This window comes from Sarcophilus harrisii, chromosome 1 (assembly GCF_902635505.1).
Source record: "Sarcophilus harrisii chromosome 1, mSarHar1.11, whole genome shotgun sequence".
NCBI classification, from domain to species: Eukaryota; Metazoa; Chordata; class Mammalia; order Dasyuromorphia; family Dasyuridae; genus Sarcophilus; species Sarcophilus harrisii.
This window is the reverse complement of record NC_045426.1, coordinates 249,930,006-250,074,184: the sequence shown is the minus strand read 5'-3', so window position 1 is coordinate 250,074,184 and position 144,179 is coordinate 249,930,006. Positions and strand designations below refer to the sequence as shown.

Here is a 144,179-nt window from a genome sequence, read left to right as displayed (position 1 = left end):
AAAGAAGAGGCAGCATGATGTTTTAGATAGAGAAATAGCCTGTGAGCCAAGAAGACTGGAGTTCAAGTCCTAACTGATACATATACAGACTGACTGAGCAAGTTATTTCACTCTTATAAAGCCTTAAATTAAATTGAAATCAAACAACTTTCTAATTGCTCAGATACAACTTTCTAATTGCTCAGATACAAAATTGGTCCTAGATATGCATTGAAAAAGGGAATTCCTTATAACAGTAATTCTCAAAAACGGTTGTGTATTTTTTTCACCTATGACACTGTATTGAGAATCACATATATGCAAGTTTATACAACTTTGCACAGCTGCAGTGATGGTCTAACTCAGTGCATCCTCTTTGAGAACTATTGACCTATATCAATGAAATCGCATTTTTAAAAAAAAGTTATCATTTGGGTCCTGGAGCTGCAAAGATCAAAAGAAGAAGAATAACAAGTTTATAAGCTCATAGGAAGAAAGGGCTTTCGCCGTAAGTGTAATAATGTTAGAGTTCAAAGGGGAACCCCCAAAAAGGTTGGGGTTCTAGACTGGTATCATCTCAAAAAGAATTTGCAAGGTCAAGCCCATCTCCAAGTCAAAGAGCAAAGTTTATTATTATTATATTATAGTGGGCCAAGTTCCAAAGAATCAGAGGTAAGAAGATAAACATATAGGAAAAAGTTAAAGAAACCAGATGCTTCAGGTCACTGATATGATAATTTTATGGCTTAGAGGTAGAGTTGAGGAGTTGTCTGGTTCTGATTTTGTAAGCAGGTGCAATATTCATAATTCTCTGGACAGACCTCAAAGAGGCAACCTTCCAGAGGTGTGTTCTTAGGCCTGAAAAACATCACTAGGTCAAGTGGCAGACACCCAATTTTGTTCTGCACCTGCCTCAAGTTTAAGCACCTCATTATTGTTAATCATTAGTCTGAAAAACTGTTATCACTAACCAGCAGGCTCTTATCTGAGAGCCAACAATATTTGTAGCCATAGCATCCTGGTCATTTAGAGTAAATTAGGGCAGGATAACCTATGGGAAGAAATGTATCATTTTCAACTACATCATTCCCAAGGCCAGGTTACCTTAGGATTATTGCTACATATCCCTTAGAAGCTGCACCACATCAATATGAAGTCTAATAAGAGAAGAGCAAAGGGCAGTCTGTTGACAAGCATTGATTAAATACTTATCTGTGCCTTGGCATTCTGCTAAACACTGGAGAGATCCAATTTAGTTCAACAAGCATTTGTTAAGCTCCTATTATGTGCAAGACATTATAATGAGACCGGGAATGCAAAAAGAAAAAATAGCCCCTATCATCACATTCTAATTGAGGAATACAATATATATGAAAGACAGACATAGCAGAGAAATTAGTACTATGGAGGAAGGTTTCACAGAGAGATTGATATCTATCCTGACATGGAAAGGAGAAAATAAAGAATAAGAAAAAGTACATTCTAGGTGGAAGGGGATTGCATTACAGAAGCCAGAGATGTTTGTTTGGAACACAGTGAATATGAAGATTGTTAATGTGAAATAAAGATGGAAAGGTAAAGTAGACCCAGTTTGCTAAGGACCTTGAATGACAACTTTAAGAGCTGAGACTCTTCTGTAACATCTTAGAGAGAGATATTGGAGCCCATCCAAAGGAACCAATAGTCAATGAGTGTCCAGTTAATTGATAATTGAGTGTATTTCTTTTGTTAAATATTTCATCCCCAAACTCCCAAACTTGAATCACTGAATAGACCTGCTTTGGGCCCAGCCATAAATAAACAGCTTAGGGAGAGGAACAGATGAGTTCAGATGTCTTGAAATGAAGATATTAAGTATGAGAATCCAATGACCTCTCTATGTGATAGTGTCCAGTAGGGAACTGACAATGTCAGATGAACTCAGGAGACAGAAAAAAGGCAGGATATGTAGAATTAGGAGTTATCTACATAGAGATAATAACTGAAGCCATGAAAATTGATGAGATAGCTAAGGGAGAAAAATTAAAACCAAAGAGAATATTGGGGTAAACTCATTTAGATAACAAACCATGAATAATCATACAGCAAAGTAAACTGTGTGGGAATGGTGAGATAAAAGAGTTGGGGATAAATAGAAGAGAGGGAGTTGGGGATAAATAGAAAAGAGGGAGAGGAAAAGGAGAATGATTATTTATATGACACTTTAAGGTTCTCAAAGCACTACACATATATTATTCTCACAATAACTCTGTAAGGTAGATGCAATTTTTATCCCCATTTTACAGGTGAGGAAACTGGGGCTTAAAAAGATTGAGCGACTTGCACAGGTCATACAGCTAAAAAGCATTTGAGGTAGGAGAAAGCAGTGTCAAGAAAATCCAGAGAGAGTTAAAAGGAGAGTAGTGTCAAATGCTGTAGAAAGGTCAAGAAGAATGAAGAATGAAGACTGAGTAGAGAACAGTGAATTTGTAATTAAGCAATCATAGGTAACCACAGAGAAATTTTTAGTTGAGTGATAAAGTTAAAAATCCAGAGTACAAGGTATAAGAAATTGAGTAGAAACAAAGAATGGAGGCAAAGAGTGTAGACAACTATTTCTAGAAATTTGACTGTGAGTGGGAGGAGAGCTATTAGATGATAACTTGAGGAAATAATAATGTCATCAGTCAGGCAAGAAGCAATTATTAAGCATTTGCCATGTGCCCATGATGTGCTTTAAAAAAAACTGGGGAATATGTACATTTATGTTCTGTGTAGGTTAGATTGAAAGCAATCTCAGGAGAACTAGAATTAAGGGAAATTAATAAAGTCTTCTTGAAGAAGCTGTAGAGTGGTAAAGACATGTTCCTATTTGTAGGTGAAATACTCAGGATGAGTGATTAATAAAAAATTGTTTCGGTAGACTCGTACCTACAACAGAGAGTACAAAGGATTTTTTTTCTTTATTAGAAGGCAAATTTAATTCATCTTAATAATATTCATTGTGAAGTTATTATGTAGATAATTTTCTGTGTACTTAAGCATTCTCTTGAATTACTAAATACATTGTTAAATATTTGGAAAATAAGTGCTATATACTTGAATCATGGCTTCAGTCCCCATCCTATTGTGAAACTGAAGACCTTTAAAGTGAACTCAAAAGTTGATTGTAAAACTTCTGAAGTAGAATGTAAGCTCCTTGAGGGTAAGGCCTGTTTCTTTTTTTCTTTCTTTCTTTCTTTCTCTTTCTTTCCTTCTTTTTCTTTCTTTCTTTGTTTCTGTGTCTCCAATGCTTTGAACATAATAAGTAATTAAATGTTTAATTAACTTAAAGTTAACTGCTTAAATTAAATATTTAATTTAAACATTAAAATAATGTTTAATTAATTATTAATTAAATGCTTAATTAAACTTGAACAACAACTAAATATCCAATTACTATCACACTAATAAGAATGCTAACAACAACAAAATGGAATGAATTAAAGCACTTATATGGAACCAAAAGGGAAAGTATAATAGGGATCAAGTTCATGTGCAGAGCCTATTAGCATTCTCCACAAATGCAACCTTTCCCCATGAAGAAGCTAGGGAGTTTGTTAGAGGAAACTTGATGACATGGAGTTGAAGTCCCTAGGACAGAAGTGAACATTCTATAACTGGTTCCTGACAGGTTAAGCCTGTGTTGAAAATAAGATTCAGTAGTTGGCTGCAGAAGTATTCAGAAAAGTCTGTCAGTTTTTCTGATATAAGCCTTCTCCCCTCTGAAACTATATGACCCTGGGAAAAAGCCCCATCCCTCTACATTTGTTCTTTTCTGTTTTAGAAGAAGGCAATAGAAATTGGTGAGTTTTCAAAAGCCCAAAAGGCTCCTCTACATACTGTTATTTCAGAGTCTGGGCTGCAGAGTCAGTATATAATTGGTGTCTCAAAAAGCAAGAAGTGACCTTTGGGAATGACCTTTAGGACTAAAACCCAGAAGCTGAGACAACCAGAAATGCTTCATTCAGGCATGAATTTTGTGGGATTGACATAATGTAGCTTGGGACAGATATAACAATAACCCTAAGGCTACCTGGCTTAAGCTTAAAACTACCTAGCCTTGGGAGTGCTGTAGTTCCAACAAGCAGTACTGGCTGTCAGATATCAATCTATTGGTCAGTAATAGCAAAGTTTCTGAGACAATCTAAGTCAGAATTCAACACTAAGACCACTCCTCAATTCTACCTCTAAGCTATAAAATTAACAAACACCTGATCTTTCTATCTTTTTCCTATAAATTTATCGTTCCTGGTTCTTTGCTAAATTGCTTTGGAATTTAGCCTGCTTAAATTGGCATTACACTTATAATAAATTTTGCCCTTTGACTTAGAGATAGGTCTATGCAAGAAATTAAGCTAACTTTTAATCCTAGCCCCTGCAGAGATGGAGGTAACATAGGGAATAATATGTCTTCAAAGTGTCAGAGAAAAATGCCTATACATTTTTCGTGCTCTGTCTTTGAAGTAAAGATCTTTTTATGAAACTAATTGATGTTCCCTGGCTAAGTGGAACTGAGGCACTGATTACTGAACAATAGAAGAAAAATAGGTGATAGAAGATCGAATTAATAATATTATAAAATCCACCCAAACCCTCCAGAATCCCTGGCTAAGTGGAACTGAGGCACGGATTACTGAACAATAGAAGAAAAATAGGTGATAGAAGATCGAATTAATAATATTATAAAATCCACCCAAACCCTCCAGAATTCTCTAGAGGGGTGGAGTGCAGATTGTAAGCAGCCTGGGTCTGAGAGAGCCAGAACAACCACTCTCCAGCAGCAATTTTAGAAAATTTTTCAACAAACATTCCTGTTCAAGTGCATTTTTCCTCTCTTCTTTCAGAGAAATCCAGAAAGGAAACCCTTTATCCAGATAAACTTTGAAAGCAAAAATCACTTTTATTTTTGAATTTCTAGTATCTAGTACCTGGGAGTTGCTAATAAATGTTTGCTGAATTCAATTTATAGCACTTTCTTCACAATAACTCTGTAAAGTAGGTGATGTGAGTATAATTCTCCCCACTTTACAGATGAGAAAAATGAGCATCAGAGAGGGGAGGATTTGTACAAAATCAGTTAGCTAAAAGAACATTGGAGACAATATGTGAACCCAGTTCTCTACTGACTCCAAGTTCATTGTAATCGCTTTAAAGAATGGTTGCCTCTCCCACAAAATTAAGGCTGTTTTCCTCTAACTGAAAAGTACTGCAGGGAAATCTTAGTCTACACCATATGAAAGGTTTTCTCATTAAGAATATGAATCATCAAAGTTTCCTTCATCAGTCACAAGAATAGCCTGACACACAAGCTGTCTTCAAAACTTCGATCTGATTAAATCCTACCCATTCTTCAAGATTTATTTCAAATTCTATCTTCTGTGTTAAACTTTCCCAGTCCCCTCAGTCAGAAAAATTCTTTCTTTCCTTGAAGTTTACATAATACATAGGTGATATTACGATCCTCATTTCTCAGATAAGAATAGATAGACATTAAGTGACTTGTGCAGAATCACATAGCTAAATAAATGTCTGAAACAGAATTTGAAATAATTCCAGGGCAGCTAGATGGCACAGTGGTCAGACTGTTGGGCTCGAGTCAGGAAAACTTATCTTCCTAAATTCAAATTTGGCCTACAGTCACACTGTAGTCCACCTACAAGTCACCTAATTCAATTTGACTCAATTCTTCATCTGTAAAATGAACACCAAGAGGAAGCAGTAAACCACTCTTGTATCTTTGCCAAGAAAATACCAAATGAAGGCAGAAAGAGTTGGACAGCATTAAAAAACAACTAAACAATTTTCTGATTCCACTCTATCAATCATATCTCCTATCTGTCCATCAAAAACCCTACTCTTTTGCTAGCTTTTGACTGTGAAATCATGGTCTTAATATTGTTTTATGAGTAATGATAATTATAGTTTCCATTTACATGGAATACTTTACATAAATATTTCATATATGAGAGGAAATGTGACATAATGGATAGTAAGTTGGCTCTGGAGTCAGAAAGACCTTGTGGTTCATGTTCTGTTTCTAATACATACTGGCTACAAGATCCTAGACAAATCACTTAACATCTCAGTGCTCCAGGCAAGTCTCTAAGAATATCATTTGCAGAACAGGTACCAATTTGCATTAAGAGAAAAAATTTCTACAAATTCCTATACTAATGAAATCACAGGTCTGGACCAGAAAAAAAAAATTGCCCATATTATTTCAAAGAATCACAGAGCCAGAAAAGAAATTTGGCATCATCTATTTCAAACTTCTGCTTTTGCAGATGAGGAAACTGAGGCTCAGAATGACTTGCCTAATGTCACACAGGTAAGTAGGAAAGAAAGGGTTAAAACTCAGTTGCTCCAATACCAAATCCAGTGTTATCTGCTCTACAGCATGATTTCTCTTTTTTGTTGTTTAGTTTTATTGGATTCTTTATGACTCTATCTAAAGTTTTCTTGGTAAAAAAAAAAATTGAAGTGGTTTGCCATTTCATTTTCCAGATGAGGAAACTAAGGCAAACTGGGTGAAGTTACTTGCCCCAGAGTCACACATCTAATAAGTATCTGAAGCCAATTTGAACTCAGGAAAATGAGTCTTCCTGATTCCAGATCCTGAGCTCTAGTCACTGCATCACCTAGTTGACCTCATTTAGTCCTGAAGTGGGCAGAGGTCTTTTTTACAAATAAAGAAACTGAGGTCATGAAGCTCCATTGACTAGCCCAAGTTCATACAGCAAATTATGGTTAGAATCATGTCTGACAAATATGGAAATATGTTTTAAAGAATTACACATATTTAACCTCTTATCTGATTGCTTATGTTGTATTGGAAGGAGGAAGGAGAAAAATTTGGAACACAAAGTTTTACAGAAATGAATGTTAAAAACTATCTGTTCATATATTTGGAAAAATAAAATACTATTGAGGAAGGCAAAAAAAAAAAAAAGAATCCTGTTTGTTTGATATCTAGACCTCTTGACTCTGTTTAAACTTCTTTCTAATATATCACAAAAGTACACACTGCCATTCAATAAGATCACTTTACAAATGTCCTTTACCCTCAAACTCTACATCAGTATAAGGTGGAAGATCAAAATAGATATTTCCATGAGCTCAGAGGCATCACTTTTTCACATTTAATATTTATAACCATGGCATAACTGGGGAGAAAGGGAATTTCCTGTTTATTTTCAATTTCACTGTTATTTTCTTTCTTTCTTTTTGTTTTCTATTTTTTCACATTCATAGATTGTGCTACAATAAACTGAATGTGATAGACAAGTCTTTCCAATAAATAAATGTTCATGGAAACTTTCTGAAACAGCACATGATAGCTTTTTCGGACCTGTGCAAATTACAAAGACATAAAGTAGTGCTCTAACAGATATTACACTGAAAAAAGTAAAATGAAATTCAGTTTCCTCAAATTTCCCCTGAAGTAATTCAATTAAATGTTTTGCCACAGAGAAGAAAGCTGGTGTCTTCTTGCAGAAAGAGCTTTCATAGGGGAGCCACCTAAAAGGGACTTATCTAAGTAAGGAATTGTGAAAATGACTAGTGCTGAGGGACAGACTAATTGAGCAATGATTTGGTGTCCAGGTACATGGTGGATGCAGTGGATTCAAGATAGTCTAGGCAATCAAGAGGGCGATTAGGTGGCACAGTGGCTAGAGTTCAAGACCTGGAAAGAGATTCCTCTTTCTGAGTTCAAATCCAACCTTAGACACTAACTAAATATGTAACCCTAGACAAATCACTTAATCCTGTATGTCTCTGTTTCCTCATCTATAAAATGAGCTGGAGAAGAAAATAGCAAGTCTCTCAGAATCTTTGCCAAGAAAACTGAAAGAGTGGGACATGACTGAAAAACAACTAAAAAACAAAAAGCAATCAAGCCAAGTATTTCCAACAAAATAAGAAAAATCTACATTGTGAATATTTCTTTCCTTAACTTTTCTCCTTATATCAGTGGTTAATCATTTGTAAAATTAGGGTTATAATGTCTGTAACACTTATTTTACAAAAAAGTTTATTAAAATCAATTAAGATATGTGTAAAATATTTCTTAGACCATAATGAACTATGTAAATGTCAGCTACTTGATAATGGAAAAGAGAGAGAGAATCTCTATTTTATTTTATGAAAAATGCCTATGTTTGGATTGCATAATTGAGCATAACAAATCACTCAATGATTACTTACAGTCTTTTTAGTGCTTGAAATCTTAAAAAAAAAATCAGAAAACATAACAGAACCTTTGTGTTTCTACCCTGTTTTAGTATAAATACATTTCAACAAAATGAGGTGGTAAATGGGGGGAAAAACACTAGGAGGAGACAAACACTTATCAATGTAGTTTTTCCATTTCAGCCACATCTAACTTGAAGATTCACTCATGTGTTAAAGGTAAATTCAGCCCAAGGTTCAAAGATTCTAATCCATAGCACTAAATGGCATACATTTATAAAGATACCTTTGTCAGGCTAAAATTACATCCTTTAACAATAACTGTAGGATGAAATTAATAGCTAGATAGACCAATGCAATAGAACCATTGAGAAAACAAAAGCAGATCCCAATGAATGTAAAAAAAAAAAAAATGTGTATTTGATAAATACAGTCAAAAAAAAATAAAGGAAGAAAAACTATTCAATAAAAACTAATGGAAAAACTGTAAGACTATAGAGCAAAAAAACTCCTGGACAGTTATTAAATTTTCAGTACAACTATTAAATCTCAGGAATCAGCAAATGCTACAAATTGGGGATTGAGTTATTATTTTTGATTGTTTAGAATTAATGAAGTGATGGAGAAAATGCTAATAAATTAATTTAAAATCAAATTATAAATTAATAGATAATAAATTAAATTAAAAGATTAAGTGTAAAAGTGTGTTGTGCTTTTCAGAGACAGTCATTAAACACTTACCAGCATACCCCAGTTTTGGTTCCACATCTCACAAAATATACTATAATAAACTCTAATTAGATCAGTGATATAAATGTCTTTTAAATTATTTTAGGAAATGAAGAATAAGGAATGTGTCTCAACTATGGAAGACTGATTTTTTTTAACCAATTTGAAAGAAGAAATTATTGGAGATAAAATTGATGGGCTTGATTACATAAAGAGGATTTTTTTCATAACAATGAAATAAATTCCTTAAAATTAAAGTTTCAGTAAATAAATTTATCTGATAAAGGTCTTGTATCCAGAATATATTTCTCATTTGGAGAAATCAAAAATCAAGATGACTTATGAAGGAAGAAATGCAAGCTATTATTTACAACAACACAAAAATATACTCAAACTCATCAATAACCAAATAACTTTTAGACATTGCGAGAATACTCTCATAACCTCTAGGAAGGAGAATTGCTCAGTCTGCTAAATGAAGAAGACTGAGGAGGCTCACATCCCCTGAGTAATCCTGGAAAAGTAAGACCTATAACAACAGCCAAATGTTCCTTTTCCCATTAGCGAGGAGCTTGACTGTCCCCCATTTCCCAAGGAATCCCTATCCTTTTCTCTATCATCCTCCACATCAATTATCACCTGTCCTGCAACCTTGATAAGCAGACTAAGTTCAGGTTCCCTGTGCTGTCCCCACTATGCCTGATCCTGCTTGACCCCCATAAGATCCCTATAAAAATCTACCCTGCTTTAACAGTTTGAGCTGTCCAGTTCCACCTGGGTCCCCTAAGCCTGTTCCTATCATCTTTTGCTGCCCTTTTTTAATTACAACTATTTCCCTTTCCAAAAAAGCTTTTTTTCTGTCTACTGCTTTTTGTCTACTGACTGTTCTTTCAGTCATATGATCTCCTGCTTCCATGTATGCACCTTGGGACCATGAACCTCATTCAAACTAAGTAAAAACAATTCTGGAATGCCCTCCACATTTTACACTGAAAGAGTGTGAGATCTGGAGCGAAAAGACCCAGATCTGACACACATTAGCTACATGTTTTCAAACAAGTAACTTAACCTCTTTAGGCTTCTCTGATCATCTGTTAAATGAACATTTTGGATTCAATAATTTTTAAGATCTTTTCCAGCTCTAAATATAAGATTCTGTTTATTATGGTCAGAAATCTAGGTGACTCCATGGATAAAGCAGGACGGCTCATGCTCTTCCTGAGTTTAAATTTGACCTCAGACATTTATTAGCCTGTGACCCTGGGCAGGTCATTTAATCCTGTTTACCTCAGTTTCCTTAGCTGTAAAATGAGTTTAAAAAAAGAAATGGAAAACCAGTATCTTTGCCAAGAAAATCCCCAAACAGGGTTACAGAGAGTCAGACCTGCCTAAAAAACAGCAACAAAAAATATTCTATGATCATACCATACTTGTAAATACATGTATATAGCTGGGAAGTCAGCAGGTTGTTTCATTTTCCTGTTCAAATAGCTGAAGACATTGTATCTACTTATAAAAAATCTGAAAGGACACTTAGAAAGTTTTTTACATTGTACATATCTGAAAGTATGGTTAAAGTTTAGGTTAAAAAAATCCAAATTAAATACATATTATCCCCAATTTATACTACTTGTATTTTATTTGTGCATGGCTGTTTGCATATTATCTCTCCCATTAAATTTTAAGTTCCCTAAAAGAAAGGTCTGTCATTTACCTTTTAGAGCTTAGCTTTGTGCCTGGCACATGGTAGATATTTAATAAACATTTTTTGACTGACTGATTATTTAAAAAGACAGTATGTCATAGTGGATAGAAAGCTGGTTTCCAAGCCAGGAAGATCTTGTTCTAATTTCATCTTTTACATATCCTGAGTATGTTACTCTAGACAAATCAAACTTTCAGTGTTCAAAGCATCTCTCTAAGGACTATAAATTATAGACAAAGTCCTGATTTGTTTGTATTGGTAGAGAAAGTTTCTCACTAGGAGAAATCACATATTCAGATCCTCCAAAAATCCTTTCACAACAAAAGGAGCTATGTAGGGATTTTCTTTGAGTTTCTTATTAAGTTCCTAATGGTTGCTATAGATCGCCTATTTCCATAAGTTTGAGATGCCCTATAAAATTGGTTCACAAAAAATTGGATACCACTAGATAAACAGTTGTGCCTTTGGAAAGTTATCAGATGTAAGATGCAGTATTTCTCTTTAGTATACCTCAGACAATGTTAGCAACATATATATATATATATATATATATATATATATATATATATATATATATCTTTTTCAGTGAATAGCATTTGGCATTTGTTTTGTTCTACAATAACTTTTTTTTAAAGAAGACTTTTGGTATTTGATAGAACACAGTATTCTCCTGGAGGTCATCCAGATACTCTTATACCTTAAGTTTGCTTATAATTCATTTTGTCATTTAGTTCAAAAACTCAATAAATATTAAGTATCTAATTCATGCAGAGCATTGTTATGGGGTCTGGGGGAAAAACACATTTAGGTAAGGTCACTGCTTTTACAAAGTGTACAGTATCTATCAGGAAGATATTATTGTACAATGATCAACTATGAATGATTTAGCTCTTCTCAGCAATACAATGATCTAAGACAATTCCAAAAGATTCATGGTGGAAAATGTTATCAATATCCAGAGAAAGAACTATGGAATCTAAATGCAAATTGAAGCATACTATTTTCACTTTCTTCATTTTTTCAGGATTTTTTTTTTGTCTTTTGTTCTTTCTTTTGCATGATTGCATATATATGACCTATATCAAGTTGTTTTTCATCTTAGGGAAGAATGAGGGCAGAGAGAGAGCAAAAAAAAATTTGAAACTCAAAATTTTATTTTAAAAAGAATGTTAAAATGTTTCTACTGGGCTTATAAGAGATCATAAAAAAGGGAAAGGGACCTACATGTGCAAAAAAGTTTGTGGCAGCCCTTTTTGGAGTAGCAAGAAACTGGAAATTGAGTGGATGCCCATCAGTTGGAGAATGGCTGAATATGCTTTGATATATGATTGTTATGGAATATTATTGTTTTATAAGAAACAATCAGCAGAATGATTTCAGAGAAGCCTGGAGAGATTTATATGAACTGATGCTAAGTGAAATAAGCAAAACCAGGAGATCATTGTACATGGCAACAAGATTATAGAAAATCAATTCTGATGCACATGGTTCTTTTCAACAGTGATATGATTAAAGCCAGTTCTAATGATCTTCTGATGACAAGAGTCATCTATCCCCAGAGAGAGGACTGTGGGAACTGAGTGTGGATCACAAAAAGCATTTTCACTCGTTTTGTTGTTGCTTGCTTGCATTTTGTTTTCTTTCTCATTTTTTTTTCTTTTTGATCTGATTTTTCTTGGCAGCATGATAATTGTATAAATATATATACCTATATTGGATTACTTGCCATCTAGGAGAGGGGAAGGGGGGAAATTTTTGGAATACAAGGTTTTGCAAGGGTCACTGTTGAAAGATTATCCATGCATATGTTTTGGAAATAAAAAACCTTTAATTTAAAAAAAATAAAAATAAAAAAGAATGCTAAAAATTTTCTTTACATGTAACTGAAAAAATAAAATTCTATTTAAATGGGAAAAAGAGCATATGGTACAAAAATAATTAAGTAGCAAATAGTTAGACAACCACAAAAAGTATTCTTTCAGGGAAATAAATCTAAATTCTATAACCTTTCAATATTCTAGGTCAGTAGTGTCAAATGCAAATAGAAATGGGACCATTAATCACCACATATGGATTCCTGCTAAGCTGTATATTGATAGTTTTAAAATGCAATATTATCTTTTGTACTTTTGGGGAGACTTTGTTGTCATTTTCCATCATCTCCAAATCTTCATGACCCCGTTTAGGATTTTCTTGACAAAGACAATGGAGTGGCCTTCTATTTCCTTCTCTAGCTCATTTTACAGATTAGGAAACTGAGGCAAACAGGGTAAAAATGACTTGCCCAGGGTTTGAAGCTCTTTTTGAACTCAGAAAGATTAGTTTTCTAGGTCTGGCTCTCTGTTCCCTCCACCATCTGGCTGCCCTATATCTTCTTTAATGTTTGCCAATTACACATTTTAATCTGTTTCTAGATCACTCAGGAATGTTGTAAACAATTTGACTGACACCGGTACTCTATATAACTCTGTCCCCAAGTTGCAGGGAATCCATCACCTTCTTGCGTGGATAAGGAGGTTTCTTCATCTGGAAGTTCTTTATACCAATGAAATTATAAATCCAATCTTAACCACTAAACATAAACTTTTGGGTCTTTGTAAATTACAAGATAAGCAAATTATTAATGGAGACCAGAGCTCTGAGAAAAGTTAAGAAAATTTCATAAAAAGCCCATGAACACATATTTTCCAATAATCAATCTTGTTGATCACTTTATAGGAATCTATATTGTGGATACCACCAACTCAAACTAAAATTCCAAATGATCAATCGCACAATCAAAATAGAAATATAATATTATTGTGGTTCTGAAATATGAAGAACATTGAAAATTAGTTTAACATTTTCCAAGGAAATTCTAAATTTTTTAAATATCTCAGTTTCTTTTCAAGGAATAGAGGTTTAGACAGGAAACCTCAACATCAATGTTATAACCACTACTTATAACACTTTCTTTGAAAGATGTATTCAGAATCACTCTTGAATCATGATACTCATAATTATATTGTGAAATAGACACTATTGTTTTCCTCATTTTACCACCTAGCTCCCCATTAGAAGAAAGAATATCTACACAAATAGAGGGCTATGAGATACATGTTGTTGTTTGTCCTTTGTTTTCAAAAGGACCAACGACATCATGAAGTAAGATTTTGACCTATGCTTGAATTGGATTTGTGAGTGAGGCTAAGATACATATAGAACAGATGGAAGATACCTTGGATAAAATGGCACTGATAAGAGTAGCTAGATGGTACAGTGGATAGAGCACTAGCCCTGAAGTCAGGAGGACCTGAGTTCAAATCTGGTCTCAGACACTTAACACTTCCTAGCTGTGTGACCCTGGGCAAGTCACTTAACTCCAATTGCCTCTAAAAAAAAAAAAAAGAAAAGATAAGAAAATGGCACTTATAGTCTGAAGGAATTTGTAAAGACCTCTTGCAAAAGAAGGTCTTTCAGTCTTGAATATATATATATATATAATACATATTTACATATATATATAATGGGGTTATATAATATACATTTATATATGTATATGGGAATGAATAAGTAAAAAGAAAAAAGGAAGAAGTTAGGAATTCTAAAAGGCAGAGGTGAAGAGGAAGAGCATTCTAAGCATGAGAAAAATCTAGTATAAAGACATGTAGACAGCAGCTAGACCACTGGATATGAATAAAATTATGTGTAAGAAAACTGGAAAGATAGGACAAACCAGGTTTGTAAAGAGCTTAAAAGGCAGAACAAAGGAATTTGTTTGATTCCAGAGATAATAGGGAGTCACTGGAAGTTATTTAGTAGAGACATGACATGGCAAGACCTATCCTTTAAAAAAATCATTTTAGCAGCTACATGGAGAATGGATTCAAAGGGGAAAAGAAGAGATGGGAAGACTGGGAAAGAAGCTAATACCATAGTCCAGGTGAGAAGTGATAAGGACCTGAAGTTGGGAGTCTGTAATGAGTACATAGAAGGGAATAGATGGAAGTTATTTTATGGGGCACTATGGAAATGACAGGACTTTGTGGGATGAATGAAAGTAGAGTCAAAAATGACAGTGAGGTTTCAAACCTAGGTAACTAGATGAGGCATCTTTCACAATAACAACAATTCAGAAGGTAAGTTTAGGGATAAAGACATTAAATTCCCTTTTGGGCATGTTGAACTTAAAATACCCATAGGACATACAGTCAAAATGTACAATATATAGTTGGTGAAGCAAGAGTAGAATTTAAAAGGAAAGCTAGTGTTGAACATAGAGAATTGGAAGCTACTGGCACAGAAATGATAATGAATCCATGACTAAGTGAGATAACACTGAAAGAATAAAAAGGATCTGGAGCTTAATCTTGGGAGACAAACAAGAGAAGAATCAATGAGAGCAATATCTCAAAAATTTAAGAGAAGAAAGGGTATGTGGAAGCATGGGCTGGTCAAAAGTATCAGCAATAGCAGAAGAGATCAAGAAGAATAAGGATCACAAAAATAGTATTAAGTTAGGTAACTTTGAAGAAAGAAGTATTCGATTAGTAACTTTGAAGAATACTATTCAATTAGTAACTTTGAAGAGAGAAGAAATGAGCTAGTAGAGCATTTAGGAGGATGTTGGAATCTTCACAAACTATTAAGTCATTAGAGTTGATAGAGACAATAATTATCTAATATAGCACGGTTCAGTATGATTAATCTGATCCTAGAGGAGATGTTATGGGCCAGAACTTGAAACAAGGTACTAAGTACAACTGATAGACAATAATGCTTGTGTTCACACCTTCAGAGAGTTCTTATAAGCTAGAAGTATTTAAGTACTCATTGGAGTTCACACATTTGGGAGATTTCAGGGTTTAGTATGAGATATCTGAATTCACACCTCCCTTGAAGCTCTTAGGGCCAGACAGCACGCTGGGAGATATCCCACAATCCCACTCTCAGAGAAGCAGCATAAATACAGCTTCAGTGAGCCACTCAAGAGTTTTTACTTGGGAACATTCCCAGGGGTCGGAGATTCAGCACTCTGGGAGACTGAGAGGCAGAAGCCCTCTCTCAAAGGCAAGAGAGATTCATTGCATCTTCCACCTTGGAGTTGGCTGGAGGCTGAAGAAAGCAGAGGCAGAAGCCAAGAGCAAGAGCTCTTAGAACCAAGCAGAAAGATAGGCCTCTGAACTAACCAGGCTATATTGAAGGACACAATAAAAGATCTGAACTTTTATCAGCTGGCTGCAATTTGGGGTGATTATTTAGTTGTAAACTGAAACTAAAGCTGCCTCCAGAAAACCTCCCGAGAAACCTGCTTTCTCCCAGAGAGAACTATTATTATATTTTAAAGAAGAAAACCACCACAGGAGGGAGCAACAGAAAGTGATAGAGACAGAGAAAAAAGAAATTGGGGGGGAGGGGAGGGAGAGCTAAATAGCTTTTTCAAGGAGTTTTTTTTTTAAAAGGGAAAAGATAAATAAAAGGAAGAAAGGAAGGAAAGAAGGAAGAAAAAAAGAAAGGAACGAACGAACGAATGAAGGAAACACAAACACACACACACACACACATACACACACACACACACACACACACGACTCTTTTATTTTTATTTTGTGGGCTTAAATGAAAACCAAGTGGCTCACTTAGAGTTATAAGTACTAATCTGATAGGAACCTTCAGGGGTTCAAGTAATCATGTCAGAGGGATTCAGAGATAAGGAATTCAAAAAGAGGGTCAGAGTAAAAGAGAAAGTACTTGTCAGGAAAATGCCCTGCAACAAGAATATAGTCACTTTTGTTGGATGAAGAAAGGCTAGTTTTGAAAAACTGCACCTGTTAAATACAAGCCACTATTCTAAGTACTGCTACATGGCATTACTCCATTTATATGGAATTAAAATCTCCACATGCTGAATGACCTTCTTTGATGCCTGTATGGGAAAATTAAAGGTTAAAAATCTATTGAGGATTCTCAAGAACCAATATACAGGAAAAAAATAATGCTGTAACAGATTTCACTAAATGCCTCTATTATGAAGTCCTTTGAGTAGACTGGTCCCAGGAGGCTTTCTGGAAGCTTTATAATGACTTCAAATGAATTTAAAATTTCAACACCATTTTAATTTACATAATCTATGTCATCCTGCCTTACTTATTTCAACATTCTGCTCATATTGTTATTGCAGTGTTAATAACAATTTTACCTTAATTCATGCCTACTAAAAAAAACTTATTGTGTTGGAATGAATTCAGGAGCCCCTTCTACAGACATATAACATTAAACAGCAATTTAACACTAAAATCATAAAAATTTACATTTGACATTAATTGGATTTTTTATTCATCAAGGGACTACAATACACCTACTTTGACATAAAAGCCATTTTCACTTTATATTTAACATAACTTTTATTGCTACTAAAAGTCACCTCATCTCTCATAACTTCATAATTTCTTGGGTGTGACATTTTGCCAGATCCGTAACAAGGACAAGGTAGTTGGGGCTTTGTCCCAGGGGACCAATTAGAGAGCATTAAAAGATTTGCAGTACTTTGGTCATATAGAAATAATAGAATTTAGCACCTAGTTAGAAGGTAAAAAAAAAAAAAATAAAATAAAATAATTGAATAGTAAACTGCTAGATAGTTGACTTACTCCCCCTTGTGGCCACAAGCTTAGTGAACTCTTCCCTCACCTAGTCTTGGCCTGAGGACCTACCTTTCCTCCCACAACCTCCCCAATATAATGGCCCTGTCGTATTTAAGATTTAAAAATTTATTTCAAGACACATTTAGTGCCATTTGTTTCAAGTTCAGACTGTTTCCACAAGCATAAAAAATTAAAAGTTAAGCATTCTACATTTTCCTCTATTTTCTTTGTCCTTGTGGAGTCTATCATTGCTTAGAGTTTTCTTTTGTTTTTTGCATTTGCATCATTTTCATGAAATCCTTCACAGGAGTGAATTGAGATCCACTTACTGAAAAAGTAAAGCACTACATTACTTCTATACACAGTGGAACATGTATTTTATGAGACAACTCAACAAACATTTAGTAAGTACCTACTATATTGAAGTAGGTATCAAATAAGCATATTCAACTAGGTATTCAGCCTATATATACCATTAAGACATAATGAGAGTACACAAGATAAAAGAGTTGACATTGTAGAATATCTGCAATAATATTATTTTATAACCATTTAACAAATAAAAGAACAAAACGTCATATTTCTTCAGAAATAATTTCCAGATTTTTACTACATATGAAGAATTTAATGAATCATCTAGGAATGGAAAGAGCATTAGACTGGGAGTCAAGACCTGGAATTGTTTAATAGTATTTTATTTTTCCAAATGCATGCAAAAATTATTTTCAACATTCACCTTTGCAAAGACTTGTGTTTCAAATATTTCTCCCTCTCTCCTCCTTCTTCCCCCTCCCCAAGACAGTAACCAATCTGATATAAGTTAAACATGTGCAATTCTTGTAAACACATTCCCATATTTGTCATGCTATGCAAGAAAAATCAGATCAAATGGGGGGGGGGGAAGAAAAAGAAAAAAACAAACAAATAACAATAGCAAAAAGGTCAAAAATACTATGTTTTGATCCATATTCAATCTTCACAGTTCTCTCTTTAGATGTGGATGGCATTTTCTATCATAAATCTATTGAAATTGCCTTGAATCACCTCATTGTTGAAGAGTCAAGTCGATCATAGTTGATCATCAAGGTTATGACCTTGTTGTTGCTGTGTACAATGTTCTCCTGGTTCTGCTCAGTTCACTTAGCATCAGCTCATGCAAAGCTTTTCTGAAATCAGTCTGCTCATCTTTTCCTATAGAACAACAATATTCCATTACATTCTTATATTATAATGTATTCAACAGTTCTCCAAACGATGAATATGCATTCACTTTCCAATTCCTTGCCACTACAAAAATGACTACTATAAACATTTTTGCACATGTGGGTCCTCTTCCCTCTTTTATGATCTCTATGATTCTCCAGAATGGTTAGATCAATTCACAACTCTACTAACAATGCATTAGTGTCCCCTCCAATATTTATCATCTTAGCCAATCTGAGAAATGTGAGGTAGTACCTCAGAGTTGTCTTAATTTACATTTTCCTAATCAATAGTGATTTAGAACATTTTTTTCATATGACTAAAAATGATTTTAATTTTTTCATCTGCAAATTGTTCATATTCTTACCATTTATCAATCGGGGGATGGTTTGTATTCTTATAAATTTGAGTCAATTTTCTATATATTTTAGAAATGAGACCTTTATCAGGAACACTGGCTGCAAGAAATTTTTCCCAGATCCTTATTTCCCTTCTAATTTTGGCTGCATTGATTTTGTGTGTGTAAAAATTTTTTAATTCAATATAATCAAAAATAATCATATTACATTCAATAATGTACTCATTTTTCTTTGACTATAAATTCCTTCCTTCTTCATAGATCTGAAAAGTAGACTATCCCTTGTTCTCCTAATTTGCTTATAGTATCACACTTTATGTCTAAATTATGAACCCATTTTGATCTTATCTTGGTATAGGGTGCTAGGTGTGGGTCAATATCAACTTTATGCTATACTATTTTTCAGTATTCACAACAATTTTGATCAAATAGTAAGTTCTCATCATAGAAGCTGGAGTCTTTTGGTTTATCAACACTAGACTGCTATAGTCATTGAGTATTATTATCTTGTAAACCTAACCTATTCCACTGATCCAGTACTCTGTTTCTTAGCCAGTACCAAATAGTTTTGATGACCACACTTTATAATATAGTTTCAGAAGACCTGGAGTTCTAATCTCAGCAATTACCAATTATCTGGATGACTTTAAGAAAGTCACTGCTCACGTCTGGGCTTCAATATTCTCATCCTTTTAAATGAGGAGGTTACATTCTGAAAAGCAACTTGTGACTAAAATTTTTTTTAAGTGACTATAATGTGTGTGTGTGTGTGTGTGTATATATATATATATATATATATATATATATATATATATATATATAACTCCAAGGAAGTCAAATACTGAAAGATAAGTACCTTATACACCAAAATATTCATTGTAAAACATTCGGTGATAGCAAAAACCTGCAAAGAAAGTTGTTCATCATTTGGAGAATGGCTAAAAAAAGTCTTTGTTATACAAATAGAATTGAAACATAGGCAAGCTACCCTAATGAGAGAAATGGTTATTTTTCTATTATATTAATAACCAATTATTAAGTTAGAATTAAGTTTTTTCTTTTCTATTTCACCATTCAGAGACCAGTCCCTGTAGATCAATCAATCAGTCAGTCACTGAAGAACATTGCTGTAAATGAGATTGCCAAAATTCTCTGGATATATGCTCCACAATCTTGAGTGGAACTCTACTAGAAGACCTTACATACAGTATCGCATCTAGGTGAATTTTTGCTCTTAGGAAATAATCCCATGTCATTTCACCCTTCCATTAGAATTTAGGGTGAACTCTTTCTGTTATTGTCTGCTTGCATTTTTGTTTTCCTTCTCAGGTTATTTTCACCTTCTTTCTAAATCTGATGTTTCTTGTGCAGCAAGATAATTGTATAAATATGTATACATATATTGTATTTAACATATACTTTAACATATTTAACATGTATTAGATTACCTGCCATCTAGGGGAGGGTGTGAGGGGAAGGAGGGGAAAAGTTGGAACAGAAGGTTTTTTTAGTGATCCTCCCAGGTTTTGTCTTTGCTTACTGAACAAGCACTCTGACCCCCAATTTATTGATTATTCGTTAGTTTATGAATAATTTTAATTACCCAGAAATTCTCTCTCTTATGCTTTTCATTCATCACAGGCACAGAAGTGAATCACCCCCAAAGAAAAGAGAAAAAATACATAGGGCAGGTGGGTCAAACCAACTCCACCATCTTGAATGTCACTTTCTCTCAGATTTGATGGAGATAGCCCAGACCTCTGAGCCCACACTATATATGTGAAGGAATATGTAACTTCTGCTTGTATGAGATACTTCTTAATCTTTGATGCTACAAATATTTGGAGAGATTATGGAAAGAAAAAAGGAGAGGTGGGGGGATAAAGGAAGGGAGAGGGAAGAAGGAGAGAGAAAAGGAGAGGAGAGGAGAGGAGAGGAGAGGAGAGGAGAGGAGAGGAGAGAGAGAGAGAGGAGAGGAGAGAGAGAGAGAGAGAGAGAGAGAGAGAGAGAGGAAGAAAGAGTGAGAGAGGAAGGGAGAAAAGGAAAGACGAAGACAGAGACAGAGACAGAAACAAAGAGACACAGACACAGAGATAGAGACAGAGATAGAGAGAAACGTAAACACAGAGAAAGAGACAGAGAGAGAGAGAGCAAGTTAATGCAAAAACTTTGAATACTAATTAAGAGATTTCTCTAAAGTCAAAGAAATGTGGGAAAAGCCAGCCCTCTAACACATCCTGACTCCTAATACCTGAATTCCCAAAGACTGCTGATAATGGACTTAGATGAGATCAAATCTCTAGGCTACAAATAGTTGATTATGTCTATATATATACATATATATGTATATATGTATATATATATAGCTAGATATATATAGACTACAAATAGTTGATATGTCTATAGATATAACTAAATGTAATTCTAACTCAATATGATTTGAAGATAGAGTGAAAATCATTTTCCAGTCACATCCATCTACCCATTCCTCACAAAGGTCAAAATCATAGATTCCCAGGAGTCAGTGGACCATATCTCAGATATTAATAAATCCATGCTACACAGACCATCCTAGATCTCTGTGATACAGAGATATGTAGCTTCTACAAATATTTATATACTGTCTCCCTTCCTTGAAAATAGGAATTCTCTCCCCTTTGTCTTTGCATTTACAATGCTTAGTAACTTACTTGGAATTTAATAAATGCTTGTTGATTAAGAAGAGTACTCTCAGGTACCAAAAAAGAAAAAAAAAAAAAAACACAAAACCTAGAAACAAGATAGGTGACCATCAATTGGAAAATGGCAATTTATATCAAATAGCAAATTACATGATATGAATGTAATGGAATATTACTGTGTCATAAGGAAAAATAAATATGAGATACTCAAAGAAACATGGGGAAAACTTAAAGAAACCAATGCCACTATGATTATAACACTGTAAACTATTACATACAAAGGCAATTAAACTCTAATTATATAAGATTTATTATGTGCTAGATACTATCCTAAGTGTTAGCTTTATAATTATTACCTCATTTTATACTCAGAACAACTCTAGAGGGTAGGTACAATTATAATGTCCATTTGACAAAGAAAACTGAGAGAGACAGAAGTTAAATGGCTTGTCCAGTGTCACAAAGCTAATAAGTATCTGAGGCCACATTTCATCTTAGTTCTTCCTGACTACAGGCCTGGCCAATATTCTCTCCACTGAAACACTTAATTTCCTCTATCTATAATATATTTATAAAGTACAATTGAATTTCCATTGTCAACCTCAAACATTTTATCTCTTTTTTAAAAATAAGTTGCCTTCTAAAAATATGAAATAGGATTCCTATCCCAGAAACATGAGTGGGAGAATTATGGTTTGGAGGTTGGGGAGATAATGTTTTAAAAGCTATTTCATGAATAATATAGTTATAATTTCATTGAAAGAATAGATTTTTCTTTTCTTAATAGAGACTTTGAGAGAAAATAAACACAATTTACATAGGATACAAAGTAAAAACCTTTAATAAACTTAATTATTTATTATTTAATATTAAAGAATTTTTTTCTTTCTTTAAATTCAGATTAATAAGAACTATTTTAAGGCCATAGTATTCATTTTATTATCACTTATATTTATTTGTGGATAACTATTTCAGGCTTCTTCTTAGGATCCTTAGGAGGATTCAGAGCTAGTAATCATAACTGCTGACATTTACATAGCACTTCCATAAATTATCTCATTTAACACTCACAACAAGCTTTGAAGATTGCTAAAAAGCCTTGTTTTATTTCCTAAGTTGTGTTTCCTCATTTTCTCTTAAGGGTTCCATAAAGAAAAGGAAATTTTACTACCTCCTCGAAATTATAACTCTATTATTCATATAATATATTACAAATCACAATCCCTCCAATCCTAAACTGTAATTCTCCCACTGAGGGTCAAGAGAAATAAATCTCACTTCTTATTTTAGGAAAGAAAATCATTGCTATTTTTAACAAAGTCAAATAAAAGGCTTGTCATTGACAACAGAAAAATAAGATATGGTACAATGTATCATCATTCCCATTTTACAGATGAAAAAACTGAGGTTCAGAGAAATGATTTGTCAATTATCACAGAAATAATAAGTATCAGAGATAGGATTCAAATCCAGATCTTTCCTAATTCCAAATCTAGGGCATTTTCTATTATGCTATATTGTTAGTTATTATATTTTTAATATCTGAAAGGGGACTCAAAGATCATTTATTCTAATCCCCTTTTTCTCCCAAAATCAATTCCACAAAAAAATTTGAATCAACTATTATTGACAGTTCTCTCCATAAAATCCTATACTGGTACCTCATCTTGACTGGGAAATGAGTAGGTTTTTAAAGACTTGTTGTTTAGTTGTATCTGACTGTTTGTTACTTCATTTAGAGTTTTCTTGGCAAAGATACTGGAATGGTTTGCCATTTCCTTCTCTAACTCATTTTACAAATGAGGAAACTGAGAAAAATGGAGTTAAGTAATTTGCCCAGGGTCACATAGCTAGTAAGTGGCTAAAGTCAGATTTGAACTGGATCATCATGACTCTAGGACCAGCAATGTATCTACTGTGCAACTCCCCCTTTTGAAGGCTGTGTCAGCAGTATATAAAAACTCTGGCAAATTCTATCATGGTACGTAGGCCCTATAATTGAATTGGCTTTCCAAGAAATAGCCTGGCTAACAACAATGAGAGAGATAATCAGTAAATTGCCATTTGTTAATTAATTTTTTGGCCACAACAACCCATCAAACAAAGGAAAAACAAAATGTCCTCAATCCTATATGACTCATTTCTAGTTCTGCAATATTGGTGGTCAAAAATAAGGAAAAGAGTCAGAGAATTAAGAATCACATTTTTAGAATTTCTATAAACTTGAATTTGACTCTTGGTGCTCTAAATATGAGAAATTTTTTGAAAAATTAACAAATAAACATATAGCTGGGGGAAAGAAGCTAGGTATTTACTCATATCAATCTTTTCAATCTTGGTTGGAAAAAAATTAATTAATTAAACAAAAAAATGAAGTTCCTATTACATGGAAGGATGATATACTGAAATTGTCTGGAGGAATGAAGAAAGAAATTAACAAAATATGTCCAAAGACAACAAGAAATATAATTTTATATGATGTCAAGTCATTTAATATTGAAGTGCTAATAAGTATTTACAAGAAGGCTAGCATGAAAATAACTACAATTTCATGCCATCAGTATCAATTGCTAAGGATGAAGAGGCAGAGAAATTTTAAAAAGAATTTAAGAAGATGTTTCATATTAAATCAATATATAATACAATATTCAATAAACTCAATGTGAAGATGATAGGAGTTCAAGCCATATGGGAAAGCTTATTTCAATAAGAATGAATAAAAATTCAGATTTATAGATTATAAAGAAGTCTCACAACTTTTTTTTTTTTAAAGAAAATCCTTGTTAGGCACTGGGCATGGAAAGCAAACATCAAAGAGCACACACACACACACACAAATTATGTTAACAAAAAGATTTAGTAATTAATGTAGAAGTTATCACTGAATTAGTTATGTGCAGTCAGAGCACCAAGTCATCAGACCAAAAGATCAAATTTAGTAAAAAGCAAGAAGGAAGAATGACAACAGTTAAAAGGCATGGTATCCAATTGAAATAACTCAATATTAAAGTATTTAAATAAATGATAAACATGGAAAATTAAGATGAAAAATTACACTGACAGCAATATTTTCTGCAGAATTTTAGTCTGAATCTAATACATATACACATACACACAGAGAGAAACAGAGAAAAAGAGAGAGAGAAGGAGAGAGACAGAGAGAGACAAAGAGAGAGAACCAAGAAAGTTCTTTTACTAAAAAAATTTTTTTTTTTTACTTGTCTGATGGAGAGACAGATGGTAGCCAAAGGCAACATTGGTTTAGAATTGGTTACAAATAAGGATGATAGAAGTATAGTAGATTTGTACTCCCATGGAACTTCAATGGAAATGGACCATGAGGGTGACCTCAGCACAAAAAATGAAATAGTGATCCTAAGATGTAAATGTACAGACTTGTAAGGTGACCCTATGAAGTTCCAAGTTTCATCAGATAAAACTAGCCATATTATGAGAAGTAGTCCCATAATTCATAACATTTGTTGAAGGTAAAGATGACAATTGGTGGGAGAGTGAAATTAAGCCAAAACCCAATCCTGGAGGGAATTGTTTGTACAATTCAGATCCAAAATGAAATGTAAAACACTGATTTAGCAGTCACACAAACTGCATTGTATATTGATATTGATATTGATTAGAAGAATAAACAATACTCATATTACTGCTACTACTTGATTAAGTTTTTATTTCAATGGGTGCTTGTAGGATCTGTATATAAGTATTTCTTTTATGTAGAAGAAATAAACACCTGTCTTATATTTAATCTACATTGTATATTGAATATGTTTCTATTCCTTGTTTTGGGGGGATCTTAGACATAAGCAAATTCTATTCAATATTCAAAGAAAAAAATTTCAGTAATGCACAAACTCTTTACAATGAAAGAGAAAGAAGGGATCCTATCAGTGATTCTTGAATTATATGACCTTGATCTGTTTTCCAAGACAATTTTTTATCTGAGTTACTTACTCTTGTTTTTTCCAATCTTTTAATTTTATTTTAATGTTTCCTGTGGTCTCCATGAGATGATTGATTTCTTTTTGGTCAATTCTGACTTTTGAAGAGTCTGTAATTTGGATAGGATTTTGTATCTTTTGTACTAAACCATTATTCTCATTAAATTTTTTCAGTGATACACAGATTGTTTTACATATCTAAATAAAAAAATCAAAATAGGGAAAGAAAACCACAAAACATTATCTCTGAGATTTAAAGCAAAGATTTTAAATAAAGAAGTAGCAAGGAAATAACATCACAAAGATTATACATAAAAATGAGACTGAAAATATGACAAGGTTTCAGGAATGATTCAATATTAAGAAAACTGCAAGCACAATTGATTATACTAATAATAAGAATAACACATCAAATAATTATTTCAATAAGTACAGAAAAAAGTTTTTGAAAAAATATAATACTCATTTCTGTTCAACACATACACACACACACACACAAGTATAAATGGACAAGTAGTATATATCTAAAACCAAGAATCACCATTATCTATACCAAAGGCTTTTCCAGTCAGATTAAAGGTTAAATCAAAGGTGCCCATTGTCACAACTACTATTTGTAGTGAGAAAAATACTAGTTATGACAATAAGACAAGAAATACAAAGTGGAGAAATATGCATAAGCAATTTATTATTCAGTCATTTCAGTCTTGTCTGACTCTACAATACACTATTTGGGCTTTTGTTACCAGAGATACAGAAGTGGTTTACCATTTCCTTTTCTAACTCCTTTTACAGATGAGAAAATTGAAGCAAACAGGTAAAAATGACACTTCCAAGGTCATACAACTAGTAAATGTCTCTGGCCAGATTTGAATTCAGGAAGTTGGAGTCATCTTAACTCCAGCCTCAGTATTCTATCCATTATACCATGTAACTACCCAAGCATAGAAAAAGAAGAAACTAAATCATCACTTTTTGTAGAGAATAAGATTAAAGATAGTTGCAAATCCTAGTAACTAAAAATTAATTGAAACAATAACTTTAGCAAAGTCTTAGTGTATAAAATAAATTCATATAAATAGCATTTCTGTATATCAGCAAAATACAGCAGGAAAAAAAATGAGAAGTACCATTTAAAATAACCATGTATGTATAAAATACTTGGGAACCTATCTACCAAGACACACACAGGAATAATTTGAAACCAGATATATATGGTCTTATAATCACTATACTAAGCTATATCTTTTGGATAAGTGTCTGAAAAATTAAATGATAGAATACTTATTATAGAATTGCTTTAAAGCAAAACAAAAACAAAAACAAAACAAAACAAAAAAAAACACCTTTGAATCATCTATTCTAGTGCTCTAAATTTTAAGGATGAGGGGTTCAAGTGACTTGCCCATAACCACAAATATTTTCAAATAGGATATTCATAGAATCATTTATCTTAGAGCTGGAAAAAGCTTAATGAGATCATTTCATCCAGCCTGCTATCTACAAGCAGTTACTATTATAATACCCATTTTACAGAAGGGACACCCAAGATCTGAAAATGAAGATACTTATTGAAGGACTCACAACAGGCAGGTGGCACAAGGGAATTGAAATCATGCCTTCTGGTTTTTCATCATGTGATTCATTATCACTGAGTTTCAGTTTCCACCAAGACATAGGCCAATATTTCCTCAATGAAGAGGCTTCTTTAGTGTTGAAATAATGCTCTGGGAAACTGGAACTTGAAACTTAGCCACAATTTCAGTCTAATCTTTTTTCCTGCTACATTGTTAGCCTTCGTTTAAAAAAATCAATTAATTACAACTAAACAATGTATTAAATTATTAAATATCTACTATGTTCAGAACTATGGGGAAGACAAAGTTCAACAGGACATTGTTGCTGTGCTCATGAAACTTACAGACTACCTGGGAATTAGGTGGGGCATGCAAAAGGAACCGTAATAAGAGGATCAAATGAAATATTTGTGAGGCATAATTTAGCATGGTGCATGGCATTTACTAGACACTTAATAATGCTTGTTTCCTTTTCCACATTCAACACATAATTGTAGTGGAGGTACAAAAATAAAAAATAAATAACAGTTAGGTGAGCTGGGAGAGAGAATATCACTCCCAGACATCTACTCTCCTATCAATTTGCTCCCTACTCCTTTATGGCTTTGTATCTTTTCTATCCTGTATCTGATCTTAGATCACAGAGTAGGTGATGAACCAGAATGTTTCTTAATCGGGCAAATCAAAGGAATTATCACTTTCTCTTTTCCAGCATCCTAGAAAATCAGCTAAGCTTTCAAAGGGTAGAGAGGTGATTAGCAAAATCATTCAAATCACAAAGGCTATTTAGTTGTTCCTGGCAAAGTTACATATACTTTATCTTGGGTTCTCTCTCTTTCACTGTCTTTATTCCTGACAAGCAACATTCCCTCCAAGCATTCAGTACCCCTAAATTGCTTTTCTGACTGCCCAAAGTAACACCTAAACTGGGACTGAGTTCTGAGAGCAATGTGTCAAAATCTACTCCCTCTTCTTTCTATCAAAAATTATACAAATTCTATTTCCTCATCCCCATAAGTGATGGGAAGAACTTATTCTTTCTCAATGATTACTGATGTTGTCTATGTGGGAAAGTTGCATTTTTACCCCAAATGCATTAAAAATTAAGATTTTTTTCTCTGTAAATTCAAGCTAGACTAGATTGGAGGCTCTAAACCTGTTGTCCAAGGGTAGATTTCAGAGAGTCTATGGACTTTGAAGGAGAGGAAATAGCATCTGTATTTTTGCCAGCCTCTAATAAAAATTGAGCATTTCTTCAGTTATTTAAAAATATTCTTCTGAGAAGCCATCACCAAACTGCAAAAAGGAACTTATGGCACAAAAAGCATTGAGAATCCCTGCACTAAATGATCCTTAGAGTTTCTTTCAGCTCTAAGTGTATATACCTAGGATAAACTAAAACAGTTTAGTTTTACTGTTTTAGTAAACAGTAAACCTTTTGGTCTCATGACCTCTTTAACCCATAAAATTACCGGGGATCCCAGAGAGTTTTTTATCTATCAAGAAATATCTGTATCAATAGATAAGTCTTTCAGAAGATATTTGCTGCCATCTGCATTCAAGAGAAAGAACTATAGAGACTGAATGCAGATCACAGCCTACTACTTTAATTTTTCTTCTGTTTTTTTTCTCATGTTTTTTCCCTTTTGTTTTGATTTTTTTTCTCCCAACATGATCTATATGGAAATATGTAAAAAAATGAATGTACATGTATAACATTTAAAAATGCAAAACAGCTATCAAGTTTTTATGTTAATATTTGCCATAATTGACATTAAAACTGATACATTTAAAAATTTTTATTTAATTCATTTAAAATAATAATAGTGAATCTATTATATATTAGCATAAATATATTTTATATGAAAAATAACTGTGTTCCAAAAGAAAAGTAACCGAAAAAAGTGGTGTTGTCTTACATATTTTTGTAAATTTCTCTAATTTCTTGTTTAATAGAAAACTATTGGGTTCTCATATCCGCGTCTGTAATTCAATCTATTGTAGTATGTTGTTTTGATTGAAATATATGAAAAAAATCTAACCTTAAACAATAGTAAAATACAGAATTTTGACTGTGAATGTGAATGGGATGAACTATCCCATAAAATGGAAGCAGTTAGCAGACTGGATTAAAAGCCAGAATCCTACAATATGTTGTTTGCAAAAAACACATTTAAAGCAGATTGATACATCAGAGCAAAGGTAAAAGGTTGGAACAGACTCTATTATGCTTCAGATAAAGTAATTTCACTATGAGGTCTATTTCTCAAGATGAAGGGGGGGGGGGCAGAGAGAGGGAGGAAAAGAACATATATGTTCTAAAATATTTAGAGTTTTATTTTCTAAAATATATATATATAATTTTCTTTGTGATAGCAAAGAACTAAAAATTGAAAGAAAACCCACAATTGGGGAATGGCTAAACAAATTGTGGTATATGGTTGTGATGGAATATTAGTGCATCTTAAGAAATTATGAGCAGGTTGATTTTAGAAAAAACATGAAAAAACTTGAATGTAGTAATGAAGAGTGAAAGGAGCACGGCCAAGAGATTATTGTATATATTGTATATAGTAACAGCAATATTGTTTGAAGAACAACTATCAACAATTAAGCTTCTAAGTAGTATATATTCAAATCAGCTACATAGGTCCATTGAAGCAATTCCAGAGAAAGAAAAGATAAATAGAAGTATGAATAGTATGATTTTGTGCATACGTTTCTTCTTCTCTCCCTCTTCCCCATATCTTTGTCAAATGGTGGTGCAGGGTTGGAAGGGAGGGACAGAGACAATTTAGAGTTTAAAATGTAATCCCCTAAAATTAAATCTTTTTTAAAAGATGAACTGGAAAAAAATGTCCAACTCAGAGTAAAAGTGGAGCAAAGAGTAAAAGTGGTCCCCTACCCTGCAATTCAATTGATATGATTAGAGGAGTAGATAGTAGATAAAGGATATGTTAATGTGTGAAAGTAATGGGGACAAGGGGCTGGGGGGAGGGGGAGGGGAATGCTCATCTGTGCCTTGCTGTTTTCCTGAAGAAAATAGAAGAGCAGCTGCCATTTGGCTGGCTGAAGGTTGACAAGGGTTGTAATAGCTTTTAAAAAGCTGAGCCTATCAGTCTCAGTGAGGAATTGTTTTGTGAAATATAAATCTCTACCAGAGGAGGAACAGGGAGGGCAGTTATTTTTTTCTTCTTCCTCTTCCCATTTGATGGCATCTTTTAATGATCTTTTTCTGATGTCTTTGACTCTTAGTAAACCCATTTGGGGTTTTCCGGGCAAAGACACTAAAGTAGCTTGCCATTTTCTTCTCTAGTTCATTTTACAGAAAGAAGAGGAAACTGATGTAAACAGTGTGAAATGATTTGCTCAAGGTCACTTAGTAAATATTCGAGACCTCATTTGAACTCAGGAAGATGAATCTTTCTGCCTCTGGGCTAGAGCTTTATTCACTGCATCAAACTCACTGCCCCTAAAATGGAGCTTCTTGAGCAGATGTAAGATAGCACATCTAGAGGGAAACAGAGAGATATAGACTTAGACAGTCAAGGGCAAAAAGTAGGTCCAAGGAGTGGATCCTCTTTCTGCTGAGACAAAAGTCAACTACAGATGCTGGGGACAACTAACCCTAGCAGGCAAAAGTTGAGCTGAGGGGGCAACAGGGTGGTACAGCAGATAGAACAGCCCTGGAGGATTTAAGTTTAAATTTGACCTCAAACACTTGACACTTACTAGCTGTGTTAACTCTAGATAACAGACAGACAGAGACAGAGACATAGAGAAGAAAATTGAATTGTGGAGAGGAGCATACGTGACATCCACAAGGCAAAGACATTGGGACAGGAGAAAATGTTCTTAAACTTTTATGTGTCATGGACCCCTCAGGCATTAGAATGAAACCTAGAGCCTCCTTCTGAGAAGACTTTTAAATATATAATACAAAATACATAGAATTATAAAGTAAAACAAATATATACATATATAATAGCTTTTTATTTTTCAAAATACATGCAAAGATAGTTTTAAAAATTCATCCTTGCAAAACCTTGTGTTCCAAACTTTTCTCCCTCTTTCCCCACCTTCCTTCTCTCCTAGATGGCAAATAATACAATATAGTTTAAACATGTGCAATTCTTTAAAACATGGGAGGGAAGAAGACATCTGTATGCACAAAATCATACTCTTCATATTTCTACATATCTTTTTTCTCTGGAAGTGGACAACATCTTGCTTTATTGGTCCTATGTAACTGATTTGAATATATAATACTCAGAATAGCTTAGTTGTTGATAGTTAGTTGTTCTTCAAACAATATTGGTGTAACAGTATAGTATTATGTTGTGATCCACATTCAGTCTCCATAGCTCTCTCTCTGCATGCAGATGGCTCTCTCCATCACAAGTCTATTAGAATTGTCTTGAATTATCTCATTGTTGAAAAGAGACAAGTCCATCACAGATGATCATCACCTAATCTTGTTGTTACTGTGAACAACATTCTCTTGGTCCTACTTACTTCATTTAGCATCAGTTCATGTAAATCAAGTCTTTCCAGATTTTTCTGAAGTCAGCCTGCTCATCATTTCTTACAGAACAATAATATTCCATAACATTCATATACCGTAACTTATTCAGCTATTCCCTAACTGATGGGCATCCACTCAGTTTCCAGTTCCTTGCCACCATAAAAAGGGTTGCCACAAATATTTTTGCACAGGTGGCTTCTTTTCCCTTTTTTATGATCTCTTGGGGATACAGACCCAGCAGAGACATTAGCGAATCAAAGAATATGCATAGTTTTATAGCTCTTTGGGAATAGTTTCAAATTGTTCTCCAGAATATTTGAATCAGTTCACAACCCCAGGCCTAGAAAACAGCATTGTAAAGACATAACAAAAAAAAAAAAAAAAAAAAGGACATTGGGTTCTCTAGTACTAGAGGCATGAATTGCCATGGCCAGGTATCCCAAATATGAGTGGTTCACTACCAGTGTCTAAGTTTGTGGGGAAATTTTCTCCAAATGTATTTGTGGGAAAGTGCATCTTACATTTTTGGAAGAAGAATTATTATTTTTTTTTTTTGCTCTTACTATGTCATCTTAGCCAATAGTGTTCAACTAATTGGGTATACTGAATCAGTATAGAAGGTAAACTCATCAGGGCGTGCACCTAAAAATCGCAGTGAATATAGAAGTACTAAGCAGTCTGTCCCCTAGGGCCCAAACAAATCTGCAAACCTGTGAAGGCAGGAACTAGGGAATGATTTCAAAGGAAGTACTCCCTAAGAAAAAAGACAATATTAGGGAAAACATGTCTGCTGACACATCAAACACATAAAAAATCAAACCAAAGAGACTCAAATAGAAACCATTAGTCATCCAAAAATATGGGGTAAACATTACAGGAGATCATAGTGTTTCCTGTCACAGGCACAGGGAATGGAAGGATTCAAAACTGCCACTGCTTCTGCTTAGGGGATAAACCATGGCCTGAGGTTCTCAAAAACCTGATCTCCCCTGAAAAATTGGATGGAGCCATGACACCTTGTGTTTCCACAAGTAGAGAACTGACATTGTCTTCCCAATCTTTGCCTTCCCCAAGATAGTTTTCATTATAGACATGGAGGCTGAGGCACTCAAAGGTTCATGAATTGCACTGTCTTTGAATGACAAGCAAATCTAAAAAAAAAAAAAGACAAATTTTATGAAATCTTCTTCAGTCAACTGATCCCATCAGGAATTTCTCAGGTTAAGTGAAACCATGCAGAATTATTGGGTGGCTTAGTGGATACAGCCCTGGGCCTAGAATCAGGAAAACCTAAATTCAGATTTGGTCTCAGACATTCACTAGCTGTGTGAACCATTTAACTTCTGTGCACCTTAATCTACTGGAGAAGGAAATGGCAAAGTAGCCTTATATCTTTGCCAAGAAAATCCCATGAACATGGAACATGTTCCGTGGAGCAGAACAGTTTGTAGAGACACAAAGAGTCAGACATAACTGAAGGACTGAACAACAGGATTAACCACAAGCCTTGGGATCATCACCTAAACTATCCATGTGGTCATTTAAGACGACTCACTTCTTACATCTTGATTTTGCTGCTGAGAATTGACACTCCTCTGCCCAGTCCTCCACTGTTGGTGCACTGGAGTAATAATCAGTAACATTTATGTAAGGCTTTAAGATTTGCAAAACACTTAAGTATATCTTAGTGACAACCACATGAGGTAGGTGGATTTTAATCCCCATTTTAAAAAATAGGAAAATAAGGTAGAATTTAAATTTCACATAAAGTACTAAATGTTTGATCCAGGATCTTTCAGATTCATGAAAAATATTCCAAAGGAGGCAATAAAAAAAAAAAGGAAATTTAGAGCTAGGATCTTTGTCTCTAATATTGATTTTTCCACTTCATGCTCACTTGAACAGTGACTTGTTTTTTTTAATAACAATAACCAAGATTTTGTGGTCATATTCAAAAATAAATTCAAGATGTATGGGGTCCTGGAAAAAATCATAGCTCCACAAAACAGAACACTGGAATGCTATTATGCCCAGTTCTGCTAGTAGCTAGTTCAACTTTAGACAATCACTTTCCATCTCCAGATCTTAGATGACTTTCATATGAAATGGAAGGAGGGTGAGAAAGAAGGCTATAATTGATGACCCTTTAGCTATGATATTCTGTGATCTCAAAAGATCCTTCTACACACACACACATTTCTGAAATGCATTAGTTAACAATATTTTTAAAATGAAAAATACCTGAATGAGAGTGGTCCTGGGCTAATCTTAATGATGCCACTTAACTGCCTTGAAGGGTGGGTCTCTGTCAGAGGAGTTTCAGAGTTCACCCCAAAAGCCCAGGAGGACAGTTTCACGGTTGACCCCATCAGTGATAACCTAGGAAACTTCCCATTATGAAAGAGTCAGGGTCCCTAGGGCTCAAGGTCATGGCTAGGAAGAACATCACCAGGGGATACAAAAAGGTAGATTTCACCAGAGCCTCAGACAATATGATGGCATGTAGTAACTTCCCATTTTGACTATTTATTCTTTCTAGTTAGATGTTAAGCATACTTGTTTCTAACTATTAAAGGAGTACAAGTTACAGTAGAAATTAAAGCACCCTGGAAGGAAGTCCCAGTTGCTCTGTCCTAGTTACAAATCTAGTCATGGCCTTAAGAATGCAAAGTAATTTAAATGTTTTACAATATAATTGTTGTGGGATTTTTTTATTTCACACTCAGAATGTGATTTGACAAGAAATGATTTCTAGGGCCAGCATACTCTAAATCCAATGATATTTTTTGATTTTTTAATAGACCTATATAAATACCACCTTCAACTATAGGCATACACCATTCTGATTCTTTTATCCATCTAGCCTACACTTATCCCATTTGGACCCCAATTCTTTTGGTTTTAATGTCAAAAGGTTTTTTGCAAAAAAAAAAAAAGCCTACTATCTAGAGTAAATGATCAAAATCTTTGGGTTAGAAAGGATTTTAGAGACTGTCTAGTTTTATGCTTTCATTTTACAGATGAGAAAGCAGAGGTATAGAATGACTTGGAGCAATATAGTTAAAAATTATGAAATTTTTCCCCTTGGGCTATCCTGCTCCAGTTTACTCCCCATACCAGGATGCTGAGCCCACAAATATTGCTGGCTGTCAAATAGCCTGACAGACAGCAATTCTGAAATTGGGAAGTAACAATGAGATATTTAAAAGTTAGCACAGGCCCAGAACAAAATTGGCTATCTGCCACTTAATGTAGTGACATTTAAGGCCTAAAAACACACCTCTGGAAGATTTCCTGCCCTTCTCCAACTGAGAGACTGCTCAGAGAACTATGGGTACTGTATCTACACACAAACTCAGAATCAGACTACTCCTCAACTCTATCTCTAAGCTACAAAATTAGGATTTCAGTGACATGAAGCACCTATTCTCTTTTTCTTAAAAATTTATCTTCCTACTCCTGATTCTTTGTTAATTGCTTTTGGAATTTAGCTTGTTTTAATTGGCATTACAATAAAAATAAACGTTGCCCCTTGACTCAGCTATGGGTCTGAGCCTGAAAATTCTTTTGAAATACTCTGCAACATCAGTCTGAAACTGATTACACTTTTGGATGCCCCCTTGAGCCTCAACACTCAGATTATGGTCAGTGATTTGATTTTGCTAATTTGCTTTTCTTTTTTCTTTCTTTTTTAATCTTTGTTACAAAGAGAAAATAAACTACGAAAGCTGCTGGATAAAGGAAGACAGGTATATCACAGAAATAAATGAAATAAATTTAATAAATATCAAAAGAGAAATTTAAAAATAACAAATAAGGATTTAATAGCAAAGATGAGATATACATTTAAATATGGACAATGTTTAAAATAGTTTTGTTTCAACAATATGTAACTCATAAAGATTTTGATTTTTTCCTCTCTTTAATTAGGCATAGGTAGGAGAGAAAAATGCTTATTGAAGGAAAAATAAAGATGTTATTTTAAGCAATGCTTTATACATTTTTAAAAACATGTTATACTGATATTAGTTGTTATTGTTATTAATGACCCTAATGAAACAAGCCAAGAAATGGAAGAGAAGGTACTAAAGGACAAACAAGTAGAATTTAGAGCCAACCTTAATGGGAATTTTTTTTTTTAAACAGCTATTAGCTAGTTATGATGTACTGAAAGAAATTGGACACATGAAGTTTAATGAGATTTTTAAAAAGACTCTCGGAAAGTAAATGTTCAGAATTTGCCTCAAAATAGCTATTTTTTAGGAATGTTTATTCAAAATAAATAAATAAAAGCAATCACCATTTCATGTTTGTTTGAATCAACATTTTGAACAAAATGAACTTTCTAATTTGTACTTAAAATTCTAGTATTGCCATTCCAGAAACTAAGCTTTTTAAAAAAGAAGTGTGTTCAATTAAAAAGAACTGTAGGTAATTGTAAATTCACTCATATAATCCTATTCTTTTTACAAATGTGACATGTAGGATTTCTATCTTTCAAAATGAAAATTTAAAAGGTCTGCTAATTTAATTGTCTGCTATCCAAGACATATAGGAAATAGACACAAATATGAAAACAAGAATAATTTTCTCCTAAAAGATAGTCAAAGGATATTGTGGGGTTTAAAAGTTCAAAAGATCTAATTTCTGAGTAATTGGTCCTTTTATTAACATTGCCAGTATTTTAAGAAAAGGAGGTCAGTGGCACTTCTGAATGCCAAAGATAATCATGGCAGTGGGCTCATAGCTTATGTGCTATTAAGAGAGGTGTTATTGGGGGGAATCAACTCTGACTAGTTAACAATTAATGAGAGACTATTATGTTGAGAGACTGGGTCTATTTTAATCAACTTTAATTATATTATTTACTTCTAAGTTGCCTCTAGCCTTAGGTAATCTATTCATTATCTCTACTCAAACCTGAGTAGAGAACTGGATGGAGTCTGAATAGCCAGGAAGTTACTTAAGCTCTCATTTTCACTTAGAAACATTAAATCAAGCCTCTAAGTGAATTCTGTAGTGACAGAACTTACAAAATGAAGTGAAATAATTTCCAAGTTAAGTTAGGAGGAATTCAGGAACAGTTTGTTTCTCGTGGGGAAAAGGGGAGTCAAGCCCAGTACAAACAATGTCTGGGCAAATCAGTGGACTGGATCACAACACAGATCAGCAACAAACACCCCCTTAAGGCTGACTTAGCAGGCCAGCTGTAAGCCCTCTCTATCCCTACTGCAGAAAACAAGTTGTTAGCCCCTGAACCCAGGACACAGTGGGCAAGCCACCAGCCCTCAAAACCCTGGTGGAGAAAGACAAGGACCAGACTAATCATCCTCCTTCCCCTCTTCCCCCTCCCCACAGTGTAAGAAGATTGAGACAACACCAGTGTCATGAAATAGGCTAAAAAATGAGCAAAAAACAGAAAGCAAACCTGACCATAGGAAGCCGGGGAAAATCAAAATACAAACTCAGAAGAGGATAATTATGTCAAAATACAAAGCCTCAAAGGGGAATATGAATTGGTCACAAGCTCAAAAAATCATCTTGGAAGAGCTCAAAAATAATTTTTTAAAATGAAACAAAAGAGGCACAAGAAAATCCAGGAAAAGAAATGAAAACTATGCAAGAGAATGTCAACAGCTTGGAAAAGGAAGGACAAAAATTCACTGAAGAAAAAATTTCCTTAAAAAATACAATTGGCAGAGCCAGCTAGGTGATGCAGTGGATAGAGCACTAGCCCTAAAGTCAGGAGCACCTGAGTTCAAATTTGAACTCAGACACTTAGCACTTTCTAACTGTGTGACCTTGGGCAAGTAGCTTAACCCCAATTGTCTCAACAAAAAACAAACAAAAATACAATTGGCCAAGTGGTTAAAAAAAAAAAATCCACTGAAGAAAACAACTCCTTAAAAAGAAGAATTAGGCAATAGAAAAGGAGGTACAAAAGCTAACTAAAGAAAATAATCCCTTAAAATTTAGAATTGGGCAAAAGCAAACTAATAACTTAATAAGACATTAAGAATCAAAGAAAATCAAAAGAAAGAAAAAAAAAAGAAAATGTAAAATAACTCACTGGAAAAATAACTTGAAAAATAGATTTAGAAGTGATTATTTAAGATTTGACTACCTGAACGCTATGATCAAAAAAGGAGTCTAGACAGCATCTTTCAAAATATTATCAAGAAAAACTTCCCTGAAGTCTTAGAAACAGAGGACAAAATTCATTTAAAAAATCCACCAATTATTTCATTAAAAGAATCTCAAATGAAAACTCCAAGGAACATTGTAACAAAATTCAAGAATTATCAGGTCATGAAGAAAATACTGCAAGCAGCAAATTAGCAATTCAGATATCAAGGAGCCATAGTCAAGGTTAAACAGATTTAGCAGCTTCTATATTAAAGGATAGGAGGTCATAGAACATGATATTCTAGAAGACAAAGGAACTTGAGACTTATTCAATGAAATAGAGGACTTTCAAACTTTCCTGGTAGAAAAAAACAGAGCTAAAAGCAAAATTTGACCTTCAAATATAAGACTCAAGAAAAGCATAAAAAAGCAAACAAGAGGGGCAGCTAGTGGTGCAGTGAATAGAGCACAAGCCCTGAAATCAGGAGGACCCGAGTTAAAATCTAGCCTCAGACACTTAACTCCTAGCTGGGTGACCCTGGGCAAGTCACTTAAGCCCAATTGTCTCAGAGGGAAAAAGTTATATAAGATTAAACTGTTTAATGGATACACAGGAAGATGATATTTGTAACTCTTGAGAACTGTATCTCTACTAGGGCAGTTAGAAAAGGTATACTTAAGACTGAGGGTATGGGTACAAATTGACTTTGATGTGATGATATTAAAAAAAAAATAAGGGATGAAAAATATTATTGTACTGAAACAAGAATGGGGAGAAGCAGAATAAGGAAAATTATATCACATAAAGAGGAATAAAAAAAAACCCTATGAAAATAGAGGGAAAGAAGAAAGGGGTTGAACACAGCCTTACTCTCATCAAATTTGGCTCAAAGAAGAAATAACAAACACTTAATTGGTATAGAAATTTATCTTATGCTATAGGGAAGTAGGAGGGAAAGAGAAAAGAGAGTGGGGCTAATGGAAGAGCAGAAATAATAAGGGAAAGGGGGAAGAGAGGGAAGGAGGACTGATAGAAGGGAGCAAAGATTGAGGGAAGCAGCAGTGATCAGAAGCAAAACACTGGTGAGGAGGGATAGGGTGAAAGGAGAGAAAAAATATAAAAGGGAGAGGGAGGAATTAGATGAAGGGAAATATATAGTAATCATAACTGAATGTGAATGGGATGAACCCTCCCATAAAATAGAAGTAACAGAGTGGATTACAAACCAGAATTTTTCAATATATTGTTTATAAGAAATATATTTGATACACAGAGTAAAGGTAAAAGGCTGGAACAGAATATATTATGCTTCAACTGAAGAAAAAAAAAGGTTAACAATTCTCATCTCAGACAAAGCAAAAGGAAAAATAGATCTAATTAAAAGAGAAAAGTAAAGAAACTACATCTTGCTAAAAGGTATCATAAAAAATGAAGTGATATCAAACATATGCATCAAATAGCATATAGAATCCAAATTCTTAGAGAAGTGAATCACAGAAAGAAATAGCACAACTAGTAGAAGATCTCAACTTTCCCCTCTCAGAATCTCACAAAATAAACAAGAATTAAGTTAAGGAGGTGAATATAAGTTTTAGAAAAGTTAGATCTGCTAGATCTCTGGAGAAAATTGAATAAGGATAGAAAGGAATATAGCTTTTTCTCAGTGATACATGGCATCTATATAAAAATTGACCATATATTAGGACATAAAAGCCTCACAATCAAATGCAGAAAACAGAGAGATATTAAATACACCCTTTTCAGATGATGCAATAAAAGTTATATGTAATAAAGGATGACAAAAAGATAGATTAAAAATTGGAAACTAAATAATCTAATTCTAAAGAGTGAATTGAACAACAAATCATAGAAACAATAACTTCATCCAAGAGAATGTCAATAATGAGACAATGTACCAAAATTTATGGGATGTAACCAAAGTCATACTTAGGAGAAATTTTATATCTCTAAATGCTTACATGGACAAGATAAAGAAAGAACACATTAATGAATTGAACATACAACTAAAAAAGCTAGAAAAAATAAATCTCCAATTAAAAAACAAATTAGAAGTTTTGAAAATCAAAGGAGAGATTAATAAAATTGAAAGTAAGAAAATTATTGAACCAATAAATAAAACTAAGCTGGTTTTATAAAAAAACACAAAATAGATAAATCTCTGGTTAATTTGATTAGAAAAAACAAGAAAACTAAATTACCAGTTGCTGGAGTCTTTACAAACTGTTAAGTCTTTAGAGTTGATAGAGACAATAATTTAGCATGGTTCAATATGATTGCTTTGATCTTAGAAGGAGATATTTTGGGCCAGAACTTGAAACAAGGTACTAAGAACAACTGATAGAAACAATGCTTGTGTTCAAACCTTTAGAAAGCTCATAGAAGCAAGAAATATTTAAGTACTCATTGGAGTTCACATGGTTTAGTATGAGATATCCGAATTTATACCTCCCTTAAGCCCTGCCTCCAGAAGGAGGAGTTAACCTTTGGGAGATCATATATATAGAGGAAGCTCTTAGAGCTTGAGGACTTACTCCAGATCATTGACTGTCAGAGTCAGTCGGAGAGAAGCACTCTGGGAGGAAGTGCACAAGCCCTCTCTCGGAGGCAAGAGAGATTCATTGCATCTTCCACCTTGGTGTTGGCTGGAGGCTGAAGAAAGCAGAGGCAGAAGCCAAGGGCAAGAGCTCTTAGAACCAAGCAGAGAGATAGGCCTCAACTGACTGGGCTATTTTGGAAGGAGAAAATAAACATTTGCATTTTTACCAGCTGGCTGCATTTTGGAGTAATTATTTATTTCAACTGAAACTAAGGCTGCTTCCAGAAAACCTCCCCGAGAAACCTTTCTCACAGAGAGAACCATCTTATTATTATTATTTTAAGAAGAAAAAACACCACAACCAGCACCAAAAATGAAAAGTGAATTTAACATCAAGAGGAAATTAAAGCAAAAATCAAGAACTATTTTACCCAAAGTGTATGCTACTTAATCTGACAATCTAAGTGAAATGAATGAATATTTACAAAAAATATAAATTGCCCAGATTAGGGGAAGAGGAATAAAATACTTAACTAATGCCATCATTAGAAAAAACAAATTGAAAAATCATCACTGAACCCCTAAGAAATATGCTCTAGGGCCAGATAGATTTACAAGTGAATCCTACCAACTATTTGGGAAAAAAACAGGCAAAAAGTCTTACCAAATTCTTTTTCTGACACAAATACTATGCTGATCTCTAAATCAGGAACAGCCAAAAGAGAAGGGAAAATTGTAAACAAATTTCCCTAATGAATACTGATACAAATTTAAAACAAAATATTAGCAAGGAGATTGCAGCAATTTATCAGGAGGATAATACACTATGACCAGGTGGAATTTATAACAGGAATGCAGGACTGATTCAATATTGACCATGTCAATAATAAAACTGACAGAATCATATGATTATTTTAACAGATGCAGAAAAAACTTTTGACAATAGAAGGCAGTTTAGCTATACTATATTATAAAGCAGTACCAAAACTATTTGGTACTGGCTAAGAAATAGTGGTGGATCAGTAGAATAGATTGGGTCCATAAAACACAGTAGTAAATGACTATAGTAATCTGTTTGATAAACCCAGGTTCCAGCTTCTGAGATAAGAATTCACTTTTTGACAAAAACTTCTGAGAAAACTGGAAATGTTATGGCAGAAATTAAATATAGACCAAGATCTCACACTCACAAGATAAGGTCAAAATGCATACATAATTTAGATATAAAAAATAGTGCCATAAGCAAATTAGCAAAGAAAGGAATAATTTGCCTGTCAGATCTATGTAGAGAACAATTTTTAGACCAAATAAGAGATACAGAACATTATAAAATGCAAAATGGATAATTTTGATTACGTTAAATTAAAAAAGGTTTGAACAAAGCCAATGCAACCAAGATTAGAAGACAAGCAGAAAGCTGGCAAACATTTTTTACAGCAAGTATTCTGATAAAGTGTTTCATTTCTAAAACATATAGAAAATTGAATAAAATTTATAAGAATACAAATCATTCGCCATTGATAAATGATCTAATATATGAACAAGCAGTTTTCAATGAAAAAACTAATTTATAGTCATATGAAAAAAATGCTCTAAAACATTGGGAAAAATACTATGAAATGAAAATAGTAGAGACTAAACTTTGTTTTTTTTATTATTATTATTATTATTTAATAGCCTTTTATTTACAGGTTATATGTATGGGTAACTTTACAGCATTGACAATTGCCAAACCTCTTGTTCCAGTTTTTCCCCTCCTTCCCCTCACCCCCTCCCCCAGATGGCAGGATGACTAGTAGATGTTAAATATATTAAAATATAAATTAGATATACAATAAATATACATGACCAAACCATTATTTTGCTGTACAAAAAGAATCGGACTCTGAAATATTGTACAATTAGCCTGTGAAGGAAATCAAAAATGCAGGTGGGCAAAAATATAGGGATTGGGAATTCAATGTAATGATTTTTAGAGACTAAACTTTGAAGTAAGGACTATAGAATATGGGGCAACTCTGGATCTCCCTAAATCGTTGGTTATTAATACTTTTTCTCGATATGAAAAAAAATTGTCAAAAGAAAAATTGCAAACTATCAACAACCACATTAAAGATTGTACAAAATCTTTAATAAGAGATGAAAATTAAAATGATAATGTTTCACATCTCTTTGTTCAAAGGATCATAGATCAAAGCTTTTTAACAGTGGGTTGCAATCCCAGACCAGGTCATTTATCTGAATGTGGGATGATGAAATTATGATTATCAGTAAATGTTTGATCCATATAAAAATTTCTCAAGCAAAAAGGGGTATTGAATGGGAAAAAAGGTACATTACTATATTATCAGTGTATGAATTGGTCCAAACCATTCTAGAAAACAGTTTAGGATTATACAAAAAAACTGATTCCTATTACTGTACATATATCCCTAAAGAGGTCATAGAAAGAAAGATTTGTTTGTCTATACTTTCTGTTTTTCATGGCATAGTAATATTTCATTACATTCACATATAACTTTTTTTTTTTTAGAAATGTCATTACATTGATGTATCACAATTTGTTTAGTCAATCCTTAGTCAATAGATACCTACCATTTTCCCTATTCTATTTGACTACAAACATTCTACTCATGGAAGACATAGACATAAAGACTTTCAGAGAAACACTTTTTTTCCAGAATGTATTTTATAGATGTTGTCAGAGACAGTAATTTTGCTTTTTGTTCTTTTTTTTTTTTCATCTATTTTCAGTTTGTTGTGAAAGGGGCGAGGTTCAACAGGAAGAAGGTTAATGAAAAGTTAATGGAAAATGATATATAAAAACAAAAGGTATCAATCAAACCGAAACAACAAAAAAGGAAATTGTACAATGCGCTGTGTATTGTATAGATTTTAGAGAGAATAGTAGGAGGAAGATTTTTTTATGAAAAAATGCACAGATTTATTGGGTAACAATTTAAGATAAAGACCAATGCTATATATAATGGGGAGGGGAGATAAGCAATTTCTGGGAGATTTTTAGATAAATTTGAAAATGGTTTACAGAACCTTTTGCAATAATTTTCACCAAAATCTCAACTTTCAGATGTTTAAATAAATTTGAAACAATTACCCAATTTCCTACTGCTATATTAATTACAAAGGGCCAAACTGACTATCAACCTAGTTATAGTATATATCCAGGCCCTCTATCCACTCTAAAAGATCCACTCTTTTATCACTCAAAGAATCATCAGTCAGTAAGAATGAGTACACTTTCAAATGAAGAAAACTTATATTAGACAATATATGTCAAACTCATCCAAACTAACTTCAGATTATATAACTGCTCCTACCATACCCAAACAAAAAACAGCAAAGGAATCATAAATCCCAATTCATGGGCTAGTAATAGTGGGCTAATACTACAATGTTTTTGTAGTTCTTAGTTTGTACATAGAAACAAGTAACAGATATAAAGTCTAAATACAGAAATCTTGTCCTTTTTGTTGTTATATGGCAGACTAGATGGGGAGCACCATGAAAATTAAACACATCTGGCCAATCCCTGAAAGGGAAACCTAACTTGGAAACCTTTACATTAAAGAAGGCAGAGTTTTAGCTGAAGAGTAAATCCACTGACTTCCAGAAGGTATTTCTTAAATGACAAAGGCACCATGATAACCAGAAAATTTAGGCTGTAACCACTTGTAAAATCATTTCCAGGAGGTAAATCACAAGCTTTTGTTTGCCCGTTGCAGGATTATCACTGCAATGAAGTTGCTGGATTTTAGAACAGGTTTATTTTGTTGCTGAATTCAGCATTCCCAAAGCCTCTGTGAAAAACCACAGATTTCCTGGTACACACCCATGAAAAGCCAAGTCAACACAAAAGAAAAATACATTTTTCCCACGGTTTCTCAGCTGAATCTGTCTTGATTGACATAACTGAATGAATCTGTGATTTTTCAACCGCCAAACTTTTACATATATCAAAAGACAAACATGTGCATGCCTTCTGTGACATTATCCCCTTATTCCTCCACACAAACCCCAATTACCTCTTTAACTTAACAAACTATCCACTAAAGCAGTGGCCCACACAAGGATTTTCCCCCAAAGTCTTTACTCTAAATATAAACATTTTATCTGAATTTAATTTTAACTGTAAAGGTTGCACTATTCTCATTTTTAAATTTTTTTGTAAATTTATTTACTTTTGATACATATTGTTTTATGAATCATTTTGGGGGAGAAAAATAGGAACAAAAGGGAAAAACCATAGGAGAAATTAAAAAACAAAACAAAACAGAAAAAAAAAATAAACAGACTGTTGATTTATATTGTGTCCTTACTTCTTTTTCTGGATGCAGACGGCATTTTCTATTCAAAATATATTTGCACTGCTTTGGATCACTGAACCAAGAAGAATCAAGTCTTTCATAGTTAATCACCATATTGCTGTTATTGTGTATAATTGAGTTTTTCTGCTTCTGCTATTTCACTCAACATCAGTTCATGTAAATCTTTCTAGGCCTTTCTAAAATCAGCTTGTTCATCAATTTTTAATAGAACAATAATATTCCATTATCTTCATATATCATAATTAGTTCAACCATTCCCCAATTGATGGGCATCTACTCATTTTCCAATGTTTTACTACCCCAAAAGAGCTGCTACAAACATTTTTTGTGCATATAGGTCTGTAGAGGGCCGGAACTCTGGAGAAGTATACTTGAAACAAGGTGTTAACTCAGTAGAATTGATGAGATGATGGTTCTTTAGTGCATATATATACTCAACACTTAGCATGGTGATGTAATGGTTCTCTAGTTCACACATAGATAGTATGTTGTAATGATGTAATTGTAATAGGATATATAAGAGCTAAGAAGGACTGGAAGAGACACATTCTATCTTTGACCAGCCTCGTGGTGTTCTCCTGACTTCACCACTTTACCTAAAGACCAAGGCCCATCTGAAGGAGCTCCAGAAAGCTAGCCCGAACATTACATAGGTCCTTTTCTCTTCTTTATGATTTCTTTGCAATACAGACCCCATAATGGCCCTGCTAAGTCACTATTCTCATTTTAAAATTATTTTTACTATTAGTACTACTACAACTACAATTACTACTATTGCTGCTGCTGCTACTATTACTACCACCACTTCTTTCTCTCCTTCTTCTACTTCTCCTAGTATATTACTACTACTTTTTACTACTACTACTTCTTACCACTACCACTATTACAACTACTACTACTGATACTAATACTATTATCATTATTACAAAAACAATTACTACTATTATTTCTTTAGAGTAATATGGTCTTGATTTTTTTTTTTATCTTCTTCTATTCCTTGTTTTTTATCTATTCAAATGTCCTTGGACTCAAAATCTACAGAAGCCAGGAAGACACTTAAAAAGTATTAAAGGTTATCAGATTTTTATATGGCCATGGAGGGGGTGAAGGTCACAATTTGGAGAACATTTACTTAAGGGTTATAAAAGCAACATTTCAAAGAAGCTACCATCTTATAAAAATTGATTTTATATATATATTTTGTATAGCACATTGTGTTGAATATGTTGTGTAAAGGGCCCAGAGAAGTTAAGGCAAGTACATGAGCAATTATAATACAAGTAGGATGTGGTAAGTGGATTATCAGAGGTAAATATGTTAATTGTTGGGCTGCAGAGGAAAGAGATTATATTTACATGGGAGAGACAGAAAAAACTTTATGAAGGTGTCATTTGAGCCAATACCTGATATATAAGCAAGGTTTCAACAGGAAGAACTGTGGGGGACAATGTATAATGATGGAATTGGATACTAAAAGACAGGAATTTGGTTCCTGCTTCAGATACTTATGTGACCCTTAGCAAGTTATTTAATCTCTCCAAATTGTATTCCTCTAGCTTTAAAATGGGAATAATAATAGCATCTCTATCACAAAATTGTTGTGAAGATCAAATAAATATAAATGTAAAGTGCTCTTATGACACTCAACGCAAAATATAAAGATTAGTTATTTGGCAGTAAGGGCTTGGAAGGAAGGGGTGATGACAGGGAGAGGGAACATTAAGATATGAATGCAGAAAAATTTTGAGTATGCTTACAGAAGAGCAGTAAGCCCTATGGTTTGGCAGAAGTGTAGTTTGTGTATTTGGGTGATAAGAATTAGTAAATAGACTGGGGGCCTTGTATGCCAGACTGAATTTGGATTTCATTTAATGAAATCCATTTGTGATGGTGATTCACCAAAAATCTGAGAGAGAATCAATAAAATTACCCGAGTTACAATTAAGAAAGTTTAATCTGGTAATGGTGGATGGGATAGACCAAAGAGAGACAACTCTGGTGGAAGGAAGTTTGGTTAAACTTTTGCAGAAATCCAGTCAAGGATCAATGAATAGGGAATAGTACAAATAGATTAGATCAAGAATTCCTAAACATTTTGGGAGTCATGGTAACTTTGTCAGACTGGTGAATCCTATGGACCTCTTCTATAAAGCTTTTTTATCTGTTACATTACAAATTACATTTGTTAGACATGTTATATAGTCATTATAAAATAAATCTCATAGGACTAAAAAGGAAACCAATTATACTGAAAATGTCATCAAAATGTTTTTCAAAAGACAAAAAACAAGCATGAGGATTCCAAGCTAAGAATACCTCTGTCAGAAAGATAATAAGAGGTAGAACTGATAGTCTTCCTGACTTCAAGTCTAGTGCTCTCTACACAATACCACTGGTATAATTATATAGTATATATTTAATATTTCAGAGATAATTTCAGTTCACAAAGATAAACTATAATAGTCAATTCCAAAATTTAATCCCATGGCTTATTACTGCCATTACATATATAGAATATTCTTTAACTAGCATTCTTATTAAGGGACTGATTGGAGTCAAAAATGTTTCTCTTTTCAAGATAGTCTCATCAGACAAAGAAAACCTTGTACCAGCAGTTAGTTACTTCCTGAGTTGAGCCACTTCCTTCTTTAAACATTTCCTTATCTTCATCAATGTGTTTTATGAAATTAAGATGACAAACCTATTACAAAATCAACTTTTAAACAGAAGATTCTAACATCTCGGTAACATAGAATCAGGCTCTTATATTATAGAGGATATCCTATTATGTTAACTTTGGCTTCCATGAAAAACCTGGTCATACCCACATTTTGTAAGAGTAAAATAGTATCAAAAAGGAAAACTGAATACAAATCTCTCATGACTCTTGTTAACCTAACATTAAAAAAAAAAATCAAATCAACCCAACTATAGAAACTCTCAGGTGAGAGATTGTCTTATTTGTCCATTTATTGGGGTGTCAGATATTCAGGCTTAGATAAGTAGAGATAAAGATGAAATTACTTATCAAATTACACATCATTTTGTGAAACAACTTTAATAATCATTGACTTGCATTAAATATCACGAAATTGGTCAAATTACATTTTTAATAAGTTTCCTATAAGCACATGAATTCACTGCTAGCTAACCTGGGAACTAGGTGAGCCAGTTCTAGAAGAGGTTGGAAGTAAACAAGAGAGATTACTGATTCCTTCCTTCCTTCCTTTTGACTCAGGAATTCCTCTATTGGGAATAGATACCAAGGGGAAAAAACACACATATATCAAAATGTCCATAGCAACATTATTTGTTTTAATAAAAAGCAGGAAACAAAAACTGAGCTTAAAGTAGATGAACAAAATTATCTTATGTAAATGAAGCAGAATGAAGCAGCTAAGATAGAGTTCTCCCTGAGTTCAAATTTGGCTTCAGACACTTCCTAGCTGTGTAACTCCGGGCACATCACTTAACCCAGTATGCGTAAACTTCTTCATCTATAAAATGAGCAGAAGGAAATGGCAAACCACTGCAGTCTCTTTGCCAAGAAAACCCTAAATGGGGTCAGGAAGAGTGGGAAACAACTGAGATAAAATAACAAAATGCAGTAAAATATTACTTCACTAAAAGAATCAGATGTAGAGGCCACTGAATCCAAATCTCTCATTTTATGATAAGGATACTGAAATACAAACAGGTTAAACATAAAGGGTCTGATGGCTAGTAACTATCTCACCTGGCCTATTTAAAATTTCTCCATCTTGCCCCCTTGTCATCCTACAAGACCATAACAGTGTTAGTAATCACACCTCAACAGTACCCTCTGCCCCTGGGGGACTGCTCTGGACTCTGACCAAATAAAATATTTAGATTTTGTGACATGCTGCCCAAATTAATCACTCCCTTTCCCCATTAAATTAATCTAATTTGTGAAGGGAATGTACTCTGTAAAAAAGTTTCTTCGGGCGTTTGGGATGGTAATAAACTTGTGGCAAAACAAATCTTATATTAAACATGAAAATAAAATAATTTGTTTGAAAGTTTCTCATAAAAACCACCAGTATCACCACAAAGTTCATTTATAAGGAGACAATTTCACAAGTAACAAACCACAGGCATAAAGTGTCATAAAATATTTATTTTTGTCAGAACTACTGACAGCTTTCTAAAGAGATACTTTTGGTTTGGGTTTATAACAAGCATTTTCCCCTCCAAAGTCCATTCAAAATACTTCAACTCTGAGGTAAATTACAAACTTAAAAATATATATATATATATTTCCATCCCTAAGTTTTCATTATTAAGCAAAAAAAAAAAAAAAAGTTTTTTTAATTCCTTAAGTAGGATAAATAAAAATTATTCTCTCTTGAGCTAATTTGGTGAACATAAAATGCACTTTATACAGCAAAGGAATCTAATGACTTATTGGCAAATTAAAGTGAAGATAAATCATGTACAAATTCTATTCCAACAAAAGGCAACATTTTCTCACACATCTTTTTTACAGTTACCAACACTCTTCTGGCAAATATAAGGTTGTTTGTTTAATGGTCTAGAAAGCAGAGGCTTCAAACACTTTGGAAGGGTATTAATCTGAATCTTCATCATCAAGATAATCTTCTGCATTGCTTAATGTCCGAATCACATCTAAAAGAACAGGTAAAGTAACCAAAAGTTAATACTTTTAACATTAACAAAGCACTTCAAGTCAATAGCATGGGTTATTTATTGCTTCCTAGGTAAAGGAGATGAGGGGAGGAAAGAGAGAGAAGGAAGAAATATCAGCCTAAAATTGGGAGAAAAACGTATACATTAGTGCAAAAGCACACATATTAAGTGTATTTTAAAGTGTATTTAAGGAATGAGCCAAATCCTCCAGGTTAACTTCTGAGGGTCAGAATCCAACACTGCTCCCTAAATATACAACTTGATACATTTAGGGGCACATTTCTGAGAGACATGCAGAAAAGGAAAGGAAAAGGAAAGATCAGTAAATATTCCATCCCCTGCAAAATACACATAAGCCCACATGTATCTCTGTAAAGCATGTGGAATCATATTGAACAAGTGTGTTCTCACACCTGCAGATTCTAATCACCAGACACAAGAGGCTCCCATTATCTACTAGCAAGAGAAACCCAAGAGCTTAAATCCACTAGAACATAAGCTTTTTAAGGGCAGAGACGGGTTAGCTTTTGTCCCTAAGTCTCCAGCAGCTAGCATTGTGCCTGGAACAAAGCAGGCTTTTAAAAAGTGTTGCTGATTTGCTGAAGTCAAAGAGTGCACCCAAGGGAGAGTGAGATATAGTGGCCAAAAGAATTGAATGAACATAACCTTGCTGCAGTTAAGTTACAGAAGCCCCATAACAAGGTGATGCAGTCTAGAAGCCCTAGGCCTGGAGTCAAAAGACTTGAGTTGAAATTTGTGACCTTGGGCAAGTAACTCAATCAGTTGGCTCTGCTTCCTCACTTATAAAAAGGAAATAATAATTATAGCATCCACTTCCAGGAATTGTAGTGAGAATCAAAGAGATAATATTTTAAAGCATTTAGCAGTGCAAGCCACAAAGTAAGTGTCTAATAAATGTTTGTTCCCTTCCCTCATCTTAAAAAAAAAAAAAAAATCGACTAATCTGAGTAGCTATTTATCAAAAGTACTTATACAATGCTTTAAGAATATTTATTTGATCCTTATAATAATCATGCTAAATAGATGCTATAATTATCCCTATTTTATAGATGAGGAAAGGAGGCATAAGGTGGTTAAGTCAGTCCAGAGCTTGAAGTCACCTAACCAGCTTTAGGTAATGGAAAAATGGAAAGAGTAAACAAAAACAAAAAAATTCAAAGGGAAATGTCCAAAACCCCACTAAAAGCTAAAACTCCCTAGCACTTGACTTAAAATAAAAAGGGGGGTCTACATCTAACTCAATCAATCTTTCCATTCAAATTCTTTCAACTAAAGGCAAGAGCTAGAATTTTAAAGTAGAAGTGAAGAGCGTCATTTGGCAAATGTAATGAGAAAAGGAACCAAGAAGGAAGGCAGACCAGAGAATGAAAATCACTGAAAAGATAGAGCCTATAAGAAGTTTCAATCTTACTTAGAGTCTATAGGTCTTTGGGTAAACACACAAATGCTCCATGAGCAGTCTTATTAGCTAACTTCCTAAATATCTAACAGCCATGGTTAAAAAAGAACAAAAGCCACAGAAGCTCTTTGAAGCCCCAAGATTTCCTCTCCAGACTTCTCTTCCTCTGTCCCACCATTCTCCTCAGGGGAAATCTTTCTAGAAGCCCTGCTCTCCCAGCTTGTGGTTCCTTTATAAGGATCACTATTTTAAGAAGAAAGGACCCCAGAGATGCCTTACTCCACTTAGTTCTCAATTCACTTAACACACTTCTTCCTTCCACTTTTCTCCCTTTTTAACATGTCATCTTCAGCTAGTTAAATGCAAGGTTAGTGAGGGTAGGAAATGTCTTATTTGTCTATATTTCTATCCACAGCACTTAGCACAGATTAATAATAATAATAAAAAAAAATGCTTTATCTCAATGATGGTATAGTGGATCAAGCATCAACCCTGAAGTCCAAAGTCCAAATATGACTTCAGAGATATCCTAGCTGTTGAGACCTTCAATCATAAGCAACAATGATCTCTTCAATAATGTTGCATTTTTATGCATGGCAAACTGGGGCCATCACTTTGGGACTCTTTTAAGGGTCCCATCCACCATACTGCTGGCACTGCACAGTGAGTAAGCAATTCAGGAAAGCAACCATTAGAGTAAATGGCTAGTAAAATTAATATAAGAAATGGCTTAGGCAGCTTCTGCTGAAATACAATCAGTCCATGATCCACCATCACTATAGCAAAGTTCTTCCTTTTGCTTGTTTTATTTCCTTTCTTTTCTATTTTCTCACTTACTTACCCTAAATTCGGATATATATTTGCCTTTTTTCATGTCTCTTCACTCTTACTCACTGATGACAAAATTATCATAACCCTGCAGTTACTGTATCTAAATCAGGGGGCCAAACTATATCTATATCTCTATATATATCTCTATATATAATATATAATATATATAATATCTATATATCTCTATATATAATAATCCCCAAGATTATTTTTCTCCTATAAAAGTACCTATTAGTACCCCACTTTTTTACTAATTCCTTGGATAATAACTTAGTCTGACTTATGGTGCCTTCCCCTTTGTTAATGGTGAGTTACCCCTAGTTAATGGGAGTTCTGCTAGAGAACCTTGCCTGCCAAAATTCCCCTTGTTAACGGCTTACTCATTTTTGGAAAATAAATGGATTTAGCTCACCACTGGAGTAATAATATCTTTACCTCTTGATTTGGAGATGTTCTAAGCCTGCAAATTCTCTTGAGATACCTTGAGACACTGGTCCAAAATCCCAATATGTTTTGGGATTCAACCCCTGCACCCTATCACCCAAAATGTACATTTTAATTGAAAAATCTGTCAATAAACACTTATTAAGTAACCACTATGTATCAGGCACTGTGATAATCATGAGGCAAAAGATAGTCCTTGTCCTCAAGGAATTTACAATCTAATGAAACAACATGCAAACAATTATATATAATTATATATGTTTAAAATAAGTTCATACATATGTGCATATATACATATGCATGACATATATAAAGCAAACAGAGGAAAGGCACTAGAATTAAGAGGACCTGGGACAAAACTCCTTGTAGAAGGTGAAAAGTCAGTAATTAGAAAAGAGGAAGTACATTTCAAGTATAGGGAACAGCCAGGAAAAAATGCCTAGAATTAAGAGTTGGCTGAGCCTATAAATGGAAGAGTCAAGAGGCCTAAGAGTGTGTGAGAATAAGGTATAATAACATTTGAAAAACAGAAGCAGGCTAAGTTATAAAGTGTTATAGAAACCAAACAGAAAAAGGTGAGGGTTAGGGGCAGGAGAGAATGATCCTAAAACTTGGCTGCCACCTCAAAGGATTATCCAGAGAAATAGTAACCTGAATGTGTGCGCAGTACATTTTCTTTTAAAAAGAAAAACCAGACAAACTCTTTTCACAATTGTTAAAACTTGTTCTCAAACCCAAAAGAGACTCCTCTTTTAACACAGTTACATAATCTTTGTGAAAATGTACGTAGAAAGCAATCAACAGTCTCTTTAAATATATAAATAGGACCTAAACAATGGTCTTGAGCTGCTAGAAAACAAAGACAATGAAATAAATTTCGAGACTGTTCTATACAAAAAAACTTGCTGAATGTTTTAGTGAACATGTATTTTAAATAACAGATCTAGTTATAAATAAGTGTCTGTAACAAGAGATAGGAAATCCTGAAGAGCTTTGAGATAAAAGCCTGAGTACGGGCAGGGGAGAGATCGCTGGGAAAACCAACATTACCCCAACAATAAATTAAGAAAATGGAAGGAGATATAAAGTTAATCATAAAAAACTATGTTTCATTAGAGCACCGATTTTTATCTGGGATTTTTTTTTTTTTTTAATGCTTCTAGGATTCCTATTACAGGCAAAAAAAAAAAAAAAAAAAAAATTTTAAGAAACCACAAAAACACCTTGTTGGGGAAAATAATCTAACCTTAAAATTTAAAGACAGTTGAGAGAAAAGAAATAATAAATTGAAGTACCTGTTCCTTGTTTCTTCTTAAGCAGAGCAGCACAGGCAGCATTAGTCGCCATGTCCAGAGCCAGCTTCTTCTCATTATTTCTCAAGTCTGTCCTAGCACCTTTTACAACAAAACACATGAGTCTTTTGGAGGGAACAGCTATATCCTTAATAAATCTATTTTACCACCACCCCTTCTGAAAACCTAAGGAAAAAGCACAATCTTTTCTTTACTTCCCATCCCACCTTTGGCAAAGGTGAGCAAAAGAGAGAAGCATTATGAAATGTATTACTAAAAAAAGTCCTTAAAGGGCATCTAATCCAATTTTCCTCATTTTACAGATGGAGAAACTGAGGCCCGGTGTAGGGAAATGATTTCTCCAAGATCATATAGGTAGAAGGGGAAAAAGTAGTTTTATCTTAAGAGGATTTTGTTTTAATTCAGTAATAAAACAACAACAAAAACATCAGGCAGAAGTGGTAATAGCATATTTTATACCTACACTTAATAAGTTTGTTGTAATAAATGAGATCCATATAGGACACTTCTAAATGAGAAAGCTCTCTCTATCATAGCAAATAGTCCCTTTCTCTGCAATCTCTACCAATAGATTCACAGAGTTGCCCAGCAGTTGTGAGAGGGAAACCTAGGTGGCTAGAAACTGGGCTTGGAGTCAAGAAAACCCAAGTTCAAAACTGGTCTCAGATATTTACTAGATGTGTAACCTTAGACAAGTCACATAACCTTGTTTGCCTCAGTTTACTCATCTCTAAAATGAGTTGGAGAAAGAAATGAAAAACCACTTCAATATCTTTGCCAAGAAAACCCCAAATGGGGTCATAAAAAGTCAGACGTGACTGAATGACAGTAAGAAGTTAAGTGACTTGCCCAGGATCACAAAACCAGTATATGTCTATTTTAAGGTAAGCTTCCTATTTACTACATCATGATGCTTCTGACAATGTCACTATTCTTAAATTTAAAAAAAAAAAAGGATTTCCCTTAATGTTTCTATCAAATTAAAGTTAGAAAGTTTGATGCACAGTTTACTGCTCCTTCTTCCCTGAGAATAAATTCCACATCATCACTTCCATTAAATAACAACAATAATTATTATTTATGTAGCACTTTAAGGTTTGCATAAAATTATGTAAATATTATCTCATTAGAACCTTATAATAATCTTGGAAATTGGTATTAAAATTATCTCCATTTTTACAGGTGAGGAAACTAAAGCAGAGAGAAATTAAATTACTTCCCCAACTAAAAAGATCATACAGCTGGAAAATGTCTAAGGCCATATTTGAACTCGGGTCTTCCTGCTTTCAGGTCCAGTGATTTATCAATTGTGCCACTTACTTACTAATTACTTATAAAGTTTTGAGATCAATCTCAAGGCACAAATATGTACTAAAAAGAATGTATTAAGTTTAACTAAAAGATGTCCCTTTCCATCTCTCTTCTCAAGATGTTTATTGATAGAAAAAGGTCAGGGGGAGGAATAGATTTGATAAGAGTAATATTTTACATCTAGAGGGTCTTTCTCTGATTAGATGAACTCGTTTCACAAGAAAATCCAGATGTGATATGCTGTTTCACAGAATGCTGTTCTCTAAAATAATTTATGCAATTCATTCTTCAATTCCTCTTTAAAAAATAAAATTAGATATGCAAAAAAATAATACTTAAAGGTTAAAAAAATCTCGAGTCAAACAAAACTGTACAATTTAGGGAACTAGGAAATAAAAATCTCTTGGGCTTCATCTTTTTCTCTTCAGTAATTTCTAGTCTATCCACATTTAAATTTGAGCTCTGTTTTTTTCTATTCTTTTATTCACTTCTGCTTTATATCAGATTTTCTCCTAGGATGCTGAGTAATACAAAATTTACATGGCCAAAATGAAACTTGTTATCTTTCCTCCCCCTTAACTTCCCTCTTTCTATTGAGGACACTATATAATAGAATTAATTATTCTATTATACTATTCTATTCCCCAAAGCCATTCTATCACCTCCCTCTGTGTCCCCGTAAAGAACTCGACCATCTCCACCCTTTTCTTTAACTTTTAGGCAAGTATACCACCATCTATAGGGAAGTTTTCCTGATACTCCTAGATGTTAGTGCCCTCTTCAAATATTGTGCAAAGACTTGTCTGTTTATATGCTTTACCCTCACCTTTCCCTATGTAGAAATGATGTGCCGTAAGGGCAGATATAATTTGGGGAGAAGGCATCTTCATGTTACAGCACCTTGTACACTTCTTATATGATCCTAGGATAGATTACGAGCTAGAAGGAAACTTAGAGGCCACTGAATCTAACCACTCATTTTACAGATACGGTTCACTGAGATTAAATAATTCAGCCAGGGTCACACATCTATTAAGTTTTTGAGGCAAGAATTAAACCTGACTCCAAGTCCAGTTCTTTGCTCACTACATTCTACTTCCTAATCTAAGAAAGGCATGTAGTAGGTTAATAAATGTGCATGTTATTGAATTCAGACACCAAAGACATAGGTTAAATTAAGTAGACAGGTTAAATCTTAGCTTTTTTCCTTTCTAATTAGTGAGTTCTATAAAAGAGAAGCCAAGAACTAATCTCAAACAAGTAGGACAGCTTTGAAAACAAAACTGAATTTACTATAGACTCTAAAAGGAAAAAAAAGCACATAAATTGAGATTCAGTTTCATGTAGAACTCTTTTTTTTTGCTCTACCTGTAAATGCTCACTTTGGTCATGTTAGTAAAGTTTGTTTTGTTTTTATAATTGGAAAAAGAATCAAGTGAGTGCTGAACTCTATTTTTAGGTTTACCTTTTGCCAGAAGCATCTCTACAATGTCAGCATAGCCCTTCCACGAGGCAGCATGCAAAGCTGTATCCCCCAATTTATTCTATAGAAATAAGAAGAAAAGAGAATGTCTTCAAAATATAAGAAAGAAAAATTTTAAGTCTGTGACATAATTAGATTTAAAAGGCATAAAGTTCATTAAAAAGAAGTTTAAAGGAAGAGTTATAGTATAAACTTCCTTACCTGCTGATTTAGTTCAATATTTGGTTGAGTAAATAATACTTCCACTACATCTGAAATATAAATTTAAAAGAGTAACACATTTTAAAAGGAAATTGGACAAAAGAAACCACATAAAATAAAATGAGATATCAAGAATAGCATTTGATGTTTTACCAGTTAAGTAAAACCAATTCTATTTAAGTGCTTGGAGATTAGTCTAAATAGAAAAAAAAAAACCTGAATCTAAAAACTCTGAATAATGAGAAAAAGATATAATCAATGTTATTGGGTCATCTAAGTTTACCTATCTTATATCATTGCAATTTTTGACTTCTAAATTTAATTTTCATGTTCATATCCCTAAGAATTTTTTTTTAATGTTTGTCAGCTTACATTCATACCCATACCTGTTATCTAAGTTACAGTAAAGGCATATTTATAAAATTCTTCTGTTGGCTTTGACATATAATTTGAGAAGGCCAAACTTTTCCTATTTTGTTAAATTTATTGTTCCAGGATAAGTACAACTCCCACAGTATGGAAACACAATAGCAACAAGCATCATACCTTTGTGACCACCATGACAAGCCCAGTACAGAGCAGTGCTCCCAGCTTTGTCTAAGCCATTGACACCAACTCTGTTATCCAAGCATTCTCTCAACCAGCTCAAGTTGCCTGAAATAATGGTCAAATGCAAATATAGAAATTTAGTTTGCGTCTTAAACCAATACCTTTTTCATACAGACTTCAGTTTGGAATGGATTTATCCACAAGGCCCAAAGCATTACCTCTCTAATAATCCTATCAAAGCATTCTTATTTTTTTCAGTCATTTCTAACTCTTTGTGACTCCATTTAGGATTTTCTTGATAAAGATACTGAAATGATTTGCAGTTTTCTTCTCTAGCTCATTTTGCAGATGAGGAAACTGAGGCAAGCAGGGTTAATTGACTTGTTCAGGGTCACTGAGCTAATAAGTATCTGAGGTTAGGCCTGATACTCTTAGCTACCCCTATTGTACATTTTGTCAATTAAAGTCATTCATTTTAATAATAAGTTTATGAAAAAAAATTGTACAAAGGTTCTATTAAGTGTGTTCCAGCCTTCTAAATAAATAATTCTTTTCCATGGAAAACAGTAACATAAAAACAAAAGCAGAAGCCAATAGAAAACAGCAAATTCTGGACTTATGCCAATATTATCTCTTTTTGGAGAAGTAGTAATTGACCACTCAAAGTTACAGGCCTGACAATGTAAAACTAATAGTCTAAACATTCAGAATAATGCTTTTGGTGGATAATTTGTGTAGCCTAAAAAGAATCAATTTATTACTTCTACATTATACCAAGTTTAAGAAATTCATGCAAATTATCTCCAGAAAGTACCCTCAAATCTAGCCAAGTTATACTCACCTCGTTTGGCAGCTTCATGAAGTGGATTATCTATGGACTCTGCTTGCTCAGCCACTAAAATGAAAAGGAGAAAAAAAATGCAAACCCAAAATCAATTGGCAATGCCAACTGGCATGAATGCCAAGCCTGGTAAATACAGCTTGTACACTGTTTAATGGAGACTGTTCTCGATCTAAAAAGTCCCTGTCATCAATCCTATGGTTTTTATTCTCATTTTATTTAGTCAAAAGGAAAAGAATAAAACATTTCCCAGATATTTCCTTTCCCTAAAGACAAATTAGTGCTTATATTTAGTGAAATCAGCCCAAGTGAAAAAGTAAATATATACCCATTAATGAGGAGGGAAAAAAAGAGGTATACTACAAATCTATTCTTTCAAGTTTCTTCTAACAAGAAAGAAGTTAAATAAATATCCAATGCCTGTTATGCATCTTAAATGTCTTTAGTATCTAAAGTAAGGATAACACTGAATTTGGGGTGCAATCTAGTTTCAAATGCTAGCTTTTGCTACCTCTTTAACAAATCACTTAAACTGAGTCTCAGTTTCTTCATGTGTAAAAGAAAAAGTTGGACTTAATGATCTCTAAAGTCCTTTCCACTATGAAATCATTATTATGACTATTCTGAAGGTGTCTGTATTTAAGTATTTATTTCTTCATTAATGAGTTATTTTCACTAGACAAAGTAATCTCTTTTCCCAGAGGCTAATAAAAACCATGGTAACAATTAGTATGTGAAAAATGGATGCCTATTTTCTTATGTCTGAAAACATCAGTTTCATCTCAGAGGAAGATCTGTTTATGGCAGTCAGGAAGTCAGAAAAAGCAAGTTCAAATACTATCTCTGATAAAAGCTTGTGTGATGTTAGAATGTTCTTTTACCTGCAGGTGATCCAACACTAGGCCTAGGCTTACTTGCTACACAAAGACTACCAGGCAAGTCATAATGTACGGAGAGTGGAGAGTTATAGTACACAGTGCTTCTAAGGGCCTGAGAGATTGGAAGGGAAGGGAAACATTTGTTACATTTTTTTAAGGATCCAAATAATTCATTGCTTAACCAGGAAGCATTGCCCACCAGGAAGAAAGCATATATGATTCATAGCTAATCTTTTTTATGGAACCCCCCAAACTAGTCACATCTTTTTTCTAGCTATGTCAATAATTATTATAAACCTTCTTCCCTACCCTTTTCTATTGTCTCCCTGCTCTTGATTATTCGGTACTTATATGCAAATCTCCTCAGTTCTAGGTGGTCATATATAGGTTTTAGTAAAAGTTTTTTCATTTTAATTTATATGTACTTTTTTAGTACTTTACTTTTTCAGGATGGGGGACCATGTGTCTGATTCCTTAATTCCCCACAAACCATTATCTAGAAGGTCATGGTAGTAATAATGAGTGACACTTAAATAAACATTGTATGTAACTTATCTCATTTGACCCTCACAACAACCCTGGTAGATAGGTCTTTGAGGTATTATTGTCCCATTTTATACATGAGAAAACTGAAGTTCCAAGAAAGAAGATACCTTGCCAAGGATCACAGGGAGCTTTTGAGGATCAAATATGGTCCTCTTGCCACTGCCCCACATTGCTTCTTGAGGTAGTTATAGAATGTCACTATGTGAAAAGTAATATAAGAATAGGCTCTCCTTCCATGGATTTCAGGACACATAAACTAAAAAAAAAAAAAAATCAGTAGTGTTGCAATTTGACTTAAGAGGAAGATTTAGGCCTCCACATGGAAAGATGGCAGAGATGGCCAAGGGATACTCTTGTTTCCTATTCCATTTTAAGACTTTCACCCATGGCACAAGCCCATTTGGACTACTTCTGGGTGAGATTATCTGATAACCTCATCTTCTACATTGGAAGGTGACCATAAGGAGTAAAGAGCATCCTAATACTGGTATCAGTAACCAAAACCAAGAAGAGGGCCCATAATACTAAGTAATTAAAAAGAAGGTTCAAATAATTATTCAGCTAACAGAAGCAAAACACAGTCACAAAATTTACCATAATTGCTTGGAATGAGTCCAGTCCTGCCCTTTGAGGTCCCTTTCCACCAATTGGTATCACTCTGGAAGGGGACAGGTAGGAAAAAAGTAAATTACATTAAATCAATTTCAAATTAAATAGTAATGTTTAATAACTAATCTATTAACTATTATCATCCAATAATTAGTAATATTAGATAGTAAATCAACATGCAAATCTGTTCCCCAAATTGGCTGACCTATAAAAATCTATTTCCTCCACGAAATATAGAGCAATACATGTTTATCAAGTTCTCTTACATCTAAATTACCTTTTTTTGCTCCCTAACTCGCTAGATTAGGAACATATTTAATTGTGGAGAATATCATTTTTTATTAAAAAAAAAAAAAAAGCAAGAAAAGCAAAAATACATTAATTTTAGAAATTTCAAGCCAAGCATTCAATTTCATTTATGCCTTCCTGGTCTCCTTTAGACCGAGTATATACAGATATTATTTTAAGGTTATATTATTTTTTTTTATATCTAGCAGCAACTTATTTAAGCTTACCATATCAGAAATGTAGATAATATCACCTTCTTCAAAATACAATTCATCAGGCTAAAAAGAGAGAGAGAGAAAGAGGTTTGATTCTATTCCATTCCATTGCATAAATTATCTATGACTTAGTTTAAAATAAAAAAATAATTCAGAATCCCTAAACTGTAGTTTTCATACATGGAAAAATCATATGAATGGTAGGTAGACAGATCCTGGCTCATGCCTCATGATGGATTTCAAGCACCTACTTATTATTATTATTAACAGTAACTAGCATTTTTTAAGTGCGCAAAGCACCTTGCAAATATTGTCTCATTTTACCCTCAAAAGGAAAAAAAAAGTTTGGTTCCATTTGTAGTCTTCCACAGAAATCACTTGTACTTAAAATGAGACACAAATAAAATGTAGAGTTTATAGAAAGCAAAATATTTTAATATACAATTTATCTAGCACTAATTTCAAGAAAATTATTAACAGAAACCCACAAATAATTGGTTCCCAACAATTATCACTCATTCATTTTTTTTTAATTTATATTTTTAAGTCTGTTTCTGCTTTTGTAAATTTAGTTCCTTAACTATCATGCTACCCAAAAGATAGGAGGGGATATGGTGAAGGAAAAAAAAAATTTTTTTACTTGTTTTAATATCATGTTTTATTTTTCTCCGTTACATGTAAAATAATTTTTAAAATTTGTTTTTCAAGATTGTCTCCTTTTCTCTCCCCCACTGAGAAGGCAGATGTGAAGTTATACAAAATGTTGCCATAAAGGTCATGTTGCAAAAGAAAACACAGATCCCCTCCCACTCTGTTAAAAAAAAAAATCTCAAGAAAAAAGAACTTTTTTTTAACATGCTTCAATTTGTATTTAAACACAATCAGCTCTTTCTTTGGGTATGGATAGCATTTTTCATCATAAATTCTTCAGGACAGTCTTGGATCATACTATTGCTGAGAATAATTATGTCATTCACAGCCAATCATCCAACACAGCATTGCTATTACTTTGTACACAGCACAATTTCACTTTGCTTTAGCTCATGAAAGACTTTCCATGTTTTTTCTGAGAACACCCTGCTCATCATTTCTTATGGAATAATAATATTACATCCTAATCACATACCACAATTTATTAAGCCATTCCCCAATTGATGAGTACCCTTTTAATTTCTAATTGTTTGCTCTGAGAAAAGATCTGCTATAAATATTTTTGTAAAGTCCTTTTCCATTTTTTTGAGAAAAAAATTCTACTCAAAATTCAATCACTTTGATACAGGTCTGTAATTTCACTGGTGCAGGAAACTCCAAAGTGAGGAAACTTCTACCAAAGCAGACCAACAGCTGCTCTGCAATAAGAATAGTACAGAACATAGCAAAATAACTGTATGGACATGCATACATATATTGTATTTAACTTATACTTTAACTTATTTAACATGTATTGGTCAACCTGCCATCTGGGGGAGAGGATGGGGGGAAAGGAGGGGAAAAATTGGAACAAAAGGTTTTGCAATTGTCAATGATGAAAAATTACTCATGCATATATCTTGTAAATAAAAAGCAATTAAAAAAAAAAAAGAATAGTACAGAACTGTCCCATTACAAAAGCTTATCATTCAGAAGTTACCAAGCATTTAGTCATAGTAATCATAAGCAGCAACACTGAATCAATAGGTCCTTTTTGTGGGAGAGGACAAGATATTGTGCTCTATGTCTATCAACCAAAGTCCAACTCAACAGGGTTAGAAGAAATTGCTCTCATTTGTGGGTAATGACTTCTTGTTAGAAGCAGCTAAGTGGTACAGTACATAGAGTATTGGACCCAGAGTCAGGAAAACTTGAGTTGAAATAGCATCTCAGATATTCACTCACTGTGTGACTATGAGAATGCATTACTACCTTCGCCAAAACAACCCATTTCAATTTTTGACAGTCCCTAATTGTTGGAGCTAAAAGCTTTTCCTCTGCAACCTTTATTTACTGCTTCTGCCTTTTTTTTTACTTTTTCTAAAGAAAATTTAGAAAAATCTATAAAAGAGCTCAGAAATGGCATTTTGCTAGGATATTAAATTCAAATTGTTTCCTTGAGGGAAATGTAGTATTAATAACAAGGGATAGTTCTACTTTACTTGAACCTGGAGTGATTTCATAGTTTTAGTGATTTCATAGTTTTAAAGGCCAAATTTTATGAAAAACATTGATAAACTGGAACACATCCAGTTGGGTAACAAGGACAGCAAGAGGTCTAGAAAACCAGAAAACTAGATAGCATGATGGAAAGAGCGAAGGTCTTAAAATCAGGAAGAGTTGAGTTTAAACCTTGTCTCACATATTTACTAGCTATGTGACCCTAGTCAAATCATTTACTCATTTTCTTTTTTTTTTTTTATTAAATAACTTTTTATTGACAGAACCCATGCCAGGGTAATTTTTTACAACATTATCCCTTGCACTCACTTCTGTTCCGATTTTTCCCCTCCCTCCCTCTACCCTCTCCCCAAGATGGCAAGCAGTCCTATACATGTTAAATAGATTACAGTAGATCTTGGATACAATATATATGTGCAGAACCAAACAGTTTTCTTGTTGCTCAGGGAAAATTGGATTTAGAAGGTATAAATAACCTGGGAAGAAGAGCAAAAATTCAAGCAGTTTACATTCATTTCCTAGTGTTCTTTCTTTGGGTATAGCTGCTTCTGTCCATCTTTGATCAATTGAAACTAAGTTAGATCTTGTCTTTGTTGAAGAAATCCACTTCCTTCAGAATACATCCTCATACAGTATCGCTGTTGAGGTATATAATGATTTCCTGGTTCTGCTCATTTCGCCCAGCATCAGTTCATGTAAGTCTCGCCAATCCTCTCTGTATTCATCCTGCTGGTCATTTCTTACAGAACAATAATATTCCATAACATTCAAATACCACAATTTACTCAACCATTCTCCAATTGATGGGCATCCATTCATTTTTCAGCTTCTGGCCACTACAAACAGGGCTGCCACAAACATTTTGGCACATACAGGTCCCTTTCCCTTTTTTAGTATCTCTTTGGGATATAAGCCCTGTAGTAACACTGCTGGATCAAAGGGTATGCACAGTTTGATAACTTTCTGGGCATAGTTCCAAATTGCTCTCCAGAATGGCTGGATGTATTCACAATTCCACCAACAATGTATCAGTGTCCCTGTTTTCCCACATCCCCTCCAACATTCCGTGTTATTGTTCCCTGTCATTCTAGCCAATCTGACAGGTGTATTGTGGTATCTCAGAGTTGTCTTAATTTGCATTTCTCTGACCAATAGTGATTTGGAACACTCTTTCATATGAGTAGTAATAGTTTTAATTTCATCATCTGAAAATTGTCTGTTCATGTCCTTTGACCATTTATCAATTGGAGAATGGCTTGATTTCTTATAAATTAGAGTCAATTCTCTATATATTTTGGAAATGAGTCCTTTATCAGAACCTTTGACTGTAAAAATGTTTTCCCAGTTTACTGTTTCCCTTCTAATCTTGCCTGCATTAGTTTTGTTTGTACAAAAACTTTTCAATTTGATATAATCATAATTTTCAATTTTGTAGTCAATAGTGATCCATTTAATCATTTTCATTCTCAATTTCCACATCTATAAAATGGAAATAATAATAGCACTTAGTTCACAGGGTTGTAAAATCAAATTAGTTAGCATGTGTAAAGTACTCTACAAACCTTAAAACACTATATAAATTTGAGTTATAAAGGCACTGATCCAAGTAAATTTTGTTGTTCAGGTATTTCAGTAGTGGGCAACTCTTTGTGACCCCTTTGGGGCTTTTTTGACAAAAATGGTAGAGTGGTTTGCCATTTTCCTGCCAGTCCATTCTACAGATGAGGAAATAAAGACAGAGTTAAGTGACTTGCCCAGGATCACATAGCTACTAAGTATCTGAAGATGGATTTGAATTTAGGAAGATGAGTTTTCCTGATTTCAAGTCCAGTGATCTATCCACTGTGCCAACTAGCTGTTCATGTAGATTTTAGATTTATATGTCCTTTAGAATTATTGAAAAGAACATTGAGCCTAGAGTCACAGAATCTCTGAATCCTGACTCTGCCATATACTATAACTTGTATAAAGCGATGTAGTAAAGTAGAATCAAGAAGTCCAAGCTGAAATCCTGTCTCTGCTAATTACTTTCAGGCTGGGTTCTCTTAAGACCTTATTTTCCTAATTTATAAAATGTGGATATTATCTATAATACTTTCTTCACAGGAGTTCTGTGAGAAAAGCACAATGCAAACCTTAAAATACTACATATACACACACACAAACATGGTGTCCCAAAGACAATAATACTGCGCATGCACACACCTGCCTCTGTATGTGTGTGTGTATGTGTGTGTTATAAATGTGCTGTAACTTGAAAAATTCTTAGACTTATGAATTTTCATCTTTGTCATATTTTCTGAGTTTTTAACAATTTTCTTTTCTTTAGAAGGGGAAGAATGGGAGAAATCAAACATAAGAATTTTTCCCATGTCTCTTGTTTGGCAAACAGGGGTGGGTCACCAATTTTCTATACTTGTAACCACACATTTATTTCTTATACTGGCTTTTAAGCCACAGGAAGCTGCATCAGTCTCACCACCCCCCAAAGAGTTTGACCTAAATTTCAAAGTCTGCTCAAGGCCTTACATTAAAAAGATTACCTTCTAACCAGATGATCTACCTTTGTTAGGGTGAATTTTCCATCTATTTTTCCTACAATATAATTGCAAATAGATAATATTTAATGAATAAAGTCAAAAGTAAAAGAACTTCAGATAGAATGAGAAGAGGACACAGAACAAAAGCATTTTCTTTGGTTGTCTGTTAGTTAATTCATTTGGTTTTCCCTTATTAAATGCTGGGGAATTTATGTAAGATTTAATTCCTTTTTTTATATCTGTATATGAATCTTTGTATGAAAGGTTAAGCTTATAATTTTTTAAAATTTTGGGAAATCAAAAAATTCCTGTGACTCACTTTATTGTGATATTCACTTTACTAATGGTGATCTGGGACTGAACCTGCAAGATTCCCTAGGTATGTCTGTACATATATAGGTATATATAAGATAGATACAAAGTAGGCACAAGGTCAAAGGGAAAGGCCTTAGCAGCTGAAGGAGGCTCATATTATCTGTATGCAAGGTGTATCTGTAAAGTGAAGAAACTGTCACAATTTTAAACCAAGACTTTTTAAATTTTTTCTACTCAAGACCCCTTTCTGCTTGAATCAAGGAAGCAGTGTTTGTGCATGCACAATGCAAAGTACACGTGTCTTCAGAACCAAGACTGCAGTGAAATCCCAAGATGCAAAACCTCAGATTAATTACAGATCTGACTTTGAATTGATTTTTGGTCATTGTATTCAGAAGCCTCTTGCAGTTGTCAAATTTTTCTAGACCCCCACATTAAATTAAGAAACTTAGTAAGTTAAACTGCCATATATCAAAACACATTTATATCCAAATATTAACATAGATAACTCATTGAAATTAGCAGTGAACTCAGGGCTTCAGTCACTTTCTCCAATTAAATTCATTTAAACATTCATTATAGGATTATTTTATCTAACAGTTCTGCCTAAGAATAGAATCTCAAAGCTAAAATAATGGGAACTCTGGAATTAGGACAGGGAATAATCTCCTATGGTCTTCAGGTGAAGGGCGCACACACATACACACACACACATACACACACACACACAGTGCCATACCCTTGGAAAGGAAGATGAACTCTTCCTAATTCTATATCAATTACCCTAAATGAATTCTCATCTTAAAGGAAATTTCCTGACAAAAATGACAGACCAATATCTAAGAGGTGAGTCATTAAAATGTATACTCATAGAGGAACAGTATGAGGTAATAGGCAGTTACAGAGGGAAGAACACCCACTGAGCAAATCCCAGAGGGTTTAATCTTAGACTTGTAAAGGTGGTTTAGAAGTACATGTGGAAATGTGAAGAGTTAAAAAGCTGGCAAATGTTGCTAAAGCTCCAGTCCAATATTCATTCCCTTCATCTCCTCATCCTATAAAGGCCTGGTAAACAGGATTGGATCTGAATGAGGTAGCAGTTGGCTTTCTTTTAAAGAGATCAATAGAGTATACTCTGGAAGACCAGAAATACGTCTTTGTTGTCTGCCCTAGTTTCTCTACTCTAGTTTATCCAGTTTAACCAGGTCTGTATAGGAAGCTGTTAGCGGGTGAGAAGAAATAACTAGATTGTAACTTACTGAGTCTGTCCTGTCCACCACTCTTTAAAACCAAAGACAGGAAATGGTGACCAAAAGAACCAAATGCAATGAGTCAAACCTGATGTGGTTTATTCATTTATCAAGGTTAAATTATCTTTGCCTTAACCCCTTAAGTTAGAGGTAGGTAGACACTTGGGGGACGAGGGGACATTGATGTCATCAATGGCAACATCAGCATCAAATCTAGTTCTGAATTATTTCCCAGCAGCTACCTTATTTTCCAAACCATGATCAGATTATAACACTTGTGAATAACTTTTCTTCTCCCAGGGGATTGATTGTTCAGCTATGTAAAGTTGACCACAGGGAGAATCCTATTTGGGCAATGCTGGAACACTTAGTAACATGTATATTCCAAAACTTAGTACTCTGTATATTCCAAGCTAGATCTGGGTTTAGAGAGTCTCCAAAGATGAAGACATCAAGTGGCCATTTATTTTTCAGAACTTTCTGTCAGTAATACTTCAGACAGCACAATAGACTACAAGCATCTAGAGAAAAGATGGTTTTCTTTTTTTTAAAGAAAGAAAGAAAAAAGAAATCAACAATCACACACACACACACCAAAAAAAAAAAAAGAAAGAAAAAGAACAATGGTTAAATGCCTATCCTATAACAAGACAGCATCCTAAGACTGGAAAGAATAAAAGTAGCATGAAACCTGATAGGGTGTCAGGAATCATCTAAATATGGCCTCTAAGAGTCCTTCCTGCTCTAAAGCAATCAATTAATCAGTCTAAAAACATTTATTAAGGCATTTATAATCCTCATCCTCAAGTAGTTTCAGCTTCTATTTAGGGAATTAAAATACACACAGAAAAGAGACTAGGTATTAAATGATTGGTGCTAATGAGTTTCAGGGATAAGTTCCAGCCAGATTGGCCACAATAAGCTTCAGGAATGAAGGAACTTCAAAGTTAGTAAGATTTGGGATAGGGGGGAAGTAGACATTTTAGCAGGGAAGAGTCACTTGAGCAAAGCTCACGGTCCAGAAAGTGCCAAACATATTTGATAAGAGAATTAGACCAGTGTAGAAGTAAAGTTAAGTACATACAGGAAAGGAATAAAAAAAAAGAGAAGGCTGAAAAAGAAGGTTGGGATTTGGTTTTGGAGAGCTCTGAAGGATTTTGGACATTATAGGAAGCATGGAGTTAACAGAAGGTTTTTAAAAATAGATGAGTGATAAGATGAAAAAAAGAGTATTGGATAAATTTGGAGTTAATATGTGAAATGGGCTGGAGTTGAGAGAAACTAGATACTGTTATATTGATCTAAAAGAAAAAAGTAAAAATGCAGCCCTGAACTAGGATAGTAAGGGAGTACAGATTTAATTATTTAAGAGTTAGGTTATAGATTACTAAGTAAGAGGGAACCTGGAGTCCATTTAATCCAATCCCCTCATTTTACAGATGAAGAAACTGAAGTCAAGGAGGTAAAGTAGTCAGCATAGAATCACAAAAGTAGGAAGCACCTGAGATTTGAAGCCAGGTCCTTTGGTTTCAGAACCAGTAATATTTCCACTATGCCACTCTACCTTAATAACCCAATTGATATGGAGGTCTAATGACAGATCAATCAGAGAGAATTTCCAGGTTTCAAGCCTATATAATTAGTCAAGTCATTTTCAGAAATAAGAGTTATTAAATCACAACCACTACAGGAATAATGATAGTTCTGGAAACAGCAATGCAAATTAATAGATTTTAATAATAATAGACCAGATGTGTGATTTCACTGATTGATTGAAATTCAGATGCAAAAACTTCCTTTCAAAGCATCCTCAGCAACTCCAAAGCAACTTAGCATCAACTCTGCAATTTATAGAGTTAATGAGCTGTCTGGAAGAATTGAAAAAGTAATTGATTTGTTAAAAAAACAAACAGAAAAAAGAAAAAGGAAAAAAAAATAGTATATGCCAGAGCCAGGGTTGAAAATAGATATTTCTGATACCAAGACTATCCATGATTTTTCTTAGTAATATTATTAATAGAAAGATATTTGGATAACATTTTGTGGTATACAAAGTGCTTTATGTACAGTATCTCATCTGATCTTATCACCTATATAAGAAAAACATTAGTATTCCCATCTCACAGAGGTAGCCTGGTAAAAAGAATAGATTTGAAGTTAGTAGTCTTAGGCTCAAATCCCATTTTTATCATTTACTCTATGACCTTTGAATTCAGCATTCTCATAAGATACAGATTCCTTCAAACTATAAATCTATGTTTTTGATTCTAGATGAACAAACAAGGATGAATGACATGTTTTTGGCCATAAAACTATTTAGAATTTGAACACAGAACTTTTGATTCTGAGTTTAGCATGCTTTCTACTATATCATACTGCTTCTCTGATATAAAAGGTTGAAAATTTAACTTTCTTTGTAGGAAGATGAATATTTCTTTTTTCTCTTTTATTTTTAATTGTTTTTTTCTGGTTGTACAAGTACATTAATTTGTTAAATAAACATTTTTTCTTTCTTTCTTTTTTTTTTTTTTTTTTTTTTTTGCTGTTGTAGAAAGCTTTATTAGAGTTTAATCAAAAAAGATGGGAATAATATGGAAGGATAGTCCCTAAGATTTTTTTGTTTGTTTGTTTTATCTACTTCCCTGTATTTCCCCCATCACAAATTCTAAATCTTTTTTTAAATAGCTTTTTATTTATAAGATATATATGCATAGGTAATTGCACTGACAATTGCAAAACCTTTTGTTCCAATTTTTCCCCTCCTTCCCCCCACCCCTTCCCCCAGATGGCAGGTAGACCAATACATGTTAAATATGTTAAATACAATATATGCATCATATCCATACAGTTAGTTTGTTGCACAAGAAGAATTGGACTTTGAAATAATGTACAATTAACCTGTGAAGGAAATCAAAAATGCAAGAAGACAAAAACAGAGAGATTAGAAATGCTATGTAGTGGTTCACACTCATTTCCCAGAGTTCTTTTGCCGAGTGTAACTGGTTCTGGTCATTATTGAACAAATGGAACTGATTGGGTTCATTTCATTGTGGAAAAGACTCACATCTATCATAATTGATCATCATATGGTATTGTTGTTGAAATATATAATGATCTCCTGGTCCTGCTCTTTTCACTCAGCATCAGTTCATATAAGTCTTCTACAGGCCTTTCTGAAATCATCCTGTTGGTCATTTCTTACAGAATAATAATATTCCATAACATTCATATACCACAATTTAAAATACACATTTCTTTATGAATCATGTTAGGAGAGAAAAACCATAACAAAAAAAGAAAAACCATGGGGGGGGGGGGGGGGGGGGGGGGGGGGGGGGGGGGGGAGAAGGGGAACAGAAGAAAAAGGAAAAAAATGAACACAGCATTTGAGTCCTTTACATGTGGGGATGTGGTAAAACTGGGACATTAATGCATTGTTGGTGGAATTGGGAAATGAGCCCATTCTGGAGAGCAATTTATCCAACATTTATCACTATCTTTTCCTGTCATATCAGCCAATTTGAGAGATGTGAGGTGGTTGGTACTTCAGAGTTATCTTAATTTGCATTTCTCTAATCAATAGTGATTTAGAACATTTTAATTTCATTGGAAGATGTATATTTCTAAAACATGTCAAATTTCACTAGAAGACAGGCTATCTAATTGGTACTTAGAAATTTGCTTTTAGAGGTCAAGAAACAGATCGAGAGGTAGCAGATTTCTACTAAAGACAAATAAATAGATGAATGGAGAGATCAATAGATAGAAAGATAAATGAATGTACCAATAAATAGGAAGACAAAGATAAATTAATGAACAGATTAATAAGTAGAAAGAGAACCATAGATATATATATGAGAGAGATGCATAAATGGATATGTATCAAGATGGAGATATGGATAGTGAATTATTTTTGTGACACAGAAGTGAAGATAAAGTTGTTTAAATATATTAAATTTGGAAGAGACAAAGTATGGAATCATAAGAGTAGAAGTCACACTGGTAGGCCAGAAGGAAGGAGATTTGATAAGATAAGAAAGATAACAGGACAGATAAATGAAAGGAAAAGACCCAAATCGGAGTCAAGGTCCAGCCTCTAGCTAATTCTGTGACATCAACAAAGGCACTTCCCTCTTCTAAGTCTTATTGTTTTTTATCTGCAAAACAAAGAAAATGGTTTGACAAAAAATCTTGTTTCCTTCTTGCTCCAAAATTCTGTAATTCTGGGATAGAAGGAGCAGCCAAAGAGGAAGAAAGAGCTTCAGGATAACAGAAAGCTGAAGAAAAAAATCTCAAGAAGGTGGTGAAGAATAGTGTAAATAATGCAAAGAGGAAAATATAAAAGAGAAGAACTGAAAAAAGTATATTGTTCATCTTTGAAAATGAAGGTTTAAGGAAGGTTGTTAGGAAAGGAGAAACAGAGAAAAGAAAGAAGGGAGGAATCAAGTAATTTTTAAGCCCCCAACTGTGTGATAATATTGGGAGGGAGGGGTGGTTAAAGTGCTTTTTAAATATTGCCTCAATTAATCTCACCAACAACCCTGGAAGGCACGTATTATTATCAGTGCCATTTTAAGTTTGAAGAAATGGAAGTTGACATAGTTTAAGCAACTTGCCTGAGATTTCACAGTGAGGACAGTGGAACAGGTAAGCAGCCACATACAGGAGGTTAAGGGGTGTGTAGATGACAGAGGCATTGGTAGGTAGATCACCCACTCTATGTGGGAAATGATTAAATATTTAATTTATTATTCAAAATTTATTCCTTCTAATCAAAAGTAAGACAAAAATTTGGGGTAAAAAAGAACAACTTAATTTTATTTTATAACTGAAGAGAAATTAAATACTTACAGTTCTGGGTTCAAATGTATACAGAGCTCGAAAGACTTTGACCTGCCCTGAAAATAAAAAAAAAAAAAATACAATTAATTTTCTTTTCTTTCTTTTTAGGTGAGATATTTGGGGTTAAGTGGCTTGTCCAGGGTCACACAGCTAGTAAGTGTTAAGTTAAGTGTCTGAGGCAAAATTTAAATTCAGGTATTCTAACTCCAGGTGCTCTATCCATTGTGCCATCTAGCTGCCCCTACAACTAATTTTCAAAAGAAAAATCTGCAATGCTATCTACCATTAGGATTTTAAGAAAATGCTATTATCATATATAAGTATTACAATACCAACAGTATGGTACATGTACATTTCAGCAATCCTAAAGTTAAACGAGTGTGAAATTTATGGTCATTTCCTAAACTAATCCAACTTCCTCATCTTCTTTTATATTCATAGAGACAACTGGATTACTTACTTACCAGGCTTCCAAACTCATTCTGCCCTTTCCTTCCTCCTATGTCTTTTACCCAAGATGTCCCCCACCCTCAAAGGCCCCCTTACCTCAAAGGTAAAGAACCACAGACCATCTTTTCCAGGGTGGGCAAATTAAGCCAGGCCTAAATTGACCCATTGCCTGTTTTTTGTATAGCATGAAATAAGAACATTTTTCTTTATATTTTTAAGTAAAATGTTATTTATATTTAAAAATGCAAAAAAACATTCTTAGTTCTGCTGCAGTACAAAAACAAGTGGTAAGTCAGATTTGGTCCATGGGTAATAGTTTCCCATTCTCTGATCTATTCCATTTTTATTTTATAAATAAGGATACTGAAGCCTAGAAAGGTAAAGGGAACTACCCAAAGTCACAGAGACAGTAAGTAAAATTCAAAACCTAAGCTGCACACAATCTCTAAGCTCTTCCCCTCCTCTGGTTTCTCATTTTCCTTGAGCCATAACTTTTAAATATAGTTCATCTTCAAGAAATTGGTGATTTATTTAAAGTGAACCTCTGGAGTTGTGCCCCATCTTAAATTCTGTACTAAATTCCTGAAGAAAGGATTTCTGTCTTAGACGTCTTCTCTATCTCTGCATCCTAAGCACACAGCACATTGGACTCACTATACTAGGTGCTTTTAAAATGTCTACACACACACACACACACAGAAAATAAATACTGAAGAGAAAGTACTATGTTTTTCAGGAACCTTTAACTATTTATTATTCTAGGTAATTTTCCCTTTTATTTTTTCAAAGAGAAACTCTGAATAATCATATTGGATTATTCTTCCAAAGCAGCAACACTACTTTGAATATAGTATGTATTTAATACAAATTGTAAATAACATTTGAAAACATTTTTCACAAAGAATTATTAAAAGTAAGTGTTATTTGTTCAGTGAATGACCTAATTGATATGCCTCCACCTTAGTTTCTCCCTCTTTCAGCTAAAAAAAAAACTGAGATTGATACACAAAAGACCTAGTTCATCCGTCTTTGATTTGGGAAAAAAAAAAAAATGCTTTCTTTCACCAGGTATTTAATCTTCATTTTCAGCAAAGGTCAGTTCCTTTCTAGCCCTAAATCTTATTATCTTTCTCCCAAACACTCACTTCTCACCTTTTCCATTATGCCCATGAGCACCAACATCTTTTCAATATAATAAAGGTCTTGAATATTAAATTACATAATAAATGAATGAAGTCAGTAACAGGAAACAGGCTTCAGGGATGGAAGGGACCTAACAAATAATCTAGTCCATCTTCGTTATTTTATAAATGAGGAACTTAAGACCCCCAAAGGCAAACCAGTTAGGTTAGTCATTAATTTATAAATGTTATTGTTCAGTCATTTCTGATATGTCTGACTTTCTGTGATCCATCTTGGCAAAGATACTGCAGTGGTTCACCAATTTTTTTTGTTCTCCAGTTCATTTTGCAGAAGAGAAAATTGAGGCAAACTGGGTAAAGTGACTTGCCTAGGATTATATAATCCTAGTAAGAGTCTGAGGTCAGATTTGAACTTGGGAAAATGAGTCTTGCTAAATAACTCTAGGTCTGATTCTCTATCCATTGTGCCATTAGGGACTTTAGCTGTTCCTAATATTTGAATCCAGACTCTCTGATTTCAAATCCAATTTTTAAAGAGTTACCTTCACGTCCTTTAAAAATCTCTCAGGAGGAAGAGGAGATTAGAAGAGTGAAACGTTGAAGAAATTTCTCCCACCTTAACTATTTCATTTTTTAAACATATTTCTTGTTATATACTCCCCACAAAAAAAAAAAATGAGTTAGCAAACTCATGTGGCTACAACAATTAAGTAGCTAAAAAGCACAATAAAGCAACACCCCCACACCACTTCATTGTTCACAAAAACTATAATTGTGTGTGCAATTAGACGCTAATACAGTTTTCTGATCTAATCATTAAAAAATATATATGATGCTTCTATTTTCCCTTTTTCCAATTCTCTCAAATAACCCACACTGTTTTGGGAGACTTTGAGAAACTAGATTTCTATAGCATTCTAATTTTTGTGCTGTTATTTTAAAACCATCCCATTGTGACTTAACACATTCTTGAAATGGATTAGATCGAGTTTTTAACCTTTTTTGCATAATTGTCTTACTCTGGCTATGTGATGAAGCCTATGGACTCCTCTAAATAACATTTTTAAGTGAATTAAAAATACATAGAATTAAAAGGGAAATCAATACTTCTCAAGTATGTCAGTACATGAGATCACATACTATATAGTAGCAATTCTAATTACTGCAGTAATTTCAGAATAGTGATAGGCATAAATAACATTTTAAGATACCCACAATGATGCTAACCAAACATGAAACTTATCAATGACTACAAAGATTATTGTGATTTATTGCTTACATTTAAAACTGAAAAAAATGCTAAATTTTAGTTAGAGACTACTGGAAATAAAGATTTAATTTTTTTTCCTATCAAAGATCATGGATCCCTTGAAATTTGTTCATGGGCCTAAGGTTAATTAAGAACTTCTGGACTAAACAATCTCTCCCTTCTTGATCTAGAAAACTATAATTCTATGGTTCTATTTTACATTGTAGTCATTGGATTCATTAGCTCAAAGAACCATAGACCTCAAGACCTTTGCCAACCTATCCTTATCTGTTCTTACCTTAGCACCATATCTGGCTCAATATTTTCTGGTATTAGAAAGTTAGTCTTCTCTTCTCCAGTGGAATTAGACTCGGAAAGTCTATGAGTAGGGCGATTAATGACTAACCATTCTTGAATTTATGCCACGGACAAACCTTTATGGTCCTGGCCCTTCTCCCCACCAAGAGTGAAGGCAAGTCAATATTTTCAACTGAATAATTTGGAGCTAAAAAAGAAAAAAAAAAAAAGTCGCACACAGAGGGGAGAAGCAATGATATAGCTATCATCAGGCCATTACAATGATCTTATTGGAAATATGAACTAATATTAACAGGAAGACTGAAAAAAAAAATGAAATTTTATCCATTATTCCTCTTTTCTGCCGTTATTCCATTGCTAGACAATGGATGACTATAATGTTGTAATAATAGTACTGGGCTGGACTTAGGAATTCATTGAGAAAATCCATGATTGGGTAGGACTCTCTAATCAATGCAATTTAGCAGCTCTGCAAACTAACTCTTAGATCAGTAGTACTTAATCTGGGTCTATGGATAGGTTTCAGTAGGTTGTGAACTTGGATGGTGAAAAAAAATTTACATTTTTATTATCACTAACTGTTTTGCATGACTGCACACATCAAATTGCTTGTCTTCTCAATCTGGGGAGGAAGGAAGTTCAGAAAAAAAGAATTTAGAACTCAAAATTTTAACAAATGTTAAAAACTATTTTTATATGTAAACACTGCTAACTAATAACATGTTTTCAATAACAATTCTCCTAAAAACTGAACACATAACATGTCTAAAATGTTCTGGCAGCAACAATGTCTCTAGAAATATACACAAGTTATATTTTAAACCACTTATTTCACAAGAAATACAAGTCTGATTGTTAAAAGGCATCTGAATGTTCCTAGATTTCCAAATATCCCAAGAGCAAGCTCCTATGTTCAAACATTTTGCTTTACTTTTTGTGTGTGATTTCTAATATCAAATGGCTCCTCCTCCTCTTCGACAGTATCAAGTTTGGTAGATCTGAAAAAATGTGAGACATTTGCCAAGACTATGTTTGTTTGTATTTTAAATATACACCCACACAACATAGAAAAAGGAAACAGCTCGCAACAATGGGGCCAAGAGAACATTTTTCTGCTGACCTGATGCTCTCATCAAGTCCTGAGATTAAGCTATCTGTACCACTTCAAACTTTTCAAAAAGAAGTTACAAAAGAGAAAACTTATCTTGAGAACAACTCAAACAAAAAACATTCAGAGTACCAACTGCTTTACAGTTACATTATCAGCAATTCAGATAGGTATGTTACAACTAATGAGTGTTCAACAATAAAATAAATTTTCAACTGGCTGACAGTCAACAGAAACTAACCCACTTGAGACGACACCAAAACTCTGTGACTGAATCTTTGGTAATTCACTCTAAACTAGAGATTCTAAACCCAGGGCCCATGAATATTTTTAAAATATACATTTTGATAACTATTTCAACATAACTGGCTTCCTTTGTGGTTCTACATATCTTTTTTTCTGCATTTAAAAACATTATCCTAATAAATGGATCCCTAGACTTAACCAGATTGCCAAAGGGGTTCACTACCCTAAAAATATTAAGAAATTCTGCTCTAAAGTATTCACACTTGAAAAAATAGATGTTAAGTGGATTAAAAAAAAAAAAATAAAAAAAAAAAAAAAAGATTGAACATTAACCTCCTGGTTAATGTTGAACATTTTCTGTAAATGACACATTAAAAACAGTTTTCAATCTTAACATCTTTCATTCTCAAAAACAAGATGCAAGTCAGAAGAAAATAAAACAAAGCAAAAGATAATTCTGAGAGGAGTGGAGTGGGTTGTTAAAAGAGAAAGTGAATGAGGGATTAGGCCTGGAGCCAAGAAGACTCAATTTCCTGAGTTCTAATCTGGCCTCAGACCCTGACCAGCTTTGTGATCACGGGCAAGACACTTAACGATGTTTGCCTCAGTCTCCTCAAAAGTAAAATGAGTTGAAAAAGTAAACAGCAAACCACTCTAGTATCTCTGCCAAAATTACACCAAAATGGGGACACAAAGAGATTAAAACAACCGAACATGTAAAAAATTTTTAATTAAAATTGTTCTTCAGATTTAGAATTGTTTATTTAAATTTAATTTATTAATGATCTTTACATATTTTCTTCTTCTATAGCAAATGGTCTAGAGTTCTCCAAAAAAGCAGCATAGTAGGCCAATATCACTGAAAGAGCAGTCAAAAAATTCTGCTACTTAACAATCCCTTTGATCTCCTAGAAACTCAAGATCTAACCACTGAATAGGATTTTAGCAAGGCTCAAATAAAATTCTGTATATGTGAAAGTGATTTGTAAACTATAAATTTCCATTGAAAAGTGGTCATATTCTTCAAGTTATGGAAGAATAAATAATAGAAATCTGGTACTTTGTGTATCAATACAGCTTTCCCTTCAAAAACCTCAAGGTAATGGTAGGGAAGATCACTTAATGGAGAATTATAAGCAGTTGCAAAATCTTCCCAAAGTTCCTTCATAATGGGACAGGCTGACGTCTGTACTATAAAACTATCTCCTGAGATGTCAAATATGCCAACATTTCAAACAAGGTTGGGAAGTTTTTAATAAAGTAAACAAAAAATATAAGACACAGGTAATGCTAAGGTATGGTTTTCTATGTCAACAACACATGACTAGCAGAAATCCTTAGGTATGGTTTAGTGGGCCTGTTTCTATTTGAGTTTGAGGTAATCAAATTAAAATTACTAGGATGGATAATGACTGCAGAGCTAAAGGAGACCTCAGAGACTATATGATCCAGCTCCCTCATTTTATATATGCTGTAAAGTAACCTGACCAAGTAGTGACCTATCCAACTACTAAGTGCAGACCCAGGATTTGAACACAGATCATTTGAGTCCAAATCTAGCCTGTACCATAATGACCATTTGTTGTGGTCTTGTTCTGTTACAAGGGAATTTAACTAACCTTAAAAGTTTTCTGATTTAAGAAAAGTACGATCCCAAAAAATATGATTGATCTGTAGGCACCTTGAACTGGGAGAGAATCTCATCTTTCACTTAGTGTGTTATTTATTAATTATTGATTTATCATTTATTTACTATATTGAAATAACATAAGTCAGGGGGCAGCTAGATGGCGCAGTGGGTAGAACACCAACCCTGAAGTCAGGAGGACCTGCGGTTCAAATTTGCTCTCAGATACTTAACACTTTCCTAGCTGTGTGACCCTGGGCAAGTCACTTAACCCGATATGCTTCAGCAAAAAAAAGAAAAGAAAAGAAAAAAAGAAAGAAAGAACATAAGTCTTTAGGAAGAAGGTAAGATTGTTCTCATCACACAAAGCAGGCAGACTCCCATGGCATTAAGATTCTGTCAGAATTTTCAGGTGCTCCAAGTCTACAGCAGGTCACCTTCATGCACAAAAATATAAAAGGCAGGTGTAAATGATCAAATGATTCCTTCCTGGAATTCATGCGTCTGATTATTCATGATCCTGTGGAGTTTTCTTGGCAAAAATACTGGAGTGGTTTGTTATTTTCTTCTCCAGCTCATTTTACAGATAACATAATTGAGGCAGAGTTAAATGACTTGCCAAGGATTCACATAACTAGTAAGTAACCGAAGCTTGATCTGAATTTTTGTCTTCCTGACCTGTCACTCTATCCACTGTGACACTTAGATGTCCCAAGAATTAAGGGTAAGACAAAGATTTCCCCTTTTGTGGTACATAGAGGATGAAGGGGTAGTGACATGCAAATGCCTCTTGAAACAGAAAAGGAAAGATTATAAAACAGGAAAAAAAGATTTAAGAAATTACCTTAAGTTATGAAATATAGGATAGTACAATATTTGTGCACTTAAGATAACTGAAGGTATCAGGCAAAAGTTTAATAACTTTGACAAGGAATATAGTCCAGCTCTCAATAGAACTAGCTCTTAAATCTACAGAACACTCTCTTTGTCCTGCATCAGCCTTCTGTTGAAAGTCCAAATAGAGAAATAAGTATTAACTTTGACATGGATTCTAGTCTGGCTCTCAATACTTTTGCCTACAAAGAGTTAACTCTCCTTTTATCCAAAGTCAGGTTTCTACTTAGAGACCCTATCTGGATAATGAGAGGAAGAAAACCTCTGAATTGGTCTGAAAGTCAGCTCCTTAGGCTCTCCTCTACAGCCTGACATTTAACACAATTCTTGCCCAAGATCATAAAGCTAGCAAGAGTCAAGGGCTGGATTTGAACTCAGGTCACTATGACTCCAGAGTTCATGCTCTATCCACTGTGTCACCCTAGTTGCCCCCACCTATGATACAATTTCAAAAAAAAAAATCTTCTAAAATCAAAAATTCAAAAAGAAAAAAAAAAAAAAAGGTTAAAATAAAGCTCTGGAACCCAGATAAACATTATCTGTCAAATTCCTTTTCATGTACTATCATTTCTTTTTTATGTCACAAATGCTCTTCAAAAGGAAACTTTAAAAGTGAAATCTTTGCTGTACCTTCGTTGAAAAACAGAAGAGAAATGAAGCAGTAGCAACAGAGAATAGAACTAATAAGATGCTGAACTACAGATATGCCCCATACTAAAATAAGTCAAAAGCCTGTAAGTATACAGGATGACTAAACTATAAACAAAAATTTCACCATTTAATTACATTTATCTACTATATCTTTCTTCCAGTTCAGAAATAATACATTTCAGCAATACTATCCAAACTATAGAGCTTTAACAACATGTTTTATGTGATTTTCCAATGACTTCTCTAATAAACTCTCAAGAAAACAATTGCAAAAATAATTTTAATCATAAATCTGCACGTAAGCAAGTCACAAGACTGAATCAGATTAATTTACAAAGAAAAAGCTAAATTTCATATGCATGGTTTCTGGAAGTATTTTTTAATGCACTATGACATAGTAATGGGCAAGGGAGAGAGTATTTCTTAGATTAGTAACCACTTATACCTTTATGATTATTTGTATAGTACCTCAACTGTATGGGAGTCTTAGTGAATATGCCATAATAAAAACTTGTATTTACAAAGGATTTAAAGTTTTCAAAGTACTTTATTACAGACTTTAATTCATTTGAACCTCACTACATCATGAAAATACTCAACCTGGAAACTACCCTTAGTCCAACTGTACTAGAAGGGTGGAAAATCCTACTTATAAAACTACATAAAACTCTTTTGAGATTTATTCTAGCATGGAATATCCTAATATTTTGATCATTTGCTAAAACCATAATCTTTATAAGGGCATGCCTTTCTGGATGCAAATCAGAAATCACATGTCTACTTCCTTTACAATTTTTCTCCTTTTGCTTCTCCACTTTGTGTCATCTCTAGTTACTCACAATTTTTATTCTTTGGAAAATGTGTTATAATTTTTAGCCATATAACATCTTTGGGAGAATACTGTTGTTTAAAAAACAATAATACTATTGAGTCAGGGAGCAGGGTGGGATCAAGAACATACTCTTTTTTTTAAATATATGAGATATAAAAGTTAATAAATCTGTAATGCTCTCTAACATGTAGAAAGTCTCTTGCTAGTTTCTGGTTGACCTAAGAATGATACAGATTCTTAAAAAGAAACTAATAATCTTACAAAATGTCATAAGGATTCAGCCACTTAAAGGGCAATGGTCTTGTCTTGAAAATCAGGAAACCTGGGTACAACTCATTATCTAAAGTCAATAATATTCTGACTACGAAATTTCTAAGGTTTCTCTTAATACTAAAATATTTATTATTGTCTCTTACTTCTCTATCATCCACACAGTTGCTAAATTTATATTCTTAATACAAAACTCCTCTGCCATTTAAAATTCCTCACCACCCCTACACATTCCACCCTACCTAGGTTTGTGAAAATAGAGGAAGCATTCTCTGAGATTAGTTTCTTCATACTACCTACATCAGTGGGTTTTAAATGGAGTTTTAAGTACTATATAAATAAATTGTTGTTGATGTACACACTAAGAAAATTCAGTCAATAAGCACTATATGTTAAACCCTGAGATACAAAGGCTAAAAAGAAAAAAATCCCTTTTCTTAAGGAGCTCAGCCTAATAGATAATTTACATGTATTCCTATCAAAAGGATGCTTTCCCAACATGGATATGTCATTAAATACAAAAATGTCAGAACAGTGTAGTGGGAAGACAGCCAGACTTAAATGCAGAAAAAACTAGATTCAAAATTTACCTGACTCTTTCTAGCTGTGTTAACTGATTCTTTGTGATCTTATTTGGGATTTTCTTGGCAAAGATACTAGAGTGGTTTACCATTTTCTTCTCCAGCTCATTTCACAGATGAGGAAATAGAAGCAAACAGGGTTAAGTGACTTGCCCAGGGTCACATGGTGGTAAGTATCTGAGATCAGATCTGAACTCCGGAAGATGAGACTTCCTGACTCCAAACTTGGTACTCCATCTACTACATTGCCTAGCCTTATTACCAAAGAAAAATCTGCTCAGCCACAGCTGTTTTCTATGATTATCAATTACTGACCAGTTGCCAATATATCAGTGGAGAGAATTTTTACAACAGGAATTAAACACACACACACACACACACACACACACACACACACACACACGCAAATGAAAGGTCATTACACCTCCACTCCCACCCAGCCCTATTCCTCAAAAAACCACATGTGCACTTCCATGATGAAACAGGATGTTTTCTTTCACACAGTACACAAGCCAACTAATGATATTTAAAAATCAAGGCCATCCTTTTTATTACTAAGTTAGAGGAAACAGCTGTACATGTTGGCCCAACGTGGCTCTCCTGAGCTTTGATGGATTACAGCTTCCATAAAATGCAATGATGAAGCAAGAGAACAGTCTGCTCCTGTGATTCATAATTATTTCATTCCACAAAAACCTGCTTCTTTGGGATGTCACATAGAGAAACAGTATTGCTTGACAAGGAATTGATGTTATCAAACAGTAGCAGGCAAGAGCTTTAGAAACATGTAAAATGCCCATATTCATAGCCATATGTTCTGAAATAAGTGAAATTAATTTGAGTAAAACCAGATGTATAAAACCAATTACAAATTTAAAAAGAAAAGTTCTGACAACTGATATAATATTTATAGTACCTCTCCACTCTGTCACCTCCCCTGACAAAGTTAGTAATTCGAACCATTTCTTAATTGCATCAGCACAACTGGAGGACTCTGCCTCTTTTCAAATAAGTGACCAGTGTTTTCTGACAAAAGGTTACTGTTTCATTAACAGTGAGCCTTTTAAAAGTTCTTTTTTGCCTCCTTTGCCCTAGAATTTGGGGTACCATTCTGCATTTCTTTCATATTTTAACAGTCACTTTTATATACTGAGATCTAGTAAGCTTGTCTTCTTTTTCCTTTCAGGATTAAAAAAAGAGACTCAGAATTTCAAGGAAAAGCATGTTGCCGAAATTCTGTCATAATTGTATTTTACTACTTTGTATGTTATATGTATGTTATAGACAAATAGTCACTGATTGATTTTCAAATAAAAATGAGTAAAAGCTGAAGTGAGACAGAACCACCCTCAATTGGGAGAGACTTGAGAGTATACAAATTCACAAAACCCTTTCTTTCCTGAAAGAATCCAAATGCTTAAAATGAACTTTGTAAGATTCCTCCTCACAAGGTGAAGTCTTAAACCTTAGGTTGTTTCACCCCTACCAGTTCCCATTTGAGAGGCATAGTGTTTCTGCTATTTATGAGTTACTTCACCTTAGAGCAGTCAACTAAATATCTCAAGCTTTCATTCCTCATCTGTTAAATGAAGGATTTAGGCCACCTAGCCTCCAAGATCCCCTTGCAGCTTTAAATCTGTATGACCCTGTCATTTGGGGGTATCTGTAAAGCCAACCTGTAAGAGAAAGGCAAAAAAAGGGAACCTAGAGGGATATTTGCTTTGGCAAGAGGAAAGGTAGAATACTTGGAAGTCTAGCTTCAGAAAAAAAAAATAAACTGGAAGCCTCAGGTGAAGTTTGCTCTCAGGAGACAGATTAGGCAGCAATGGAATTAATGAAAAGTAAACTCCCTTCATGACTTCAGACTGTAGAACCTCAGTTTCCTTATTCATAAAATGCAATGATTAGTCTTTCAGCAAGAGTGATCTTGGATAATCCTTTGGCCTTTTTGGGTGTGGTTTTCTTTAGGTGATTTCTGAAGTTCCTTTGCAGGGTAGCTAAGTGGTACAGTGGATAGAGTAATAGCTCAGAAGTCAGGAGGACCTGAGTTCAAATTTGACTTTCAGACACTTAACACTTCCTAGCTGTGTGACCCTGGGCAAATCACTTAACCCCAATTGCCTTGGGGGGGGAGGGGGGAAGAGAGAGAAAGATATTCTGACATGATTTCTAAAATCCCTTTCCATTCTAAAATTTTTGTATTTTACTTATATTTTCTTACCTCTCTAATCCCCTGTACACAGTTACTAAATGTATATTTCTAATATATAAATCTGATCGTGTCACACCCCGTCACCACCACCACCACCCCCCAAAAAAAATCAAAACCGTTTCCTTATTGTCTTTAGAATCAAATAAAAACTTCTCTGGTATTTAAAACTCATCATATCCTGGTTCCACCCTACCTTCCTAAGTTTATTATATAGTTTCCCCCCTTCACATACTATCTTCACAAACAGTACAGTCAATTTGGTCTCCTTGCCATTCAAAATACACAGCCTTTCTTCTCCCTTCTCTGTAACTTGGTCCTGTGCCAAGCCTAGCCTGCAACCCTGCTCACCTCCACTTCCTAAAATCTTCAGTTCACTTTAAAACAGCCCAGGCTTCAACTCTTACATGATTTCAGTTGCTAGAGTCTTTTCCAAGAAATCATCTTCTATTAACTCGGTATATGGTTTCCTATATACTTGCATGTGTACATGTCATCTCCTCTGAGAGAACTGAAACTCTGTAGGTACAGGGGCTGTTTTATCCAGTTCCAGTCTCCCACAGCCCCTCGCACAATGACTGGCATGTTTTGTTGTTTAGTCAAATCTGACTTTTCATGATCCCATGGACCATAGTGCACCAACCTGTTTTATTCTCCACTATTTCCCTAAGCTGATGCATTGATATCACACAGGAATCATTTAATACATGTTTGCTGATTTCACTATAAACAGGACAGATATTCAATTCATTTTACTATTCCTAAACCAAACATACATATTTTCTTTCTCTTCCTCTCTTGCTCTCTACCCTTCTTAGTGTTCTTCCTCTCCCATACTTCCCACATCTCCGTCTCCCATATCTACTACTTCTCTCTGTGTGTCTCTGTATCTTTTTCACTCTCTTTGTGTCTGTCTCTCTCTCTCATATACACACACACACACACACACACACACACACAAAACTTACTTTTGCTCTGTCCCTTTAAATGTGTCCTGTGTAAGAAGATAAGATGCTCAAATTCTAGCCCTATGTACTGGAAAATTTTTATAACATCTCAACAGAAATTTCTTAAGTACTTTTATTAAATTATAATGTCACCCTCCATTTGCCTTCATGGGTTTCTAAGTCACATATGGATCTAAAATACACAATATTTCTTCTCCCATCTTTGTGACTTGGTCCTGTGCCAAGTCTAGCCTGCACTCCCCTTCTCACCTCCACTTCCTAAAATCTTCAGTTCACTTCAAAACAGCCCAGATCTCAACTCTTACATGATTTCCTCAGTTGCTAGAGTCTCTTCCAAGAAATTATCTTGCATTGACTAAAAAACTAAAAAGTTTTTTATTTTATTTTGTTTTTGAAAACCAACTCTGTAGTTCAATATTTCAAGCAGCCAGAAGTCTACTGCTGTGGGTACACTTTCCACTGTAGAATGTTTTACCCCAGATCTTACAAATAATAGAGTTTCTATGGGGGAAAAAATGCAGCCAGTACTTTGAGAATGTGCCTGTGTGGGCTTAGCTCAGCTGGCTCTCAGATCACAAACATCATTAGACTTGTTTTCAACTTGACAATCTGCCTTCCCCTCTACTGGCATAATCATTAAGAATGCAGGATCACCTCCCATCTTAGTATAGCACCTGAGTAAGACAACTACAATGGTTAAGGAGAAAAATCAACTTTGAAAATCATGTTGAGAACATGAAGATGAGTAATATGAGATAGGTGTGCCTGTAAAACTGGAATCAGACTGAAAGGGGCTTTGAATGAAAGAATCAATACTATATATTTTATTCAGCATGCAATGGAGAAATCAATAAACATTTTTATGTAGCAGTAATAGGATCAGAGCAGTAAATGAAAAAGAATTCATTTCCAATGATACATATTAAGAATTCTATCTCTCATACCAATGTCATTGTAGATGACTTTGCAGTCATTCCCTCCTATCCCTCATGAGAAAATGAAAATACAAACAAATAATACATGGTGAGTTTTCCCACCAAAAATAAATTGCATGAAAATCTATAACTACTGTTTTCTATAATCTATAACTTTTGTTTCCCTCTAGTGATTTTTTAGTTCCTCGAAGTCCCTATCATAGATAGCATGACCTTTATAAGCTCAATCAACCATAAACACTTAGGGTTTAAAAGCCAGGAAAAAGGGATAAGGAAACAAAGCTAAAAAAAAAAAAAAAAAAAAAAAAAAAGACCTCTAGTTAGATTTTCACAGAGTATTTGCTATTTAAGTAGACAGTTGTTTCCTAGTAGCCTTATTATTATAGGAAAAGGAAAAAAGGTGGGGGGAACCTAAGAATGGCCAAGAAATGGGAAACATTAGTAAATATGTAAAGAATTAATGTATTTTTGGAAATTAAAGGAGAAAAATTTATTTTTAAAAAATCTGGAAAAGAATTTGTAAGGAATAGTATTCTCTCTATTTAATAGTCATCCACTCCCTTTGCTTCAACTGTTAAGTCTACTCAGTGCTTCAAGGACCTAACTTAAGGCATCAGCAGATCTCTGGCAAGAAACTGGAGAGGGAGGGAGACTATAGTTATAAGAAAATAAAAAGACTATAGAGATCTGGCAATTATTTGCAATGGGTGGGATAAAATCCAATGCACTAAAGGTTCCAACTGAGGCTCATGGCATTTTGGAAGTGATCCAGAGTTTTCAAAGGGTTATATCAATGGAAATGCAAGTACTAGCAAGTCCTACAAAGTTACAAAGGTGCTAAGTATGGGTTTGAACCACAGATGTAGTCATAAAGGACCAACTTTAAGTAAGCCTAAAGAGGCTTAACCAGGTTGACTTCAATAAAATGAATTTTGGCTTTTGAAGTCTACCTATTAAGTCACAGAAAAGTTGTCATGTGTGTACATAGAATGCACAAAGCCATGTGATCAATGGATGTACTATAGAGGTGATCTTAGTATAAAACCCTCTTTTTACAAAATGGGAAACAGACTCAGGAAAGTTAAGTGACTAGACCAAAGTCTCACAAAAGATTAAATTACCAGTCCAAATGATATACCAGAATATATTCTGGTCCTGTTTATAAGCCCAGGTCTTAATCATCATAGTTATGCTTCCTGTTCCTTCTGGATTCTAGGATTTCAAGCATTTACTGCTTGAATGACCTAATTCAAGTCTTCTATCTCTTGATAGACTCATCTACATCAGAGGAAGAACTTTCTATATCAAGAATTCCCTCCAGAGACAAAATCATAGACTTGGACCCCCCAACCCCCCCAAAAAAAAGTCTTTTATTTTGTGTTTAAAAAAAAAAAAAGTACAAAAGAGTCTTTCAACTGAAAAAGATCTGGGAGTTCTAGTTACTTGAAAGCTGAATTTTCCCCCCTTGAGGCAATTGGGGTTAAGTGACTTGCCCAGGGTCACACAGCCAAGCAGTGTCAAGTATCTGAGGCCAAATTTGAACTCAGGTCCTCCTGACTTCAGGGCTGGTGCTCTATAAACCAATATTTAGACCCTGTTGTCAAAAAATCTAATGCAATTTTTCTTAGTTGAAAGGTCTGCTGCTCAGTTCTAGGGAGGTGACAATTCTATTATAATCTGTCCTAGTCCAAGCACAACTGGAGCATCACACTCAGTTTGAATCATCACATTTTAGGATGTTAAAAAGCTAAAGAGTGTCTGGAGATGGGTGACCAGCTTCATGAGAGGCCCCACTAGATTGTAATGAACTCTTTGAGGATAGGGACTTTTTTTTTTGTATTCTCAGAGTTTAGCATAGTACCTTAAATATTGACGAAGTGACTACTAATATCTCCAAAATATAGTTTAAGTCCATCCTTCTTCCTTCTCTCCTGTGACAGAGATTAGGAGAGGAAATGGTGGTGAACCCGAGTGCCCTGCTTCTTTAACAAACTTGAATTACAAGAGAGTGCCAGCTGCCTCCAATAGACTGCCACGTGAAAAAAAGAATTTTTCTTATACAGTTTGGTTCCAAAAGCTAGAAGAAGAAATAGCAAAGAAGCATTTTAAAGCTTGATACAAGGAAAAGTAAATGATCAAAATTATCAAGAGAAGCAGGCGCTGTCTCAGGAAGTACTGGGTCTCCAAGCAAAGGTTGGAGGATCGAGCATTTGTTAAATATGCTGAACATGTTGGAGAGGGTATGGTTGGATTGGATGATCCAACTCTGTGGAACCATCCCAAATTGATCACATACTGCTCTTCTCTCACACATTCTATGTTCCTAAAAACTAGATTATTCACACTTTCTGTCTCTGGCCTTTTGTTCACTCTGCCACCATGTCTGATGTACGCTGTGACTGTGGAACTTGCTCTATTTAAGGCCCAACTCAAGTATTACCTTCTCCATGGAAGCTTCCTTGATCTAAAGAGCCAGGTACACACACTTGCTCACCCCTTTTCTCCAATTTTTACTATTTGTGTTTTCCTCAACAAATCTATATTTATAGTAGAGTGTGCTCCTTGAGAACAAATACTAAACACTTAGTGCTTAGTTTGCACAGAACCTGATACATAAGCAAAGCTAGGTAATGGCAGTAAATAGAGCACTAGGTGTCAAGTTAATAAGATCAGAGTTCAAATCCTTGCTCAGAAACTTGTGTGACCCTGGGCATGTCACCTATGTATGCCTTAATTTCCTCATCTATAAAATGGGAACAACAATAGCACCTACCTCTCAAGGTGGTTGTGAGACTCAAGCACTTAATGAATTGTTTGGCATGGAGTAAACTCTCTATAAAAGCTAGTTAGTATTATTATTATTAAATATTTATTGATTGATTAGTACAATGCTTGGATTCAGCAAGAGTTTAATTAAGTATTGACTAAGAGGAATTCTTTAAAACTTATTTATGATATCCCTTTTTAAGTTTTTTAATAAAATTCTCCTTTAAAATGATAATAATAACAATATTGGCATTTATATAGTGCCTACTTTGTGCCAAGTAAAGTGCTAAGAGCTTTATAAATCATCTCATTTGATCCTCACAACTACTCTTGGAGATAGGTGCCATTATTATTCCTATTCAAACACGGAGAAAACTGAGGCAGATAGAGCTTAAGTGACTTGCCAGTGGTCAAGTAGCTAGTCTGTGTCTGAACAGAGACAAGAATAACAATTTATATAAATAATAGAGACATGGACTGTATATCACAGCTGAGCACACCGAAGACTTTCAATAAATATTTGTGAGCTGATGAATGTGCATAAGGAGTATGAGTAGCATGTCCTTTAAAGAGATTTATAAGAGTTTTACTTTATTCAGTATATTATGGTAAAGCCTAGATAAGGTAACTTAGGAGAAGTATTAACAAAGTGATAAAGGTGAGACAGGAGTCATTGAAGAGGAAAGAAGGAGAAAAAATATTTTTTGAAAACTGAGACAAGGACAATTCACAGGTTCTTACCCCTTCCAGTTCAGAAAACAGATCTTTCAAATTCTAACTTTCCATATAACTGAAAGATCTTATCAGTCAATCTTAACCCTTTGAGATTTTTTTTTAAAGAACTCAAAGTCAGTACAGAAAAGTTACTTACAGGAACCTAACAGGAAATCTAAAATCTTCAATTTGTACAACCAATCTGGTAAGATAGCCTCCTTTAAGACAGGAATTGAAATGTTAAAATTATAGTTTGTTTGCCCTTTCCTTCAATATGCAAGCAATTATTTTAACAGAAATCCTCTAGGGAAGATTTCATGCCAATCTGCCATTTTAATCAGGGTGGTCATTACTAGTAAATGATCACATAAGTCATTTAACACTCTGCTAAGTTGTAAATATTACTCTGGCAATAATTTTTTTAATATTCTTTTTTTTTTTTTTTTTTTAATTTTGAGTTCCAAATTGTCTACTTCCCTCTAGGCCTTCCCCTACCCATTGCAAAGGCAAACAACACAATACTCCTTTTATACATATTAAATGACACTTCCATATTAGAAGTATTTAAACCCCCTCCTCCCCCCCCAAAAAGGCAAGAAAAACAAAGTAGAAAAAATGCTTTAATTTGAACTCAGAGCTGATTGCTTCTTTCTCTTGAAGTGAGCAGCCTTTTTCATCATGACTCCTCTGGAACTATCATGGATCAAAGTCTTTCACAATTGTTCACCATTACAACACTGCTTTTTATTGAGTACAATGTTCTGGTTCAGTTCATTTCCTTTTGCATCAGCATTGATCAAAGTCTTTCACAATTGATCACTATTACAACACTGCTTTTTACTCTGTACAGTGTTCTGGTTCAGTTCATTTCCCTTTGTATCAGCTTAAGTGTTTCCAAATTTTGCTGAACCCATGACCCCTTTGTCATTTTTTACAACACAAACTATTCCCATCTCAAATATATACCACAAATTGTTAAATCATTCCTCAACTGATGGGCATCCTCTCAATTTCCAATTCTTTGCCCTCACAAAAAAGAATTGCCATTCCCTCCCCCCCACCATTTCAAAGGGTATTCTATTCATATCAGCAACTTCCTTAACTACTACCATCCTAAGCAGAAGCCTCTTTGTTTATTCATTCACTTTATGCTTAGTTTTCCCTTTCTGGTCATCAAATTAGAAGAAATTAGAAGAAATTCATTTATAATCAATGAATGCTTTTAAGTGTTTTTTTGGGGGAGTGGGGAAGAAACAAAAGGAGGGGAGAATGAACAATTAGAAAGAAGTTTATTTAAATACCCACATTTTTCTGATATCCAAGTTTAGAATTAGATTTCCAAAAGTTTAGGAGAAAAAGAACTAATTGTTCTTCTGAAAGAGATTTGACAGAACTGCTAATAGTATTAAAGATTTACTTGTTTGCAGGCACCATATTAAGTACCAGGATACAAAAAAAAAAAAAAAAAAGGAAAAGGATTGCTTATATTTTGTTACTGGTGCTTGATAAAATATTTTGACCTAAACTTTTAGTGTAATAAGTGAATCGATAAAAGAAAAACTAAAAAGATTTTAAGATAATGAATTCTGGTAGAATGTCAACTTCAAATTTTTTATTTATATTGGATAACGTATTCTTGATATTAGAGAGGCAATTCCAATAGGGTGGTGGCCGTGGAGCAAGGAAGTACCAAATTTGATCCTATTTCTGACATTAAATGAACAAGTCAGAAAATTTCTCTGAGTTTCAGTTTCTTTACCTGTAAAGTGAAAACTAGATGGCCTCTAAGGTCCCTTTCAATCTATGCCTCTACAAAACTAGTTGCAGCTTCTTAGCATTTAAGCTACTGGGCACCACTCAGAACACCCCTTAAACTGAGGCTTTTATGACAATCACAAAAGGGTCTTCGAAATTTTCTCTAGTCCACAACTGTTAAAAGTTAGAGCTAGGAGAAAAGGAAGCCCTCTCTATCCCTGAAAAACACCTGAGAGAAAAGGGAAGGAAAATAAAAGAGGCAGAACAGAAATCATGTTGGTTCAGGAGAGCATCTGAGGTCCATAAGAATCCCTGGGGAATTCCAAATCTAAAAGAAACTATTCTGAGTCAAATTGCTTTTCTGGGATTTCCTCAAAATAGTAATAACAATGACAATGATGACAAAAGCTGACATTTATATAGGGCTTTAATGCTTATGAATCACTTCATAAACATTAACATCTGAATCTCACAAAAGCCCAGAATGGTATTATTACTTTCAGTTTACAGATAAAGAACACAGCCATATAATTTGTAGATTATACAATACCAGAGACAATTCCAAAAGCCAGCTGTTTCTGACTTCAAATCAAGTGTGAGTTATGTTATGCTGGTTCTCTATACATTTATCCAGTCCTAAAAAAACATAATTGAGAGCTTTTCATGATTATTCCAAAAAGGGAGACCCTTTTTCCACTAGAGACCCCTTTTTGCCTGAGAAATTTTTACAGAACCCTGGGAATATAGGTATATAAAATATGTATACAAATCAAACATTGACTAATAATAAATCATAATTTTATGACCTCCACATTCAGTTATGAGACTTCTATATGCAAACTGGTTTAAAAAGTTGGACCTTAAGGTATGAAGGCAAACTCATTTTGCCTCCCTCCATTCTTCTATGTGGGCAATGACTCAGGCAGTCAACCAGTAAACCCAAACTCTATCTCACTCCCATATCATTTCATATAAGCAACTTCCCTTCACATATAGGGTTATATGTTGCATTTCTGTAATGTCTCCTGCCCTCCAGGATATTTATTAAACTATGTTTTACATTTACAATTTGAAAGACGGGGGAGAGGAAAGAGTTACAATGTGTTTGCTCTCTATGCCATCTTAGTCCTAGTGTCAATACAAGTCCTTAAAGTTTCAGAGCTGTTCTAAGTTCAGGCTATGGATGAGGCAATGAAAACAACTTCTATTAGACTGTGAGCTCACTGACAACAAAGACTGATTGATTGGGTTTGGGGGTTTTAGTTAGTTCTTGTTATTGTTGTCGCCTTTCTTTTTATCCCCAGTATTCAGCAAAATGTCAGGTACACAGGAGGAACTTGTTGACTGACTTTCCCCAAATAAATGGAAAAATGTTCAGATATTTACAAAATACCTAGGGGTAAGACTCAAGGTACTTCCTGGCTACAGATAGACTTCAATAGAAAAATGCAGAGTTAATTTAAAACCAAAGTTTGCCATTGGACTGAGGCAGCCAGAAGACTGTACTTCTGAAAGAAATGTACATGGGATGGGCAATTTGCATGAACTAAGACCTCATCTGTTTTTAGAAATCATTTCCAAAAATTAATGGTGTTATAAATAAATCACCAACTTTGCTGACTTTATAAATGTAAATCTTGATTAAACCACTGAAAAATATTGTTAGGTTTCCATGAGGATCTGTGTGTTTGTGGAAACTCCATATATTTCCTACAGAACATCACTTGTGGTCTTAAGTTAGTCCTGCCCCCAAAACAGGCAATGACCTAAGTGAAATCAGAACAGACCTAATTTTTTAATATGCTCTTTCTTTTTCTCCCTTTTTGGTCATCATGGGAATCTAGGCTTGTGGGAAAAGCACCAGTAACAAAATATAAGCAATCCTTTTCCTTTTTTTTTTTTTTTTTTTTTTGTATCCTGGTACTTAATATGGTGCCTGCAAACAAGTAAATCTTTAATACTATTAGCAGTTCTGTCAAATCTCTTTCAGAAGAAAAAAAAAAACTATCAAGGATCTGTTCAAAGAGTTTTTGTTCACATAGCTATTGACTATATTAGAAGTAAAAAAAAAAAAATTTTGAATTTCTAGACCCTCTAAAAGGGTTGCAGAGACCCCAACAATTCTTTGGACTACACCTTGAGGACCACTGGTCTAAGATATAAGATCTTTATCCTAACATTAAGAAGGAATGGTTATAACCTGAGACAGAGTAACTGAATAGGACAATTAGGCAAACTGGGTCAGGACTTTAAAAAAGAACTGTGGCACAAGTTTGTCCTTCCTTCTGGAAAAGAACCAAAAAAAGACAACAGATGATGCTGTTATGCCGTAGTTCTCTTTTATTGTCCTGACTCATTTTCCCTAATTATCCTGACTCAGTCCTGCCTGGGTTTCCCTGCTTCTCAGTTCTGCAAAACCTCCCCTCCCTCTTTATCAGAATACTTATAGAACATTAGAATGCCTATCCCCATCCCAAGCTATTGGAATATCAGATACCGTCTTATCAAGATGCCTCTCCCCATGTCTGGGGTGCCTCCCCCTGATTATATCATCCCCATCTCCAGTGGCTCACCCTACCTGGTCAGTCCCGTTCCCGTTCTCAGCACCCTGACTCCACCCCTGCCTCAGTCTACCCTCTGCATCTGAGCCACATATATATATGTCATTGAGAACTCTGATTGTTGGCTGGACATGGAATGAGATAGTCTCATTCAGCCCTGGAACCAAACATGGATCCATTGGTCCCAGTATATCCCTCCATTTAATAAATTATTAAATATTCTCTAATCCCTACCCTGCTCAGTTTCTCTGGCATTACAATGCCATAACAAGAAAGGGAATTGGATTTAAGTGAGGGTTGGGCTGTCACCAGCCTCATGTTCCCCTCTGCAGCCCTTGAGGTTCAGTAGAGAATTGGAGATGGTCCTAGATGCAGTATGAGGGAGACCTTGGTCTTTTTAAGCTAAGGTCTTTATAACAGCTCTCAGAGTGACTGAAACAACTGCTGGCCCTATCAATGATTAAGGCTGGGTAAGAAATGAGGCAAAGGTAATTCATTACCTGAAAAAGTAATATAATACTCATTCACAGAAATATCAGTTAAAGAAAATTATCAATGCTTAAAACCCTCTTAAGAATTAGTTCCTTGGTTATATAACTAGAATCTTCTGGCAATAGGATCTTCTGCAGAATCGACTCTCTAAAAGATGGAATTTATAAATCCTATAGGGAAGCAGAAAGAGAAGTCAAGAACAAAGTAACTTAAGACACTACAGCGACAGGGATGTGCTGGAACAAGCTCTTATCTAATTCAAGAAATGAAGTTAAATGTTCAGTGAACTTTCACAACTAGGAAAGTGGCAAATGCTACAAAATAGAGCTCAATTTATCATTTTGCTGATTGTTTAGACTTAAGAAAGTGATGAAAAATATGTTAACCATGCAGATTTTCAAATGGCAGGATGTTTAAACATTTACCAACACATTCCTGAATGAAAGTCTAACAGGACTGACTTAGTTAAGAGTTTTAGTCATTAACCAGAGCTCCAACATCGGCAAAAAAAACCCCAAGATCAATCAAAACTGACAACCAGCTGGAAGACTTAACTGGTCACTGAGTATTACTTTCATTAAATCAATTTAAAATATACAAAACAAAGGGCAGCAAAATACTGAGTTGTTAAAAATGATGATTTAATAAGGTTACACTTGGAAGTTAAGTAGCCTCACGAGTGAAGATTAGTTACTAAATCATAATTTCATGACCCCTTATATTCAGTGATGAGATTTGATATACGGTCCAAAAAACAGTTTAAGAAACTGGGATTAAAGAATCCTAGTTGACATAGTGAATAGATTCCTGAGTCGGAAGTCAGAAAATAGTTCAAATATAGCCTCACAGCTGTGACTGACCCTACACATGTGGCTTAACCATTCAGCCTCAGTTTCTCAATCTGCAAAATAAGGTTAATAAATATTTTCTCTTCACCCCAGGATTGTTTGTTCTGAAGATAATTATTTCGTAAAACCCTATATAAAAATTAGTTAAAACAGGAAAGCTTTTAATCTAATGCAGACAACTAGGACTCAAAAAGGGAAAAGTGGGATATCTTTTTCTCTCTGTCCTTCCTTGTCTGTTTCTGTCTGTCTTTCTGCCTCTGTGTGTGTATCTGTGTCTCACACACACACACACACACACACACACACACACACTGTAAATCTGCATTGTTTCCTATAGTAGACTCCAGCATTTGGAGGCAACCAGTTAGGATTAGATTTAGTACCTAGTACCTAGGCAAAGAAGTTAACAAATAAATTTGTAAAAAGAATCGACATTCTTCCAAGCAAGAAAAAGAGGAAGTGAATTAAAAAAAAAAAAAAGTTTGATACAACTCATGATTCCACTGGTAGAATGTTGACTTTAGAGAGTGCAGTTTTAGTTTTCATCACAGCTATTCATCTCATTTAAATAAATAATTAGAAACCTGGTATACTGGAGAGAGGAGGGAGTGGAGGGAAGGGACAGTAGCTGCTAAAGTGAAAGGAGGAGGGATCAAACTCTAGCTCTTAGGACATCAGATTCTGATAGGGGAGATTTTTTGCCTTTTTTGCCCAAGACTCAGTTCTCCATATCACCTCATGTCATGCTGCCTCCATTCAGGCCATTCATTATCCTCATAACCCCAATCCTTTCTAATCAGGACTCGGCATTTGAAATGCTATGAGTTGTTTTGTTTTCGAGTTGTGTCCAACTCTTCATGACTCTATTTTGACATTTTCTTGGTAAAAATACTGCAGTAGTTTGCCATTTCCTTTTCTAGCTCATTTTACACCTAAAGAAACTGAGGCAAATGGGGTTAATTGACTTGCCCAAGATCATATAGCTAATATATGTCTGAGATTTGAAATCAGAATAATGATTCTTGCTTATTCCAAATCTGTCCCTCTATCCACTTACCCACCTTAAGCTTTCACCTAATCTTACCCTAAACAAAGTCTCCATGACCTCCCTTTCTACATACCATGTTGCCCTTCCTGTCTCCCTTTCTTCCCCAATTTTCAGATTTCTTTTATGTATGGTCCCAATTACTTGGGAACATTCCTAGGGGTTGGAGAGAAGCACTCTGGGAGGAAGCCCACAAGCCCTATCTTCGAGGCGAGAGCGATTCATTGCATCTTCCAACTTGGTGCTGGCTGGAGGCTGAAGAAAGCAGAGGCAGAAGCCAAGGACAAAGCTGCAAGAGCTCTTGGAACCAAGCAGAGAGATAGGCCTGAGCTAACCGGGCTATATTGAAGGACACAATAAAAGATCTGAATTTTTATCAACTGGCTGCAATTTTGGAGTAATTATTTACTTGTAACTGAAACCAAGGATGCCTCCAGAAAACCTCCCCGAGAAAACCTCTCTCCCAGACAAAATCATATTATTATATTTTAAAGAGAAAAAACACCATAGAGACATAGAGAAAAAGTATTTAATAGACATTTTCTCTCTATTACTTTGTGAGATCTTAAACAAGTCACTTACACTTTTTAAACCAGTTTCCTCAACTGTAAAATGAAGACCAGATGACCACTAACGGTAGCCTTGGAGTTCTAATCTTAAGAATTTCTTTGGATTAAGACTCTTCAGGATTATCATTATGATCAAAAAAGTCATCATTTTACAGGTAACCTTGTACCCAGCAAGGAGTCAACCTCTCAGGAACACTAACTATGATCACATTTCATTTGGGGTGTTATTAGCTGTATGACCCCAGGCAAGTCATTCAAGTCTCTAAGCTCAGAATACTGTACTTGTCAAATTCTCATTTGAGAATAACAAAACAGATGTCCCACAAAGTAGTGGTAAAAAAAAAAAAAAATGTTGTATATCTATAGAAGCAAGAGTTATTTATTATTGTTCAGTCATGTCCAACTCTTCTTGCCTGCTTTTGGGGGTTTTCTTGGCCAAGATAAAAGAGTGGTTTGCCATTTCCTTCTCCAGCTCATTTTACAGATGAGGAAACTGAGGTAAATAGGATTAAGTGATTTGCCCCAGAATCATACAGTTATTGAATATTTGAACCCAGGTTTTACTGACTGCAAGCCTAGCACTCTATCCATTTTATCATCTACAGCAGGTAACTATCATGAAATCCTTAAAACTATACTTAATATCCCCCACCAATACCTCACTTTGAAGTCTTTTCAATCTTTGTGCCCAGGACAAAGGATGGATATACAATCTTTGTACCTCTCCTACCTTAGGAGTCTGATTAGAGTTTACCTAAAATAAAATCATTGTCCCTGGAAAGAAACTCTCCCAAATTGATTAGATTCTGGTCAAAAGTAGAATGTAAGTGGGGGTGGGGGGGTGGGGGTGGGGATAGCTAAATTCAGACCATTCAAAGGATTTGTTCTCCACAAATTTAGACTTTCTCTTCAAACTAATACAAATTCCCCAAGAAATGAATTCTTTTCTAGGTACTCTTTCATATATTCAAGGAGGACCAGCCTCCAAAGTATTTCCTAGAGGTGACCTAGATTAGAAAGCTAGTCTCCAAAACTTGCCTTAATGTATGTGAAGAAAGTTTATATAATAGAATAAAGTGATGAATTTGGAATCATAAAGACCTGAATTTAAATTGTGTCTAAATTATTTAATAACTATGTAATGCTAATTAAATCTCATAACTTCTCTAAGCCTCAGTTTCTCCATCTGTACCTACCTCAAAGAGCAGCTGTGAGGAACAAATCAAATGAGATAATAAATTCAAAGCATTTATTGAAAACCTTAAGGTACTATATAAATATTAGTTGTCTTCACTTATATTAACAATAACTGGTTTAAATTCTTTAACCAAAAGATTCCCCTTTCCTTTTTTTTTTTTTTAAGCAAAACGACATAGCAAGATAAGGTTTATGTCATAATATCCTAGGAAAATGCTGAAAAATTAAATTCTGTTACAGTGGGCACCAGTCTTTTCCCTATACAAAAAAATGAGAAATTTACAATGTGATGGACCAAAGAAGGCTAAACATAAAGAAGGGATTACCAGTAAGAAAAAATGAAATGGTATGGATAGTATGTAGCATCCATGAATTCTATTTAGTGTCATGAAGTCACTGGCTCTCTTCTACTATAGGGTCCTAATTGGTGAAAGTCATACTATTGAGGTGAAATCCATTTTAAGGTAGTGTAAAAGCTATTACAAAGACACTATGACTAGCAAATAACCTTCTGTATATCTAGAAACTTACTCAGGCTGACTAGCACATGGCCTTGTGAGGTCCCTACTGAATTGAAAGAATATAGTAATCAGATACAACCTATACCGAGACATAACAAGGACATGGTAACCAGAATATAAGCTTCACTGTGTCCAACACATAACATTGGGTATCTAAGTATTCATGCTGGCAGGATGCCCAGGGTGGTGATGGGACCTAAGCCTAAAATTAGAACTGCTTGCTATGCATAATGCACATCCCTAATGACATTTGTTATGATATTTTGCAACTTCCTGCATATATATATATATATATATATATATATATATATATAGGATCCCTACAAAAACTCCCCCAAAAGTTTTATGGTATATATATATACCATAAAACTTTTGGGGGAGTTTTTGTAGGGATCCAATGAACTGCTGCTCCAGACTTCAAGGCAGGATGGGAGATTCAATTGTCTGACAGTCACCCTCCCCATAACCCCTATGTAAGTAACACATTAAATCACTCATAATCATAATAGAGCTCCCTGTCTTTTTCTTTGATACAATCAGCTTGCCTGTTGATTGCAGGTGGAAGAGGGGAAGGCTTGGAGTTTCCTTGATTGGGGAATTCTAGACTCTACATCAACTCTGGAAGCTGAAGTCAGTTTATTGTTAATAATCTCAAAAAATGAAATAAAAAGCTTTAGATGTAGACAGCTGAAGTACATGTAAATATGTCCTAGCTTTGGAACATTTCCAGTTCTGCATGTACTATTATAGATGGTGCCTCATTTTCTCTGAATAGATTCTTTATCTACTTATAAATGTATGTGTTGTTTTTCCAGCTAGCAGGTAAGTTGCTTGAGGGCAGAGATTTTTCTTTGCCTCTAACAGTACCCCAAATATTCAAAGAGTTTGATAAATGCTTAGTAAATTGCTTGTTGATCAACTTAATCCAACTCACTTTTCCATTTATGAATACAAGCTAATTAAACATAGCTACTCATAATGAACTAATTTTTTGTAACTAAATTCATCAGTTGGGGAGTAAAGAACAATTAAAAAAAAAAAAGCGTTTAAAAGATATGCGCACAGATTCTGAAAGTGACCAAATAACCTTTGAAATTGTTCACTTTGAGCCAAATGATTAAGAATAGTCAACTTGGAAGTTCTCAGATGGAAAAAGTTAGATTTCCTAATTCTTTTGTATAGTGAGTTTCCAGTGTGGTTGAGTGGAAGTAACATAGAGGCTATTCACAATTAATTTTTTAAAAAATCATCAAATCACACTGAATATCCTTTGTTATATTATGCATGCTCCTATCTTTAAATTTTACTTATACTAGGATAATCTATCTTTACAAAATAAACAACTTTATTTATGCCTGGATCTTACCCAAACTAAAATCTGAAACTCTAGCGGCAAAAAAAAAAAAAAAAAAAGGCAAAAAGGGCCTTCTTACGATTTCATAAGAAAGGCAACTCTTAACAGACAAGAATGTCAAGTAGAGGAATGAAAAGCACAAAATGCAAAACACAAGATTTATAGACCAGAAGTCTCCATTTTCTTCCATTGTCTGGAAGAGTGTCCAGGCTTACACCCTAAATGTGGAAATTTATCCCAGAAACAAAAGAATACAAGTAAATAACAAACCCCTAATTCAAATTTCTCTAGAAAATTGCTATACAAGCAGATATTCTTGAATGAGAGAATTCTGTTACCTAAATTCCCATAGTCATCTTCATCTTTAAAAGAAATATTGAAATACTAATTAAGAGATGAGGGGAAATGTTCATTCAAGACAATCGAACACCTGCAGCTTTTTACCTATAGTTCAACTTGTTATTGTAAGGTCTGAAGTCACAATGAGGGTATAATTCAGGGTCACATTCCCATGAGAGGTCTTCACTTGGTTTATCCCTTCATTCCCAAATCCTTCCCCCAGGCATTTGATTAATTTTTCATTGACATTAATCCCACTACTAAACTTCCTGATGAAATATCTCACCAAATGCACAGAAGTAGACATTGGATTCTTAGATGTTGGGAAGATTAAGCTCTGTATGGAAGGTCCTACCAAAGATAGAAAGATTTAATTATGGATATATCTGCCATCAGATCTGCATAATGAAATTTGGTGAGGTTTGTCACCAAGAAGTTGATAGCTAGGTAATTAATGTTTTTTGGCCACAGTAATCATGGTATTCGTGATAATGAACTTACTAAGCAAAGCATGGAGGGACTTCCCATGATGATGAATGTTGATTTGTGGTTAAGTTAACCCCAAGACTTAATCTGTAACACAATTCATTCTTAACACACACACATACACATACATATATATGTTAAAATAAGAAAAAAGAGGTTGATCCTGAGTAGGCAATTCCTTTTCCAGATAGGGTATGAGAGAAGTACTATCTATAGCTCTACTAATCACATCACAAAATCTCATCATTAGATTGTGAAAGCTTCTTGAGGGCTGTTTTTACCTTTCTTTGTAACTCTACTACTTAGTACAATTGAGAATATAGTAAAAACTTCATAAATGCCTGTTGACTAGACCTGAAGACCGAGGACTTAAAAAGAGCAGAGGATACAAAAAATTGCTGCTGGAACAGACAGTAGTGGCTAGGGTTATCATTAAATGAAATGGACAGGAAGTGTCTCTTTGGCCACTGCATACTTTGCATACAATGGAATTGGAGCATAATTACCCAACTACTCCCTTCCCCCACCTTTTGTTCATCAGTCTAAAGTACTTTCAGAGTTTGCATCATACATAAATCTTAAACTGCCTTGTGCCTTTAAAGAGGGTTGGAAAATTCAGCCTCCAAGAAATTTATCATCTAATAAATTAATCTACTAGAAAGAGAAATAAGATTACCTAACATCTGTAAAAAGCAAATATAAAATGATAGCCATGGGGAGAGAACTTCTACTGTTTTTTGATGTAAATAAGATATACACATTTTGTATTAAAATCGCCAGTGATTTAGATTTGACAGAAAATCTGACGATTCTTTTATCAAGGTCCTAGTTTGTTGTCTGTTTTGTTTTGTTTTGTTTTCTAACGTAATCTGAGATTTTACCATCCCACCTGTGGTTTGGAAATTTCCTCAACCAAAGTAGATCCAACTATCTGGAATTTAGTCTTAAGAGGGTTGCCTAGAGAACGGAGGAATAAAATTGTTGGAGCTTAAGCAACAAGAACAAAACCAAAACGGGTTACACTAGGGCTCCACATCCTTGAGAGTCATTCAGGTGTGAGTTCTGCAGTTCCTTTCCAGGCACAGGTTCCTAGAGATAAGGACGCTTGTCTTGAGCAGCACCTCAATGGATATTTCTCCCCTTATGTCTGGTTAATGCTTGTTGCTAGGGGCTAACTAACATATGCCCTAATATATACTTGTGCAAGGGAACTGGGGAGTCAAGATGTAATCCAGACAATAAACTTCCACAAATGAACAAGGTGGTCCGGGTACTCTGTTGGGATATCACATGCTGGTTGTGACCAAGACTTCTGAATACCTGGGAGAGGTAAGCTGACTGCCAGATGCCCCTAGGAGGCAACATAAAATGACTTGCCCATGGCCATAACATCTGAATATGTCTGACACATGTATGTGGTTAAAATGACAAATAACACCAAGAAATAATAACTCCCAGAGTAACTGATAAGTAGGATGATAGGAACCACAACCATAGTGGTCGTGTATTCCAACAACTTTGTTTTATAGATAAAGAAAAAGAGGCTCATCAAAATGACTTCTAAAGTTCACTTAGATAATAAACAACATAGACAGAACCCAGAATCTGCAACTTCAAATTCAGAGATCTTTCTAATGTAGCATGACTCTGACTCTATTTTTTGTTGATTTCTCCTTCAAAAAATATAATTTGAGAAGAATTCTCTAGTTTTTATGATCTAACCATGAATGCTAGAATAATGTTTAAAGCATAATTTTAGATTTTTAAATTTAATTTAAATTTCATTCTCTGTATTACAAATCTTTATCATTAAATAATAATTAACGATATGAAATATTTATAATGCTTTTCTTTCATTCATAAAGTTAATATGCTGCTAGGAAAAAACAGTGCAGGTCAATCCACAAATCAAGGCTTGATATTCACAATTAAAAATTTATCCTTGTCAAAGTTGCTTAAAAGGGAAATTTCTTATAAAATTCAGTTCTGAAATCTGTCTTTCATTACTTCTAAATCTAATTCTTTATAATAAGTATTGAGATGAAGCTTGTAAAAAGCGTTTTCTTGGATATAAAACCTTTGTCAGCTAGGCTCTGATATGCTAAACAAATTTATTTATTGCAGTCCAGTCTTCAGAATGCAAAGGGGGCTAAAAATAGTAAGACTATTAGTATAGAAGTATATTTTACAGAAATGGGAAGGAGGGACTAGCAAAGCCAGGCTTCAGGTTTGGGTCTGGGATATATCCCATTTGCGAAGTACAAATTGAAGACCTATTATATTAAAAAGGCACTGTGCAAGGAGCTGTGCTAAGGAACGGATGTGATGGTGACAAAAACCAGTATTACTTCACTCTTGGCTCTATAAGATTTTAAAAGCTAGAAGGGATGATAAATGAACACAAACAATTCTAAGTCAAAATGTGATAAATGTGCAATAAAATAAAAGTGCAAACAACACAGGGTTTGGGATAGGAATTGAAGCTGTGATTTCACTGACTGAGATAATTCCCTTGATCAAAGTAGGTAGGTATGGTCTCTGCTATTCAGTCTTAGAAAGCTGCATGGGACATTAAAAGGTTAAGTGACTTGCTTAGAGTCATATATGTATGTGTGAGAGGCCAGACTTCATTTTCTAGTTCTTCTCCACAGAGAAGAAAGGAAAGAAGAAGGGCGATTTTAATACAAAATGTGTATATCTTATTTACATCAAAAAACAGTAGAAGTTCTCTCCCCATGGCTATCATTTTATATTTGCTTTTTAAAGATGTTAGTTAATCTTATTTCTCTTTCTAGTAGATTAATTTATTAGATGATAAGATGATAAGAAAGTGAGAAGAGGGGAAAAGGAGGAAATGAGCATTTTTTCAGTTGTTTTTCAGTAGACTCTTTATTTGGGATTTTTTTTTTGGGGGGGGGGGATTTTTCTATTTGGGATTTTTTTAGCAAAAATACTAGAGTGGTTTGCCATCTCCTTCTCCATTCCATTTTATTAATGAAAAACTGAGGCAAACAAGGAAAAATTACTTCTTCAGGATTATACAGTTAGTAGTTTCTAAGGCCAGATTTGAACTCAGAAAGATGAGTTTTTCTCACTTTGGGCCCTCTGCAGTCTACCCACTGCACCACCTAGACCATTTATCAATGGTTTATAGACACTAGGCTAAGCAGTGATTATATAAATAAAAGTAAAAAGAAAAAGAGTGCATGTCCTCAAGGAGCTTACAGTCTTCTTGGTATTGAAGCTAGGCCTTGAAAAAGAAAACTTCAATAAGGAAAAAAACTGGGGGGAGAATTCATGATTTGAGAATCAAGATAGAGTTATGAAAGCGTGAGAAAATGCTATAAAGGTACTGTTAAGGAAAAGACCATGAAGGGCCCCAAAAGCTAAACTTCTAATTTGAGATTTATATTATATACTTGAGATATATCAGACTTTCTACCAAGGAGTTACATAAAGGGCTTCAAAAGCTAAACTTCAAGTTTGATATATACTTGTTAGGCTTTCTACTAAGGAGTTACTTGGTTTTTTTAAGCAAAGAAATAAAGATGAATTAGAGGTCAGAGAAAACTGGGCATACCATTTAGTAGACTATTGCAATAGACCAGAGAAGGAAGAAATGAGATCCTGAAGTAGGTTGTAGCAGTGGAAACAGAAAGCCAGAGAATGAAATATTGACCCATGTTAATTGGGCTTAATGATAGCAGACAAATAGAACCAATGTGAAAGAATACAATGGCTCAAGTTTAAGAACTAGAGATTCCTAATAGATCATAAAAAAGAGGCTGTCCTGTACCACTATAATAATCCATTAAGTGAGTTTAAAAAAAAAAAGTAACAGCCTTTTTTTCCCTGACTCATACAGAGCAAGGAACAGACATCATCATAGACATTACTAAAATTGTCTCTAGACACAAGAGTATTTGATCGATTTCCAGGACTTTTTTTTTTTTAATAATTGAATACCAAAGAAAAACAATATGTAATTTTCATTTGATCAGTTGCTCTCTCTTGGCAAATAAAAATCAAATATCCAATGGCAAAATTAGATTTCATGTTTAAAACACTTTCAAGTCTCACTATTTGCTTCACTGTTAAGAGGGAATGTGGGGTAGTGAAAAAGATAGGAAACTGGGAGTCAAGATACTATATATGTGATCCTAACCAAGTCACTAAACCAATTCCACCTGGGTTAACTCATCCATAAAATGGATAATAATAATAATGCATCTCCTACTCTAGTTTATAGAATTGTCATGAGCAAGTAAGTGCTTTTTAAAGTAGAGAACCTGAAATCAATACATAAAAATGTTGAATTATTAGTCATACTCATTCTTTATTCAAAATAATAACAAATTCTATATCATTCTTCTTTTAGTATGGCCTTCCTAACAATAGTTACTTCACATTTTTAGGAATTCATGTGTGTCACAATCATTGCCTCTCTGATGCCTTAACCCCAACTTCCATGTTTAAGGGGATGCTGTTCATGAGTTATCATGGCCAAAAAAAAAAAATAATAATTATTACCTGGTACTAAGCCTGTCTGAAGTAGGCTGGTCCTGAGACAACCAACAGACTTGGAATGTCAAACCCACAAGCAAACCATTTCCAACCATAACAGGAAATATGCAGTCTTCAAGGATCTGCGGTTGTCTCCATTTACCAGGAGGCACAGGGTTTAAATCCAATAAGGCCTATCCAAATTTAAATCCCAAAGAATATGTGTTTTAAAAAAAAAAAATTGGCAATCAATAATTTTTAGATGAGTGGCAGCTCGGCCTAGCAGTTTGGGCGAGGTGGGGCACGGGGCCTCAGACATTAGTTCATTTGTCACAGATAGGCTGTGTGACCTTGGACAGATCATTTAACCTCTTAGCGGCACAAATTCTCTGAAAGTTTCAATCAAGATACATACACTGGGAAATGAAATTCTCTCATTGGGAGTACGGTCATTCACTAAAAGAATTTTTTTCAAATAAAAGGGATTTACAGTATCCTTATTTCCCATTTTTTTAAAAGGGGGAAATTTAGGGAAAATTTTATAAATTTAGGGAGAAAATACATGAAAGGACACGTAGAATAAAATCAAAATCCTTGAAATTCCTGAACACACCCGATAGAATTTATTCTAAACTTTAGTGATACTTTTATTAAAGTTTGGTAATACGAAATTGTAAAAATTCCCCCAAACTAAGAATTCCTACTATCTTCATCATTCATTATTATTCCACCAAAACACACTAGATTCAGAAACCAGCTGTCCCTTTCTTCCTCTCTCCAAAGGACACAAAACCCTTCAGTCGCAATGATAAAAGTTTGCTAATGAATAAGGACTATATGCCAAGGTGCTTGTCGAAGCATCTCTCTTTTAAAAATTCTCCACTCGGGACAAGCAGGCTCCTTTTCTCCAACCAGACCCGCCAGAAATATCCCCGTTTCCCCCCCATTCACCCTTGACGCCTTTATTGCGTATATATATAAAAGTGACAGTTTCGAGCGATAATGGCCCAAGCGGCCGGAATTCTTCCGGCCTTAAAGCATTAGGCCTCTGGAGTTTGCTAAAAGCTTTCCAAAAATGAACCCAAGATCAATTGAGTATATTTGCTCTTCCTTCCCGAGAGATCCCTAAGGACTCTATACTTACTTCACCTCACCCCACCCACCATGCACTTCCCACTTTTAAGTCCGTCAAGACTCTTGACAATGACATAACCAAAAAAGAAAAGGGAAGTATTTTTAAAAGTCGTTTGGAGAATTATTATTATAGTTATAAAAATATAAAATATTTTTATTTTATAAATATTTTATTTATATATATTTATTTATATTATATGTTTATATATGTTTATAAATATTTATAAAATATTTTATAAAAATTATATAAAAATATAAAAAATAACTATAATCAATAGAATGGCTGTCTTCCCAGACACCCCTCCAAAAATGCTGGAAAGTTGCTAATGAGCGCACCCACACCCAATCTCAAAACTCTTGTGTCATCAAAAAAAAAAAAAAAATTAAAAGTCTTATTTCTTGAATTTAAAAGTCATCGGCTACGTCCAAAACGGATCGATCTTTAAAAAGAGGAAGTCTTGGGCCAAGCAGCCCCTCTACCCCAGCGGCCCCGCAAGGAAGCAGAGGTGGCCTGACGGGAGAGGGCGAAAAGGCGGGCCAGTCCCTCCCTTACCTGGTTTGGCCGGCTTAGGTGGCGGCTTCGACATCTCTCCCGTTGGGGCACCTAATCCGAAAGCTCGGGGGAAAGTGTGGACAAAGTACAGCGCTCGTTGCTCCGCCAAGTTTCAGTCTGGTTCCTCCGCCGCCACTCTCTTCTTCCGTCCGTCCGAGATTGCCCGAGCCCACCCCACCTCCAAAGAGAGAGAGGCTCGAAGGGTGGTTTCCTCCGAGGTGTTGCCGGAGTCCCCAACGCAAAGTAAGGGAGAGCTCGCTCAATGAGGAAGTGAGCGCTACATCAGCAAAAGCTAATTGGCTCGCGGGCCCCGAGCCTTCCAGCTGCTGCAGCAGCAAACGCGCACAGTCAAGATGCGGAAGCGCTGCGGCCACAGCAGCCCAGCCCTAAATCGAATCCGAGCGCGATGGAACGGGCCCGGGAGAGCGCGCGCGAGCTTGAGAGAGCGCGGGCGCGCTCAGCACCAAAGCGAGGAACCAGATCTGGGGCCAGGCTGCGGGCGCGCGCCTCGCTCCTACTGAGGCCCCGCCCCCAAGCCGGAGCAAGGGCGGAGTGTAACCCAATTGCACCGAATCCCGGGCTGCCTGTGGCCTTTGCATCGCTGCCGCCCCGGAAGGTACCTGAGCATTAAGGCTTCCTGCGTCCTGGTGGCGAGAGTCTTCAGCGGATCCCACCTACGGATCGTCCCCCCGGCTTGCACTATTTGCGGCTCCGCCCCCTAGAGAGCCAAGGGAGAGGCAGTGCCTGTGTGGGACCGCGGAACTCTGCGGCGCCCAGGTAAGCCCCCGATCAGTGCGGCGCTGCACCCTCGCTAACGGGTGGTCTGAAGCATCTTCCTCGGGAGGGTCTGATAATGGCGCACTTTTCTCAGCGTATGCTGTGGTAACCTTGAACTTTTCACTGGGAGAGCCGTCTCTGGGAATGGAGAATGGAAGGCCGGTCTTGGAGGCGAGTCGGGACTGACAGGTCTTGGGCTAGTCACTTAAGCGTAAAATACCTACGGGAGTTTATCTTCATTGGTGGAGGGAGTTTCCTCACCGCGTCGTTTCTTCCCAAAGGAAAGAAATCACACTTCTCCTCTTCTGTCATCACCCCTTTCTGTAAAATAATAACTACCTAGCCCTCTGATATGAGGCAGATGTGGACCTTATGTCAGGGCGGGGAGAAGAAAAACTTACTAAAAATATAAGCTATCTAGAAACTGGGCAGTTTCTGTTGATAGCTGCTCACTGCAAGTTTTCCAGTAATTGCTTATGTGTTGTGGAGTTACTTTTCAACTAAGGGTTGAACTAAATTGCTTCAGTGACTTTTAAGACCCTTAGATTTAGAACTGAAAGGTACCAGAGTCCCAGCTTGTGGATTTCACATAAGAGGAAACTGACTTGCCTAAGACCATTTAAGTAGAAAGCATTAGTAGACCCCAAGGGCTCTGGCTCCAGAGTTGGTGTGCTTTCCACTGTTATTACCCCCAAAAAGGTAGCAATAGGTCACTAACCTATATAGCTCCTTTGCTACCTCGATAAAATTTTCATGAATACAATTTTCTTTTTTAATGCATTTATTTAAAACTTAAATGCAAAATTTAAAAAATAGAAAAAGAAAGACAAAAAAAGATGAAAAATTGTCATATACCAGCTGAACATCAAGAAGGATTCGAAATATTTAGCAGTAAATTTCCATTTCAAGAAAGTATATATAATCATAGAAGACATTGTATTCATAGCTGTCCATCTTTGTTTCTTTGTAGGTTTGTTTTTTTATTTATCATCTGTGTACTTTTACTTTATTCTTTTTTCCCCTTTCCTCCCACCCACTTCCCCAATACACATGCACATACATACATATACATATATATTCCTGTTATATATACAATTACACATATAAATATACTGACATAAACTCATATATATATATGCATATACACATACATCTAAATATTATAGCTGACATGGAGATTTCTCTCTTGACAATTTTTTTTTTAAGTTTTACTTTGAGATAGATAACTACCCCTACTTTTTTCCCTAATAAATTCTATTGCTAACCATTTTCATTATGTTTGTTTATATCTCTTTATTTCCTATTCCTGCCCTATCTCCACCCCTATGGATCCCTCCTTTATCTTCTCCCCTCCCTCTTTACCTCCTTCTTTATCCTTTTTTCATTAATCTAGACACTTTATCCCACTCCCACCCCACCCTTCCCTTATTTCTTTATAGATTTTGGAGGGTGCTATACTCTTCATGATATATATATATCATTACAGGCACATTTGATTGAATGGTATGGAAAATAAAAGATCTCAGTGTGCTTGTAATTTGATGGCACGTAAGGAAAGGAGTAAAATTTCATGTTGAAAACTGCTCTAGTGAAATGCTTCTATACATAAGTAAAATTTGTTCAAAATTCTTTGAAACATTTAACAATAGTTGCATTAATATCCAATTATATTTCCATATTAGCAATTTTTTTAAATCAAGAAAAATAAAGAGAGAAAGTTATACTTCAGTTTACATTCAGTTCATCAGTTCTCTTTCTGGAAGTGAATGGCATTTTTTCATCATATGTCTTTTGGAACAATCTTGTATTATTATATTGATCTGAGTAGCCAAGTCTTTCACAGCTTATCACCACAGCATTGCTGTTATTGTACACAATGATCTCCCTATTGTTACTTCATTTCACATTTGTTCATATTGTAGTTCCCATGTCATTTGAAATCGCCCTTCTCATCATTCCAATTTGTCACAATAATATTCCATCACAATTTTATGCCACAATTTGTTCAGCCATTCCCTAATTGAATGGCATTCCTTCCCTTTTCAATTCTTTGCCTCCACAAAAGGAGTTACTATAAATATTTTTATATGTAGTTTCTTTTCCTCTTTCTTTCGTCTCTTTGGAACACAGATCTAGTCGTGATATTACTGGGTCAAAGAATAAGGACAATTTTATAACCATTTGGACATAGTTTCAAATTGTTTTCCATAATGGTTGGACCAGCTCATTACTCCACCAATGATACATTAGTGTACTTAATTTCTCTCATTCCCTCCAGCATTTGTAATTTCTGATAGTTGTGAGATGATATTCCATTATTGCTCTGATGGTACAATATGACTACAAGTCATGCAACACCACAAAGAATTAAAATTGCAAGTTACCCAAAGGGCAACAAAGAAGTTCATGTTGAGTATGAGTAGATTGCAAGTTACCTTCATTGCTGCTCTTAGAATTATGTGTGAAGGGAACAAAAGGTGGACATGGTGACTACAGCTCATGTGCCATGGGTATGTGTGCAGTATTAGAAGATAAAAATCTCTTTTTGAGGAGAATTCATGAAAGTACATGGACAAAAGTCTTCCAGGTGACAAGCAGCAGACGGTTTGGGATCTCCTCAAATAAAGGGAGCACCCATAGCAAAAAGATCATTGATCCATCAAAATATTGAAGCAAATCTTATAATTTTGTTTAAAAGAAATGAAATGAAGATATTTTGACAATCAACATTTATTTAGTCCTTGCTATGGGCCCAGCATTTTACTAAACACTAGGCATACAAAGAAAAAACAAAACTGCTCTGCCCCCAAGAATACAATAGTCTCCAAGTAAAAATAACTATTTATATATGTTATCTTGAAGGAAGGTATCTGAGAGGGCACAGAGAAGGAAATACTGGAAAAAGCCTGAAACATAAAGTGGGGTTTGAGCCAGATCTTGAAGGAAGCTAAAAAAACTGAGAGGTAGAAATAAGGAAAGAGACCATTCTAGAAATGGAGCAGCATGGGCAAAAGCACTGCTGGGAGATTGAGTGTCAGGTGAGAGAAGCAGTGATTAGGTCAAAGTAGCTTTATAATATAATATTACATAACATATTATAATGTAATATAACAATATAATATGATATAATATAACAATAATATAGTAAATAATATAAACATAATATAACAGCTAGGTGGTACCATAGTGCTGGGCATGAGGAAGTCACTCATTTTTGCCTCAGTTTCCTCCTCTGTAAAATGAGCTGGAGAAGGAAATGGCAAATTATCCCATTATCTTTTTTTTTTTTTTCCTTTATTAAATGTAATGTTTGGGCTAGCTTTTTGGAGGACCTCTAGAGAAACCTTGGTCTCAGCAGGATAGTCACCATGAGGATGGACAGGAATAGTCTAAAGTCTTTATTGTCTCCTTCATAGTCTGTCTGTCACAGTCTGACCCAGACTTGATCTTAGTGGAGGAGTGGAGGAGGCAGGAGAGCCACCAGGAGGATGGTCAACGATGGAATGTCTTATTTCCAGTCCTCCAGTGTACTGTATATAATAGAAATTAAGTGACATGTATATGTATGTGTGTGTATGTGTATATACATACATACACACACATATGTATATATAGTGCAGAACAAAATTAAACAACTTGACCATGATCATACAACCAAGAAATGATGATAATGTCAAAATTCAAACCCTGTTTCTCTCACTGATTCACTACAAGGCAGCTGTTTCCTGTATTCACAAATTATACAGTTAATATTTTTTCTAAAATTTTGTTGGAATTTATTATTAAGGACATAAGCTTACAGTTTCCTATGTATACTTTGTAATTAATTGTCTCACTTATTAGGCTGTGAGTTCCTTGAGTTCAGGGATTCTTTTACCTTTCTTTGTATTCCCAGTCCTTAACAAGATGCCTGGTACATAATAGATGCTTAATTAATATTTATTGACTAATTGACTGAGTTCAGAGATTCTTAAAAGTGAAACAACCTTTGCCTTTTTTTAATACTGTAATACCAGTCTTTAATGGTGACATTATAAGCAGTGAAATACAAATAAGGGCCGTGTTTGGGCAGCAAAAGAAAGTCCCTACTTCTCTCAAATTAGAGTATATTGTCTACCCAGTATTATACATGTATCCTGAAAATATAATACAAATATTATACAAAAATACAAATTATAAAAGAAAACAAATAATAAAAATCAGGACAAGAATATATTGATTACTAGATTCTGTTCTCTGTGACTCCTCCAAGATCATCATCAGTTCATCCACTTCTCAGCTGTCCCTCACATCACTTCCCTAATGCCATGGTCATCTTTGAGATCGAAGGAGAAACAATAATTAGCTGTATACAAAATCCTTCAATTCTCATGGGTGCTATAAATTTACTATAGCTAATTTTGAACTCATGGGGCAGTTAGATGCTACCAAGGACAGTAAGAGAATAGCTCTTAACTTTTTTTTTTGTTCTTTCTACTAATATTATTATTTAATGCATGCAAGTACATACCTGGTTCAATTTTCCTCTCTCAAAAAGGTCTTTCCTTTCTGACTCTACCTGGCTCTTTTAACATTAAGCAATGCCTTAGACGCTAAGGCATTAGAGGAGTATTTGGGGATATTCCTAATTAGAATTCCATCTCATCAAAAGTATTTAAGACCTAATGATACACTAATTACCTAGATCAGGTCTCCATTTCCCAGGAAGATGTGAATGGTTTATTTCTCCCAGGGATGTTCTTGGCATCCCACTGTATCTCTGGCTATCTTAAAGGAATGTTAAAAAATTTAATTCTCAAAATTAAATTCCTTTTAGATTCTTGTATGGTTGTTTGCTTGTCATTCTTGTTTATACATTAATATATGTATAAGCACATAATGGTGTATAATAGGCACATACAATAGAACAACTCTTTGAGAAGGCCCTGAAATTGAATAAATGAAAACAGTATTTAAGAATCATAACTTCAGAAAAGTTGGCATAAAGATTTCTGAAAATTTTGATGACTAAAGAAAACATAGCTTTTTAGTATTCTCTTGGATTTCTTTTCTCTGACTGAAACAGCATACCAGGACAGTCTAGGAAGTTATCTTTAGCCCTTTTCCTGATCTTTCATCCTTTTTGTTCTTTGGGGGCTTCTCCCTCAGCATCTGGAAAATAATTAAATCGCTAAAAAGTTAGTGGACTCACTGTCACTCTTTCACAGGAAATCTGAATTTTAAAAAAACCCTAGAAAGATGGTAATGTTTAACCCAAAAAAATAAGTCTAATGGTGTGAATACAGACAGTAGTATACAGATAAGACAGATCATCCCTGCTCCCCTCAAATCAGAACATATTCTACATCTGTGAGGTATAGATTTGGCCAGTTCTACACATGTATGCAGAATACACAAATAGAACACAAATAATAAAAAGTTTACATACATATATACATACTTGAAATCACTAAATAAATGATTCTAATTCAATAAGCTTCTATTAAACATCTCCTTATGTACAAAGCACCAGGGATATAGCAGTAAAATATGAAGTATCCCCTGTCCCTAATGGATATAACTCAGATGAATTAAAACAAAATCATTTGAAAAACGAAAGGGCTCTTCTACCTAGGAGAATCAAAAAGGGCTTTCCATTGAAGGTGGACCCTAAATTAATATTTAAATGAAGCTACAGATCCTAAAAGGTAGAGCTGAAGAAGAACCAAGTATAACGTCCTTTGGCACTTAAGACCTGCACAACTTCTTTACTTCCTACTTTTCTCATTCTCTCTGCCTATAATTCTCTATCTCACCTCCAACTCCTAATTTCCTTTAAGATGAAGCTCAAATCATAGTTTCCACATTGCTAGTACCTTCCCTCTAAAATTACCTTAGATCTATTTTATGAACAAAACGATTTGTCTGTTTTCTCTCCCATAAGATAAGGTACTTTGAGGAGGGACTCGGCTCTTAGCATTGTGCCTGACTGGCATATCCTGTAAGAACTTACTATCTACTTGCTGATTGACAACAATAACCATATAGTGGGGGGAATCAGGCTGTAGAAAAAGAAGGAATAATCTCCTAACATTCTTCCACCTAGTACAGTAGTTACTTGGTTGAATAAATTGGCCAGGTTAGACTGGTTTCCTGAAATAACTGAACTCCTTGCTACCAGTGAGGTTGAGGCTGATGGATCACTTGATCTCCAGAGGTCTAAGCTATAGTGGTCTAAATCAATCAAGTGTCTGCAATAAGTTCCACACTAATGTGCTAAAGCTAGGGTAACTGGAGTTGCCCAAGGAAAGGCAAACTGGCCCAAATAGAAAAAGAGCCAGCATTATCTTCCTTACTGATGTCCCAGCCTCCAGATCTCCAATCTCAAAAAACAAACAAAAAAATGTGCTTAAATCATAGCGACCCTCAACTGTCTTTGATGAGAGAAAAAAAGTGGCCTGGATATTAAAAAAAAAAAAAAAATCATTTGTTTTGAGCCCTGCATACATCATGGGAATTTTAAAAATTAATAAGTGAATTACATAAATGATTTACGGAATTGGTTAATTTGAATTGCCTTAATCCCCATTAGTTGTTAGCCCACAGCACTGAAGTATATCAAAGATGACAACCTATTTTTAATGTCAGCTGAGTAGTCAATAAGTTTGAAAATCCTTACATGAGTATTATAAATTTAGCTCATTTTATCTTGTGACTGTTTTATTTCTGTGAAATTCTCCTTTATCAATGTATTTTTTCTTTAAATTTTAGAACGTGGAAATAATTTGAAAGTACACTATGAAAGCATTTGTCGTTGGAATTAGTGGGTAAGTAGCTATCAGATTGCTTTCCTCTGGACAGCTAGCTGAGAGAATAGTTTTCACAGGTGGTGTGGAGGTGGGGAAAGTGGGATGATTTTTAAGGACAAGAGCATAGTCCAGGAAGGGTGGACCTTGAATAGAACACACATTTTTTTAATAGCTTTTTATTTATAAGATATATGCATGGGAAATTTTTCAGCATTGACCCTTGCAAAATCTTCTGTTCCAACTTTTCCCCTCCTTCCCCCAAATGGCAGGTAGACCAATATATGTTAAATATGTTAAAGTATATGTTAAATAGAATATATGTATACATATTCATATAGTTATTTTGCTGCACAAGAAGAAATGGACTTTGAAATAAGGTAGAATTAACCTGAGAAGGAAATCAAAAATGCAAGCGAACAAAAACAGGGATTGGAAATGCTATGTAGTGGTTCACACTCATTTCCCAGAGTTCTTTCACTGGGTGTAGCTGGTTCCATTTATTATTGAATAAATGGAACTGGGTTGGTTCATCTCATTGTTTAAGAGAGCCACGTCCATCAGAACTGATCATCATATAGTATTGTTGCTGAAGTATATAATGATCTCCTGGTCCTGCTCATTTCACTTAGCATCAGTTCATATAAGTCTCTCCAGGCCTTTCTGAAATCTTCCTGTTGGTCATTTCTTACAGAATAATAATATTCCATAATATTCATATACCACAATTTATTCAGTCATTCTCCAATTGATGGGCATCCACTCAGTTTCCAGTTTCTAGCCACTACAAAGAGGGCTGCCACAAACATTTTTGCACATACAGGCCCCTTTCCCTTCTTTAAGATCTTTTTGGGATATAAGCCCAGCAGTAACACTGCTGAATCAAAGGGTATGTACAGTTTGATAACTTTTTGAGCATAGTTCCAAATTGCTCTCCAGAATGGCTGAATGTATTCACAATTCCACCGACAATGTATCAGTGTCCCAGTTTTCCCACATCCCTTCCAACATTCAGCATTATCTTTTCTGTCATCCTAGCCAATCTGAGAGGTGTGTAGTGGTATCTCAGAGTTGTCTCAATTTTCATTTCTCTGATTAATAATAACTTGGAGCATCTTTTCATATGACTAGAAATAGTTTCAACTAGAACATACAAAATTGTGGAGCTCCTAGAAGCCACCTAGACAGGTAGACATCTGAAGCACAAGGGATTGAATGACTAAAATTAAAATTGGATGACTAAAAATATCAGCGAGAAGGTAGATCACAGAAGCTAAAAGGGTCTAGAAGGAAGACTGGAAGAGTTTTTAAAAAATCTAGCTTTAGAAGTGATATTCTGAACAATTAGCAATTCTTTCAATTCATGGTGATTTTTCATATTCTTCTAGCTTTAAGGATCATCTTGGGAACTTAGAGGAAAGAGCTTTATCTCTCCCTCTGTGTAATTTCCAGTTTTAGATATATAATGACTCTAGAAACGATTTCAGTTCTTTTTTGGTCGCCAATCTAGTTCATGGTACCATCGCCATAATTGATAAACATTTATTAAGTCTTAGTATGTGTCAGGCACCATGCTAAATTCTGGAGACATAAAAAAGACAAGTAGATCCTGCCTTTAAAGAGTTTGCAATCTAATGTTCACTTCAACTATAAAATAGATTTATTATTATCTTCCCTTCCACTAGCCTCCTCCTACTTCAATTCACCCTTCACAAAAGTAGACAGGTATGCAAATCAGATAACTGGAACCAACCACTCCAGCTTATTAACAAATTTTATTAATTTTTATTTTTTATTTACATATTTCTTTTGCCACAGTTATCTTTTTTCTATTTTCCCAATATGTATTCAACGTTTGTGTTAATTGCTAAATGAAAGTCTAAGCAACTGTGTTGTTTCTTTAGAAGAGATTTTTGTTGATATTTTATAGCATGCAATCAGTGGGAAGTGAACTTAATGTCTGAAAGATCTTTGAACTCTTGCTTTTCTCTAAACATCCAATTAATGTTCATGGTTAGACTATTCTACCTTTGCAATGTCTTTCATACTTATTTGCCCTTTCCATTCCATTATCACTCTTCTAGCTCAGGTGCTTTATCATCTCCAAAATGGATTGTTGTAATAGCCTTTTACCTGGTCTCCATGTTTCCAGTCTATTCCCTCTAATTCCCTATAAGGCAAACTGCCAGATTAATCTTTCAAACATATTTCCTGATTATATTTGAAAACATTCAGTGACTTCCATTTTCTGTTTCTATGTTTGACATTCAGGCCTTTTGTAATCTGACCCTAATCTAGCTTCTTACTTTTTTCTCCCACTATCCTTTTTATATATATAGGTATACTATGTTGCACCCTTATCACCTTTGTTCCTGTCATTCTCTTTATCATGAGTATTCACCATCATCATTTAATTGTCAAAATAATAATTTTCCCCTTAAATGACACCTTAGTTCATCCACAGAATTCCACAAATACCTATTGAGTAGCTACTATGTGAAAGGTACTATGTTGGACCCTGGAGATAGAGAGATAAAAATGAAACCTTTTCAGTGGCCTTAATGAGCTTACATATTTTTAATTTTTTTTTTGTTTTTGCTGAGACAGTTAGGGTTAAGTGACTTGCCCAGGGTGACATAGCTAGGAAGTGTTAAATGTGTGAAGCCAGATTTGAACTTGGGTCCTTCCTGACTTCAGGGCTGGTGCTCTATCCCTATGCCATCTAGCTGCTTCTTACATATTATTCTTTACACAGATACATGTGATACCAGGTAATTTGAGGGAGAGAACACTGGGAACAGGAAGATAAGATAGACAAAGTAAGAATTGACATTTGAGTTGAACCTTAAGGAAAGATAAAGTTTCCAGGAGAGAATGCTAGGGAGCAAATGCATTCTAGTCCATCAGAAAGCACAAAGACAGAAGATGGAATGTTACATTTGGGAAAAATTGAACCCAGTTTGGACAGAACAAAAGATGCATAAAAGGAATTTTGAAATAAGGCTAAACTATAGATTGAACCTGGTTTGTAGAGAGATTTCAGTTTCATGGTCAAGAATTTATATTTTATCCTAGAGGAAAAAGAGAATCACTGAAATATTTTTAGAAGGCACTTACATTTTCAAACCCATACATTTTAGATTATATCCAATGTAATCTGTTTTGTGAAGGATGAATTGAAGTAGGAGGAAGCTGATAGAAGGGAGAATAATAATATGTCTATTTTAACACTTCAGGTGAACATTAGATTAAGAGCAGGGTCTACCTTTTATCTTTTTAATGTCTCTAGCTTTTAGCACAATGCCCAGCACATACTAGGGCTTAATTAGTTTGTTGATTGTATGTGGCGATAGTGTACTGGATTAGCAGTGTACTGGATTAGCAGTGCAAAAATAAGTGGCCAAGAAGGGATGCATATGAGAATTGAAGAAATGCAAAAGGGAAATATAGACGACTTTCTCTTAAAGTTTATCAATCAAAATGAAGTAGAAAAAGGATGATAATTTGAGAGAGTTGCAGATTCAAGTGAAGTCTGATTCCTTTTAAGAGTGAAGGAGATCCAAGTTTGTAATTACCTGGGAAGGAGTCAGGAGACTAGGAAGATGAGATAGAGAGAGAGAAACAAGGTTGGAGCAACAGAGAGAAAGAATCTTGGGGTGATTGATGAAGGGAAGTTTCTGAAAGAGATGAGAAAGTTTGGGCTTTAAGAGCATTGGTAGAATGGCAAATTTGTCAAGAAGAAGGTCTACTTCCTTGGAAGGAAAAAGCAGGTTGAAAATGAGTTCTGAAAGCTAAAGTAAAAGAAATGAGGAACTTATAGTGGATAACTAGTTTGTTTATCAAAGTAGGAGGCAAGCTCATTAGCTGAGAGGCAGAGGAAAGATAGAGAGGAGAAGATGTTGAAGAGCCATTATAGAAAAATGTGATAGGGAGTTCATCAGAAAAGAATAAAAGGATCATGGTGTATCCAGGAGAGCCCAGTTGAGATTGGGTAATATGAATCTATGTGGACACAGTTCATTCAGTTGCATGATTTCTTTCAACAGTATACAGCAGTTCACATCAGGGGGTGATCCTGGGTTAAACATTTGCAGAGTATGAACAGTGGAAGTACCAAAAAAAAAAAAAGAAGAAGAAGAAGAAGAAGAAGAATGAAAACTAAAAGTAAGACCTAAAGTAGATATGATAGATTGGGAAAACATGTATGGAAAAAACAACTGGAACTCAAAGTTATCAAAATTATCAAAAGATAATGGTTTACACTACACACCTGTCAGATTGGCTAAGATGACAGGAAAAAATAATGATGATTGTTGGAGGGAATGCAGGAAAACTGGGACATTGATGCATTGTTGGTGGAGTTGTGAATGAATCCAAACATTCTGGAGAATAGTTTGGAACTATGCTCAAAAAGTTATCAAACTGTGCATACCCTTTGATCCAGCAGTGTTATTGCTGGGCTTATATCCCAAAGAGATTATAAAGAAGGGAAAGGGACCTGTATGTGCACGAATGTTTGTGGCAGCCCTTTTTGTAGTGGCTAGAAACTGGAAACTGAATGGATGCCCATCAATTGGAGAATGGCTGAATAAATTGTGGTATATGAATATTATGGAATATTATTGTTCTGTAAGAAATGACCAATAGGATGATTTCAGAAAGGCCTGGAGAGACTTACACAAACTGATGCTGAGTGAAATGAGCAGGACCAGGAGATCATTATATACTTCAACAACAATACTATATGATGACCAGTTCTGATGGACCTGGCCATCCTCAGCAATGAGATCAACCAAATCATTTCCAATGGAGCAGTAATGAACTGAACCAGCTACACCCAGAGAAAGAACTCTGGGTGATGACTAAAAACCATTACATTGAATTCCCAATCCCTATATTCATGCCCACCTGCATTTTTTATTTCCTTCACAAGCTAATTGTACGATATTTCAGAGTCTGATTCTTTTTGTACAGCAAAATAACGGTTTGGTCATGTATACTTATTGTGTATCTAATTTATATTTTAATATATTTAACATCTACTGGTCATCCTGCCATCTGGGGGAGGGGGTGGGGGGGTAAGAGGTGAAAAATTGGAACAAAAGGTTTGGCAATTGTTAATGCTGTAAAGTTACCCATGCATATAACCTGTAAATAAAAGGCTATTAAAAATAATAATAATTATAAAAAGATAATGGTAAATGATAAAAAAAAGATAATGTTTTAGATCTTGGTTTAGGAGTAAGACAGAAAAAATAAATTGAAGGATTGTATGTTATAAATATGGAAAGCTTTAGAGTTCAAGGACATAGAAATGGCATAGTTCGGTTAGGTCTACGTGACATTTCTAGTTGGTAACTAGGGAAGAGTTTAGATGGAAGTCATAGGAATTGAGGAAGTTGATGAATTGGGAGTCCAGAATGTTCAAGGTGATATCAAGTTGAATATGTTCTAAAGAATGAGATCAGGAGTTGAGGTAAAGAAAACTAAACTAGGTACTAAAATCCTAGAGAAAGAAACCAGAATGACTGAAGGACCAGTATATGATAACTAGGATATGAAAAGGATGATAGAGACAGATGGAATGAACTTTAAAGAAGGAAACATTGTCAAGTGATGGTGGTTGAGAAAGGATGAATTAGTGATGGAGTATTCCAGTACCTCGTTTTGTGGTCCAATGTTTTAAGGGGAATGAGAGGAGTAGCTCAGACTAAAGAGGGTGCCTTGGGATGAAGTCTCACTCTAAGAAACGATGGTTTCCATGAACACAAGAAGATGAAGAGTTTGTGAGGAAGATGTTACAAGAAATAACTGACAGCTATGGGTAAGAATAGGGCCAATTCAGACAGGGATGAAGGTCACAAGGGAGAGTGTTTTTACCTTGGCAGAAATCAATTCTGAAATTAGAGAGTAGGGAAACTATTTGCAAGCTAGAAGAGCAAAAACAGCCCTTGACCACCAAAATCTCGCCTTCTAATGGAGAGGTAATATGAACAAAATACATAGAGAGTGAATAGAAGGTGACCTTTGCAGACAGACTGAACTAGATTAAGGCTAACTGATAGGCTTCAACCCCATTGGTGAAGTAGGGGAATATATGCCCAGATTGGACAGATGAGAACAGTTTGTTTCAACAGCTATAAAGACAGGCTGAAGCAGGAGCTGTGGGGTCTTAAGGTTTAATCAGACACTGAAAAAGTGTCTAGACGATTGCCAGTAGTGATTTTTGTCTTGCCACTGAACTTTGATGGCTGGAAGAAAGAATGAAGCTGATAACTGCAACTTTCCCTCACTTAAATCCAGTTCACAAACAAGTATGATATCATTGGTCTCCTTTGAAAATGAAGAAGGAACAAAAATATTAACAGCAGTAGGTCATTTATACCAAGCTAGATAGCTTTGTACTTGACCCATATTTAACTATTTTTTTTTTTGGCCATTTCCACTATAAATGGTCGTTTTCTTCTTCTACTATATCTGGTTATATTTATTAGAATAGCATCAGGCTACAAATATCTCTTATTGTATGTTCTTAGATAGCAGCCATTGTGTTATTGAATAAATTTGTTATTTGCTTGTGTGTATGTGTCATTTTAAGACTGTCATGACATGAAGGCAAGAGTGCCATACTTAAGTTAATCTGACCTGAGGTCTAATTCTATTTCAGATACCTAATAGAATATGAGCAAATCATTTAACCATTTTTACCCTCAGTTTCCTGATTTGTAGAATGAGGATAATAATGTTGTAATATATATATAAGTTCCTCAAAAATATCTGTTGTTGCTGTGGATTTTATTTTATTTCTTTCTAATTTTTTGATACAGTGTAACAAATGGTGGGAAGACAACCCTGGCCAAAAAACTCCAAAAACAGCTCCCAAATTGCAGCGTGATCTCACAGGATGATTATTTTAAGGTATCATTAAAACTTCCTAGACTCTTCACTGAGGGGAAGGGTGCCTCAACTCAAGTATTTATCAGATTTTGAGAGCAATTGCTAAACATTGTGCCCATTGTGGTGGATAGATTCAGGTCATTTAGCAAATTGTCCACTAGGTGACACTATGAATTAGTCATTTCTGTTTGGTTGCTTTTTGTTTTTAATTCATCAGTTCTTTTATTTTAAAGTCATCACCAGAATCATTCGCTAATGATGATGCTTTTTATTTTTAAATTTTTATTATTTCTACTACATTTAATATTTCTTCTAATATTTGTGTTCATTTTATTCCAGCCAGAGTCTGAGATCAAGATTGATGAGAATGGATTTCTGCAGTATGATGGTAAGCGAATCAGTAATATCACTTATAAATAGTATGCACTATTGTTCATTTTCTTTTTTCTTTTTTTTAATAATAAAAGGGCCTCTTTAGAACAGTAAATGAATCTTAAAATTTGTTTAAATATGTCTCTTAAATCAGTACACATTTAATCATGCTGAGCCATTTTAATTAATTAAATCTCCAGTTTTACATGTGAAATTTGAATTTTGAAAGCTATGATGAAATTACAAATGTTTTCTCATATTAAATTATCCTTTACTCCGGCTGGGCTAAATTCTTTAGTTCCCCTTTTCTAAAGTTATTGGAAATGGGAGTGTGCTATAATGTTAGTCTCCTGTAGACTTAGCCCAGGGCAGAATATTCTACCTGTTTCTTTCCTGGCCCATGAACAGCCAAGCCATTTTCTCTCAGCTTCCTGAAAAGGATTGTCCATGGATCTTAGAGACAGATTCCACACTCGTTTAGGGAAGCTGACATTATCCTGAAGATTTTTAAATACTATATCAGAAAGATCCTAGGTTTTAGGACATGTTAACAGGACATCTCCTCATTATAAAGGGACTTGTGTTTGTATTTATGTATATGTGTATATCTGTGTATACATATAGACAGAATATCAGAAATTAGTAGTAAACATTTTTTCTAATTTATTTATTTTTAATACACATTGCTTTATGAATCATGTTAGTAGAGAAAAATCAGAGCAAAAGGGAAAAACCATGGAAGAGATTAAAAAAACACACATACAAAAATAAAAGAAGTGAACATAGCACATTTTGATTTATATTCAGTTTCCTTAGTTCTTTTTCTGGATACAGATGGCATTTTCTGTCCAAAGTCTATTGGGATTGCTTTGGATCACTGAACCACTGAGAAGAATCAAGCCTTTCATAGTTGATCATCGCACATTCTTGGTGTTATTGTGTACAGTGTATTCCTGGTTTTGCTTCTTTCATTCAGCATCAATTCCTATAAATCTTTCTAGGCCTTTCGAAAATCAACTTGTTCATCATTTTTTATAGAATGATTAATATCCATTATTTTCATATACACAACTTATTCAGTCATTCCCCAAGTGATGGGCATCTCCTCATTTTCCATTTCTTTGAGTAGCAAATTCTTAAGTTTAGTAGTATTTTTTTAAATGTTTAATATTAGCAATAATATTTCTAACTTTAATTTTTAATCTCAACAATAATAATAGCTATCAATTATATAGAGCTTTAAAGTTTTCAAAGCATTTATGTATTATATTTCACTTGATCTTCACAACAACCTTATAAGATCAATGCTGTTATTATCCCCATTTAGTTGTTGTTATTGATTCATTTCAGCAGTGTCTGAATGACCTGTGTCTTTATGATCTCATTTGGGGTTTTCTTGGCAAAGATATTGGAGTGGTTTGCCATTTCCTTCTCCAATTCGTTTTATAGATGAAGTAACTGAAGCAATCAGTGTTAAGTCATAGAGCTAATAAATATCTGAGGTAAGATTTGAATTCAAATTTTCCTGACTCCATCCAGGCTCATTGCTCTATCCACTGTTACCACCTAGTCAATCCCCATTTTACAGATGAGGAAACTGAGGCAAGTAAAAACTTAGTAATTAAGCAACTTGCCCAGGATCATATAGCTAGTAAGTGAATGAAGCGGAATTTGAACTCAGGTTTTCATGATTACAATTCTAGAAATCACTGCAATGGCTGTTTAGGTGAGATTGGAATAAAAGTTTTCTCATTTCCTTCATATATGGGTGTGTGTGTGTATACATACATACATATATGTGTATATAGAATGATAAATGATAATTTCTTTCTTATATTTAATAACTATTGAATTAGAACCAAAGTTCTTCCTCATTTCTTCTTCCTTAGCCAGAAATCAAACTGTGGGAAATCTCCCTCAAAGATTTAGCCAGCCAGGAAGGCTAAAATCTAATAAAAAGCAGTAAAGGAATTCTAAGTTTAGATTCCTTGTTGAAATCTCTAGCTGAAACAAAGGCATTTTCCCCTGTTGCTCCTCCATTTTTTTCTAGGATCCACTCAAGAGCTTATTAGAAGGTAGGAAGTGAGCCTAATTGTGTGTTTGTATTTTAGCTTGTGGAATCTTTCTAAAAAGAAATTCAGACTATACAGAATGAAGTTAATTCTGTCCTTAGGAGTCAGAATTTCACTCTTTGTTTGCATTATTATGTCTCATACATTCCCCCAGTTCTGCCTCAGGCCAAATTTCTCCTCTCTGGTTTGTTGCTGTGAAAGGAGTAGTGTGATATAATGGCTCAAGTGTTAGTTAGATCTGGATTAAAATCTTACATCTAACACATTATCTATGTGGCCCCAAGCAAAGCAAATAATATCTCTGAGTATTAGTTTCCTCCTCTCTAAAATGAAGGGGTTGAACTTTTATGACCTCAAAGATTATTTTCCCCCATTTGTATAATCATATACAAATCTATATCTATATCTATAATCATTTTCTGAATTTGTAATGGTACATGTGCTGATGGATCATTGCTCAGTACTTTGCTTTGTCCTGGAAAGCAAAAGAATTATCTTTGTAACATGAATCATAGCATAAATTAATTAAGCATAACATGAATAATTAAACAGAAGAGTCTAATTTTTCTCCCAAGAAAATAAAAGTTTATAATGGAAAAACAAAAATATAACTTTTTTAAATAATATTTTATTTTTCAAAATACGTGCCAAGATAGTTTTCATCATTCATCCCTGCAAAACCTTGTGTTCCAAATTTTTCTCCATCTCTCTTCCTTTTCCTCCTCCCCAAGACAGCAAATAATCTAATATAGGTTTAATATGTGCAATTACTCTAAACTTATTTCCATATTCATCATGCTGCACAAGAAAAATCAGATCAAAAGGGGGGGAAAAAACATGAGAAAGGAAAAAAAAACAATCAAACAAAAGTTTAAAATAGTGTATTCTGATCCACATTCAGCCTCCATAAGTTCTCTCTCTGTGTGTGGATTTTACTTTCCATCACAAGTCTATTACCATTGCCTTGAATCACTTCATTATTGAAATGAGCCAAGTCCATCACAATTGATCATCATATACTCTTATTGCTGTGTACAATGTTTTCTTGATTCTGCTTACTTTACTTTTCATCAGTTCATGTAAGGTTTTCCAGGATTTTCTGAAATCAGCTTGCTCATCATTTCTTACACAACCATAACATTCCATTATAATCATATACCATGATTTATTTATTCAGCCATTCTCCAACTGATGGATATTCACGCAGTTTCCAGTTTCTTGCCACTACAAAAAGGACTGCCACAAACATTTTCACACATGTGGGGTCCCTTTCCCTTTTTTATTATCTCTTTGGGAGACACTGCTGGATCAAAGGATATGCACAATTTGATAGCCATTTGGACATAGTTCCACATTTCACATTTTCCATTTCACAACTCCATCAACAATGCAAAAAAATGCAACTTTTTAAAAATTGAAAACATTAGCTACAGTCATAAGCTTTGAGTTATTGGGTTTTATGATGAACAATGTGGGTTAAGTGACCCAGCAACCAAAGAGTTATTTGTCATAAGGAAATGAAGCATAGTCAACCCTTTGCCCATCCTCCTAATGCTAGCACAAACCCACATGAAAGGCAAATTATATCAATCCCCTTATTTTTAATGCATATCAGCATGACTCAACTTCTGGATGCTTGCAGTATTTTCTCCTTGACCTGGGAGTTCTGGAATTTGCCTTTAATATTGGAGATCTCTTTCAGGAGGTGATAAGTAGATCCTTTAAATTTCTATTTTTATCCCCTACTTCTAGAATATCAGGATAGTTTTCCATGATAATATCTTGAAAGATGATGTCCAGATTCCTTTTTTGTAAATTGATCATGACTTTCAGGTAGACTAATAATTTCTAAATGATGTCTCCTAGATGTTTTCCAGGTAAGTTGCTTTTCCAATGAGATACTTCACTTTTTTTTTTTTTTTTTTTTTTTTTGCTGAGGCAATTGGGGTTAAGCAACTTGCCCAGGGTCACACAGTTAGGAAATGTTGTGTCTGAGATCCTCCTAACTTCAGGGATGGTACTCTATTTACTGCACTACCTAGCTGCCCCCATTTTTATTTCTTTGTTTGTTTTGCTTTATTGTATCTTGATTTTCTCACAAAGTCATTAGCTTCCATTTACTCAATTCTAATTTTTAGGGAATTATTTTCCTCAGTTAGCTTTTGTACCTCCTTTCCCATTTAGCTTTTTAAGGCATTCTCCTCATTAGCTTTTTGTATTTCCTTTTGCACTATTCTCAATTCTTTTCCTAATTTTTCCTCTGTCTCTCTTACTTAAATTTTCAAAATTCCTTTTAAGCTTCTGTAGCTCGAGATCAATTCTTATTTTTCTTGGAGACTTTGGATACAGGAACTTTGACTTTGTTATCTTCTTCCAGTGTGTGTTTTGATCTTCCTTGTCATCATAGTAACTTCCTTTGGTTAGAAAACTTTTCTGTTGTTTATTCATTTTCCAGCCTATTACTTGACTTTTAATTCTTTGTTAAAGTAGGGCTCTGTTTGCAAGGTGAAGGGTGCATTGTCCCTAAGCGTCAGTGGTTTTGTGCAACTGTTTTCAGAGATCCTTTTGGGGACTTAACCACAAGCAATTTTTTCTGCCCTAAAGCTGTTAGAATTGTCCCTGCCCGCTGTTACTGTAAGATCTAGTATGCTAAAACAACAGATTCCTTCCTCACTTACCTTCATCGGAAATTTTTATTTTTTTTGACTAGAATGATGATTTCATTGATGTGAGAAACTCCCAAGGAAGAAATTCCCTCATTGGAATTCATTTGAATTTTCATTATTGGAAGTTGGCCCCTCCTCTACTATAGAACTATAGTACTGCCTGGAGCACTGAGGGGATAAGTACCATACAGCCAGTTTGTTACCAGAAACAGGACTTGAACTCAAGTTTTCCTAACTCTGAAGTCACCTCTGTATCCATTCATACAATATCGATTCAGGGAACTTATATAAAGTATTAATGTTAAAGCTCTGAATTTGAAATACCTGAATTCAAGCCCTGCCTTGATTATAACTAGCTGTGTGACCCTCCACAGGTCATTTAACTTTTTTTTCAGCCTTGAGTTTTTACTTTGGTCTCAGTGTGAACCTGATCCCTTCTCACAGTTCTGAAGCAAGATCTCAATAGTTACTGAACAAAAGTGGGACCTGGATTGCTTTATACTCAAAAGAGTAAAAGAGGGGATGGATGGCTAAGAGGGGAAGGACATTGGAGGAAATTTTGATTTTTTTTTTTTTAAAAGCAAATGATATCAATAAAAACTTATTTTTAAAAAATTGCAGAGAATTCCTTTTCCTCTTTATAAGTTCAGTTGTCTCAGATAAATAGATCTCACATGCTTTTAAAGACAGTGCGGCAGAGGGAAAAAAATATATACAAATTAGTGTCAAAGGATTTAGCTTCAAATTTCAACTTTTTGACATTTATTGTTATTATTTTAATAAAGCTAGAAAAAATTAGTTTTAATAGTTGACATTGAAATTTCTAATAACATAGTTTTTGATTTACTTTTTACAAAGTTGAATTAAGTTACTTATTTCCCAAGTTTTCACTAATATTACAAGTAATTTATTCTAGAACAGGAAAAAAAACTATTTTCCTTTCTTTCCTCCCCTCCCCCATGCTTCATTTTTAGTTAATTTTGTAGAACAAAGACTCCTTTTTCTAATTTGGGGGCAATAATGCATTTTATTCTAATGGGTGAAGTTTTACTGGGGTTGTACAAATTAATGTCTGAGTTACACTATTGTTTATAAATGTTTTCTTTCAAAATGTTTCATATTTAAATTCATCCTTTCAACTTTATAGATTCTAGATACATTTCCTTTGTACAAATACAGACTTGCAAAATCCATTCCTCACAAAAGATACTAAAATTCCAAATGTGGCGCTTAAATTGTTTGATGATATTCTTTTTTTTTTTTTTTTTGCCCAGAGTCACACACTAGGAAGTGTTAAGTGTCTGAGGTCAGATTTGAATTCGGGTCCTCCTGACTTCAGGGCTCCTGCTCTATCCACTGGGCCACCTAGCTGCGCTGATATTCATTTTTTAAAGAGCAAATAAAATGATGTTATTTCTGTGATACTTACAAAGCCCCAGAAATTCATCATCACTCTTATATTTTATATTTTCAGAACTTGAAGCTCTCAATATGGAAACACTGATGTCTGCTGTCTACTCCTGGATAAAAAAACCCCAAAATTCCCTAGAATCAGACGACTTGAAAAGTGCTGAAGAAATCCCTATTTTAATTATTGAAGGTTTCCTTCTATATAATTATAAGTAAGCATACCATCCTACTATTGATTCAAATAGACAAAGAAAACTTGAGAACTAAATATGTTTTCATCTTAGGCCTCTTGATACTGTATGGAATAGAAGCTATTTTTTGACCATTCCATATGAAGAGTGCAAACGAAGAAGAAGGTAAGATTTAAAATTACTTTCTCTGCATTGTCATCTATATAAGTTTTCTCTGGGGTGTGTGTGTGTGTGTAAAAATACTTGATCATCAATTAGTATTTTTCAATCACCTCTTTCAAATCTTTACTTGAAGGTACTTGTTATATATGTCACCATTTATGATATAGAGAAATTCTAGCTTTTGGCTCTAAAGAGAGAAAAGTTTTGGTTAGGTTAGTTTGTTTTGATTCCTGCTGTCTATTCATTAACAAGGCTGAATTTAAAATGATGTTCATTCAGGGACTCCTGCAAAAGCTTTTTCTTTCTTATTCTTTAGCCTGTAAACCTAAAATTCATAGTTATAATATGTTAAAATCAAGAATATTGATGTACTGATAAATGCTTAACTGGCTCTCCAGAGAGAAATAAAAGGATGCCCAATATACTTTTAAGTTTCATTTGTGTTATTAATATTTTCTCTGTCACTTCCTTAAATCTACATGCTTCAGTAAATTAATAAATTAAGTAAATAAATAAATGCCACCCTAATTTAAATAAATTAATAATGAACAAACAGATAAATAAATAAATGAAACTATGGTTTATAGCACTTGTTAATTACCAAAGTGCAAATGCTGTCAATTGGAGCTGGTGCCAGCACCTATCTGGCAGAAATCTTTGAATCACATAGTTTAAGATCATTCTGCTCTGACTTTGGTGATACTTAGTTTCCCTAAAGCTGGATTTCTCTCATGTTCCCTCCTGAGTCCTCATCTTCTACCACATCTTTTTTTTTTTTTTTAATTTAAAACTTAAATAGAAAATGAAAAAAAAATTGTCATGTTCACAGCATAAGAGAGGATTCAAAATATGTAACAAATTTTCTTTTCAAGATAGCAGATGTAATAATAGAACACATTGTATTCAGAACTGTCCATCTTTGTTTCTTTGTATTTTCTTTTGTTGCTTACTGTGTACTTTTTACTTTATTCTTTTTTTTTTCCCTTTTCTTTACTTCCATCTTCCCCAAGTAGGTTGCAATTAAGCACAGATATATTTATGTAAACATTCACACACACATATACATATACTTACATATTCATTATCTCTTATTTCCCATCCTGATAGCTTTTACTTTACTTCTACCTGCTAACTTGCCTTGCTATTTATTACTTACCCTCCCACCTATCACTCTCCAAAGGATCCCTCCTGAGTTCTCTCCCTACTCTTTCCCTCCCTGTTTAGCCATTTCTTATTAATCTATAAACCTATTCTCTATTGAACTATACACCTTCTATATTCTACTTTATCCTGTTCTCTCCCCCCTCTTATTTAATAGATTTTAATGGGCATTATATCTTTCTAAGTAAATATATTTGTGTGTGCACATGTGTATGTGCACATTCTTCCCTCTTTAGCCTATTCCCAATGTGAGCAGAATGTCAGAACATCTAATTCATCTGTCTGTTCTTGCTCTTGCACCTCGTTTATATATCATAATTACTGTTTTTACCTTTTCCTACATGGTTTTGCTTTTTAGAGTCACACTATGTTCAGCTCTATCCCAATCTTCTTTTGAGCTACCCAATTAAATATGGTTTATATTTCCACATAAAAAACATGAAACAGTTTGTCTTTATTGAGTTCCTAAAAATTAGTGTTTGATGTTGATTCTTATATGTCAGATTTTTGATTCAGTTCAAGTTTGTTTGAAAGAAAATCTTGAAAATCTGACAGTTCATTGAATGTCCCTTTTTTTTCCATTCAGTATTATCCTTAATTTTGATGGATATAATAGTTTTAGCCACAATCGTAGAGCTTTTAATTATCATTGTAGAGGATTCCAGGATCTGCAGTCTTTTATTGTAACTGCTGATGGATGTTGTGTGATTCTAATTCTAGCTGCAGCATATTTGAGTTGTTTTGCTGTTGTTGTTTGTAAAATTTTTTCTTTGATCTGGCAGTTTCAAAATTTAGCAGTGATGTTCCTATATGTTTTCCTCATAGAATCTCTTTCAGTAGTGATCAGTGAATTTTTTCTATTTCAATTTCCCCTCCTATCACTTCAGGACAATTTTCTTTAATTATTTCTTATATTATTATATCGAGGTTCTTTTTTTGGTTATAACTTTCAAGTGATATTTCACATTCTCTTCTATTTTTTCATTCTTGGTATTTTGTTTTATTGTTTCTTGATCTCTTATAACTTCACTGGCTTCCTCTTGCCCAATTCTAATTTTCAGAGTCATTTTCTTCCTTAAGCCTCAATCTCCTTTTCTAATTGATTGATTTTCTTTTCATAATTAACTTGTTTTTCTTGGATTGTTCTTTTTTAAAAAAATTATTCCTTATTCTCTCTCATTTAATTTTAAAGGTTTTTTTTTTTTTTTTTTTTTTTTTTTTTTTTTTTGAGTTCCTCTATGAATTCTTTTTTGGGCAGGTAATCATTTAACATTATACTTTGGGACAGAAGAGGCTTTTTTTTTTTTTACTTCAGTATCCTCCTTTGAAGATCAACTCCAGGTTTTCCCTATTCCCATAGTACCTTCCTATAAATGGGTTCTTTCTCTTTTGCCTGCTCATTTTTTCTTTTTTATTTAATGAGTTTGTTAGTGTAATCACCTGTAGTCTTGGAGTGGGGGAATTGCACCTCTGCCTTTAGATCCTTCTTCAGTTATCTACTCTAGTCTGGACCCCCAAACCAAGAACTTTATCCTCCTGTAAATGCTCACAGCCACCAGCTACCTGCCCTGCTCCTTCTGCACTTACCAGAGCTGTTGGTTCCATCTCACCTAGGACCGAATCTAAGCAGCACAGGGAGGCCTGGCATTGCTTACCAGGAGAAGTTTTCTCAATCTTCCCAGATTCAGACTTCCCCACCCACCCTACCCCATTCCTCACACTGTCCCAGAGGTAAAAGTTCTGTAGTTTAGGCTGAGGCTATGTTACACGCCAACTATCCTCAGGACTCTCCGCTTACTGTTTCAGTGGAGCTAGCCTGGAGGTGTTTATACCACTCTTCTACCCCAGGTCTTATTTATTTTTCTTCAGTCTGCATTTGCTCTGAGACACAATTTTGGTTTTCTTAATAGTTGTCTAATCATCTGAGGATTAGCCCAGATAAGTATGGAAAGATGCATCATTACCAGGGAGTCACCTATCAGGGATGAATTGTTTTAGCCATAGTAATTCATGAAGACTGTCTGTTAAGGCATGGAGGAAGGATCACCAAAATAAAAATTAAAAACAATACTAACTATACAATAGAGAGTAAGAGCAGCCCTAGTAACTATGATAAAATGGCGTCCAAGTGGTAGTAATACAAAGAGAAGCTGAAATCTTCTGCAATAAAAGAATTATACCTGATTAATTCCATTTATATATTTTTTTATTTTATCACTTTTAAATTTTGATGTATAGTCAGTATTTTCTAACATCCATTCTTTAGAGTGGATCAGGGAGAAGCAAAAGAGTCACACAAAGAAAGGAAAATGGCCATTGGGCAGCTCCAAATTCAGACGAACAGAGAAGTGTCAGGGGAAAGGAGGGACTATACTTCTGCTCTCCCTTTGTTTCCTAAAACCATTACTTCCCTTACCAGGAACAGACCTCATCAATATTACTGGGGCATAGAAGGGGACTTTTAGGGAGAAAAAAGCCAAAGTCTTTACCAGGCCATTTATAATTTATATTGTAAATTATAAACACAAATTAGTCTAAATTTAGTCAAACCTAAAAAGTTAATATTTTTAGTTACCTTCTTATATTGATACTTTTATTTCTACCTTGGGAATAATCAGAATTTTCTTTTACAGATTACCAAAGGGGGGAAAAAAGAGATGACTGTTGATTAATGTTAATAAATTTGGTAGACTTTCACAGCCTTTGAATACATTACCTCTTATCCCAGTTGCTGGGAATGAGTCTTTCCATAACTAATGTGGCTGGTCCTTGGACAATATGATACAGTATGTTGTAGAGACTATACTCATAGGATCATATCTGTCATGAATTTTTAAACTGATCTAATAATTAGGGTGCTTTATGAATTTTTCACTGTTTTAAATAATAATACACAAAACTTTTTAATTATTAAAATTTCTTTCGTGTCAGAAACCAGTTTGGAAAAATTATATTTGGGATAAATTAATGTCCATTAAAGCTATTTTATTAAGGTATGTTTTATAGCTTTCATACCCCTAAACAGTATCTCAACTATATCTTCAAAAATATATCCTGGTATTAATCATTTATTTTATATAAATAGGGGAAAAGGAGAGAAAGCATGATAGCAAATAGCAGCTGGTCTTGGAATCAGGAAGATTTGGGCCTATTATTTCATTGGGCATGTGATTTTAATTCTCAGTGCTAAGACCATTGGAAGAGGAACTTTTTAAGGACCCTTCTCTTTTCTGACCATTTACATTCCACTTAGCATATACCAATTTGCATAATTGAATATGTGCCTATATATGAACATATGAACATACACACACACACACACATATATACATGTATCTATAAAACCTACCATATTTTTTTTTTAATAGCACCAGGGTCTACGAACCACCAGATCCTCCAGGATACTTTGATGCGCATGTGTGGCCAATGTATTTAAAACACAGAAGAGAAATAGAAGACATCAAAAGGAATATAGGTATGTGATAATTCTATTCTCTCCTGTTATCCTAAAACCATTATCTCCCTGACCAGTGCTACTAGAGAGTAAAAAGAGACTTTTAGGGAGAAAGAAGCCAAAGCCTTAACCAGCCCTTTTATAATTTGCTGTCCAAAACAGAAATTAGTCTAAATTTAGTCCAACTACAAAGATAGTGTTCTTAATTATCTTCATATGTTGATACTTATTGCTATTTCTTTCTGGTCAATGTATTTTCTAAAATCATTTCTCCTTAAATGAGAAGATAAAATTTAGTAATTTTCTCTCTTAAGGAGATTTTTCTGGACAGCTTTACCATGGATAACTTTTACCTCATGGCCAAAATAGTATTGCCCTTTAGGCTTCATCACCTTGTTTCTAGGACGCTGGCTATTTTGGTCTCTGTTCCTAGTGTTCTGACTCTTGCCAAAAGCCAATTAACATTAGGGCAGCCCTGAATGCCCAATTCAGGAAACAGAGGAGAGTAGAAATAACTTCGAAATCTGAAGATAAAAGGACCTCATTCAAGTTGAAGTCTGTTGCTTAATAGTTGTGTGATGCTGTACAAGTTATTTAAACATGCTGGCCCTCAGTTTCTTAATCTGTGATATCTGTTATATTCATACACATAATATATAATAATTATTATATATGTGTGTATTCGTACTTGCTAACTCACAGAGTTGTGAGAAAATGCAATTTGTAAATCTTAAACTATTATACAAATAAAAATTTTTGTTAGTAAGAGGTGATAAAAAGACAGTGAATAGAAGTAGGGGGATGGGTATTCCCCTTCTCTTCCTATAACCATTAGTCCTAGCAGTATTAAAGAATACTCTTCCAAGAAGTCTCTGATGGCAACCACTGTTACCATTTTAAAGTGGTGAAGGAGGAGCAGGGGAGAGAAATGTCTGCACAGGAGAATTATGCAGGAAAAGCATTTTTTCCTTAATCTGTTCTTAAAACATTGTTGAGTGATGAGAGAACGACTTAAATAAATTATTCTATCTCCTACTTTCAAAATGATAGTTTATGTTCTGATCTTGAAACTAAATAGGATTTTTTTTCTTTCATTTCTCCATCCTCTCTCTCCCTCTTCCACCCCCATCCCCTCTCCCTCAACCCTCTTCTTTTTTTCTCACCTTTCACAAATATTTTCATTTCTCACTTATTTTCCAGTCCTTCATCTTCACACCCTTCCTTATGTGCAATTCTGCTCTGGTTGAGTTTTTTTTTTTTTTTTTTTTTTTTTTTAAGATAATTATATTCCAAGTCATGAAAGGAAGCTTTTGAATTTTTTTTTTTAATTAAGCCTTCCCCCCTCTTGTTTGTTTCAACTACTCAGCTTGTGGAATCATGATAATAATCCCCAAACTAGAATATCTGCTTTAATCTGTTTCTCTTTTCTCTCATTTTCCCATAAACCACCACTCCTTTTTTAACTTTTTATGCTCAGATATCAAGCAGGTAAACTTCAGCTTAAATATGGACTTGTGTCCAGGTTTGGAGTTGCAGAAAAGATGAAAATCACTGCACAAGCCATTTGATAGATTTGCTTTGTTTTGTTTATGCCTGGCTTTCCTGTGGCTCTCCTCTTAATATTTGATTTTGCAAGGTATAGAGAAACAAATCTAACAGAAGCACACAGAAGACTAAGAAAAAGGAAGAGCCCTACATATTTTCTAATGTTAAATATTTACTGAGAGAGATCCATGACCTCCTTATGCCCCAGACTCCAATTTCATTGATTTAGCACTAAAGATTATTACAGAGATCTGTCTTATTCAGGTCCAAAGGAGAGAACGGACAAATAAGCTTTACATAATTTACTTAACACATTTATCAGTCATAAAGTACAAATCCATATGAAATTCAAATTAATGAACATTCCTGCCTCACTCCCCCCCCCAAAATAAAATAAAATGTTAAAAAAGTATAAATTATCCTGGCAAGAAGATCTTTGAACCAATTCTCTCCATCTTCCAAGATAGTAAGCTGAGATTTATGACCAGCTGTGTCAGCTTGGCTGTGGTTCTGCTTGGATGACTTGGCTGATTTAAAATAGATTTTTTTATGGCTATAATCATGTGTTCTTTATTTAAGTACATTGGCATTAGAGAAAAATGTCAATTTTATCAAATGAGATAATGTGTGTGCTATAAAGCTATTGTTTCTGTTTTTAACAATAACGACAACAATAAATTTCTCCATTAAAGTCTCACTCTTATGAACCAGTAAGGGTATAGAGGTGATCCTGTCTTGACAAAAGCTGTGACAACTGTCTTTGAGGCTGATACTGCTAAATTGGAAAGGCTTCAAATATAGTCTCAGCAACAGATTATACACTGGGTTCGGACAGGCTCAACACCAGAGAGCTGGCTCTAGTGGTGAATTCTGACCTCAGCAATTCTCAATTCATCCACAAAGATACTCATGGAATTTCTATCTTTATCTGTAGAAATCTTGGCTTAATGAAATAGTCAATTATTCATCATCCTTTTTGTTAATATTCTTAGCAGCTTCCTAAAACAAGCCTCCTTTTAAGTTTTCATAATCCTGAAGAGCTCAACAGGTCAATGTCTCATTTTTTCTTTTCTCTTAGTTTATTTAGATGGTTCAAAATCTGAGGAAGACCTTTTTTCACGGGTCTATAATGACCTGATAGAAGAACGAGAAAAACAGAAATGTGAGTACAGTCCTTTTAAATGGGGTTGGGGAGAAAAAGAAGAGGCCTAATACCTCTATCTCTGACTTCCCTGCATGGTTTTGTAACCTGTTTTTATGAAGCAAAGTTAAACATTTTAGGACATTGAAGAAAAGTTTGGGAAATTGCCTTTAGACTTAGGGTTTCTTAACTTGTGATCCATGAACTTGTATTTATAATATTTTGATATCTGTATTCCAATATAATTGATTTCCTTTGTAATTCTATGCATTTTATTTTATGCACTTAAAAACTTAATTCCAAAGACTATTTATAAGCTTCACTGCACTGCCAAAGGGCTTCTTGACAGAAAACAATTAAAACTGTCTGCTCTAGGTGCTGAATACATACCGGGGTAGGTGCTTAATAAGTGCCTATAAAGGTAAATCACCAAATAAGGGAACAGCACTTGAGGAGATTGAGATGGTGCTGATTATCAAAGTTGAATCACATGAGAGGATTTCATGTGTTAAGCTCATCCTGAAGAATGCATGATGTTCATGGACACCTAGCAGATCAACTGTTGACAAAGTTAGCTGAAAAAATCTGAGACCTCCCATCAAGGGTCTTCCAATCTGTTCCTTTCTCCAAGGTCACAAGTCATCTTTTTATTGCTAAATCTTTTTTTACTCTTCATTCTTCTAGACCTCTCCATAGATTTTTACACTCACCTTTTTGGTCTACTTTCCATTTGAGTATTCTCTATTTCATAGGTGTTCAAGATACCATTCAGTTGTGGTTCTTCTCTTCTTATCCATAGTACTAATCCTTCTTGATCTCTTTTGCAGGATTGTCACCCTTATGCATGGTTGTGCCCCACAACTCTATCCTGGGCCCTCCTCTCCTCTGTGTCTCCTCAGACACAGAATATATTCAAAACAGAATTCATTAGCTTTCCTCCTAAATCCAAACCTTCTCCTTATTTTCCTATTTCCATCTTAGAGCATCACCTTTTTTTTCCCCCAATCAACCTAGGAATTATCCTGAAATCTTCATTTTCATCCAGTGCCCATATCTATTCACTTTCTAGACTTCACAATTCCACCTCCTCAGTGTTTCTCACATCACCTACTTAACTACTCGTACCACAACTCCTTAATCCAAGTCCTCAATACCTCTTGCTTAGTGTATCTCAAAAAACTCATAACAGACTCACCAACCTCCACCTTTTCAACCATTCTTCATTTTATCAAATCGATATTCCTAAAGCACAGATATGACTGTGACCCCTGCTCAAGAAACTTGAATGGTTTCCTTTTACTTTTAGAATCAAATGTAAACTCCTTTCTTTTTTTCTTCTATTCTTTTCTCTTCTCTCTCTCTTTTTCTTAGCATTTAAAACCCTTCATAAAATGATTCCAGCCTTTCTTTCCAAATTGATTACACATTATTTCTCTTCATTCACTCTATACTTGAGCCATACTGACCTACTTAACTGTTCCTCATAGTCAACATTCCATCTCCTGACCCAATAACTTTGTACAAAGCTTCCCTCCATGCCAGGAGAGTTTTCTTGTCCTCAACTTACCCCCTAGTTCTCTTTTGGACTCAGCTCAAGTGGTATCTACTTAAAAGAAATTTTTCCTGATTTCTCAAATTATTAAGACCTCTCCATCACTAAATTCATTTTGTATGTAATTATGTTTACTTGTTTGTAAATATACTTTATCTCCTGCTAGTCAAGAACTCTCTCACTTTTCAAATTTGTAAATTCCATTTTGGCATAATAATAAATTCTTAATTAAAAGATTATTTGTTTTCATGCTTTTCCATCTGATTATGTATCTTTTCCCTGATGATATGTATTGTTATTCAGTCATTTTTCAGTCGTGTCCAACTCTTTGTGACCCCATTTGGTGTTTTGTGGGCAAAGTTACTGGAGTTGTTTGCCATTTTTTTCTCCAGCTCATTTTATAGATAAGAAAATTAAAGCAAACAGGGTGAAGTGACTTTCCCAGGATCACATAGTTAGTAAGTGTCTGAGCCCAGATTTCAACTCATGAAGATGAGACTTCCTGACTCCAAGCCTGGCATTCTATCCACTGTGTTACCAGCCATCATTAAATCTCAATCTACCTCAGTTTTCTCAACTGTAAAATAATGATCATAGCACCCATTTCCTTGGTTTGTTGGTGAGAATGAAATAAAGTAATATTTGTAAAGTGTTGAACACAGTGCTTGGCACACAGTAAGTACTTGTTTCCTGTGAGGAAAATGTGATTTATGATCCCTATGCTCATGGGGGTAAGTGATTTGCTCAGGGTCACACAACTAGTGTATATGTGAGGAAGGATTTGTTCTCAGATCTTCCTAACTCCAAAATCTATGCTCTATGTAGGGTTCCATCAGGTGCCTGTAATTTTCATTATTATTGTTGATGATTTGCATTATTATTATAATTCACACTGATATAGTGCTTTACAGTTTATAAAGTGCTTTCCACATTGTAGCCCAAGGAGAGGATAAAGGAAGTGCAAGCATCCCAGCCAGTTTTTGTGCCCTATTTCAGTTGCCCTGAGCACTTGACAAACATGGCTGGTGCCAAAAGGCTATCTGAGGGCAGTTTCTCTACGTGCCTGCTCTTTCCTTACTCCTCCCAGGAGGCTGGCAATGAAAGTTGCATCTATGCAGCTTTTCACTTAACTACCTCCCAAGTGTGTTTACCTTCCCACCACTCACCAACATGGCTTAAAAAAAAATTAATGGAGGAGAAGAATGAAGAAAAATTTCCCAGGAGTACCACAAATGACACAAATAGTTTTCTAAAATCACCTCTAATATAATACAGATAGTAACTTGTCAATGATGCCCTCAAATTTGGAAATGTTAGGGAAATTCTACCTACTTTTTCTGTTCTAGTCTGGAATCCTGAAATAGATAATCTTTTCTTCCTCCGTTCCTTCCTCCCTCTTTTCCTTTTTTCTTCCCTTCTTCCCTCCTTCCTTCCTTTCTTCCTTCTTTCTTTCTCTCCTTCCTTCCTTCCTTTCTTCCTTCCTTCCTTCCTTCCTTCCTTCCTTCCTTTCTTCCTTCCTTTAATCACATCTTGGATAATAAGGGGGTCGAAGAGCAAAAAATGTCCAAAGGCAGAACTTAACCACAAAATGTACTGGTGACATATTGTAAGAGATTATGAGCACCTGCCTTTCATCTGGGCTCAGCTTGGGGCATTTCAGAGTGCAGGTGCCACATTAAAATCACTCATGATTGTTACTGAGTTACTGAGTGCTAAATTTATCCCTTTGCTTCCTAAGGTATTCATGAATATTCAGTTTAGCCTTTGAGGCTGTTTCCTCCTTTATGATGATGAATCTGAGTCAGTAAAACTATTGCTGGCAAACTAGGGATTATACTGCAACCCATTAAGCATTTCAGTTGTTTAATCAGTTGCTCTCTCTTAAAACTGTGCACCTTCTGTAAAGTCAACTCTTGTTAATGACAGTAATACAGAACATGCAATAGTGTCTCTAGATAGAGTGAAACCATTACATGATTTAAAAGAAAAGAGTTGTTATAATTCTTTGAAAAGAAAAGCATCCTATTATAGGGCCCAATCCTGCAATAATAAAACTGAAAGAAAGTACAACTTTGATTGATTATAATGAGCAATCTTGGCCCAGGAAAGCTAATGAAACTCTGCCCCTGTAGAGAGGTAGGGAACACAGATACAAGCTTTTTCAGATGCTATCACTGTGTCATTGTCTTGCTTAAATGTTTGCCCTTGTTACAAAGAAGGATCATCAGTGTGCATGTATGTGTATCATAGTGTGGAGGTGAATTAAAAATATAAAGCTTTGTCATAAAAACAGTCACTATAACTTTGTGGTTTCTGCTCATTCAGGTACACAACTAAGTATTCTCCACTAACAACTGTTCTTTTGCTTTTTTCCCTAAAGGTCTGCAGATAACTCCCGAGGTACTTTCCGACTCAACATCTAGGATCCTATGAATAACATCAAAAGGGGATTCATCAGAGTTCTTTTTAATATGGATCAGAAAATTCAGTCACATAACCAAGAGAATGATAATACAGTCACCACTAGAGTGTAAAAGAAAAAATACTAGGTGATTTCAAGTGACTAAAATGACCAGTCTTGGTTCCAGAAGACTGATGTTGAAATATGCCTTTCTTATCTTGGCAGAGAGATGATGGACTAAAGGTGTGGAAAGCTGCATATCTGTAAATGCCATTATCTGATGGTTAGTGTGTTGGGGGTCAGAGGATGGGGAAGGCCTTGTTCAACATGTTTTTTTTTTTAGTTTTTTTAATGAGAGTATTAATATATGGGAATATTAAGAAGTGACAATGATGTAGGAAAAAAATTAAAATCATCAATAGGATATTGAAAGAGAGTGAACCAAAATTATTTTTATTCTAAAAGTTCAATATCTTGATATTGTCAGCTCCAACTGACTCTTGGCCCTGATGGTGTGAAGCACATATGAAAAGGAGTTAGCCTCCAAAAGTCTTTAAGCAAATAAAAGTATCATCTACCATCTGCATGCACCAGGTCCTCCACAACTTCCCTACTCCCTGCAATGGGCTTGTGTCTCTATTTTAAAAGACGTTTCCCTTGTCCTTACTACTCACTGAAATCATCAACTCAATCACCTTACCTCCCCTTCAGTGCCAAAAGTCTAGAAAGAAGAATTTACATTTGCTATCTTCTTTGATTCATTTCTTTGCAATATGGCTTCTGTATTCCTTACTCTACTAAAACAGCTTTTTTTCACAGTTACTAAGAAATATAAACTCAATGGTTTCTTGTAGATCCTAATCCTTCTTGATTTTTCTATCTTATTTGGGCAATCCCTCTTTCTCGATAGCTGCTCATGCTTCTCTTTTGTTAGTTTCTTCTCTGGTATTTTAATGTAGATGTCTCCCAAATGTCTGTCCTTGCCCCTCATATCTTCTCTTCCTATATTTAATGATGTCATCCATTCCTGTTTTCAATTATCACCTCTCCAGATGAAACCCAAACTGTATTTTTCCCAACCTCTCCCTAAAACTTCTACCTTACAGCTCTAACTTTTGCTAGATGTCTCTCCTTGGGTAGCTTGGCAGTACTTTAAATTCAAATGTTAAAAGCTGAACTCATGTTCTCCAAAATTTATCCTTCCTCCCAATTTCTTTGTTTCACTTGATGGTGTCTCCATCCTCCTGATTGCTCAGTTTAAGTATCTTAAAATTTAATTCTTTCCTAACATTAACCCTCACAACACATACCCAGTCATTTGCCAAGTTTTAATTTTATCTCCACAATATTTGTCTAGTCCAGTCCCTCCTTTCCACTTCTAAACTGCACTTATTTATTCTCGTATTTATTTTTACTATTGTAATAAATATTATAACTGACGTCTTCCTGCCTCCAATTTATCACTGCTACTCTGATAGTTTTCCTAATAGATCACTCTGATTATGGTCTTAAAGCTTCTGCAGTTTCTTTTCTCTAACACCAAATCAAATATAAACACCTGTTCCTAGCATTCAAGTTTCTCCACACTTTGGTTCCAACCTATACCCACTTTTCATTATAGTCTTATCTTCTAACTAAACTGGTCTATTTTCTTCCTGCCTTCTCTTATCTCCATTGCCTTTGCTCACACAATTCCTTATATCAGCAATGAGTTTCTTACTTAGATTTTCACCTATTTGATGGATCCACCTTCAAGACCCAATTTAGGTGCCTCTTTCATTTACAAACCTACATTCCAAGTGAAAATGATCCTTCTTCGATTTCTCCTAGGACTTTGCCTGAACCAGTTTATTTATGTTGATTATGTGTGTTAACCATCTGCCTACTAGATTTTAAGAATAAATTTTGTATGTCCCCAGCACCTAGCACAATGTCTGTACACATTAAGCACTTAATAAATATTTCCTGAAATTGATTGATGCATCTTGTCTGTTCATCTAGATTCTTTATGCTCTTCTCCCTTTCCTCAACATACTAACTGATTTCTAGTGAAAGTACCAAAATGTGAATTAGTTCAAATAGTCTGGAAAACAATTTGTAATTATGTTGCTGGTTTTTTTAAGTGACTAAATTGTCTAACTCCTTTGATCTAAGTATATCTAATAAGCTTCTATTCCACAGAAGTTAAAGATGGAACAGAAAGGCCCATTTTTTGTGCTGTCTTTTCTAGTAATAACTAGAAACAATGTAGGTATTCATTGACTGGTAAATTACTAAACATATTAATTGGTGAATGTTGTACATGGTATAATAGAATATTATTTTGCCATAAGAAATAGCAAATATGAGGAATTCAGAGGAGTGGGGCAAAAAATAAGCTGATCCCAAGTGAAATCAGCAGATCTAGGAAAAGAAGATATACAATAACACAACAATGCAACTCAGGAAAAAAAAAACAAAGAAACGAACTTTGTAAAATTTTGCCGATATGCTAACTCTTTGCAAAGAGTTGAGAAAATTCACCTCCTTTTCTTCACTACTGAAGTAGGGGACTGTAAGAGCAGACCATTACATTGATATAACATCATTGTGTGGTTTGTTTTACATGAAATTTTATTTTTCTGTTCTGATAAGAAAAGGCTTTCTTGGTAGAGGGAGAGCAAAATATTATTCAGAAATTAATGGGATTTTTAAAAAAAAAGGTAGTCTTTAACTCTTTAATCTGAGCTATTTTAATGGCATTTTGATAATTTCAGGCTAATTTCCTGGTCAGATCTTGACTTAAGCCATTCCAACCCCATAGTGACCCAATCAATAACTACTATTACCAAAATAGTTTAAACTATTTGAAATAATAAACATTTGATATAATAAACTTTCAGTCATCCGTGATACTCGTGTCATCATTTGCCCCACATAAACAGGTAGACTCAATTTTTTGACAATGTTGGCAGCTCTCTATCAAGGAGTGGCTAGAAGAATATGGACATGTATCCAAAAGTTTAATGTCCTATTATCATGTCATTGTGCTACCTATGTTGAATCTTTATTGAAAATAAACTTTACCATCTGACATAATTTAAAAGAAATCGTAAAATTGTTCATATCGTACAATATGGTCATTTCCACTTTTGGAATTATACAAAATTTCCACTTATGAAAAAATACTCAAAAAAAATCAATCACATTTTTTAAAAAGATGTTTATAACAATACCATTTATAATAATGAAAAACTGGAAACAACCAAAATGTACAAGAATGGAAATAAGAACAAAACAAATTAGCTGAGTAATACAATGTGAAAAGAATTCTATAAAGTGATGTTAGGGAATAAGAATAACACACAAACTAAGATGTTCACTTATTTTTGGCCAGACCTGTGTCTTCATTAATATAAAGAATTTTCATTGAGAAAATTCACTCTACAAAGCATGCTGGCACCTGCTCTGTAATTTATAGTCCAAGAGAGTTTCCTGAGGAACTGAGAGATTAAATGACTGTCTCCAAGTAATACAGCCAGGTTTTGTCAGAGGCAGAGCTCTCAAATTGAGTTCTTCCTGGCTCCAATGTTCACCATATTTCATAGCCTCTCTGATTATCACTATATAAAATCCATAATAATAACTAGTAACATACTAAGATTTATAAAGCATTCACTTTTATCAACTCATCCACAACTATGATATAGGGGATATTCCTATTTTATAGATGGCAAGACTGAGGCTAAGAAGATAATGATTTCCCCAAAATTTTATAGCTAATAAGTACAAGAGGAATAATTCAAACTCAGGTTTTTCTCCTTCCAGGTGCAATATATTCAATTTCTGGCATAGCTATTTTTATAAAACAAAACAAAAACATTTGAAATAATGGCATTTTACTTTTTTCTTTAAAGTAAATCAATTTTAAAAATCATATTTCAAACATGAGCTTTTTTAAGGCTAACAATCTGATGGCAACTAGGTGGTACAGTACATAGATCATCAAGAGTTAGGGGGACTTACATTCAAATCCGTCCTCAGAGACTTACTAATTCTGTGACTCTGGCCAGTATCTTTGCCAAGAAAACCCACAAAGAATCAAACGCAACTGAAATGACCCAACAAAAGCAATCTGTAAAGTTGCATGGTAATATGCATTTGGCAGAGTTTAGACTAAACTTTAAGATTATCTTCAAGACTAGTAGTATTCTAAACTTTTCTTTAAAAGAAAATTTACATTTATAGCAGTTCTTTTTGTGGTGGCAAAGAAATGGAAAATGAGGGGATGCCCATCAAATGGGAAATGGCTGAATAAATTGCAATATATGATTGTGATGGAATACTACTGTGCTGTAAAAAAAACGATGAGCTCAATGGTTTTAGAAAAACATGGAAAGATTTGCACATAATAATGAACAGCAAAATGAGCAAACCAATAGAACATTGTATACAGTGACAGCAACATTGTTTAAAGAGCAATTCTGAATGATTAAATTACTCTAAGTACTATGAAGGAAGATGTTCTCTACTTCCAAAAACAGAACTGCTATATATTTTATAGTTCTACATACATGTTTATATTAATATTGATCTTTTTTTTCCTAAGGCAGTTGGGGTTATTGCCTAGACTCATACAGCTAGGAAGTAGTAAGTGTCTGAGGCCAGATTTGAACTGAGGGTCTTCTGATTTCAGCACCACTGCTGCACTTAACCTGCCCCTTGTATCAATATTGATTGTCTTTGGTTCAGGGTTGGGAGGGAGGAGAGAGACAATTAGGAATTCAAAATGCAACAAATAAATATATTTTTTGAAATGGTTCACAACCTAAGAGACCTTTTGCACTGGACACAAAAGCAAGCATTCTGAATGTCATCAGTATACCTTTCTCAGAAAAGGGTATCTATTCTTTTACATATTTTTATGGAAGACTTTAAATAACTTTAGATTCTATTTTCATATGTTAAGAGGAATTGCACATATTTAATCTATATCAGATTGCATGCTGTCTTGGGAGAGAGGGAAGAAGAGACATAAAAATTTGGAACACAAAGTCTTGTAAAGATGAATGCTGAAAACTATCTTTGCATGTATTTGGAAAAATAAATAATAAAAAATTTTCTACTTCCCTGGTTACAGATTTCTAAAAGAAAAATAAAGATTCTACAAAGAATCTGGGTCTTTGTAAGTATTAAAGTGTATGTTGACTTTATTTTTAAATTTTTTTTCCAAATACATGTAAAAATAGTTTTCAACTTTAATTTTTTTAAGACTTTATGTTCCAAATTTTTCTCCCTCCCTTCCTTACTTCTTCCCTCCTCAAAACAGCAAGTAATCTGATATAGGTTAAGTATGTGCAATTCTTTTAAACATATTTCCATATTTGTCATGTGGTGCAAGAAAAATCAGACCAAAAGAGAAAAAACCATGAGAAAGAAAAATAAACAAAAAGGCAAAAATACTATGTTTCCACCACATTTATTCTCCATATGTGTCTCTGGATACAAATGGCATTTTCCATCTTAAATCTATTGGAGTTGCCTTGAATCACCATGTTTTTGGAAGAACCAAGTATATCACAATTGATTATCAGTATGTTAACTTTATAAGAAAATATCCCAATGAAATATTCAGCTTTTTTTCAGGCTAAGCTACTTTTGCTTAACACAGTGATGTGATCTTTCTGGGATCTCCCACTACCCTAATTGATGCTCAGAAGTAGGAAACAGCTAGGTAGAGTATTAGATAAAATGCTTGACTTGGAGTCAAAAAGACAGAAACATAAATCCAGACTTAATCATATATGACACTTAAGCACTTCTCTGGGCCTCAGTTTTGTTTTGTTTTTTTCCATTTCTCAAGTGAGAGTTGGATTTGGTGACTTTTAAGATCCCTTCCATCTCTAAACCTATGAGCCTTAACCTCTTCCTTAAAACAGGCTCCTTTGGGACCTGTATGTGCCAAAATGTTTGTGGCAGCTCTTTTTGTAGTGGTGAGAAACTGGAAAATGAATGGATGCCCATC

The 144,179-nt window shown here is 34.5% G+C and overlaps 2 protein-coding genes across 2 annotated transcripts; one reads left to right on the top strand and one right to left on the bottom strand.

Annotated features, from left to right (window-relative positions):
• Window positions 1–48,695: 48,695 nt before the first annotated feature.
• Window positions 48,696–105,861, bottom strand: OSTF1 (osteoclast stimulating factor 1). The gene is made up of 10 exons (XM_012542873.3): window positions 105,590–105,861; window positions 71,282–71,328; window positions 60,187–60,237; window positions 59,657–59,720; window positions 57,639–57,692; window positions 56,795–56,902; window positions 56,249–56,298; window positions 56,030–56,108; window positions 53,236–53,334; window positions 48,696–49,224 (listed from the first exon to the last, which is right to left on the bottom strand). Exons 1-10 carry the CDS (start codon window positions 105,621–105,623, stop codon window positions 49,166–49,168), a joined length of 645 nt encoding a protein of 214 aa, XP_012398327.1. The 5' UTR covers window positions 105,624–105,861; the 3' UTR covers window positions 48,696–49,165.
• A 141-nt stretch (window positions 105,862–106,002) lies between these two features.
• On the top strand, window positions 106,003–139,552 carry NMRK1 (nicotinamide riboside kinase 1). The gene is made up of 9 exons (XM_012542880.3): window positions 106,003–106,366; window positions 113,117–113,172; window positions 119,979–120,069; window positions 120,388–120,436; window positions 126,633–126,780; window positions 126,853–126,924; window positions 131,451–131,557; window positions 134,160–134,243; window positions 138,155–139,552. The coding sequence occupies exons 2-9, from the start codon at window positions 113,144–113,146 to the stop codon at window positions 138,205–138,207; spliced, it is 633 nt and encodes a 210-aa protein (XP_012398334.1). The 5' UTR covers window positions 106,003–106,366; window positions 113,117–113,143; the 3' UTR covers window positions 138,208–139,552.
• The last annotated feature ends 4,627 nt before the right edge of the window (window positions 139,553–144,179 follow it).

Excerpts from the sequence above, each read along its gene's own strand:
- OSTF1 (XM_012542873.3), bottom strand. The coding sequence starts at position 105,623 with ATGTCGAAGCCGCCACCTAAGCCGGCCAAACCAG. Across the intron at positions 56,903-57,638 it reads TCATGAAGCTGCCAAACGAG|GCAACTTGAGCTGGTTGAGA; the intron begins GTGAGTATAACT and ends CCATTATTTCAG. Across the intron at positions 56,109-56,248 it reads ATATTGAACTAAATCAGCAG|AATAAATTGGGGGATACAGC; the intron begins GTAAGGAAGTTT and ends TTATTTCTATAG.
- NMRK1 (XM_012542880.3), top strand. The coding sequence starts at position 113,144 with ATGAAAGCATTTGTCGTTGGAATTAGTGG. Across the intron at positions 126,925-131,450 it reads GAGTGCAAACGAAGAAGAAG|CACCAGGGTCTACGAACCAC; the intron begins GTAAGATTTAAA and ends TTTTTTTAATAG. Across the intron at positions 131,558-134,159 it reads AGACATCAAAAGGAATATAG|TTTATTTAGATGGTTCAAAA; the intron begins GTATGTGATAAT and ends CTTTTCTCTTAG.